The following is a 133,229-nucleotide window of genomic DNA, read 5'->3' as shown; positions in this document are numbered from 1 at the left end:
ATCTTGCTATTGGAGAATACCACTTTTGATGACAGAACTTTGAAAAATATTTTTCATATGACAAATGTTGGTAATAAAGTGATTAGGGTCCCAAGCACTAACTTCTTAATTCATATTCTGAGGAAAATCTATTTCAGATGCTTACATGAGAAATATTCAGTTTTTTAAGTCAATATTTTATGGTGAGGGGGTTAATTTCAAAAGTTTATATAGTCTTAAATGATCTAAAAGTTCCATCATGCCAATAAGAAAAAGAAGAACTCTTGCGTTCCTAGAAGATTTAAAAAAAAGCTCAAGCAATATTTTGTTGTCTTATATAGAGTGGTAGCTTTTGGAGTATCTTGGTTTTCTAACCAAGAATCCATCCATCCATCCATCCATCCATCTGTCCATCCATCTGTTCATCCATCCATCCATCCAACTGTCCATCCATCCATCCATCCATCTGTCCATCCATCCATCCGTCCATCTGTCCATCCACCCATCCCTCCGTCCATCTGTCCATCCACCCATCCATCCGTCTATCTGTCCATCCATCCATCCATCCATCTATCTGTCCATCCACTCATCCATCTGTCCATCCGTCCATCCATCCATCCACCTGTCCATCCATCCATCCATCCATCCACCCATCTGTCCATCCATCCATCCATCCATCCATCTGTTCATCCATCCATCCATCCATCCATCTGTCCATCCACCCATCCATCCATCCATCTGTCCATCCATCCATCCATCCATCCACCTGTCCATCCATCCATCCATCCATCTGTCCATCCATCCATCCGTCCATCTTTCCATCCACCCATCCCTCCGTCCATCTGTCCATCCACCCATCCATCCGTCTATCTGTCCATCCATCCATCCATCTATCTGTCCATCCACCCATCCATCTGTCCATCCATCCATCCATCCATCCACCTGTCCATCCATCCATCCATCCACCCATCTGTCCATCCATCCATCCATCTGTTCATCCATCCATCCATCCATCCATCCAATCCATCCAATCCATCCATCCATCCATCCATCCATCCGTCAATCTATCCATTTAATCTTTCCATCCATCCATTCATCAAATATTATGGAATCTTTACTGTGTTAGACATTGGGGCTAGTCTAGATAAAGGCATAGTGGTATGATAAGGTCTGTGACCTCAAAAATTGTAAAATAATGTACTAGATAAAACATGTATCCAAATATTTGCCCAAAAGATAATATATGTACATAAGGTATATATAAGGATAGGGATTAGATCTGTATTTTATTGTTTAGGGAACAAGAAATGGAAAGAGAAAATTCCCTTTGCCTATGCTGATCAGCACTTTCTGTGCAACTTAGAAGGTAGTCTAGAACACTAAACAGTCAGGTGACTTGTCCAAGTTCACCAGTATATGAATAATGTAACTTCTTGTAGCTAAAAGACATATGTCCACTTTGCTACATTGCCTCTCCACTAATATATGTGTGTATTAACTGAACCGTATATTTAAAACATAACAATTTTTAGGCTCAAAGGATGTTCTAAGCAAAAAGCAGAGAGAGTATCCAGATGAATAAAAGAGATGGCCAGGATTATTGTCAAAGATTCAGAGTTAGAGAAATTTGCCCTTTTTCTTAAAAAACAAACAAACAAAAGACATGCCAGGAAGTCAAAAAATCACAGAAATAGAAAGAACTTCAAAAAATTCAATACAATTTCATACATATGTATGTATATTTCTATATATTTATTTATAATATAATTTATATTTTATATATAATTTAATATATTTAAATATATAATTTATATATAACACAATAAATATATATATAGTACATATATATTTATATACTATATAAAGATGATGCTACCAATCCCAGACAATAGACCTTAAACTATTCTTTCAGATGTGGTCAACATTTTCGATGAGTTCATCTTTCTTCCCTTGAGATCATCACAGTATTGTAAAATTTTATACACCTTTGAAGATGAAACCTAAACTATTATTGAAGAGTAAAATAGATACTTATATAAGTACACCTACAAATTAGGATATGTTTATCATAAGAAATAACTAGAGAAATTCTCAGGAAAAGATTATCTCTTTGCAATGATTTGAATTGTAAATCCTGCCTTGAGAACAAGGGATACAGTATCCCAAAGTGTACTTCCTGAAGGCATTTTCAAAGCAATAGAATATAAAAGGATCTCAAAAAGATTTGTTCAAAGATGTTTTAAAATATAGGTGTTTATATGAGTTAATACTATTAAAACATTCAACAAGTATTTACCACAAGTCTATGTGGGTGCACTGTGCTAGAAAAGATACTAAATTTAGTCCTGTGATTGGTTGGCACCTCCTAGTTCCTCCATTTAAGGAGAGTGCAATCCAGCCATTTCTCCATACTATTGGAGGTCCATTCCCAAGGAGAGGGTCCAGCCCACTCTAGCCTCTTTTTGTTTCTCTCCCTCCCCTCCCGCCATTTTCAACTTCCTTTTAGGTGTTTTTTTTTTTTCCCTATTTGAATGTAAGCTCCTTCAGGGCAACAACTGTCTTCTCTTCCCCCACCCCCCACCTCCCCACCTCCATCCCCCCACCTCTTTGGCTTAATATTTGTATTCTTAGCCCTTACTTTAGTCCTTTGCTTAATGTTGGTTGACTGACTGAGCTAATAAAAGGTTCCTGCCTTTAGGAAGTTTATAATCTTTTAGGACTATTGTTAAATATGCAAATAATAAAACAACATGTAGGCAATTATGATAATCACATGAATTTAAGCAAAATATTATATTAGGAAGAATGAAACAAGACTAAAATCAAAGCATTAGATTGGGTTTGAAATTCATCTTCAACACTTCCTATGTTATCCTATATACAATCATTTAACATCAGTTTCCTCATCTGTAAAAATGGATAACAACTGAAGAGGTCCTACTTTGACAGGGTTGCTTTCAGATTAAATGAAATCATAGAATTAAATCTAGAAATGAACTTGGAGGTCTCCAAATGATACTCTCTTCATTTTACAGATAAGGAAACTGAGGCATAGTGAAGTTGAGTGACTTGCCCAATGTCACATAGCTATTAAATGTCTGAGATAATATTTGAATTTAGGATTTTTGACTTCAAATATAATACCCTAACCACTATGCCTTCTCAGTGCTTCATGAGCTGTTTTGTAAACCCCAATGCATTATTATGCAATTACGTTATTATTATGTAATTATTAGGTCAAAGGTGGGAAAGTTATTACTTTTTGTTTTGTAAACCCCAATGCATTATTATGTAATTATGTTATTATTATGTAATTCTTAGGTCAAAGGTGGGAAAGTTATTACTAATTATGGGGATTAGGGAAGTCTTCATGGAAGAAGTAGTATTCAAGTCAAACTTTAAAGTATGGGTAAAAATTTAATAGCCACACGAACAGAAAAAGGAAAAAAATGGTAAAAGGCATAGTGTGAGCAAAGGAGTAATGGAAAAGAGCTAAAAGTACGCTTAAGGAGATTATTCAAATATAACCAAAACATAAAATTTTTCATTTGTTTTGTAAAAGTATCTGTTGTATCTAAAAATATGATGGAAAAATAAATAATCCAAGGATTATCATCAATTGGGGAAAAATAACTTTGAGAGGACAGTCTTATTTTTGCCTTTGTATATGGTTCATATTAACTTATCTTTGTCTCTCACACAAATGCAAAACAGAATGTAAGCTCCTTAAAGACAGGGACTTTCCCTTTTTTGTTTTGAATATTTCATGACAATATAATTAGTTCATTTTAAACATAGGAACAATGTAATGGTCCCTAATTTCCATATTGTTCGCTTCCCTGCACTTTAATGAATTTATTTTAGATGAAAACTTGTGAATTCAGTTATGAATTGCTCTGAGTCCCCAATTAGGAAAATTCCTAATATTTAGGGAGAGATTTATTTCTCTGCCAAAATTCCTATGCCTGTATTTACATTACCTCTTTCTAAGCCTCTTTGTGCTTGAGGAAAAATTAAATTTCCTGGAGACTTTTGGATAACAGGGTATTATGTATGATGTCAAGGAATAGGTAGGCACAGAAGAAGTTAAGGAAAGAGTAGAATTTATCTCAGGATTTCCAGTAAGGGAGTACATACATATCTCTTGGGCTCTAAGAAGCTTGAGCTAAAGGCAGACTTCTTTTTTTTGTCACTATTCAATCCTCCTTATCTGTGCTTTCACTGGTTGCCTTGGGGCTACTAGGATTGCCTCAGCTCTATAAGACCCTGCTTCCAGACACTCTCAACCCCTATCTGGTTCTGAAGTAATTCTATCCTTTTATATAAAATTCCTTAAGGTTTAACTTTGTCTTCTGATTAGATTAGATTCTGATCAGAAATGGCTTCTGAATAATTCAAAAGATATACAGGTCCAGTTCAAAATTAGTTCTGATGGGTAGACTTATTCAGTCTAGAAGTGTTCTTAACTAATAAAGGTAATTATTTTAAGTAAATAAGATAATAAAATCTCACTTTTATATTTTATATTTTGCATTATATTCTTAGTATAGTATAAATAACCCAATCATGAAAATAAGCTTTCTCCAAAAAATATATGTACTGAATGATGAAGTGGTGTATATATGTTTGACATATCAAAACATTCTGTCCAGTCTTCTTTTTAAATCTTTTTTAAATCTTTGCTCATCTTTCCTGTCTGCTTTTCTTTAACTTCCAGTGATAGAATTGTAGCCTATTCTTCATTATCCAGTTTATGAATTATCCTAGTCTTTTACTTCTCTTTAAAAATTTTGATACCTGCCTTTCACTTATTTTAATACTTGATAGCACTTTCAATGAAACAGAAAAAAGGAAGAATTATTTTAAATAATTTTAGGAAGTTGGAAATATTGACTTAAATGAGGCTTTGAGATTTCTTTGTCACCCCTAAGCCTGTACTAAATTGAAAAATGAAGAGTGGTCATGATTGTTAGCTAAGAGGCAAGTGAATGTCAATTATTATTTTCTAATTAATAGATAAATTATGACATCTGAGAAAGAAAGCATTTATTAATTCCCTAATGAAGCAAGAATAATGTCCTACCTCCTTCACTCATGAAAGTAAGGCTAATTTTTTTCTTTAAAAGTATTGAGATAATCCCTGAGGCTTTAGCTCGGAGGACTAAAGGTACATCTGACATCACTGCTAAATCATCTAATTGCAAAACAGCCATTAAGAAGAGCTTCCTCTGATATTTACAATTTCTCTGATGGGAAATGATGGGCAACTTAGACAAAAAAGCTTTCACCAGCCAAATCAACTTGGGAATTTCTAATTTAGTTTTAATTGGGAAGGTGGGAGGGGAGGAAATAGTTAAATTTGTTCTTTTTCTAGCTTTTTAAGTTGCATTCCCAATTCATTGGAATGCTCTTTCTTTATTTTGTTGACTTAGAGATATAAATTTTCTTCTAATCATTACTTTTGCTGTATCCCATAAGTTTTGAAATATTGTCTCAAAATTGTCATTCTCTATAATGAAATTGTTTCTTTGAGTTGTTCTTTAACCCATGTTCTTTAATATTAGGTTATTTAATCTCCAACTAGTTTTTAATATGTTTCCTTCATTCCTTATCAAACATAGTTTTTAATGCATTATGATCTATAAAATAATACTTTTAATATTCCTGTTTTTCTGATTTTAAGTATAAAATTTTTTTGTACTTATAATATAGTTAATCCAACCTCCCCATAGTCAATCTTTGTAAAATTACCATAAACTACTGAGAAAAAGGTATATTCCTTTCTATTTCCATTCAATATGATCCAAAATATAAAGAGAAATTTTATAAGATTAGAAAAACATGGGACATATTATCTATCAAACTGATGAATAGGTGGACAATTTATGAATAAATAAGAAATAGCAAAATTAGGGGTAAAATAGAAACTTTTGATTACATTAAATTAAAAGGCTTTTGTAAAAATAAAACAAATATAGCCAATGTTAGAAAAAAAAAGCAGAAAACTGTGGGGAAATTTTCTAATAATTTAACAAATAAAAGTTTTATATCTTAAATGTGTAAAGAAATTTGCCAAATCTCTAAGACTACAATTCATTCCCCAATTGATAAATGATCAAAAGACAGAAATGGGCAATTTTCCAATGAAGAAATCAAACAAATTTATAATCATACTTAAAAAAATTTGTAGGAGCAGCTAGGTAGCACAGTAGATAGAGCACCAGCCTTGAAGTCAGAAGGATTTGAGTTCAAATCTGGTCTCAGACACTTAACACTTCCTAGCCATGTGACCCTGGATAAGTCACTTAACCCCAATTGCCTCAGGGGAAAAAATTCTAAATTATTGATTAGAAAAATGCAAATTAAAACAACTGTGAGATATATTGAGATAACTACCAGATTGGCTAAAATGATAGAAGAGGAAAGTGAAATGTTGGAGAAAATGTGGAAAAATTGGGACACTAATTCATTGTTGGTGAAATTGTATGATGATCCAACCATTTTGGAGAACAACCTGGAATTATGCCTAAAGAGTTATTAAACTATCCATACCCTTTGATCCAGCAATACCATTATATGGTCTATTTCCAAAGATGATTGTTGTCATTATTTAACCTTTGTTCTCAAAGAGTAACATGACATCAGGGTGGTGATATCATGACAAGCAAGTGAATTAGATTTAAATGAGGGTAGGCTGTGCAAAGTCCAAGTCTCACTTTCTCTTTCATGATCCAGGGGCAAGATATAGATTAGGGTAGCCAGAGATGGCCAATCACTCCAATCAATTAACATTAAGGAAAAAGGGGAAAAAACCTATAGTTTCTAAAATGTTTATAGCAACTTCTTTTGTGGTGGCAAAGAACTAGAAACTGTAGAAATACCTATCAATTAAGAATGGGCTAAACAAGTTGTGATATATTGTGATGGAATACTACTCTGCTCTAAGAAATGATAAGCTCTATGATTTTAGAAAATGATGGAAAAACTCTCATGAAATAAGAAAGAGCAAAATAAGCAGAACAAGAGAATTTTGCATATAGCAACAATAATAATGTTTTAAGAAAGACTTTGAGTGAATAAGTTATTTTGTCTATTAGAAATACCCAAATTATCTGTAAAGACCATATGAAGAAAGACACTATCTGCATCCAGAGAAAGAAGTGATAAATAGAAGAATTTTATTTATATATACTTATTTATGGCTAATGGTAGTAGAGGGGAGAGGAGGCAAAGAGAAGGAAGGGAAGGAAAAATAAATAAATTTACATGATAATTTTGTGATAGAATTAAAAGGAATAGCAAGTTGTGCATAGTAGAAATGCAGTTTTATATACAATCATCTTTGTTTTTTTAATTGTCCTATGTTATGGGGATGTTTGTTTTATTCCATAAATTAAAAATAAAATTTTAAAAAATTTTAAAAATTAATAAACAAAGTATTTTATCTATTGGATGTACATCTATCTTGAATAGCCTTTCTACAAAACTTAATGAGTTTTCTTTAATTAGCTTTGCAATAACCTTCATTAAACTTTGTATAATCATATTTTGTTCTAATATTAAATCTAAAATACCATAAACTTGTTAGAAGCATGCCCAACCCAGAATGCCCATTATGTGCTATTCAATGCTCTCATCAGTAAGGTATAAAAAAACCAAAATAAAATAGATTCTGCTTTTAAAGAGCTTATGTTGAATCAGAGGAAAAAACATATATACATATGAAGGCATATAAAATAACTATTAAGGTAATTTCAAGCAAGAAACAGTAATAGCTGTGGGATCAGGAGATCCCTTATATGGTAATAAATATTTGAATTGAGTTTTGAAGAAAACTAGGAATTCTAAGGAAAGAAAGATCTCTCCTAACTTTCTCACTTCTACTAAGCAAACTTCTCACCTTGAAAATGTCCCTGCTTAAAATGTCTGTAGCAGCCCTTTATGTAGTAGTGAGGAACTGGAAACTAAGTGGATGTCCATCAGTTGGAAAATGGCTAAATTAGTTATGACAGATGAATGTTATGGAATATTATTATTCTATAAGAAAGATCAGCAGGATGATTTCAGAAAGACTTGGAGAGACTTACATGAACTGATGCAAAGTGAAGCAAGTAAAACCAAGAGAATATTGTACACAGCAACAAGAAGATAATGTGATGACTAAGTCTGATGGACATGACTCTTTTCAATAAGGAGGTTATTTAAGCCAATTCCAATAGAGTTGTGATAGAGAGAGCCATCTGCATTCAGAGAGTACTATGAGAACTGAGTGTGGATCACAACATAGTATTTTCACTTTTTTTTTTTGTTATTGTTTACTTGCTTTTTCTTTCTTTGTAATTTTTTCCTTTTTGATCTGATTTTTCTTGTACACCATAATAAATGTGGAAATATATATAGAAGAACTGCACATGCTTAACATGTATTGGATTATTTGCTGTCTAGTGGAGGGAGTGGGGGAAAGAGAGGGAGAAAAATTTCGAATACAAGATTTTGCAAGGATGAATGTTGAAAACTATCTTTGTATATGTTTTGAAAATAAAAAGCTATTTTTTTTTAAAAAAGAGAATATCCCTGTTCCTATGACCCCATCTTCTATTTGATGAGTTACTGAACTCACATTAAAAACTAGAACTGGGCAAATGGAAGATAATGATTCTATGAGACATCAAGAATCAGTGAAACAAAGTAAAAAGAATGAAAAAATGGAAGAAAATGTAAACTATCTCTTTGGAAAAACAGCTGACCTGGAAAATAGATCCAGGAGAGACAATTTAAAAATTATTGGTCTACCTGAAGGCCACAACCAAAAAGAAAAAAAGCCTGAATAGCATTCTTCAAGTGATCATCAAGAAAAACTACCCTGATATACTAGAAACAGAGGTGGAAATAATCACTGAAAGAATTCATTGATCACCTTCAGAAAGAGATCTCACAAGGAAAACCCGAAGGAACATTGTTGCAAAAGTTCAGAACCATAATCTCAAGAAAAAAATAATGCAAACCACAGATTCCAGACAAAAGCAATTCAAGTATCAAGGAGCAACAGTCAAGTTTACCCAGGATCTGGCAGTATCTATAATAAAGGAACAGAGAACCTGGAATGCCACATTCCAGAAGGCAAAGGACCTGGAATTACAACCAAGAATTAACTACCTAGCAAGACAGAGCATCATCTTTTAGGGGAAGATATGATCTTCAATACAGAGACTGTCAATCATTTCTATTGAAAAAATAAGAACTAAGCAGAATATGTGATCTTCAAACACAGGACTCAAAAGAAACATTGAAAGATAAACAGGGGAAATAGATATTATTTAAAGGTTAAACTTTATATCCCTGGATGGCAAAATGATATTTGTAACACTTGAGAACTATGTTTGTTATTGGGGCAGTTAGAGGGGGTATCACATGAGTGGAGGGTATAGTTGTGAATGGACACTAATATGATATCAAAGATATCAAAATGGAGCAGGTAGGTGGTACAGTCAATAGAGCACCAGCTCTGAAGTCAGGAGGATCTGAGTTCAAATCTGCTCCAAGACATTTAACATTTTCTATCTCTGTGATCCTGGGCAAGTCACTTAACCCCAGTTGCCTCAGAAAAAAAAAGAAAAAGACGTAAAAGGTGGAAAAAGGACGGTACTGGGAGAAAAAAGAAAGGGGTGGTAAACTGGGACAAATTACATCACTTGAAGAGGCACAAAAGATCTATTACAATAGAGGGAAAGAAGGGAAGGAGATGAGCATTGTCTGAAGATTGATCTCATCAGTTTTGGCTCAAGGAGGTAATAACTTAATGATTTAATTAGGTATAGAAATTTATTTTATCCCTTAAAAAAGTAGGAGGAAAAAGGGGAAAGAAAAAAGGAGGAGAGGATAGAAGAGAGGGCAGAAACATTAGGATAAAGGGGTAAGAGAAGGAGAAGGGTGATAGAAGAGCAGGTAGAAGGTGGGGTGAATTAAATACAAAACATTACTAAGGAGGGACAGGATGGAAAGAGAGAATAAAAGTATATACAAGGGAGAAAATAGGATGGAGGGAAATACAAAGCTGGTAATCACAACTGTGAATGTGAATGGGATGAACTCTCCCATAAAACTGAAGCAAATAGCAGAATGGATTAAAAAACAGAATCCTACAATATGTTGTTGACAAGATGAGTTACTGAGCCACCATATAAGGAAGTGCTCAAAACATCCATGTTTACTTATCTTCTGGCTCTGTTCATAATCCTCTAGACTTTTTTAATCTTGCCCCCGCTGAACCCTCCCCTACACCATTTTCCAACTTCCTTTTATATTTTGTCTTCCCCTATTAGAATGTAATTTCCTTGAGGATAGGGACTACCTTTCCCACCTCTTACATTTGAATTCCTAGCATTTAGTATAGTGTCTAACACAAAGTAAATGCTTAATAAAATCTATCATCTATTCATCTATGTTGGACAGTTTATGTAAAGAAGGTGGAATGTGTGTAAAGAAGAGCAAGAAAATCAGTTTGGCTGAAATGTAGAGTATGTGAAGGAGATTAATATGTAACAAAGCTAAGAAGATATGTTGATCCCATTGTTGTGAAAACCATTAACAAAAAACAAAGGAGTTTGCCTTTGATCAAAGTAAAAGGCAATCAAAGGAATTTATTTAGTAGGAACATGAAGTGGCCAGACCTATGCTTTTTTTTTTTTTTTTTTTTTTTTTTTTTTTTTTAATAGCCTTTTATTTACAGGATTTATACATGGGTAACTTTACAGCATTAACAATTGCCAAACCTCTTGTTCCAATTTTTCACCTCTTACCCCCCCCCCACCCCCTCCCCTAGATGGCAGGATGACCAGTAGATGTTAAATATATTAAAATATAACTTAGATACACAATAAGTATACATGACCAAAACATTATTTTGCTGTACAAAAAGAATCAGACTCTGAATTATTGTACAATTAGCTTGTGAAGGAAATCAAAAATGCATGTGTGCATAAATATAGGGATTGGGAATTTAATGTAATGGTTTTTAGTCACAGACCTATGCTTTAAGAAAATCACTATTGCCAACCTGTGGAAAAAGCATTGGAGTGGCGGGGAGGGATGGGGGGGGAAGTGTGTGTGTGTGGGGGAAACACGACTAGAAATAAGAACAAAACAAGAGGTAATTGCAGTAGGGCAGGTGAAAGAGGTGATGAGGAGTGGAATTGAGGCAGTGGCAGAATGAGTGGAAAGAAGGCAAAAGATGGGAAACATGTTAGGTAAAAACAGTAAGACTTTGCAACTGATTAGATATATGGGATGAGAGAAAGTGATGAGCCATGTATAATACAAAAGTTGTAAATTTTCATAATTGGAAGGAACTTTATAACACTAAATGTCCAAGTATGGCCATATTAACTGTATGACCTTGGATAAGCCACTTAATTCTGTTTGTCTCATTTCTTTAACTATAAAACAGAGAAAAAGATGGAAAATCACTCCAGTATCTTTGCCCAGAAAAACTCCAAATGGGGTCATGGAGAGTCGGACACTGAAACAATTGAACAACAGCAAAAGTGTTGAGCATATCAATTTTATTGCAAAGTTCTGTACTTTAAAAAGCTTCTATTTAATGGGGAGATTAAAATATGGACAAAATAACTATAAAACAACATAAGATATATACTACAATAAATACATTAGATTAAAATAAGTGCATGGAATTTTACCTCTATTTACTTCAAATGAAGAAATGTTTACTACAAGAGATAAATAAAATGGGAAAAAGAGATCTAAAATGGAAAATCTCTTGTGGCTAGGTAAATCAAAGAAAGCTTAATGGAGATACTTGCATCAGAACTAGAAAAAAGGGGAGAATTCTAATAGGCAGATAGAGAAGAATCATTGGCATGGGAAATGGTATAGAATAAAAGAATCTAAAGGAGCAAAAAAACCAAGATTAAATTAGGAAAAATAGTTATTTCATATAAATTAATAGTAGATTTAAAGTAGAGTAATGATTGATTGAAGGTATAGGACTTTGAGCAGGAGACTCATGAGTGTATTATATATATATATATATATATATATATATATATATATATATTAGGTATTATGCATAGGATTGGTTGAGTGAAACAAATCAATACTTGACAAAACCATATATCCTGATACCTTTGTAAGGTGAGAATAATTTTATCAATATTATCACTGCATTAATGAGAAGTATATCTTGATATGAAAAAGACCTAAACAAATCTCTATTGCATCAAGTTAAAGGTTTCAGCCTGTGTATGAAAAGTCCATGTGCAACTTAGAAGTCCTTGAAATCTATTGGATAAAATGTGATGATATTTAACAAGAAGCATATTTGTATTGACTGAGGAGATTCAGTCATGCTTCTGTGTTTTTTTGAACAAAATCAGAAGTCAGTTTGGAACTTAGGAAATGAACACCTGAAAGTAGAGAGGAGAGAAAATGACTCTAACCAAATGATTTGCACAGTTTGATTGACCTTTGGACATAGTTCCAAATTATTCTCCCGTTGGATCAGTTCACAATTCTATCAACAGTGTATTAATGTCCCAATTTTCCCACATTCCCTCAATATTTATTACTTTTTCTTTTTGTCATATTGACAATCTGATAGATGTAAGGTAGTATCTCAGAGTTGTTTTAATTTACATTTCTCTAATGAAAAGTGGTTTAGAGCACTTTTTCATATGTCTATAGATAGCTTTGATTTCTTCATCTGAAAATTGCTTGTTCATATCCTTTGACCAGTGGCTTGTATTTTAATAAATTTGACTATATATATATATATATATATATATATATATATTTGAAAAATAAGGTCTTTTTCAGAGATGCTTGCTGTAAATATTATTTCCTAGCTTTCTGGTTTCCTTATCTTCATTATGTTGGTTTTGTTTGTATAAGAACTTTTTAATTTAATATAATCAAAATGATTTATTTTGCATTTCATTGCTCTCTATCTCTTTTCTCCCTTTCCCACAGATCTAATTATTCCTTGCTCTTCTAATTTGCTTATAATGTCACCCTTTATGTCTAAATTATTCATCCATTTTCACCTTATCTTGATATATAGTGTGAAGTGTTGGTCTATAACTAATTTGTGTCTTATTGCTTTCCAATTTTCCCAGAAGTTTTGTCAGATAGTGAATCCTTATCCCAAAAGCTGGGGTCTTTGGGTTTATTAAAGACTGAAATGATTATGGTTATTGATTACTGTGTCTTGTATAGCAAGTCTATTTCATTAATACACAGGTTGTTTTTTTTTTTTTAGCTAGTACCAGATAGTTTTGATTATTGCTCCTTTATAATATAGTTTGAAATTTGGTATTATTAGGCAACCTTTCTTTGTAATTTTTTTCCATTAGTTTCCTTGATATTCTTGACCTGTTGTTATTACAGATGAATTTTATTTTGATTTTTTTCTAAGTCTATAATTTTTTTCCCATAATTTTATTGGTATGGAACTGAATAAATAAATTAGTTTAGTCAGGATTGTGATTTTTATTATATTGGTTTGGCCTATCCATGAGCAACTGATATTTTTACAGTTGTTTAGATTTGACTTTATTTGTGTGGAAAGTGTTTTTTAATTGTGTTTCTATAGTTCCTGGGTTTGTCTTGATAGGTAAACTTCTAAGTCTTTTATATTATATACAATTGTTTTAAATGGAATTTCTCTTTCTATCTCTTGCTGCTGGACTTTGTGGGTCATATAAAGAAATGTTGATGATTTATATTGGTTTATTTTATATGCTGCGTTTATGTTAAAGTTGTTAATTATTTCAAGTAATTTTTTATTTGATTCTCTATGGTTCTTTAGATCCATCATATTATCTGCAAATAGTGATAGTTTTGTTTCTTCATTTCCTATTCTAATCCCTTCAATTTTTTTTCTTTTCTTATTACCAAAGGTAACATTTCTAGTATTATACTGAATAATAATGGCAATAGTTGCATTCCTTTTTTTACCCCTGATCTTATTGGGAAAATTTCTAGCTTATCTCTGTTATATATAATGCTACCTGATGGTTTTTACAATTATTGTTTATCATTTTAAGGATTGCTCTCTTTATTCCTATTTTTTCTAATTATTATTATTATTATTGGCAAGGCAATTGGGGTTAAATGACTTGCCTAGGGTCATACAGCTAGAAAGTTTTAAGTGTCTGAGGCTTAATTTAAACTGAAGTCTTTCTGATCCAGGGCCAGTGTTCTATGCACTGTGTCATCTAGCAGGCTCTTCTTTAGTATTTTTAATAAAGTTGGGTCTTATGCTTTATTGAATGCTTGAGTGTTTTTTTTTAAGCATTTATTGAGATAATTATATGATTTCTGTTAGTTATGTTATTGGTGTGGTCAATTATGTTGGTGGTTTTCCTAATATTGATCCAACTGCTATAAATGTCACTTAATCATAGTGTGTAATCCTTGTGACATATTGGTGTAATAAACTTGCTAGCATTTTGTTTAGATTTTTTTTGCATCAATATTCATTAGGGAAATTGCTATATAATTTTCTTTCTTTGTTTTAGCTCTTCCAGTTTTAGGCATCAGCACCATATTTCTGTCATAAAAGGAGTTTGGCAGCACTCTTTCTTTGCCTATTTTTTCCCCAAATAGTTTATATAGAATTGGAATTAATTGTTCTTTGAATGTTTGGTAGAAATCACTCATGAATCCATCTGATCTTGAGGATTTTTTTCTTAGGGAATTCATTAATGGCTTGTTGAATTTCTTTTTCCAAGATGGGTGTATTTAGGCTTTCTATTTTCTGATCTGTTAGTCTAGATAATTTACATTTTCATAAGTATTCTTCAATTCTGCTCAGATTGTTAGATTTATTGGCATATAATAGGACAAAGTATTTCCTAATGATTGCTTCAATTTCTTCTTTGTTAGTGGTGAAAGCACCACCACCACCATTTCATTTTTAATACTGGATATTTGGTTTACCTCTTTCTTTTTTAAATCAAATTAACCAATGACTTATCTATCTTATTGAGTTTTTCATAAAACAAGCTCCTAGATTCATTTATTAGCTCAATAGTTTGTTTTTTAACTTTCAGTCTTATTAATCTCACTTTTGATTTTCAGAATTTCTAATTTGGTGTTTAATTGAGACTTTTTGATTTTCTCTTTTTGAAGCTTTTAAAAAATTGTATGACCAATGGCTTGTTCCTTTTCCATTTTGTTGAAGTAAAAATTTAGAGAAATAAATTTTTCCCTAAATATTATTTTGCCGCATTTTGTCTTCATCCCATAAATTCTGGTATGTTGTCTTATTACTGTCATTTTGTTTAGTGAAATTATTGATGGTTTCTATGTTTTGTTCTTGGATTTTCCCTTATTCTTTAGGATTAGATTTTTTTAGTTTCCAATTAATTTTTAGTATATCTTTCCACTGACCTTTGTTAAATGTGATTTTTGTTGCACTTATTGCATTATGATTTGAAGAATACATTTAATATTTCTGTCTTTTAACATTTAATTTTGAGGTTTCTATGGCTTATATGATTAATTTTTGTGAAGCTGCCATTTCTGCTGAAAAAAATTTTTCTGTTACCATTCAATTTTCTCCAAAGGTCTATCATATCTAACTTTTCTATTTTTCTATTTACCTCCTTAATTTCTTTTTTGTCTGATATCAGAATTGGTTGCCCCCCCCCTTTTTTTTACTTTAGTTAAAGCATATTAGATTCTGCTTCAACTCCTTACCTTTATTTTGTGTGTCTCTCTCTGTTTCAAGTGTGTTTCTTGTAAACACAATATTGTAAGATTTGTTATCTGCTTCTATTTTATGGGAGAGTTAATTCCATTCACATTCACAGCAATAATTACTATCTGTGTATTTCCCTCCATCCTATTCTTCCTCCTATTTGTTCTCCTTTTGCCCTTTTCCTCCTCACCAGTGTTTTACTACCCTGATCTGCCCTCACTCTTGTCAGTCCCCTTTCAACCCCTTTACTTAATCTCCTCTTCTCCCCTTTCCTTTTTGGGTAAGGGAGAGTTCTATATTTGATTGATTGTGTATATTATTTCCTCTTAAAGCTAATACTGATAAGAGTAAGATTCAAGCAATGCTCATCACACACCCTTTTATTTTCCTCTCCATTGAAATAGGTCTTTCTTTTTCTTGAAATAATTTAAATCATTCTATATCTTTCTTCTTTCTGCACTTAGTATATATATGCCTCTTTCTGATTTTTTATTTATTTATTTTCTTGGTCAAATTCCCCTTCGCATTTTCTGTTTAAGTAAATTCCTTCTAGTTGCACTATTAGTGATATAATTTTTAAGAATTACAAATATCATCTTCCCAAGTACAAATGTAAGTAGTTTAGTTCTATTAAATCTCTTATGCTCTCTTTTCCCTTTTTTACCTGTTTATGTTTCTCTGGGGTTTTGATATTAGAAGTCAAATTTTTGGTTTGCTTCTGGTCTCCTTATGAAAACTTGAAATCCTTCTATTTCACTGAATGACTTATTTTTTTTCAGCCCTTGATATATTATGCTGTATTTTACAGGGTATATGATTCGTGGTCCTGGCTTTTTTGCCTTCTGCAATATCATGTTTCATGATTTCTGATTCTTTAATATTGCAGCTGCCAAATACTGTATAATTTTGATTGTGATTCCCCGATACTTGAATTGCTTCTTTCTGACCAATTATAGTATTTTTTATTTGACCTAGCAACTCTTAAATTTGACTAGAGTTTTTGAAATTTTCACCTGGGGATCTCTTTCCTGAGGAAATTAGTGGGTTCTTTCAAAGCTTATTTTGTACTCTGGTTCCAAGATATCAGGATGGTTTTCCTTGATAATTTCTTGAAAGATTCTGTCTAGCTCCTCCTTTTGATTATGGCTTTTAAGTAGTTCAATGATTCTTATATTGTCTTTCCTGGATCTATTTTTCAGGTCAGTTGTTTTTCCCATGAAGTATTTTATATATTTTTTCATTCTTTTGAATTTATTTGATTGATTTTTGTTGTCTCATAAAGTCATTAGTTTCTACTTGTCCAATTCTAATTTTGAAGGTGTTGTTTTCCTCAATTAGGTTTTGTAATTTCTTTTCCATTTAGCCATTTGTACTCTTTAAGGAATTGTTTTATTTTCTTTATTTATTTATATGTCCTTTTCCATTTGACCAATTCTACTTTTTAAGCAGTTTTCCAAACTGTTGATTCTTTTCCCATTATTCTCTTATATCACTTTCATTTCTTTTCCCAATTTTTCTCCTACCTCAATTATAATTTTAAATTCCTTTTTGAGCTTTTCCATGAGTTCTTTTTGAGCTTGAGACCATTTCCTACTTTAATTTGGAATTTTGGCCATAGGTTTTTTGACATTGTCATGCTCTATGAAGTTTGCCACTTAGTCTTCCCTATCACCATAATAACTTTCTATGGTCAGATTCTTTTTTTGTGGTTTTTTATTAATTTGTTGTTGTCATTGTTTTTCCTTTCTTTTAAATGTGAGCTCTGTTCCAAGAGTAGAAGGTGTAGTTCAGGGGTCCTCAAACTACAGCCCGTGGGCCAGATGTGGCAGCTGAGGACGATTATCCCCCTCACCCAGGGCTATGAAGTTTCTTTATTTAAAGGCCCACAAAACAAAGTTTTTGTTTTTACTATAGTCCAGCCCTCCAACAGTCTGAGGGACAGTGAATTGGCCCCCTATTTAAAAAATTTGAGGACCCCTGGTGTAGTGTCTCAGGCTTCTTGTGCCAATGGCTACAGGCCCTGGCTGCTTACCTGGTATTGCACTGCAAGGCACATCTCCTGTATTGAGGGGAATAGCTGGTGCTGGAACCCACAGGGGTCTGGGAGCTTACCTGGTTCTGAATTGAAGTCTAAGGGGTGGTGACTTTTGTGTGCTGAGGCCCAGTGGGATGTTTCTTCATTTCCCCAGAGCTACACTGAAGCATGTGGAGCTCCTCTGCTGGAGGTGTACTTGCACATCCCAGGCCTATACGTAAGCACATGATGCTTCCTAAAGCTAGAGTCTGCCAGCTTCCCTAGCTATGTCAAGGCATGCTGGGGGGTCCTGATGTAACATTTGCCCTTTCCACTATACTGGAGCTCAGAATCTCCTCCTGGTTTGCTGCTGTGAGGCTTGCTGCTGGTTCTCTGGAAAGTTCCCTATCCTAGACTGCACTAGAGGTACACTACTCCCCAGATCCCAAGTGAGATGGACCCCTCATACTGATCCTCCAAGTTCCTAGACTAACAGATCCTGTCTCCTTATTTGTCCCATGCTCTAGAACCTGTCTTGTGACATTATTTTATGGTTACCCAGAGGCAAACATAAGAGAGTTACAATAATTTACTACTTACTCTGCCATCTTGCTCCTCCATTTGGGGTTTTCTTGGCAAAGATAGTGGAGTAGTTTGCCATTTTCTTCTACAGACCATTTTACAGATGAGAAAACTGAGGGAAACAAATATAAGAGACTTGCTAAGGTCACACAACTACTAAATGTCTGGCTCCAAGGCCACTGCTCTATGCACAGTACCACCTACATTTTTTTTTTTTTTTTTAAGTTTTGTGATCTTGTTTCTTCATCTGTAAACTAGGGATGATAAATGTAATAACTACCTCATATGGCTACTATGACGCTCAAATATAAAATGCCTTACAGATGTTTAAGTACTATATCAAAGTTCACTGTTGCCAGTGGTGAAGAGAAAGATTGGATAAAAATTTGCAGCAGATTCAACAATTTTTTTTTTTAATATAAGAAAACTAAGTGAAAGCAAAAGGGGAAGAATCAGCAGAGATCAGGTTAAGCTTGTATTATATTTGATAGATAAAAGGGAAGTTAAGACAGAAATAGTAGTGAGGAGAAATTGAAGATGAAACAAATAGAATAAGCAGTAGGGTAAGGGCTTCCTGGAAAAAAGAAAAGGGAAGGAAGCCAGGTTATAGAAGAAAGACTGGCAGCAAGATGGCTCAGTGGATAGAGTCTTGGACCTTGATTCAGGAAGACCTGAGATCATCATATCCAGTGTCAAGACACCTACTGACACATACCCAGTCAAGTTACTTAACCTTTGTCTGCCTCAGTTTTCTCAATTATAATATAGAGATAATAGCACCAGTTTCTTAGAGCTGTTCCAAGGATCAAATGAGATAATATTTGTTAAGTGTTCAGTTCAATCCCTGGCACTACTTAATACATACTTATTCCCATTTCTTCCTTTTTTTCCTCTGAGGAAGAATAGGGGAAAAGGAGAAAAGAGAGAAAAAAACAAGGGAGGTATTGATATGTGGAAGAAGAGAGATGAGGGATATCATTACAGATAACATTAAACTTTTAAAAGTAGACAATCATAAAAGAGAGAAGGAAATGGAAATAGATTTGAGTCATGGAAGAGAGAGGAGATGGTTTGTAATAGTAATTGTGAAAAATGTGATCTGGAAATTCTCTAGGTTCTAGGAGACAGAAATTTCTAACATTTTTGCTTTGCTACCATGACAACTCATCTACCCCATCTTCTTTGCTGCCATCTAGTTCTAGCTCCAGCTTTAGCTTCAGTCCTACAAATCACTTGTCATTGGATATTTTTCCTGCTACCCTATGGCCTAAAAATAGCCTGAGCTCAGAATAAAAATCAAGAATGTTTGTACTTCAGCTCTGTCTGGGTAAAGATAATCAGAAGTTACAAGATAATTATTAAAGACATAACTGGGACATTCTCTTCATATAACTAGAAGAATGGAAAGAGTATTCAAAAAGGAAGAAAAGCTGTGAAGACAAAAGTGGGCAGCTATTAAATACATTTTGTAACAGGAACAAAATTTGAATTTCCCATATCTGGGCAATCTGTTCCTCACTGTTTCCATCTTCATCTCCTTCCCTCTCCATATGAATGAATGGTTAGAATATCCTGAAGCTATTCTATTTTTTCTCCTATCTTATTTTATTCCTCTTCCTCTCCCCACTACCCTCTATTTCTCCCACATAATTATAGAACTTTCAGCTAAAATATGAAATCAGATCCAATAATTTTTATTTTACTTTTTATTCCTTATTTTTCTTTATTGATTAGTTCCTTCCTTGCTGCCTAAAGATATAGATCTTCTTGATACTTAAAAAAAAATCTTCACTTGACCTTATCACTTCCTCAAATTATCTCCTTAGAATATTCCTGCATAATTCTTTATTTTCTAGCAAAACTTCTGTTTTCTTCATTTCTTTCTATTTCATTTTTTATTTAACCCTTGTAATCTGGTTCCCAGTTCTACCAGCAAATTAAAATGTCTCTGTATAATGTCACTAATGAGTTTTAGTTGCTCAATGCCAGAAGTGGCTGGTTGTGCAGTGGGTAAACTGTTGGGGCTAGAATCAGAAAGATCTGAATTCAAATCCAATCTCTATTATTCACTAGCTGGGTGACCCTGGGCTGGTCAATTAATCTCTGTCTGACTCAGTTTTCTCATTTGTAAAATGGGGCTAATAACAGCATCTACCTTGCAGATTGCTATGAGCAACAAGTGAAATAATATTTGTACAAACAAACCAAAACAAAACAAGTATCTAGTATATGTTTGTGCTTAATAAATGTTTATTCCATTCTCTTCAATACAATGAGTTTTTCTCAGTCATTATTCTTTTTATCTCCTCTGTAGCTTTATCAGTGGTCGCTGCTGGATACTCTCTCTTCCCTTGACTTAAATTACACTGCACTCGACTGCTTTTTCCTATATGAATGATAATTCCTTTTCAGTTTTCTTTGCTGGATCATCAACCATGTCAAACCTACATATAGGCATGTGCACTACTGCTTTGTCCTGGGTCTTCACATCTTTTTTTCTCTATGTTCTCTCAATTCTCTTATTTGATTTCTCTGTACATAATCCCAGATGTACATATCTTTGCTTCCTGAGTTCCAATCCCATATTACCAATCCCATAGCTACCGTCTGGATATTTCCATCTAGATTTCTTTGATTAATTCAAACAGAATTCATTAACTTTCTCTCCAAATTCAGTCACCTTCTTGACTTCCCTATTTTTGTTAAGTGCAATATTATTCTCTCATTCACCCAGATTAATAACTTCTGAATGATCTTTGCTCACTTTCCCTAACCTGTTTCTCCATACAATTAATTGTCCAGTTATGTCAACTTTACTTCCATGGCATCTCTCATATCCATCTTCTTGCAATCAAAGACTCAACAATATAGTTAGTTCAGGACTTCAACACTTTTGCCTGTACTATTGCAATCACCTACTATTTAATTTTCCTGAACACAATTTCTTTTTCTTTCCAGCCTATAGAGTTGGTAAATTAATATTCTAAAACACAGGATTAAGTTGCTTTCCTGCTCAAGAAGTATAAATGGTTCTCTTTTGCCTCTAGGATCAAATACAAACTCATGTTTGGTATTTAAAGCCTTTCAAAATTAAGGGCTTAACTTTTCCAGGCCTATAATACATTACTCCCTTTCAAACATTCTACACTCAGCCAAACTAGCCTATATATTGTTCCTGGTATACAACACTCTTATCTCCTGCCTCCATGCCTTTGCATAGTCTGAAGCCCATGACTAAAAGGTTCTGCCTCTGACCTCTCTCCGTCTTCCAATTTTAAGCTTCATTCAAGGCTTAGCTCAAGTGCCAACTGGCTAAAAGAAGCTTTTCCTCATTATTCTCTGCTTTTTCCCCCCAACTTGAAGTCACTTTGGATCAATTTGCTATTTACTTATGAACCCATTTTGTTTCCTCCAATAGAATATTATCTGAAATTCATTGAACGTATGATCATTTGCATTTGGTGGAATCAGGGAAGACTTTACAGAAAGGGTTTAATTTGAGCAGTGATATATTAGCAACTCAAAAGACAGAGACAGAAGGATGGCATTTGATACATAGAGAATGGTATTAACAAAAACATGGAGATGAGCATGTGTAGAATACAGATGGGGCAGAAAGTCACTAGTAGTTGAGGACTGGGACACTTTCTGAAGAAGGTGGGATTTGAGTTGATTCTAAGGAAAGGAAAGGAAAGGAAGAAGTAGAGGTGAGGAGGAAGATCAGTCTAAGTATGGCAAACAGCTATTAAAAAGCAGAAGGCTGGTAGATGTGTATGTGTATGGAACAGTGAGAAGGACAATGTTGCAGGACCACAGAATATGTACAAGAGATTATAAGAAACACAAGAAAGTATAAGAAGACTGGAAAGCTAGGAAGACACAAGGTTATGAAGGGCTTTATAAGTCAAAGGATTTTATATTGGATTATGAAGCCAATAGGCAGCCTTTGGTGTTTATTGATAAAGGAGAGAGAGAACATTGTGGAATCTGTACTTTAGGAACATCACTTTGGTGATTGAATGGAGGATGAATTGGAGTAGGGAAAGACTTGAAGCAGAGAGAAGGTTATTGCAAAAGTCCAGATCTGAGATGATGAAAACCTTGTACCTGCAGGGTGGCAATTGTGTAAATGGAGAGAAAGGGATGTAAACTAGGAATATTTTGAAGATTTGGCAATAAATTGGAGGGTGTTGATGGCCCCAATCCTAATAAGGAACTCAGAAGAGGGGAAGATTTTTAGGGAAAGATACAAGTTATATTTTGGACATATTATCTTTCTTTTTTTTTCCTTCTTTTTTAATTGTAACTTTTTATTGACAGAATATATGCCTGGGTAATTTTTTTTTTTTTACAATATTATCCCTTGCACTCACTTCTGTTCCAATTTTTCCCTTCCCTCTCTCCACCCCCTCTCCCAGATGGCAAGCGGTCCTATACATGTTAAATATGTCACAGTATTTCCTAGATACAATATATGTGTGCAGAACCGAACAGTTCTCTTGTTGCACAGGAAGAATTGGATTCAGAAGGTAAAAATAATCTGGGAAGAAAAACAAAAATGCAAACAGTTTACACTCATTTCCCAGTGTTCTTTCTTTGGGCATAGCTGCTTCTGTCCATCATTGATCAACTGAAACTGAATTGGATCTTCTCTTTGTCGAAGAAATCCACTTCCATCAGAATACATCCTCATACAGTATTGTTGTTGAAGTATATAATGATCTCCTGGTTCTGCTCATTTCACTCAGCATCAGTGAATGTAAGTCTCTCCAAGCCTCTCTGTATTCATCCTGCTGGTCATTTCTTACAGAACAATAATATTCCATAACATTCATATACCACAATTTTCCCAACCATTCTCCAATTGATGGGCATCCATTCATTTTCCAGTTTCTGGCCACTACAAACAGGGCTGCCACAAATATTTTGGCACATACAGGTCCCTTTTCCTTCTTTAAGATCTCTTTGGGATATAAGCCCAGTAGTAATACTGCTGGATCAAAGGGTATGCACAGTTTGATAACTTTTTGGGCATAATTCCAGAATGCTCTCCAGAATGGTTGGATTTGTTCACAACTCCACCAACAATGCATCAGTGTCCCAGTTTTCCCCGCATCCCCTCCAACATTCATCATTATCTTTTCCTGTCATCTTAGCCAATCTGAGAGCTGTGTAGTGGTATCTCAGAGTTGTCTTAATTTGCATTTCTCTGATCAATAGTGATTTGGAACACTTTCATATGAGTGGTAATAGTTTCAATTTCATCATCTGAAAATTGTCTGTTCATATCCTTTGACCATTTATCAATTGGAGAATGGTTTGATTTCTTATAAATTAGAGTCAATTCTCTATATATTTTGGAAATGAGGCCTTTATCAGAACCTTTAACTGTAAAAATATTTTTCCAGTTTGTTGCTTCCCTTCTAATTTTGTTTGCATTAGTTTTGTTTGTACAAAGGCTTTTTAATTTGATGTAATCAAAATTTTCTATTTTGTGATCAATGATTGTGATGATCACATATTTTAAAATCAGCCGAAGTCAGGAATTCAGGTTAAGGGAAAATCTTCAATCTTTATTCTCAGTAGAGGTGAAGAAGGATTGGAGGTGAAAGGGGAATCAGAGGTGAAGAAGGGTTCACGATCTTAATGTGTGCAGCTGAGTAAAGAAGCCAGCCAGACCAGAAGCCAGCCAGCCTTCTTTTCCTGCCTCTCTTCCTGCCCCTCTGCCTCCACCCACCAAAATCATCATTTCCTATACAACACATCAGGACTTGCACAAAGAGTGGGCAGGGGCCATTCTTTCTCCAAGCATATATATTAATAGAGTATGGTCCAATTACTCTTTAGCCTCACGTACTTGGGAGCTCAGTGCATCAACTAGAGCTCCAGCCCATTACATCTCCTGCTTTCTTTTGTTTTAGGACACAGGTGGTCATGCCATCCCTGACTCTTCAGGGAGGTCAGAGCCCCCAAGGGAAGGTGATCACATCCTCTCTGACTTCTCAGGAAAGGAGGTGAAAGCACCGAAAAGGAGGTGATCACAGCCTCCCTGACATCTCAGGAAGGGAGATGAAAAGCACCAAAGGGAAATGGGGGTTGCTAGTGGGTTTCTGGGCTGAAGGGTCTTATTATGCACAAACCCATCAGCATGGGAGGTATTACACAAGCACATAGCAATATTGCAGAGCTATTAGGGATGACCCTCCCCTCAGTCAGTGCAGGCTTGATGTAGTGTAACAAATATGAATTGTACATGCAAGTAGCGGAATAGCAAATAATATAAATCAACATGGTGTTGGAAAAGATCATCAGAAGTCCTAGAAGGAGGGTATGTAAACAACAGTCACACATGCACCTTCTTCAGCAGCCAAGAGATAGTCCAAAACCAACCTATTGTCCATTGCTTCACATGTCAGGGAATCCAATGATCCCCCTGAGTTTTTGAAGTCCTGTAAAAGTCTTTTTATGTGTTAGGGAATCCAATGATTCCAGCAGATTTTGAAGTCCTGTAACAACAGTCTTATCATTTCTCAGAGAATCCAATGATTCCTGAGGGTTTTGAAATCCAACAATTTTCCATGTCCATGAGTCAAACGCCATAACTGCCATGCTCTTTCAATGGTGAGCACAATCAGCAACAGAACCACCCAATATTTCTTGGGTCTTCTCTTTCATTTCAAGGGTCTGCTCCATCTCTCTGCGATGGACAAGGTGAATACGACTCGTTGGCACCCATTTGATTCCTTCTCCACCTGTAGAGATACAAGCAAACCCTCTCCCCCAAGCAGTTAGCTTATCTGGTCCCTTCCATTCACAACTTTCTGGGTCTCTCCACATCACCTGGCGATTATCTAAAGATAGTGGAGCCACTCGCACTGGACACTGCCCTTCCAGTGGGTTATAAAACCTGTTTGCAGGAGCGAATGCATCTTTGTCAAAAATCAAGAAGTTAATAGTATAAAGGGCTAGATTTAGAAGTTCTCTAGGGTTACCTGTGGCAGCTTTCCTACAACTCGAGCTTCAGTCCATTACAAATGATGATCTCTAATTCTTCTTTGGTCACAAATTCCTTCCTCCTCCACAAGTCTGAGAGGTAAATTATCCTATGTTCCTCTAATTTATTTATGATCTCGTTCTTTATGCCTAAACGTGGACCCATTTTGATCTTATCTTGGTATATAGTGTTAAGTATCCATGCCTACATATTATATTTCTATTGTTTACAGGAGATTCAATTTGAAAGGCAGTTGGTGTTTAAGATGGGACTCAAGAAAGAGTTTAAGGATATATATATATATATATATATATATATATATATATCATCCACACAGAGATGCTGATGAAATTACGAAGACAGATAGCATAGAGCTGAAATTCTTTTTAATTTTATTATGAGCATCCTTGACATTCTGAAAAGGGCCTGTGAATTCCTTTTTTTGGAATGTTTTTTAAATGTGTAAAGTATATAGAATTGCAAAAGAAACCACTTATATTGAAATATAACTATTAAAATATTTGAAACACAAGTTCATAGACCTCAGATTAAGACTGATATAGAAAAAGAAGAGAAAAGGTTACAGGATAAACTCTTGGAGGATGAAGATCCAGTAAATAGCCCTTAAAAGAAAAGATCAGAAGAAAGAAGAATCTAGAGAGGAGCGACTATCCAGTAGAAGGGGATGATTAACAATGTCAAAGAACTCAGAGAGGTTAAAAAACATAATAACTGAAAAAAGGCTATTAGATATGGCAATTAAGAGATAATTTAAATACATAGAGAAAGAGCATAAGAAAACTGAGAAGCTATATAAATGATAGCTGTTATTATTATTTTATCATTAATAACAAAATACATTTTTAATAAAATAGAACATTAATAATCTTTGAAAGGATAATTTCAGTTGAATGATGAATTTGGAAGCCTAATTGCAGAAGATTTAGAAATGAATAAGAGAAAAGAAAATAGATATACTAATTATAGAAAACTTTCTCAAGGACTTTAGTCATGAAGTAGAGAAGAAAAATAGGATGACATTAGCAGGATTGGTCAAACCAAGTGAAGATGTTTTAGGGATAGAAAAGACATAGAGAGTTTTTGTACCAGTATATAAAGAGAGACTGAATTAGAGAGTAGTGATAAGGGGGAGGGAGGGGAAGAAGACTCAGAATGGAATTGGATCCAATGCCTCTGGAACCTAGAAAAGACCCAGAGGACAACCTTTTCATCTCTGGAATTCCTAGAACAAAATACCCTTACCTAACAATCACTCGTCTATATGTATTATCTTTCTCTGTTAAAATATAAGCTCCTTGAGGGCAGGGATGGTTTTCACTTCTGTATTTGAATCCTCTGGAATAAGCATGGTATTTATTTAAGGATTAATTTCTCTTATTTGGACCTGGCCTTTCTCTGATGGACTTGGCTGTCCTCAGCAATGAGATGAACCAAATCAGTTCCAATGGAGCAGTAATGAACTGAACCAGCTATGCCTAGCGAAAAAACTCTGGGAGATGACTAAGAACCATTACATTGAATTCCCAATCCCTATATTTTTGCCTGTCTGCATTTTGGATTTCCTTCACAGGCTAATTGTATAATATTTCAGAGTCTGATTTTTTTTGTACAGCAAAATAACTGTTTGGTCATGTATACTTATTGTGTATCTAATTTATATTTTAATATAAAAAAAAAGGATAAGCTTTCACCAACTATCCACTACATTTAAAAGTAATTACCTTTATTTGGTAAGAACACTTCTTTAAAGAATCAGTCTATCACAGCTCAGTGTGAATAGGTCTGTATACCTCCTTGGATAAATCAAAGCCATGGTTACCTCCTAAGGAACTGATTATTACTTGGTTCTCCATTTCCCCACGAAGGTGTATAAAAGGAAGGAACTATCTCAGAACCATAGAAGTTGAAGTATTCCTGCTATTCTAGGACAGCTCTGAGGAACAAAGGTAGATATGAGTTGGGCAGAGAGGGAAGAGATTGAGGAGGGTCATCAGCTTAATAGGAATCTTAACCTGGGTTGAGGAAAGACCCCAGAAAAGGTAGCAGCTTCCCTCCAATTTCTCAGTCTTATGCCTCTCTATCCACAGACACTATAATATAATCAGCTACTTCATTACCGATTTCTAGTAGAGTCAATTTTTACCTCAATCACAAAGAAACCAAGACTTACCTAGTAGAGATATTTAAAATTATATATAGAGTTCAACCTTTGGCTCAGAGAAATTGCAACTAGACATAATTATCTAAAATAAACCCCTAAAATTGAAAAAGAAGGAATTGCATGGAACTCAGAGACTATCATATAGCCCCCTTAACCTAAAACAAGCAGATAAAAGCTTTTCATTCATTTATTTTGCTTAACTATTTTTCTTGGGTAGAATGAGAGTTCTAGTGAATGGGAAGGGGAAAATCATTTTGAGAGTATTCCCAAGACTAAATCTGAGCAATTGAGCAAGGTAAAAGAAAGACATTTTTGTTTGAATACATCCATTAATACTAACATAAGGAAAGAATGTTGATCACTTTTCCTTGGTATTAGTTTCTTGGACACAGCACATATTGGTACCTGTTCCCATATCAATAGGATTAAGCTCTGGTTTTTTGGGAGTTGGGGAGGAGGAGAAATCATTTGGATTGAGTTATGACTTTGTAGATTTGAACATCCTTTGGATTAAATCATTAAATAGAAAAAGAACTTAGGAGGGAACTAAGACAGGGAGAGCTGGCCACTAATTGGTTCTTCTAAAAAGTTTAATATTTGCCCAAGAGGTTTTCTGCTATATTGTCCACTTCCACCTCTGATATATACAGGCTATGTAATCCTGGACAAATTACTTAACCTTTCTGGCAAGTCTTTAAGAAGATTAGTAGAAGAGAACCCAGTTTGCACTGATGGAGGGAAAGATTTATGGATCTTGTCCAAATATAAATACACACACACACACACACACACACACACATTTAGTATATATAAAGACCCAAAAGTTTTAGTGCATTTAAAAAACCTGGACCAAGATAGATAAATGTCTCATTTATAAATAATTTGTCTTAGTATATGTTTCCCATATAAGTACGTATTTTATTTAACACATACATACATACATGTCTTATTTAGAAATTACATATATCTTAATATATAAATTTTCTTTATAAGTATAGACACTTCTTTTTGCTCAAGGAAGATATATTTCATTTATCTTAATTAGCACAGTGGCCTGGGAGTCTGGAAGACCTAAATTCAAACCCTGTCACATATACTTACTATATGTGTGACTCTAGGTAAGTCGCGAAACTTTTTAAAGTCTCAGGTTCTTTATCTGTAAAATTTGGATAATGATACCATCTATTTCTCGGAGTTATTGAGGGGAATAACAATAGTTGTTGTTGCTCAGACCTGTTCAACTCTTTGGGATTCTATTTGGGATTTTCTTGGCAAAGACACTAGATAGTTTGCCATTTTCTTCTCTAGCTCATTTTACAGATGAGGAAACTGAGGAATAGGGTTAAGTAACTTGCTCAGAATCATATGACTGGTAAATATCTGACACCAGATTTGAACTCAGGAAGGTGAGTCTTCTCCACTCCATGCCTGGTATTCTATCCATTGTACTACCCAGCTGCCCAAGATAATATGTAGAAATTTCCTTTAAGCCTTAAAGTACTATACTAAGGCTAGCTAGTATTAGTTTCCAGAACCTTCATTAGTGTTTCTGAAATTCAGAATTCGGCTTCTTTTATCATTTTCATTTCCGTTGTTTTATTACTTGTGCATATTGTCCTTTTTGTTCTACTATGGATTGTTATTAATCATTTATTAACATTGTTTGAATATAACTTTAAGTGACTTGAGATTGTTTCAGTCCAAAATGTTGCCCTGACTTTAATAACTGTCCAGGAATGCCAGATATAACTACAAGGAATTTTGGGTTTTCTCAGGTCCTGGATCCATCCAAAGTGTTATTTAAAAAAAAAAAACAAAAAAACTCTTTTGTTATGTTTTAAATTCTGAACTCTTTCCCTCCTTCTCCACCTCTTCATCCTACACTGGAGAAAGCCACCATTTGAACTATATATATATATATATATATATATATATATATATACACATACATATTTTAAATATGGAAATGTATGCTCTGGAAGTGAATAACATTTTTCTTCATAGGTCCTTTATAGTTGATTTCAGTAATTTTAACACTTAGAATAACTTAGTAGTTCAAAGTTTTTCTTTGAACAATATTGCTAATACAAAATACAACATCTTCTTGGTTCTGCTCATTTTACTCCTCATTATTTTATTCAAGTCTTCCTAAGTTTTTCTAAATCAACCAGCATAGTATTATTCCATCACCATCATATACCACAACTTATGTAGCCATTCCCCAATTGATATTCAGTCATTTAATTTCCAATTCTTTGCCACCACAAATATTTTAGAACATATTGGTTCTTTTTTTTCCCCTTCTGATCACTTTGAGAAACAGAAGTAATAATGATATTGCTGGGTCAAAGAGTATATAAAGTTATATAACTTTGGGGCATAATTCCAGATTGTTCTATAAAATGATTAGATCAGTTCATAGCTCTACTAATAGTAACCTAATTTTTCCACATCCTCTCTATTTGTTATTTTCTGTTTCTATAATTTTAGTCAATTTGAAACATGAGATATCTTGTTTTAATTTGCATTTCTCTAATCAGTAGTGATTGAAAACATTTTTCCATTCAATTCATTTGACCATTTATCAATTGGGTAATAATTCATAATCTTATAAATGATTTTGACTTAACAAAACATTGGGCTGACTCTAATACAGTAAAATTCAATAGGAATAAATGTTAATGCTTAAACTTCAAGTTCAAAAATCTCTACTTCACAAGCATAAAATCAGGAAGATATGGTTAAAGAGCAACTGTTTTGAAAACTATTTGGGATTTAGTGGACTACAGCTCAATATGCGTTAGAGTGGAATATGCTATGAAACATACTTTTGATATATTGAGCTTCATTAAAAAGGACATAATTTTTAGGAATAAGTAGTTACAAAATTACAAAGTATAGTGCCAATATTCTCCATCCTTGTCATATGTCTTGGAGTCTGTATCTGTTCTAGGAATCACAATTTGAAAAGAACATTGATAAATTGATAAAGAGCATTCAAAGGAGCCCAACCAGAATAGCAAAAGGCTTAAAGTCCACATATATGAAGACTATTTGAAGGAACTGGTCATATTTAGGCAGCAGAAGGGAAAAAAAAAAACTAAAGAAGGACACTGATGTTTTTGCTTTCAGTATCATCAGTAGAGAAAGAGTAACTGGAAATTAGCTTAGACAACCTGAACAGGTTAAAAGATGAGACACTTGGGACTTAGTTTCTATTTCTCATTTAGAGATAGGTGCGTGTCATGGAGGTTACAGTGCTAAAGCTGAAGTTGGGGGAACTTGAATTCATATGTGGTAACTAGGTCATTCTTGTTCTTGTTGTTGTGTAGATGTAGTTTCAGTGATGTCTGACTCTTCGTGATCCTATTTCAGGTTTTCTCAGCAAAGATATTAGAGTGGTTTGCCATTTCCTTCTCCAACTTATTTACAGATGAAGAAACTAAGGTAAATAGAGTTAAGTAGCTTTGAACCTAGGTCTTCCTGATTTCAGGTCCAGTGCTCTATCAGTAGATAGAGTGCCCCCCAAATGCTGGATGTATATAAGGTGTAATTCCCTATTAGTTATTTTAATGGTCATTTCCAGAATAATGGCCAGTCTCCTTTACTGAGAAAATCTAAACAATACATTAATTTAATAGTATTGCTTTTTCTCCCCTGTCATTGTTATGATGCCATTCACCCCAAGCAATGGTCCTAATCCTTTCATACTTCTTTTTCTCCCCATGTAGCTTTAAGAAAAATTGTTGTTCTTAATTTCCTTTAGCAGTCTCAAGTTATTTTAGTTGAAGCATTTCTGATGCTATTTTTACTTGATCACGCCACTCACCATATCACACTATTGTCCTTTGGCCACATTGATCTCTTTAGACAAATTCCATTTCCACTCCTCTGTGGGATTGTTTCTCTGCAAGGGTGTGGGTGTGTGTGGATGTGTGTGCATACATGAACTTCAGTTATGGTGTTTTGCTCATGTAAGTTATATGCGTGTGAACAAAGATCTGTCTCCTTGGATCATGGAAAGGCAAGAATAGATCTTTAGCATCTTTTCTAATTCATTTCCAAAGGAGATGGAGGGGAAGTGGAAAATTTGGGGCCAGCGACCCACTATTCTGCTCTCTTCAGGAGAGTAGGTATTGGCTATAATTATAGCTATCTGCTTCCTTAAATATTGTTAATCTGGGGAAATACTTTTTAGACTCAAACTTCACTCCTGGTCATTATCTGTTAGTGGGATATAACCTATATTGCTACAAAACCAAGGCTTGATCCCTTCCCACAAGATGCCAATTCTACAATTGAACACACACAAGAAATAGTAAATAAACCTAATTCCAAACCCAAATGAATTCATTTATCTAAACAACTCTATTATTATTATCTACTCCAGGGAGTAGCTGGAGTTTATTGAGTAGAACAGTGATATGCTCTAACCTGTGCTTTAAGAATATCATTTTGGGGGCAGCTAGGTAGTGTAGTGAATGGAGAACCAGCCCTGAAGTCAGAAAGATCTGAATTCAAATTTGGACTCAGACACTTAACACTTCCTAGGCAAGTCACTTAACCCCAATTGCCACAACAACAAACACTTGAAATAGAAAGTTCAATCAGATGGTTATAGTAATAGTGCAGGTGAGAAATGATGGGGGCTTAAACTAATTTAAATAGTGGTCATATGAATGGAGAGAAGAGATAGATGTGATTAGTGTTGGAAAATCAGAATGAACAATACTTGTCATAGATACAGAGGGTAGGATTAAGAGAGATTGAAGCATGAAGGATGACTCCAATATTATTAATCTGAATAATCTGAAAGATGGTATTAAATATGATAGAAATAGGGAAGTTTTGAAGGGGGATAGATTTAGGGGAAGAGGTCATAAAATTATTAACAATTGGTTTAATCTTTCTTTTTACAGATGATGAAAGTGAGGGCTGGAGAGGCTCTGTTTTGGACATAGTGATATTGAGATGCAAAAGTCATACATCCTAAGGCCTCTTAACTTTTTTTCCTTCTTTTAGGGAGAATATTATTTCAATGTATCAAAAAAAATCAGTAATGTTACCAAACTGAGTTTTAGACTGGGCCAAGAATTTTATTCCCGAAATTTAACATTATAATTGAAAGGAGGATAAATGATTTTTAACATTGATTATATAAATTTTCTGTTCTACAAGAGCTAACTTCAGTTTTGACATGACTATCTTTATATAAGGATGTTTTCTAGGAAAGTAGGTCACAGTAGGAAAGCAGATTTAAAGACTGTATAGAAGTTTTTTTTTAAAAGCTTCTCTTATTCACTGTTATTCTTTTCCTCTATTTTTTTTCTTTTCTCTTCAATATTCCTCACTTGCTTCTATTTTATGTCTACTTCTTCTGATCATGGGATCTCATATGAATAACACCAATATTATTAAATTGGTGGCTATTGGTTATATTATAGATTATATTAAATGTCTCTTACCCACAGATGCCATTTCTCCTCACTCCTTTCCCCCTCCTACTTTCATTTATATACACAATTCCATATTGCTTGGATGGATAAAATCCATCACTTCATGACCAATATTATCTTGGTAATTCAATACGATTACAAATAGTGGAGCATCACAATTTCATAGAATCACAAAATCATAGAATTTTAGAGTTGTAAGGTTCCACAGTGGTCATTTAATCCAAATTATAGCCAAAAGAAATATTTCTGCTTGAAAGGAAATCTTTTTGTGTAGATTTCCAATACATTAAAGAAAAAAATGAGAAGACACATTTATTAAATACTATGCTAACTGCTTATAATACAAATAGAAATAAATATAAGACAGTCTCTTAAGGGGTTAACATTCTAATAGGGAAGACAACAATATCTAGGAGATTTTAGCTTCAAGTCAAATGTAAATGTCCAATGGTTTTAAGGGAATACTGGTAAAATATTTGTAAGACATCTTCCTTAATATAATTTCCATTAATAGGAACATATCTATTTCTGAAAAAAGATGTATTCCTTTCTGTTTCCAATCAATTCTCTCCAGATATCTATCATACTTAGGTTATCTAAAATTCTATTCACTTCCTTAACTTCTTTTTTATTTATATTTTGGCTAGATTTATCTAGTTCTGAGGAAAATTAAAGTTTTTCAGTATTATAATACTACTATATATCTTTACTTGTAATTCATTTAACTTTTCTTTTAAAAATTTAGATGCTAAAGTATTTGGTCAACATATGTTCAGTATTGATATTGCTTCATTTTCTATGGTACTTTTTCTCAAAATGTAGTTACTGATTATCTGTTTTAATTAAATCTATTTTAGCCATAACTTTGTCTGAGATAATTGCTACCCTTGTCTTTTCTGCCTCAGCTGAAGTAAAATGGCTTCTATTCTAAACCTCCATTTTAACTCTCATGCTTATTTCTATTTCTTGTAAACAACTTATTGTTGGATTCTAATTTTTAATCTATTCTGCTGTTTCTATTTTATGTATGAGTTTCAATCTCACTATTCCCATTCAAAGTAATAATTACTATTTGTGAATTTCCTTCCATCTTACTTTTACTCACTATTTTCCTTCTCAGCTTCTTTTTTACCCTATCTCCATTACTTTATCTTCTCTCCTTATCATTTTATTCCTTGTTTTATCCGCCCCAGCAAGAGTGCTTCCCTTATCTTATCCTTTCTCTCCTAAATCTTGATCTATAACTTTCTAAAAGTTTCTCCCTCACTCTGTCCCTCAGTTCTCTCACTTCTGAGAGTCTAAATCCAGATTTCTATATCCCTCCAATATTTCTGATTTTGATCCATTTGACAGTGTCAAAAACTGTTACGATAAGAATTTTCATTTCCATAGTTTTCAACAGCCATGATTGATGAGAAGGTAGGAGTTGTAACACCTGCAAAAACATTTGATAGATTGCTTCTTTACAGGGATTATTCCCCTGGATGATGTCTACACAGTCTAGATTGGTAGTCTGGTCTTCCATGGGGATGATGGTCTGGAGGGGGGTGCTGTCAATTCCTGGAATTCTTGTGTTTTCTTGACTATAGCTGGCAGTTGGATGCTGGTATTGGTTCTTATTAATGGAAATACTAGATAGCATTTTTGCAATACTTTGTTTGCAAAGTGTTTTATCTTCTTATTTAATTCACAGAACAACCCTGGAAAATATGTTCTGTTAATTACAGATGAGGAAACTGAGGTGGTAGTGACTTGCTCTGTTATGCCAAAGTTCCCTTTAAATTGGGTGACCAGTTCCTCCAATTGTCCTATTTCGTAATTCTGCCTTAGGTTATAACGGTCCCTTCTTAATGTTTGATATAAAGGTTTTATAGACATTCCTTAATGTTTGACAAGATAAAGGTTTATCCATTTCAGATGTCATTAGAATATCAGTAATGTCATTGTTCTTGTTATTCCATAAAAGACTTGCTGTCCCGATGGGGCTAGACCCTGGGATCAACATGGATGCATTGGTCCCAGTATTTCTCTCCATTTAATAAGTTATTGAATTGGTCTCTAATTTCTGTCTTGCTCAGTTTCTTCGGCATTACATTTGGAGGCCCCCCAGTGAGATAATTAGAATATGAGCAGGATTAGAGATGAGACTTTGGGCGAGCTGGCTGCGAATCTGAATTCTTGGCCTGGAGAGGTTGGGCCCTTCTGGATTTTTTTCCAGAGCCTCTGGGAAAGAGAGCAGTTTCCAGCCACAATACCCTGATGGTAGACAACCCCATTTTGGTCACAGGAGAGTAAGTTTGTCTGGGTACCTTTTGGGGTACCATGTGGTTATGTCTTAAGACTTGTTTTGTTTGTTTGATTTGGATGATTAGTGAATAACCGGACTAACCAGACACGGTTGCACGGTTGTATGGTTGTCACTTTTGGGGTGCCCTTGGGGTACCGGTTGGTTTGGTTGATTAGTGAATAACCAGATGCGGTTGTCACTTGGGGTGCCCTTTTTGGGGGTGCCATTTGCTTAGTTGATGAGTGGCCTACTGGATGCAGGGGTCACTACTGGAGTGTGAAATACGGAATTTTGAACAAGGTAAAAGACTTTTTCTTTCCTTATCTTGTGGTAGACGCTGCAGGCATCAAGACTGCAGTCATTGTTTGGAGCTCTTGGGAGCTCTGGCACAATTCTTTAGGAATTGCTGCGGCTCTATTTCTAAAAAGAGATACAAGGGAGGCTGTTCAAGTCACTTGTGTGTGAACCATATTTGATTTCTTGTCTTCCTGATTTCAGATTGAGCCTGTTCTCTATTTAGCCACCTAGTTGCCTGGTTATGGTGAAGATGTTAAGTCCCTTCTCCACTAAAGTAACTCCTCTTGATGATGGCTGTAAAAACTAGACTGGAAGCAGGTTGATAATCTAGGAGGCATTGTCATTCCCAGGACTCTTGGGTTCTGATTTATAGGATGTCTCCTATGGGATCTGGGGGGAGATGGTGCTGTGTGGGTCAAAAATGGTGAGGGATTACCATTTTAATAAAAAAAAAAAAAAGCTGGAGAGATCTCTAGAAGCAAAGCAAAGTTTATTCCACCCATTAAGCAGACAATGGAAGGGAGGAAGCACCGTAGGGGGCAGGGTCAACACTTTTAATCCCTAACGCAAATACCCCCTCCCACCACTGATCCTCATCCTTATTGGCTGAGGATCTTACATTCTAAACGAGGGAACTACCCAAGAAATTGAACTTGACCAATAAGTACATAATTGCCCATATTTGACCAAAACAGAAAGACACTGATGTCATAGGAGGATAACAAGTAGACTTTAAGTATGCCCTTAGGGGATAGCAGGGAGGGGACTTAGGTATGCCCTTGACTCAATGCTTAAAGTCCTTCAGGCTTACTCAAACTTTGAAATAGATGAAGCCTTACTCGATTTTCACAGCTATCTTGAAAGATCTCTCCTCATCTCTTTCAGTACTAGAGGTGGGGTTTGATCTTCCTATCACATGCCACCTACAATTTCTCCTTCAGGATGCTTTTCTATCAATCAATTAATGAACAAACATTTATTAAGTACCTACTGTGTTCCAGTTACTGGATGCTAAGGATATAATTCTAATTTTTTTCAACTTTAATCATATAGGACAATTTTTCTAACTTTAATATTAAATTCGCCTCTTTAGTACTTCTTTCCTTCCTCTTGATTCTGTCCTCTGAAACAAAAAAACAAAAACAAAAAAACCCAAGTTCAATCCCTCTTAAACAAGACAGCTTTCTGACAATTAAAAGAGCTTCCAGGTAAGCTTCCTGGAGTAGTAGCTATGGACCTTTCAAAGTGTAGCTAAAGAACACTACAATCCAGTCCAGTCAGCTTTCCAGTTAGCAGCAGAATTTTGCTTTCTCCAACCAGCTCTCAGCAATTACTGAGCTCTTTTCCAATGAATTTAATGGCATTTATACAGCCTGTGTGGTTCCAGCTGGCTCTAGGAACAACTTTTGTCTTCAGAATCTCATACAACTTTGTTTCTTTCAAGTAGCAGGTGACAGCCTCTTTTTAAACTTCTTTTTCTATTGTCAGCTTCTCCCAGTAGCTGCTGGATCTTCTCATTCTTCATATCTTTTCTCTAATTTGATTGGGCTTCTAATGCCTCCAAATAAGTCCTCTTTAGGAGTAGTAGCCCATCTCTAACTTAGGTTAAAAAAAAAAAATCGCAAATCCCCATGACTAACAGTTATATCAAAATAGATATTGCATAATATTCTCAAAATAGTTCTTTTTTTAAAAAAATATTTTCTCAGGTATAACTTTCAAATCATTGAAAATGTTCTTACAAAATTGAGTTGGTGAACAACAGTACAGTATAACCTTTCCCACTTTCAGTCAGAGCTTTTGCAATGAAGACTATACTTTCATTTAGGTCTTTTCAAACAATCTGTGTCTTCTTCAAACAGTTTTATCTGAAGTTATAATTTTCCTCAAGCTTCTTTTATCTGTGTTCCTTATACATGTTTCCTTTTATGGCCCCTTTTAATAAATAAATTGTCCACACATGAAAGAATAGTATCTTACATTTATGTATATAGAGAGATCAGAATTTCTGTCCTTGATGGAATAGAGAACAAAAGATAGTGATTTTTTGTTGTTGGAAAGGGGGAAATGGAATAAATTTCCTTTTTCTTTTCTACCTGGCCCATGATTTACATGGAGGATGGTTGAAAGCAAATCCTTCACCACAGTTTCATTCAGCTTCTTTGCAATTTCTTTACATGTAAAATTGAGAATATTTTCCAGTGGTCATGGATAGGATAGCAATTAAACATAACTCAGAGACTGGACTAAGAGATTTTAAAGGAACAGACAACTTGATTCAAAAGATAAATCTAAATATGCCTAATGGCTATGAGGTAAACTGGATTAATATCTTAAAATATCTGAATATTCCCATAGGTAAATCTATAGATTTACCAGACCCTTAAAAAAAAGTTTATTTATTTATTAAAGCTTTTTATTTACAAAACATATGCATGAGTAATTTTTCAACAGTGACCCTTGCAAAACCTTCTGTTCCAAATTTTCCCCTCCTTCCTCCCACCCTCTCCCCTACATGGCAGGTAGTCCAATACATGTTAAATATGTTATAATATATGCCAAATCCAATATGTGTATACATATTTATACAGTTATCTTGCTGCACAAGAAAAATCAGATTAAGAAAGAAGAAAAAAACCTGTGAAAGGAAACAAAATCCAAGCAAACAACAACAGAGAGAGCGAGAATGCTTATGTTGTGATCCACACTCAGTTCCCTGGTCCTCTTTCTGGGTGTAGATACTCTCTTTATCATTGAACAGTGGAACTGGTTTGAATCCTCTCATTGTTGAAGAGAGCCATGTCCATCAGAATTGATCATTGTATAGTCTTGTTGTTGCCGTGTATAATGATCTCCTGGTTCTGCTCATTTCACTTAGCATCAGTTCATGTAATAGACCCCTTTTTTTTTTTTTGATGGGAGAAAAAACTAAATCATAGATGAAGACCATATAAAGTAGAAGAGAACAAAAGCAACAACAAAATCATCAGGAGCCCTAGAGCTACTCAACAGAGAACAACAGCAGTAGAGATGTTCAGAAGAAAGGGCATATATCTAAGAGTATTAAAGTGGCAGAGAAAAGAGGCAAATGAAAACCTTCAAATCAGCGAAGAAAGAAATTAGTCAGTCAATAAACATTTATTAAGTGAATACTGTGTCCTAGCTCTGAGGATACAAGAGGCAAAAGATAATCCCCATCTTTAAGACTCACAGTCTATGGGGGTGACAACAATCAAATATATACAAACAAATTATAGAAAGGGTAAAAAAATAATTGTGAGAGTAGGAACTAGAAATAAGAGGGGCTGGGAAAGGTTTACTGTATAAGAAAGGATTTGAGTTGGAACTTAAAGAAAACCAAGGGGTAGGAGGTAGGGGATAGGGAGGAAGAAAACCAGGAGAAAAGAAGATAAGGAGGGTGAGCATTCCCGGGATGAAGACAAGAAAATGCCTGGAACTGAAATCAGGGTGTCTTGTTTAGGGAACAGTCTGGAAGCCAATGTCACTGTTTTGAAAAGTATACTGACAGAATGGTGATGGTAATAAAACATAAGAAGACTAGAAAGCTGTATGTGCATATATGGGGATAGAGTGGGGGGCTAGGTTATAAAGGTCTTTGAATGTCAAGCAGAAGATTTTGTATTTGATCCTGTAGGTGATAAGGAGCCATTGAAGTTTAGGAATAGGGAGTGTTAGGAATGAGTTTGTATGTGACGTAGTTGAATCTTTGACTTAGGAAAAATAGTCTGGGAGATGAATAGAGGTTACACTAGAGTGGGGAAAGACTTGAGGCAGGTGGTTCTAGTAACAGACTATTTCAATTGTCTATTCAAGAGGTGATAAGGGGCTACATTGGAGAGGTATTAGTATTAGAGGAAAAAAGGGGCAGGGGACGTAGTCAAGAGAGGTTGCAAAAGTGAAATTGCTAGGTCTTGGCAATCAGTTGGCTAGCTTGCTGATGTCAGAGCTGGCTATATGTTTTTTCTGTAGTGGCCACAGTGATGGGAAGAGCCAAAAAGCTGATGTTGGTTTTGCAATCAAAACTCATCTAAAGTCATGCAGTGGATAGAGCACCAGCCCTGAAATCAGGAGTATCTGAATTCAAATCTGACCTCAGAACTTAACAATTTCTAGCTGTGTGACTCTGGGCAAGTCACTTAACCTCAATTACCTCAGCAAAACAAAACAAAACAAAACTAATTTAGTCAATAAGTAATATGCCTGCCAAAAAGAGTGAGTGACAGACTCATGACAATGCAATTGCCACTTATAGGAAAAGGCCACAACACCATCATCATTATCTATGATGATGAATCCTGATGAGGTCAAAGAAACATTTTATGAAGACCTTGAGACTTTTATCATCAATGTTCCAAAAGAGGACAAGCTTATAATTCTGGATGACTTTAATACTAAAGTAGGCTTAGGCTACCAGATTTGGCAGGGAGTCCTTGGAAAGAATGAAGCTGGAAATTGCAACAGCAATAGCCACTTACCACTGAAGATTTGTACATCTTATGACCTTCCTATCACCAATACTGTCTTCCATTTATCTAAATGCAATAAAACTTTATGGATGCACCCTTGCATCAAAGATTGGCATTTAATAGATTATGTCATTGTTAGAAGAAAAGACAGACAGAATGTGAGAGTGAAGAAGTCAATGTGTGGTGCAGAGTGCTGGACTGATCATAGACTTATCTTCTCCAATCTTAATATTTGCATTCAACAAAAGCAGTGACCTCAAGGCAAAATGACTACCAAAAGACTTAATGTCAACAGGTAGGAGGATTTTTCTGAGTAGGAACAGTTTGTTGCTAACTTGGAGTGAAAGTTGAGCCAGTACACAGTTGACAACAGTGGAACAGAAAAAGGCATGAGCTACTTTCAGAGATTCAGTGTACAGAATGTGTTTACTCATTACTCAGATGTGTTTACTCATCAAGATCAGAACACTTGCAAACATAAGAACTAATTTGATGAAAATGATGGGGAATTCAGAAGCTGCTAAGTGAAAAATATGAACTCCACAGGCTTTACCAAAAGGATAGTTTCTCCATCTCTAAGAAGGAAGCGTTTAATTCTATCAAAAGTAAACAAAGTTTAGAAAGATATAGCATTCTTGGCTCAGTAAGAAGGCAGATGGAATTCAATTTTATGTACCAGTAATAATCCAAAGTGATTTTAGATTGCCTTGATAGCTAGTTATGGGCCAAAGGCATATAGTGCATCTCAACTATTCAGTACTGATGAAACCATATTTCATTAGTGATAACATAATCCTGGAGAGATGGGCTGAATACCTCCACAATATTTTCAACAGATCATTATCAATCAATGCTGAAGCCACTGATCATTTACTTCAGTTTGAAGTCAGTCTCTCTCTAGACAAATTTACAACTGAAGAAGAGGTTTTCAATGCCATTAGGCTCCTTTCATGTAACAAAGGATCTGGTGCTAATTTTTATTTCACCTGAGATTTACAAGATAGGAGGTCCATTGCTCATACAAAAGCTAACTGAAATTTTCTAGATTATACTGCAAGAGGAGGTTATTCCCCAGGAGCTGAAGGATGCCTCTATTGTCCATCTCTATGAAATAAAGGAAATAGATTGTCCTATGACAATCACAGAATGGTCTTTCTTTCAGTTATTGCTTGCAAGATTCTTGCCAGAGTCCTTCATAATAGGCTGATCCTTCACTTTGGACATGGTCACCTACCTGAGAGTCAGTGTGGTTTCAGAAAGGAATGAGGAAAGATTATTACGGCATTTGTTGCCTGACAACTCCAGGAGAAATGTCAGAAGCAGAACAGAAGTTTGCAGACAATGTTCATTGATCTGACCAAGGTCCTTGATACTGTCAGTCATGAAGGCTTATGGAAAATTATGTCGAGATTTTGTTGCCAGAAAAGTTCATCAGTATGATAAGTCAATGGCATGCTTGCTTGGGTTTTGAAAAATGAACTATTCTCTATTGCTTTCTCAGTTGTCAATGGAGTGAAACAAAACTGTGTGCTTGCCTCAGTGGTTGTTTTCTAGCATCTTGCTTTCAGTCATGTTGTCAAACATGAAATTGAGCTCAGTTACCACACTGATGGTAAATTATTCGACTTGAAAAGGCTATAAGTCAAGACTAAAGTGGAGGGAGTGTTGGTGCATGAATTTTTTTTAACAGATGATTGTGCATTCAATGCATCCTCCGAAGCAGAGATGCAAAAAAGGATAAGTTGATTCTCTGCTGCTTGTGCTAATTTTGGCCTAACAATTAACACTAAGAAAATGAGGGTACTCTGTCAGCCAGCACCAAACCATCCATATGTGGAACCATTGGTTGCTGAAATGGAGAAGTTTTGATTACTGTGGATAAGTTCACTTACCTTGGCAGTATACTCTCCAGGAATGTCCACACTGATAATAAGGTTGATGCACATATTCCCAGAGCTAGCTCAGTGTTTAGGAGACTCTGAAGGAAAGTGTGGGAGAGGAGAGGTATTACTCTGAAGAACCATTTGTTTACCTCATTGTTGTATGATTGTGAAACCTGGACAGTATGTCAATGCCATGGCAGGAAACTGAATCGCTCCCATTTGAATTATCTTGGGAAGATTCTGAAGATCACCTGGTAGGATACCAGACATTAAGGACCTTTTTTAAACTGAACTGCCAAATGTTTGAATACTGCAGAGAATATAACCCCACTGAGTTGACCATGTTGTTAGAAGGCCAAATATATGCTTGCCAAAAGTACTATTTTATGGAGAACTCACATAGGGTAAGAATTCATGTAGTGGTCAGAAAAAATGATACAAGGACACTCTCAAGAAATTTCCTAAAACCTTTGGAATTGTTTGTAGAACATAGAAGATACTGACACACAACTGCTCAGCATGCAATACCCTCAATAAAGAAGGTGCTGTGCTCTATGAGAAAAGTAGAAGTGAATTAGCAAAGAAGAAATGTGAGATATGAAAATTTAGAGATTCCACCTTAAATATGCACAAAGATTATTTAAATAGTGTCCAACCTGTGATAGAGTATTCTGAACTTGGATTGGTATGGTAAGCCACAGCTGGACACATTATAACTTGATTCTAACATAGTGATGTTATTTTGGTTCTTTTTGAAGATGAAAGACAACAACCAACTAAAGAACACTGTTTCAGAATCCATTAGACCAAAGGGTAAAATGGTATATTTTATGTCACATATCTTCTGTCTTATTTCTGAACATAACAAGTATGTACACCAAAATTAATCAATACTTCTTGAGGTCTACAAGTTATCAACACTTCACCTTCTGTTTCTCCAAGCTCCTTAACAAATTTTCTGAGAACAAACAAAAAGCATCCTTTCTGTTTGACACAAGACCAACACCAAACCGCCAATTTACTCCTATCTTTCCTATTCTCCTCAATTTGAATTAAATATAGAAACTGACTCCTAACTTCACAGTTGGAGAGAATTCTCCAACTATCCTTTTAATACCCCTTCAAGTTTCTCAGAAACTTACTCTAACAAAACAACTTTGTATGGTTTGAAATGAATTGCTGAGTATCAGATGCTTCCATTTATAGAGATATTATTTAGAAGAATGATCCAAAGGTGATTTCCAGGGTAGTGATTTAAATTAAAGCTGAATTCAGTGATCACCATTCTTGTCCATACTTCAACATAGGTGACAACATCACAGGATGGCAGAAAATTTAGAATGATGTTTGAAAGCATGGCATAGATTGCCTTTCAGAAATTTCCATGAAATCTCTATGAGTTTCAGAGAGTAATCTGATGAACTGGAACCTGGACTTCTAAACTAAGTTTTAGTATTCCCACGAAAAGCACGAGTTAACTGTCTCCATCTTGGTCAAGACTGACAAATACTGAGACATCATGATTATTCTACATACACAGAACATTTCCCAGTTACTCCACCTTGCTGAGGACTTACCTCCAGACTATTTTATCAGGAGACATTTACCAGAAAATGTTTAGATAATGCAAATCTGAAGTGAAGTGTAAGATGCTCAATTATCAGTCTTGCAAACTGCTTTATGTCTTTATGAGGTTTGAATATCAGCTTCCCAGAAGATTGTAATAGTAGTTATAAATTAAGTTACTAAATCCTGTTTAAGTTGTTTTGCTAAAATATGCTGGAAGCTTTTTATGTGAAGTATTTCTTTTATGTGTAGGAATGCATTTCCGGGCTTAAAAATGATTCATATTGCATATTGAGTATATTTTTATTCTCCCTTCTTTGGGGAAACCCTAAACATGAGCCATAACCTAAATTATGAGAAAAATCATCTCCAGGAAGCATAAACTCTCTCATCAGAGAAATCTGTCCCAGGACTGAACCTAGTCCAAACTACATCCTAGATATCTAAGAACAGGGAAAAGGTGTTTTGCCCCAAACCCTCTGTACCTAGCAGAAAGCTCTCAAGATTAGATTAGGTTGGTCTTTCCACAGTTTTAAGCCTTGTACTAATACACAATCCTTACTTGTAAACCCAAACCCAGATTATTTATTTTTGTTGCCATAACAAATATAGACCATATTGAATTCTTCAAGATAATCTCTTAAATTAAGCAATCAACATTTATTAAGCACAAAAAAAAAGGTATGTGACAAAAAGTCACTACATCACTGAAATGTGAGGTTTCTTTTTAAACCAAATGGTAGACTGGGAAATCCAAAAGTCTCTTACAACTACTATATATCCTTTACTACCCACAGATATGGTTTTACTAAGTTTCGTCACTAATCTCCCCATTTTTTTTTTTTTTTTTACTGTTTGGATACCCTTTGATCTCACTGTTCTTCAGGAATATCTTCATCTTTACACACATTCATCTCTAATTAAAGTTTCTAGTTGATCACAAACTTCAGTGATGTCTATCAAGTAAAAGTTAATCTCTTTTCAAGCAATTCCTATGTTTATTATTATCTGGTCAATGGACAGATCAAGTGGACAGACTGAATGATAGAGTAATATTTGTGATTACACCTTCTACCAACAGGCAATGTGCCCTCTCTTTCCCCTACTGCAAATTCTCTCACAAAGAAATGATTTATTTTCTACTTAGAATTCCAATTTTAGTTTATTGATTTCTTGCCTCCCACCTCTTATATCTCATTTGCCATTATGGAGAACTATCTGTCATGGAAATGGGTTTAAAGAACAGTCAGTATCCACAAAGATCTTGACAGCCTAAAAAAAAGGAATGAATTTAATAAAAGGAAATGTAATAAGTAAAAAAAGTAAAATTGTACACTTGTGATAAAAATAATCAAATTCACAAGTACAGGATGGGGGAGGAATGGAATGAGAACATTTTTGTGTTAAAAAAAAAAAAGCTGAGACTTTTAATGGCTTGCAAACTTAAAACAAATGTGTCACGCCATCCAAAAAGGCCAATACTTTCTGAAGCATAGTGTCCAAAGTAGGAGAATTACCCTCTTGGTTTACTAATTTGTCTCCATTCCTTACAGTGGTTCAATTCATAACCATCTGAAAGTGATTGTTCTTGGATTTTAAGAGATTTGCAGCATTCTTCTTTCAAAAACTACAGTTTCCAAAGCACTGCCATCGGTATCCTCTGCTCTTCATCATTAAACTTAGACATTCATCACATCAACATTGTCTTGTTATGTGCTTCCAAATTCCTTCAAGCTATCCAAATTCATTGAAACCTTCCACTCTAGATCAGTTCATTATTTTTTATCTTTTTCTCTCCTGCCCCCATGATTTCATTAAAAAGTCTTAAGGAAGGAATTTAGGGCCAAAGAAGAACTAGAGAACATTATGAAATGCAAAATTATTAAAAAGTTTTAAAAATAAAAGAATTTTTTTTTTCTAAAAAGAATAAAATAAAAATGCCACTTCACTCCAAAGTAAAAAAAAAAAAAAAATCTTTTAAAGTCTTTTTCCTCTGCTAGGTCTATGCTCTGGCACCATCAGCTTTCTTGACTCAGTCTGGACATTTCCTCAGTATTACAAATGTTACTGTGTATCTTCCTTGGGAAGTATGGTGCACATTAATGTATTAAAGACAATTACTATCTAAATTTGAGAAACCCTATTATGAAGAAACAATCTAACTTTAAGTAATTTCCTACTTTTGTTGGACTCTGGCTTTTTTCAAAATTGACCCCCTTAGTAATCTAGATGGCAAAATACAGAGATTATACATATAGAAAAAGAATCCCTGGATGAATGAATTTAGGACCGCCATTTGGGCAGATAAAGTTACATAATATGCACCCTCCTCAAAAGGTATTTGAGAATAAGAATGAGAGAGAAGACACAGAAATCTGGAAACTGGAATAAGTAGAAGTTGATAGTCAGTTTAGATATTTTGTGCTGAGAGCAAATAATAGAAAAATGATATCCTCCAACTGCAATATTTTTCAGTTAATGATTATATACTAGACTTACACTATAGGTCAGACAACAGATATTTATTAATGCTGACTATGTATAAGACACTTATTAAGCATTGTATATACAAAGTAGACAAAAAAGTCTCTGTTCTCAAAGAACATTCATTTTAATGGGGGAGATAGCATATAAATAAACTACATATATATACAGGATAATAAGTAGTTAGGTACATAGCTACAACTAGGTATATATAGAATATATAAATACAGGATAGATAAAAGGATATTAGTTGAGAAGATTGAGAAAGGCCTCCTGCAGAAGGTAGGTTTTAATTGAAATCCTTAATAAAACCAGGGAAACTGAAAGGCATGGGTAAGGAGATAGAGTATTCTACACATCAGGAACAGGTAGTGCAAAGGTATGGAGATCATTGATGAAGTATAATGTTCAAGAAACCACCAACAGGTTAGTGTAGCTGAATTTATGAATGAGAAAAGATAGTGCTTCTGTGAGTGTATAGAAAGGGATATATGTAAGAGTTATGAAAATGGTTGTGACAAGATATGGCAAAGGATTAGATGTCTAAGTTAATAAAAAAAAAAAAAACACAAAACAGAAAAAAGAAGTGAACAGTGTTGATTTACATTCAGGCTCCTTAGTTCTTTCTCTAGACGCAGATGATATTTTGTAATGGGCTGAAGCTCAAGTTGATGCATTGAGTTCCCAAGCACGTGAGGCTAAATAGTAATTGGACCATACTCTATTAATATATATTCTTGAAGAAAGAATGGCCCCTGCCCACTCTTTGTGCAAGTCCTGATGTGTTGTATAGGAAATGATGATTTTGGTGGGTGGAGGCAGAGGAGCAGAGAGAGGAGGGAAAGAGATGGCTGGCTGGCTTCTGGTCTGGCTGGCTTCTTGATGCAGCTGCACACATTGCTATCGCGATCCCCCCTTCACCTCCAATCCCCTTTCACCTCCAGTCCTTCTTCCCCTCTACTGAGAATAAAGATTGAAGATTTTCCCTTAACCTGAATTCCTGACTCTGGCTGATTTTAAAATACGCGGTCATCACATATTTTCTGTCGGAAGTCTATTGGGATTGCTTTAGATCAATGAACCACTGAGAAAAACAAAATTTCTAGTTGATCATTGCACATTCTTGCTGTTATTGTGTACAATGTATTCCTGGTTCTGCTTGTTTCACTCAGCATTAGTTTATGTAAATCTTTCCAGGCCTTTAAAATCAACTTGTTCATCATTTTTTATAGAGCAATAATATTCCATTACCTTCATCTACCATGGGGAATTTTATTTTAGCTTTATTTTAGAATCTTGTGTGATCCTATTGTGGTTTCTGTGTATTTGAATTTTCTTGTTATTGTTGTTACATGTAAAATTTTCTCTCTGATATGGGGTTTTCAAAATTTAGGATTGATGTTCCTATAGATTTTGTTGTAGGATCTTTTTCAGGTGGTGATCAATGAATTTTTTCTATTTCTATTTCCTCTTCTTGTTCTAACACTCCAGCACAATTTTCTCTAATTATTTCTTGTATTATTGTATCAAGTCATAACTTTCAGGTAGTTGAATTATTTTAATGTTTTCTCTTCTTGATCTGTTCTTCAGTTCTTATTTTTCTCTCCCAACATGATTCATAAAGCAATGTATGTTAAAATAAATAACATAATGAAAAGATCAGAGGTTTTGGAATATTGTGTATCACAGATTAAAAGACCTAGAGTTAGTAGGGATAGAAAACACGATATATAAATACAATAATAATGATCAGGAGTATAATTTGTTAAGAAAAAAATAAGAGTAGTGATCACTGATCTCAAAGTGAAAAAAAATTTAAAAGCTGATTTTAGGGATTTTTAAAACAATTTTTTTTTATTAAAGCTTTTTATTTTCAAAAAATATGTATGGTTAATTTTTCAACACTGACCCTTGCAAAATGTTGTGCTCCAAATTTCCATCCCCTCCCCTAGACGGCAAGTAATCAATATATGTTAAACACGGTAAAAATATATTTATACACTTAGAAAGTACACAAGAAAAATCATATCAAAAAGGAAACAAAAATGAAAAAGAAAACAAAATGCAAGAACACAACAAAGAGTGAAAATGCTGTGTTGTGATCCACACTCAGTTCCCACAGTCCTCTCTCTAGGTATAGATGACTCTCTTCATCACAAGATCATTGGAACTGGCTTCAATCCTTTCTTTGTTGGAAAGAGCCACATCTATCAGAATTGATCATCATATAATATTGCTGTTGCTGTGTACAATGATCTCCTGGATTTGCTCATTTCACTTAGAATCAGTTCATGTCAGTCTCTCCAGGCCTCTCTGAAATCATCCTGCTGTAGTTTCTATAAAACAATAATATTCCATAACATTCATATACCACAACTTGTTCAGCTATTCTCCAATTGATGGACATTCACTTAGTTTCCAGTTTCTTGCCACTACAGAAAGGCCTGCAACAAATATTTTTGTAGATGTGGGTCCTTTTCCCTCCTTTATAATATCTTTGAGATATAAGCCCAGTAGAGCCACTGCTAGATCAAAGGGTATGCACAGTTTGGATAGCCCTTTGGGCATAGTTGTAAATTGCTCTCCAGAATGGTTGGATCAGTTCACAATTCCACCAACAATGTATTAGTATCCCCATTTTCCCACATCCCCTCCAACATTCATAATTATCTTTTCCTGTCATCTTAGCCAATCTGAGAGGTTTGTAGTGTGGTACCTCAGAGTTGACTTAATTTGCATTTCTCTGATCAGTAATGATTTAGAGCACTTTTTCATATGACTACTAATGGTTTGAATTTCTTCATCTGAAAATTATCTATTTATGTCTTTTGACCATTTATCAATTGAAGAATGGCTTGAATTCTTATAAATTTGAGTTAATTCTCTCTATATTTTAGAAATAAGGCCTTTATCAGAACCCTTGAACATAAAAATATTTTCCCAGTTTATTGCTTCCCTTCTAATTTTGTCTGCATTAATTTTGTTTCTACAAAATGTTTTTAATTTAATATAATTAAAATGACCTAGTTTGTGTTAAATAATGAACCCCAGTTCTTCTTTGACCACAAATTCCTTCCTTCTCCACAGATCTGAGAGGTAAACTATCCTTTGTTCTTCTAATTTGCTTATAATATCACTATTTATGTCTAAATTATGATCCCATTTTGACCTTATCTTGATATATGGTGTTAGGTGTGGGTCAATGCCTAGTTTCTGCCATACTAATTTCCAATTTTCCCAGCAATTCCCAGAACTCAAATAGTATGTTCTTATCCCCAACGCTGGGGTTTTTGGGTTTGTCAAACACCAGATTACTATCGTCATTGACTATTTTGTCCTGTTAATCTAACCTATTCCACTGATTGACTACTCTATTTCTTAGCCAGTACCAAATGGTTTTGATGACTGCTGCTTTATAATACAATTTTAGGTCTGACATACTTAGGCTGCCTTCATTGGCATTTTAAAAATTAATTACCTTGAAATTCTTGACCTTTTGTTTTTCCCAATGAACTTTGTTATTTTTTCTAGATCTATAAAATAATTTCTTGGGAGTTTGACTAGTATGGTACTGAATAAGTAGACTGATTTAGATACTATTGTCATTTTTATTATATCAGCTCAGCCTACCCATGAGCATTTGATATTTTTCCAGTTGATTAGATCTGACTTTATTTGTGTGGAAAGTGTTTTGTAGTTGTGTTCACTTAGTTTCTGACTTTGCCCTGGCAGGTAGACTCTAAAATATTTTATATTATCTACAGTTATTTTAAATGGAATTTCTCTCTGTATCTCTTGTTGCTGGACTTTGTTGGTAATGTATAAAAATGCTAATGATTTATGTGGATTTATTTTGTACCCTGCAACTTTGCTAAAGTTGTGAATTGTTTCTAATAGTTTCTAATAGTTTTTCAGTTGATTCTCTAAGGTTCTCCAAGTATACCATCTCATCATCTGCAAAGAGTGATAATTTGGTTTACTCATTATCTACTGTAATTCCTTTAATCTCTTTTTCTTCTTTTATTGCCAAAGCTAACATTTCTAATACAATACTGAATATCAATGGCAATAGTGGGCAATCTTGTTTCACCCCTATTCTTATTAGAAATGGCTCTAGTTTATCTCCATTACATATGATGCTTGCTGATGGTTTTAAATTCAAGGTGAAAATGAAAAAAGATTCAGCCAAAAGAGAGAAATCTATATTATATATCAGCCATATGAATAGTTTTAGACTTTTCAAAACAGCTGGATAGTATCAGATTAGAATATTGTTGTAGCATAGGAAATGATGAATTAGTGTTTTTCAAAAAATATGGAAAAACTTGGAACTAAGAAGGATATTATGCCTTCAGAGAAACAAAGGACAAATAAATGTAGTACAACCTTAAGTACATGTATATGAAAATAAAGAATCGGTAGCATAGTGCCAACAGGTGAAAGAATCAAGAAAAAGTAGGACTGAACTGTGTCAGAGAAAGGAGAACTGCAAGGGGGATCATTGATCCTATATTATAAAGCCACCACTTGCACCATCCTCCTCAAGGATTGAATAAAATTCCAAAATAAGTTCTGCTCCTTCCCAGACTTTCCTTCCCAGTGCCTGTATATTAAGAGACACTGAAATAAAGTGTTTGTTTCTTAATTCAAATGTGTCTGGCAACCTGAATTTTGCCTGAACCCCACAGAGATCAAGGATAATCTAGAAATAATATACTTAAATTAAGGCAAAAACTAAAACCTCTTCCTAAATATTAGGAATTTTCCTTACTGGGAGCTCTAAATAATTGAATTTACTTCTAACTTTCTATTAATATAACCTCCTAAAGGAGCAGAGGAAAGAACTACCTTGACTTGAAATGCCATTTTGTTTCCTCCATGTTTAAAATAAGCTAATTATGGTAATAAATTGTGACTTATGATATCTCAAGAGACATAGGGGACTATAGAGGAAACATTTGGACACCTGCATCCTCAATAGGAACACATTTACATTCAGTAGTGTCCCATCTGCTTAAATTTCTCATGAATTTCTTAAATATTTAAGACCTAAAATTTATATCCTATCTCTTCCCTTTTACTACTAAACTTCTAGAAAAACTTGTCTACATTTGCTTAAAATTATTTTCCAAAACCACTATTTCTCTATAGCTGCTTTCTCAATGATTCCTGATGAATTTTGATTGTTAAATCTGATAATCTTTCTCAGTTTTAAGCTTCCTTGATTTCTCTCAGCTTTTAGAAATGTTAATCTTCTTCTTGGATACTCTTTCTTTTTCAGGTTTCTATGATACTGCTTCCTATTTTTTCTCTTCTTTGTTTGATCATTTCTTCACTATTTATTCTGATGATTTCTTACAAATTTCCTAAGCACAAGAGTCCTGTCACTAAAAATATTCATTATCATAAGTTCCATGATTACTTTTTATGCAGATGATTCCCATTTCTGTATCTACATTCCATATCTCTTCTGAGGAATATCCTGCTAAGGTCACAAAATCAGCATGCCTGAAAGGGATTTTCACCACCATCTCCTCTTACCTCCTCCAATCTTTTCTAGTTTGATTAAGGATACCATGCTCCTAGTCAATGATCCCAGTTGATATCTTCAAAGTCATCTTTGACTCTCTCTCCATCATATCTATTCACTAATTATTCGTCTCCATTATTCCCATACCCAATCAGTCAATTCTATCTCCACAATAATTTTTATATTTGTTCCCATCTCCATACTCATTGACCACAGCCACAATCAAAATTTCATCATCATTCACTTGCTAAACTTCCTAGTTGGTATTCCTGTTTACTGTATTTCTCCTCTCATATTCATCTTCCATACAGCCATCAAAATTATCTTCCTAAGATACAGGTCAGACCATGTCATTTCTTACTATTTAAATTTATTTAGCCTGTCATTCAAAACCCTCTATAAGCAATCTCATTACCTACTCTTCCACTCTCCTTTCATATAGACAATATTTAGGAAAAACACAACACAACACAACACTAAACTATTCCTATCTTTTCCCCAAACTCAATAATCCTTTCTTTTCTCTGAGAATTAAACACAAATTGTTTCCCATGACTGGAGTGTGTGCTTTATCTCATTTCTGAGATTTTTGTCTGGGTTCTTGTTGCTCATATTCTCTTTTTAAAATTAACTTGTATCAAAATTACATAAGGAATGGATGTTGGTTAAAAAAATCATTCATATCAGCCTATTTCGGTTAAAGTAAGTGATCAGATAGCTTAAGACTTTAGAGAAAAACATTCAATCAATCTTAACTGTAGACTTAAGTTTTAATTAGTCAATCTGTCAAAGGCTTTACGTTAATTGTGGGGGAAAAAAGCCTTTGGAACTGGAGGCCCTTTGACAGGTATAATATTTGGATAGGATGAAAACCCTTCTTTGATGACTAGAGGTCCTTTTTAAAATATCAGGGAAGTTGAAAACTTGGGAGTAACTTCCTATAATTTATGTCTAGGAATTTGCTCAAGCTAGCTCAAACTGGCCCACCAAGAGAAGAACTGATTGTTGATGAATACTACAAATCAAGGCTTTATTTATAGTTTTGTTGCTTATCCAGACTTAAAAAGTGGTAGAGAAAGTTTTAACACTGCAAATTAACCAATTTAAATTTATAAGTGTGTAACATATATATTTTGCTCCCTTGCCCAGAGCTGATTGTTAAACATTTCCAGCATACTATTGCCCATGTAGATGACTGTGTAAAATGTATTCAAAGAAACTACTCCATGCTTCAGGAAATTTCATGAGTACTCCATGTAGGGGACAAAAGGATTTACATAAAGTAGGATCTCTAAGTTACTCCTTTTTTATATGTGCTTTTTAAGCTTGAGACCATTTAAGTTGGACTCTGTATGTACTGGTGGGAGAGTATGTCATAGACTTTTGGAGATAACAGTTGTATACCAACTGTTCTTGTGTACCATCTTGGTAAATATCCTTAGTAAAAATGAACTGGCTGAGTGTGGTTGAATCTATCTAACCAAACACTGAAATGGAGACTTGAGTAGACAATACTAGAAAGATACCCATCAATTTTTTAGGATTATCCCTACAGCTCTCAGGGAAGATGATATCATAATTCTGGGAACCCAACTTATCAGTAAGACTAGGAGTTGGGATAAGCACTTAAGAGAATTTGTTATACTTATTTATGTACATGCAACCTCTCTCCATTAGTGTGTAAGCTACTTAAGGATAGGACCCATTTTATATTTTGACCTAGCATAGAACCATCATGTACCTACTAGAAATGTAATAAACACTTTAAAAACTGAACTGAATATGTCTTGAATGTTTTCCCCTTCTTGAAGAAAAATGTTTGGCAGATAAACAAAAGCAAAACACGCCTCTACCTTTTCTTTTCTTTTCCTTTTTTTAAAAATTTATAATAATAACCTTTTATTGACGGAACCCATGCCAGGGTAATTTTTTTACATCATCCCTTGCACTCACTTCTGTTCCGATTTTTCCCCTCTCTCCCTCTACCCCCTCCCCCAGATGGCAAGCAGTCCTATATATGTTAAATATTTCTCAGTATATACTAGATATAATATATGTGTGCAGAACCAAACAGTTCTCTTGTTGCACAGGAAGAATTGGATTCAGAAAGTAAAAATAACCTGGGAAGAAAAACAAAAATGCAAACAGTTTACATTCATTTCCCAGTGCTCTTTCTTTGGGTGTTGCTGCTTCTGTCCATCCTTGATCAATTGAAACTGAGTTAGATCTCTTTGTTGAAGAAATACACTTCCATCAGAATACATCCTCATATAGTATTGTTGTTGAGGTATACAATGATCTCTTGGTTCTGGTCATTTCATCAGTTCATGTAAGTCTCACCAATCCTCTCTGTATTCATCCTGCTGGTCATTTCTTACAGAACAATAATATTCCATAACATTCATATACCACAATTTACCCAACCATTCTCCAATTGATGGGCATCCATTCATTTTCCAGTTTCTAGCCACTACAAACAGGGCTGCCACAAACATTTTGGCACATACAGGTCTCTTTTCCTTCTTTAGTATCTCTTTGGGGGATAAGCCCAGTAGTAGCACTGCTGGGTCAAAGGGTATGCACAGTTTGATAACTTTTTGACGCTCCTATCTTTTCAAATTATTTTCTGCCTATCAGTTCTTCTAGTCTTCCACATCAGTCATGTTATGGAATTGTGAAGGGTAGATAGAGGGCAAAGAGGCTGCCTGCAGATGCCACTGTTGCCTTATTAAATCTTGTCCATACTTCTCTCCTCTAAGAATATGAGGCCTTTTGTGGAGACAGTCTATTTAATTTATTATATTTCTTGGATATATGAACTCCTGATAGAATAAATGAAACAGGTCTTGCTCTGTGACAAGTATTACTATCTAAATAATATTAAAACTCATCTTACATATATAGATGCATATCTAATTTAAAGCATAGTGTCTAGTGGTAAAGAGACAATTGTACCTCTATATTCTTCTGTGGTCAGAACATATGGTACTGTCTTTAGCTCTAAAAGTCACTAGTAAGTATGCCAATCAGTTGGTGTATGGACTCTGTTTTCTGGACAAAAAATGGTTGATTAGAGTAATGAAAGCTCATACCATCTGAGGATCAGATAACGGAACTAGGATTTTTAATTTAGAAAAGAAAAGACATATCAGGGAGGAGAGAACATGAACATTTCTTCAAGTATTTAAAGGGCTGTCATATATAATCAGGAATAAACATATTTTGCTTGTACCATGTACAAGTTATGGATAAGTTCAATGTCAGGAAAAAACTGCCTAACAATTAGAGGTGTTCAAAAGTTAAATGGGCTGTTTTTGGCAGTTTTCCCTCACTAGAAATTTGCAAGCAAAATCCAGTGATCACTTTTTGGATATAGAGGGTATTTCTTGGATTGGAAGCCTATGAGTTAACTGCTAGTGCTGAGCTTCTGGTGAATAATTTGTCCTTCCAACAATCTAAAAGTTAATATAAATCAAATAGTTCAAAATATCTTTATCCCTATCAATTATATGAAGAAATGTCTGGTAGAAAAGTACTTGCTACTATTAATGAAATATGTGCTATTCTAGTCGCAAAGCCCATTGATATGGGAAATTCTCTTCATTGGTGCAGCTCAATCATGCCTCCACAGTAAGGATCAGGGTAGGGTTAGTAATAAAAGGAAAACTCAAATCTCTTCAGTCTCTTTGAAATTTGTGACTGGTGTTATATATATAATACACTAATTTGATTTGTGCAGAATCATACATCTAGTTTTGTGTCAAAGCCAGATTATAAGAGAATGATGAGTTAATTTGCACATCAAGAGTTCCTGACATAGATGAAAGGACAAGCCTGAATATTAAAAACAAAAACACAAAAACATAACAACAAAAAAAGGCTATCTAAAAATGGAAATCTTGCAAATAGAGGAACTATATAATTATGAATAACATAAATATGATAATAAACATAATTATAAAAACTAGTCAATTTCATTTGAATCCTGCTATTGGGAATTAGAATTTTTTTTTTTTTTAGTTCTTATTTCATAGGAATGGTATTTTACTTTCAATTAATATCAATAATTTTTTCCACTAAGCTACATATATTATTACTAAGACATATTAATGTGCACACAATGCTATACTTGTACAAAGCTACAGTCAATCAATAAGTATTTATTAGATACCTACTATACCAGGATATGTGGTAGATAGTGGGTAAGGATGCAAAAATAGGCTAAAAAAACCCCAAAAAACCAAAATAGCTCCTGCTTTCAAGATGCACACATCTTGAAAATGGAAAAGACAAGATTGAACAATTATATACAAACAAAATCTATGTAGAATAAATTGGAAATAAATCACTTAGAAGAGAAGGCCTTAGAATTTAAAAGATTGGGAAATACTTCCTCTGTCAAAGGGAAAAGTTTTGTCTGATAAATATCAGAGCAATCTCAAAGAGATTAAATTTTTGGTTTTTTGTAATGATTTTATGAAATTCAAAAGTTCATCATGCAAAATTGTTTTTAAGAAAATTTTTTCAAATATTTTGAATAGGTTTATATATAGTTTCTGCACTTTTGTTCAAAAAATATAGTCAAATTTCATGTTTGTTTAACTATTGAACATAAGAGAATAACTTTTGAACCATTGAACATGAGAACAAGTCAACTTTTATAAGTTGACTATACTGTTTTAATAGCACTAAAATACTGAATTTAGATATACAATCCTGTGATTTCATAAGTTCTTTTAGTCTTTTGAGATCCAAAGATATTAAATAATCTGTGTACATTTATAGAATCTGTATCACAAGTCCTGTTATTTCAGATACATAGGGCTATTAAGATCATGTTCTCTTGAGTCTAGACGAGCCTTAGCAGCTCCATGAATTCCAGTGTCTTCATTGTAAAGATGAGTACACTGAGAATTTGCCATAAGGTAATTAATGAAAAGTCAAGAGTCTGTGGAACATTTAGAGCGTGTTCAGATATAGGAGATGCCAAGGTCATCTACTGCATCCTTTGCCATTGTAATCATCCTGACTTTTTGTCTTGCTACTGTACTTGGATGGTTTTGGAAGAGACAATGAGATTAATGACTTTGTGCAACTCTACCTCTCTTAAATCCAATGCATGCAAAAGTCAAGACATTGCCCCAGAATGTCCTTTTCAAAAACAAACAACAACCACATAGCATCAACAAAGGGTCCATACCCTATTATAACCTTGTCTATGCAGTTCTCTGTACTGTGTCACATAAGTTAACTTATAGGTACATTATTTTCTTTGTTAACCAAGAACAAAGTATTTCAGACAAAGAGAGAAAAAAGTCAAAGTTACATAGATATTCATGAATTCCACCTTTTTGCACAGGTAAAATTCTATCTCTCATCTCTATCCCTTTGTACAGAATGGCCATCCTTCTATAATTGTTTTCCTCCTAAAATTCACCTCTTAGATTTCCTAGTTTCTTTTAAAGCTCAGAACAAGAAATCACTGATTCATCTAGGTGTCGCTGGTTCCAGCTCAAATTAATTTATGTTTAATTTATGCCTACTAGTGTTTACATATTGTTTCTTCAAATGGAATGTATGTTTAGGAATTGTTCTGATTTTTTTCCCCTTTATATTCCTACCCCTTAATAAATGCTTGAAGTTTTTTGTTTTGTTTTTTAGCAACAAATTATTTTTAATTAAGCTATATACATTTTTTTAGACAAAATACTATTACATATTTAATATTCTACAGTACAGTTTAAATAATAATATTGCATATTTGATACATGACAGTATAGTATAAATATAGTATAAATGTGAAACAAAAAAAATTCATATGACTTGCTTAATTGTGATATTTAGTTTATTGCAATCTGGAACCAAATCTGCAGTATCTCCAAGATATATCTGAATAAAATTCTAAAGGACAAGGACTGTCTCATTTTTTGTATTTTTTATTTCTAGCAGTTAAAACAGTATTTAGCACATAATAAAAAGGTAATAAATACTTCTCATTTATTTGTGGATTTTTTTCAAATTATTTTATCTTCAGTAAGTCACTTAAGTTTTTTATTTTTCTTCTTTATAAAATGCCTTACTTTCTTTATCTATAAAAGGGGGGAAAGTGCAAATCTTCATAGGGTCGTTGTTAGGCTTAAAGAATAATAATAAATGCTTGTTAATTAGTTGATCTTTTTAAAAAATCAATGTGTTGAATTTGTTATACATTTTTTTTGCTGAATCACTCATTTATTTTTGATATTAATTTACATTTTTTAGTTCTAAATTCTTTCTCCTTCTTGTTCCTACCTTACTCCTAGAGAAAGCAAACAATATGGTACTCATTATACAAGTGAAGCCATGCAAAACATATTTCCATGCTAACCATATTGAAAAAAAAAGGAAGAAAAATAAAATAGTTGATTTAAAAAAATGTTTTTAAGTTGTCAGTGGAAATTTTGAGATGAGATTTTGAACAATTCTTTTATTTTAATTCTACTTTGCTCTAATTTGCTTTAGTGACCAATAACAACTAGCTTGAATGATATGTAAGGTACACTGAAATTAGTTACTATTCTTGTTTTTACTATAAATGAAAAAAAATGCAGTATTTTTGGTTATCCTATTGAAATAGAAAGTAGGCCACTAATAATGTGCTCTTGATTTAGACAAATGATTCACTATCTGAAGAATAAATATATGAAACCTGAAAGTAACACACATTAGTGATGAGATACTAAAAATTCAATGTTTCAATATATCATTGGGAGCAACTAAATAACAGCAAGCCCAGGAGAAAATACTTTTTTCCCTGCCTGACCCATTTTCCTAGAGTTCCTAAGGAAATTTTGATGTGCAAGAATAGTTATGAATGTCTCCAGCCTAGATTATTTCTTTAGATTCCGAACAGATGTTTTGTGTATGAACATGTTTTATTCATAAATATATCTATCCTTTTGCTGTCTATAATATACAACTGCTGTATGAAGACTGTCTTTGCTTAAACAGAATCAAGTGAAGATTCACTTGGCAGCTAGCCAGTTGTCTGGATGAATATAGACAGCTAACCCAAATAATCCAGGCCCAAAATAATACATTTGGGAGGAATCCAACCAAAACTTTGCAGAGCTACTCTAAAATCAAGGTAGAAGTTTAAGAATTCTACATCTTCATTTTGAACCTGAATATAAGGAATACTTAAATTTTCATATGCCAAAAGTCAAGGCTAAAGATTTTAGAAAAAATATTAAATATTAAATATTCTACTTCTCTTCAAATATATACAGATTAAAAGTGGTTTAAAAAAATTACTTTAACAGCATCCCTTAATTTCAGATTCAAATAAATTCTCTGGACCAGCCTAACCTAAATTTTGACCCTAACCAAGTCTTAAATGATATTTCCAGAATTGGGGGTTAGAGGGTGCAATTTGAAGAAACCCCAGGTGGTTAGATTTCCCCAGGAATAAGCCCAGTCTCTACATGAGTCCAGAGCTAGGGAGAGCCTTAATAGAACAGGACAAGCACCTTAATTCCTCTCCTCTAGCAATTCTGGGATAATGCTATTCTTCAGAAGTGAGCTCACTGTCCTAAAAGTTAGGGAAGTCCCCTATTTTGTCCTCCTCCTACAAAATTGTTTAAATAGATAAGATTGTAACTACGCTAGTTAATTACTTTCTATATCTTCTCATTTTTATTTTTCTTTTAACATAGTATTAATTTTTATCTTTGTTCTACTAAGCTAGTCTAAATATGGATAACAGATGTTTACTGTTTGAAAGTATATAGTCTTTCAATTTTTTTTTCAATGTTTTTCAGAGTCACTAGGTCTACTACCTCTCACTTTTCTTTTTGAGGACTGAATTCATGGTATATGGACAAGAGACTTCTATTTAGTTTTTAAGTCTTTAGCATCTTCCATTTCTTGACTTTAAACCATATTATACCACATTTTCTTTTATTCTCACCTTTGCAACTCACCAATATTAAAATATAATTTCTTTTAATTTGGTAGCATGACTTAGGCCTTCATAGAATTTCTCTACCTTCTATTTTGCAACAAATATTGTTATTTTGTGAAGTAATTTCCTTTCTGGTTGTCTTGTTGCAAATGCATATCATAAGTATTAACTAACATGAATTAATTAAATAGCCAATGAAATTATGTTTTTCATTGCCTTTAGACATATGCAAAAACAATACTGCTAGTTACCTCTTTTGTTCTCTGAGGATAAACTATGAGCTATCATTTTATTTAAATGTAGCTTCCTATGTTCTTCTGATGTTATTTATTGCAATAAAGACTTTTTTTTATGACTCATTTCCTCCAGTAATGTGTTGATTTGTAGTTCCATGTACAAATATGTCTCATTTGGAGAACCAACAAATGAATGCTTATGTACTTTGGCTACAATAGTAATTTCATTGATATAAGGAACTTGTAATGAGGGTCTTCCTTTATCAGTTTATAATCTCTGCAATTTATAACTCTAGATAGTGCTTTTAGAGCACTGAGAGTTAAGTAATTTTCTCAGATTCATAGAGCCATGTGTCAGATGTGAGATTTGAATCAGATCTTCTGGCCTTGCGATTGATTTTTTTATCCACTATGGCATACTCCCTCTCATTCTTCTATCAATGTATGCTTTTCTATGATTGGAAAGCTTTATCAAAGTGCACAGGTTAGTGGGGAGTTATTATTATTATTATTATGGTAACTAATGATTTGGGGAGATCCAGCGTCCCCCTTTTTCTAAAATCCTGATCTTAAAAGTTCAGTCTCTTAAGGAAATACCTGTTAAAATGAGATTGGACTGGGACCCACCCTGATGGGGCAGTCATTGGGTTCTTGCTCTGACTTGGGTGGAAAAGATGACCTAAGACTGAGTATGATCTGGGCATAGAGATATTTTCTTTATTCAAGGAAGATTTCACATCCCTCTCATTTTTATATATTTTTCCTTCCATAGTGTTAAGCAATCAGAGTCTATTGCCTCTCTTCTTCCAAAAGAACAGGTAGGCCCTGAGCCTGTTGCCATAATTGTCTTTGGTCTAAGAGAGATGATCAGCCTTTTTATTAATAATATGAGGGATGGGTGCTAGACCCCCTTTACCAAGTTAATTAATCAGAGACAGCTTCAGGTACAAAGAGAAAGCATTTATTTAGTCCCTGCAGGGAGAGACCCAAGCACACCCAGGAGGCATCTCAGCTCCCATCATGTGCTCAACCTGACCATCAGGAAGTAGTAAAAGGGTTAAATAGCAAAAGACCCAAGCCTTTTCCCTGGATAGGCTAAAAGGAAGGAACTATCATTGACCAAAGGTGTCTGCTTTCTGTGGGTCACATCACTTCCCATCACTTCCTATCACTGACCTAGGATCTTTGCCTTTAGAAACCTCTAGGCCTAGAGAGCATGTGACTTCCTGCAACCAGGGGTCCAAGGCCTGATCTTCCTACTCTGCAGACCTCTGGGAACAGGGATCACATGACTTAGGCTTAGTCTCATAGATTTAAGAAAACATCTTGCAGTCAATTTCATTCAACGATGTGTTAATCTTATTAATAAGATGATTAAATTACCTAGAAATTATGTCTCTCAAACCTTTTTAATCACTACATTCGAAATTCACTCTGCTACAAAACCTCAGATGATGCTCTGGGTTCTCAAGGTCTTTCCAAATAAAGCTCAAGTTCTATCAAAGTGGAAAGACTTTGGAAACATTCAGGCAGAAAGCCTTATAGCCTACAGCTATATAGGTCATTAGGGTTATCAGTCTTATTGCAGGAGCGCTCTGGTGAGCAAGATTTTAGCCTCAAAGCCCTTCTTGGCTTCTGTTAAATTTCAGAATTTAAGATCTCTTTTATGGGAAGTTATTCCTCCAGCAATGAAATGGAGGCCTTCTTGGATATAAGGCTTTATTTTATTCAGACTCTATTTACCATCTAAGGTGAAATTTTTATTTCTTACTCATTTTAACTAGGGGCTAAGCCTTTCCAGCAGTAAGATATCTAGAACCTTGCTACATTAATTTCTCTCTTTTCCACCTTTGTATCAAGTTATTTTTTTCAAATAATTCTTTCTGGTTGTTGTTGTGGGGAGGAAGAGGGAGAGAGGGTTGTTTTTTTTTTTTGTTTGTTTTTTTTTGTTTTTTAGTACTGTTCCACATATTCAAATTTCCTGAGGAATTCGAGTTATTTAGATGGTTGAAAATCCTGTCAATATAAGCAAGTGATTCTGGGGATACAATGGTGTTGAGGTATCAGGATGTGTTAAGGTGTTGTTTCTGAAAGATTTTTTTTTCTTTTTCCTATTTTTTTTTTTTTTTTTTTTTTTTTTTTTGGCTGAGGCACACAGCAAAGTGTTTAGTGACTGAGAGCAGATTTGAACTCAGGTCCTCCTAACTTCAAGGCTGGTGCTCTATCCACTGCACCACCTAGTTGCCCCATTTCTGAGATAATTTAGACTAGGCCAAGTGGGTGGGCTAAAATCCCTGCTGGAGGCAGCAGTCCAGCAAAGCAAGACAAGGATTTTTATAGAGTAAATGGTGCTGATTACATCACAAATTTTGTAAATTCTGAGATTACAGGAGGAGTTTGCGAATATGCAAAGGTCCTCAAGCCTTGGTAGAAATGTGAGTGTGGTTATTCAGAATGCATATAGAAAAGTCCCCTTAGGGAAACACTAGTTTATGGAAATGATATTATAACTAGCATAGGTTCACCCAAGAACAGTAAAGAAGGGGAAACTGTATACTCCAGGGGGAGGATTTATTGAGATTTGCAGTCCAATGTCCTGTTCTGCATTCGGTTGGTGCTTTCTTATTGGCTGATTTCTATGTTAGGTTTTGTGATAGCCATCATGTGGTAACTTGATGAGGTGGTGAGAGAATATGCCAGCCTGCTCATGGTTCTAATGAGACCCATGATTAATGATTTTTGTGGGGCTTGAGGCTGGGGGAAAGTTTCGACTGGGAGCAACAATCAGAATCCCATCAGTAGCAAACATGCAATACCACGCTTGTCAGAATCTACATGCAGTGGAATTCAACACACATTTATTAAGCACCTGCTACATTCAAGGAATATTTTGGGAATTAGGGAAATAAAGAACATTTACTAAGCTTCAGCAGTAAACTAGAATGTGTCAGAAAGAAACTGAGTATAGCTCTCAACTAATTTTGACAATTGACATTATGAATTTCAACTAGGGAAGTTGTTTTGAGGCAAGAATTAAGTAACTGAAACTCAGAATTCAATAAGATGTTCAATTCTTTCAATTCCCTTCTCTGGCCGACTTCTCCCTTCTTTAATTAATCATCATTTTTCAGCCTTTCCTAACATATTGACATTGACACATCATTCTGAAACATTCCTTCTTCTTAGCCCATCTCTTTCCACATGCTCTCTTCTTCTTTTTGCCTTTTTTTTTTTTTTGGTTTTGTGCCATCTTCCCAAATTACCCTCTGAGATTAAAATAGCTTTTAACTTCCAGGGCTCTCCATATCTCCTCTCTTTCTCACTGTCTTCTCCTTTCAGAAAGTACTGACTCAGAATAATAGATAAAGAACTTAAAATTTTAGTTAACTTTGTACAAGACTCTTAATCAGTTCAGACTTAACCTAAGTTTTTTTTTCTAAGACCTCTAAGCTGAGAGCTGCTGAAGGAATTTTAGATCACCTGGTTTCATATGAATATATAGTATGTAAACCCTCAAAATTTTTCGATAATTAGAATCTAAAAATAGATTAATTGCACAAAAGAAGCATTTGATTTTGAAAGTGTCCTTAAAATAGTTAGAAAGCAGCTTCCCTAGGAAATATATGTTCATTTAGCATTTCATTAGCTACTTTAAAAAGAGGAATGAAATTGAGAAAATAGACAATGAAAGAATCCACTGTCAAATGAAGATAAATCTGAAATCAAAATAAAGCACTCTCAAATTATTAATGTAAAAATAATGAGAAAAGTAGCACAAGGTAGGGCCACACTGGGAGAAAAATGATGTGGTTTTTATTCATAGATATGCCATTAATTTGCTGTGTGACCTTGGTCAAATAGCTTCTCTCTCTGCAACTTACCTTCCTCATTTGTTAAACATGGCAGCTGGATGAGGAAAGAGCAAAATACCCTTCTATAATTGCATGTTTGGATTTATACAATTTTGAACTATATGCTTTCCAGTAAGAGCAAAGTAAATTATGCTATAATAGCTAATTTTAAAAATGCAAAACCCATTATAAAATTTTAATACCTGTCATGCTTTTATAAAAATTTTCTTTAAAAATTTTAGTGATATCATTTTTACATCATCTACATTTTCTAATATATCTCACACCTGAGAGAATCATCTCTTATAACAAAAATTTTTTTAGAGAGAAGAGATAAACAGTTCAGCAAAACTAATTAACAAGTCAAAAAAGTATAATAAAAATTTTAAATCGGTAGGAAAAAAAAGAATAGTTCAGCAATATTAATGAGCATATTAACTGCTTCTGGCAGTATACAAAATTTATTATCCTCAGTAGTCTTCCACCTATGTAAAGAAAGGAAGAAAGAACATTTACTCAGTTGTTCTCTATAGCTAATTGACAACATTCAGTGTTTTTTGTTTTTTAGTTTTCATTGTTGTAGTCATGGAGTATTTCATTTTCCTGATTATGGTTTTCCTGATTTGCATCAATCAATGTTTTCCCATATTTTTCTGAATACTTATGCATTAGTTTTTTATGCTAGTAATATTCTATTATATTCATTATATTCCATAATTGGTTTAGCCATTCTTCAGTTTTTTTGGCCACTTAATTTGTTTCCAGTTATTATACTACCACAAAAAAGGATTACTATAAATAATTTTATTTATATAGGATCTTTCTTTTAATCACTGATTTCCTTGGGGTCTACCTAGAGGGATCTCTAGGCCAGTCAGGTAGTCAACAAACATTTATTAAGTGCTTACTATGTAATTCAATGGATAGACTATTGGGCTTCTCAAATATATAGGAAAATGATAGACGTTTATAAGAATAAGAGCCATCTCCAAATTGAAAACAATAAAGGGATATAAACAGATTTCATAGAAAGAAATCAAAGTTATAAATAATACCATTAAAAAATTTTCCAAATCATAATAATTAAAGGAATGAAAATGAAAATAACTCTGTGGTACCACTCCACAGCAATCAGATTGACCAAAATGACAGAAAAGAAAAATGACAAATGCTGCATAGAATATGGAAAATAAGGTACAATGGGGCAGTAGGTGATGCAGTGGATAGAGCATCAGTCCTGAAGTCAGGAGGACCTGAGTTCAAATGTGACCTCAGACATTTAAGACCTCCTAGCTGTGTGACCCTAGGCAAGTCACTTAACCCCAATTGCCTCAGCAAAAAAAAAAAAAAAAGAAAGAAAGAAAAGAAAAGAAGAGACAATAATATTGATCAATATATAAATACACTAAGATTGTTGGTGGGACTGTGAACTCTCTGGAGAGTAATTTGGCACTATGCCACCAAAGCTATAAAACTGTACATGCTCTGATCCAGTAATACCCCAATTAGGTCTAGAATCCAAAGAAATCAAAGATAAAAAGGAAAATGAATCATATGTATAAAAATGTTTATGTAATACTTTTGTGATCCAATGAATTGGACATTAAGGGGCTGTCCAGCCATTGGGGAATGGCTGAGGAAGTTATGGCATATGAATATGATCGAATAAGTCATATGAATGTGATGGAATAATACTGTATTGTAAGAGATGATGAAGAAGATGGTTTCAGAAAAACTTAGAAAAATGTATGAACTGATATAAAGTGAAATAAGAAGAACTGAAAAACAATTTACACAGTAAAAACAATACTGTATAGATAATCAACTGTGAAAGATTTGATAACTCTGATGTACAATGATCCACTATCATTCCAAAAATGCATGTTGAAAAATGCTATCTGCTTTCAGACAGAAAACTGGTGGCTTTAGAGTACAGACTGAAGTCTTTTTTTTTTTTTTTTCTGTTTCTGTTTCTTTTCTTTTTTTCTCTCCAAAACATGGCTAATAAAGAAATGTTTTGCATGATTTCATATGTATAAGAGGAAATTCTTACTTTCTTAATGAGTGAGTGAGGGGCAAAGTAAGGGATAAAATTTGTAATTAAAAATAAAATTTAGAAAACTAATTAAAAAAAGAAAAACTGGCAAACAGTGTGGCAGAAATTAGATATATACCAAAACTTCATCCCATATGCCAAGATAAATTCTAAAGGGATATATAATTTAAACTTAAACTTAAGGAAGTTAGAGGAGCAAGGAAAAAAAATATCCTATGTACAAGAAAACAGTTCATGATAGAGATTGTCTCAGAAGATAAAACGGACAATTCTGATCATATACAATTTAAAAGTATATGCACAAACAGAACAAATGTAGTTAAAATTAGAAAGAAAAAATAGTTTACTGGGGAAAATTTCTCTACAGCATATTTCTCTGATAAAGTTCCCATTTCCACAATATATAAGGAACTGACTTAAATTTATAAGAATTGGTCATTCCTCAATAGATTAATGATCAAAGGATATGAACAGACAGTTTTCTAAGGAAGAAATCTTAGCTATCAACAACTATATGAAAAATGGCCAAATCACTAGTAATTAAAGAAATGCAAATTCAAGCAATTCTGAGATTCCATTTAACACCTTCCCAGACTGGCAGATAAAAAAAGAAAAAAATGGCAAATGTTGAAGAGACTGTGCAAAACTATCACTGTGAATTGGGTCCAGCCATTCTGGAACAATTTGGAACCATAACCCTAAAGTCATTACATTATTGCTCATATTCTTTGACCCAGTGATGCCATTCCTGGGCATATGCAGCCTAAGAGGATCACAGGAAGAGGGAAAAAACTTACATGAACAAAATTATCTAAAACAGCTATTATAATAATAAGATCTTGAAAATTAAGGGGGTGCCCATCTATTAGGGAATGGCTAAATATATTATGATATATCAATCAAAAGCAATGTTATTGTGCCATAATAAATGATGATGTTGACAATTTCAGAGGGAACCAGAGGGAAGAAGTCTATGAACTGATGCAGATTAAAGTGAGCAGAAACAGGAGAACAACTTATACAATGATAACATTACAAAGGAAACTAACTGGGAAAGACTAGAACACTTATCAATGAAATGACAAACCATGGTTTCACAGGACCAATCAAAATGCACATTTCATGAGAGAGTGGGGATGAACATAAAATTCAGAATGCTATAAATATTTCTGGACATGGCCAATGGTGTATTCTTTTGGCTGTGCATATTTGTTTTTAAGGTTTTCATTTTTTTGCTATTGTTATTTAATTGGGAAAGGATAGAAAAATGTATGCTCATTAATTTTTTAATCACATTTTAACCACTTCTTTTAAAAATGTTGCTGATTCTATTTGTGTAGCTAAAGCAGTGTTAAGTAGGGTAATGGATCCAAGAGATATGAGTTTTGTTTCTGACTTCAGTTCTATTTAGCCGTAGTCCCCAAATTCATTCAAAGACATCTTGGTGAAGAAAAGCTAATTATTTTTTTTTTCTTTTCACATTTTTTTCCTCTTTTAATTCCTTTTATTCACACATCCACTCTTATTCATTTGCATTCATTCTAAATCTCTTACCCTTTTCCTCTCTCTATCCTGAAACTTGCCTTATTACTACAAGGCATTAATTTATCTGGGCTTGAAACTCTTTTCTGAAGTCTAAAAGGAAGGCTATTGCTTTGCACTCAATTTCATTCTACTCTGTCACCAGACAGCTCTTTCCTCCTTATGTAAAGAAAAGGCTCTAGGATGGTTGACATTTTGGAAATAAGGCTGCAAAATCATATTCAAGGTTACTTTCTCAGTGACCTTTCTCTTTGCAAAAAGAAAGGGGAGAAAATATCAAAATAACAAATAGAATAGATGACAAAGCCAGTGAAGGCTTAAGTGATAAAACCAGGTTAGAAATATAGTTGAGTTAGCTAATATCTAGTTTTAAAGCATGTTTGAAAAGTCTTGGGATTTGTAAGACTGAAATTCATTTTCAAGAACCCTAAACTCAGAAATATTTAAATCAAGGAGGCATAAGTTCACTTAATACCAAATATAAAGATGCAAGATTTGTTGCATAATACATGAAACAAGAAGTGTAATGTTTTACTATTTTTTGAAGGGCTATGATGATATTCCAAAAATATTGTGCTATGTCTAAATCAGTTCTGAAGACAATAAAACACAGATGGTCAGATATACTCAGGATGTGTGAACCATCTTTGGAATACTTTTTAAAAAGGCATATTCTTATAAGTTGTCCTTAAATCCAAGGAGAAATAGACACAAATCCTGCCTCTGACAAATACTGACTGTAACCCTGGGCAAGTCACTTATTCCTTCAGTGTACTAGTCAATTCTATAATTTTTCAATTTGAGAATTGAAAGATTCTAAGTTGGGTTGGTAAAGGGATTTTATTCAGTTGGAAGTTCAGTATACCAATGAAATCACAGTTATAATATCTTTGTAATATTGTCACTATACTAGAATTAGAACTGAAACTTACTTTGCAGTGAATGAATTCAAGTTATAAGTGAAGAGCATAATAAAATTCTACTTGCTGTCTATATCTTTTTTATGAAGATCTAATAGTATACATGAAGGGGTGTCTATGCATTGTATTATATATTGTGTCAACAAGTATTTATTAGGTGCATAGCATGTACTAGGAACTGTGCCAGGCCCTGGAGATAAGTACAATGAGTGATCAATCCTTACTTGCAAGGAGCTTATATTCTAATGAAGGAGATGAGGACATTTATAAGTGTATACAGATCAAAGAGAAGGAAAATAAATAAAAGGTTATTTTCACAAGAGGGCACTAGCGTTGAAGGCACCAAGAAAGATTTCATATGGAAAGTGATACATGAGATTTGATAGTACAAGCTAGAAGCTATATATGTGAAAACATAATTAAAAAAAAATGAAAAATTGGAAATGCATTTCAACTGTTTGAATATGCATTTAAGACTTTTACTATTTCCCTCCAAAGCCACATGAAACCAAGCTGTGAACAGAGTCTAATGGAATGAAACCACTCTCCAGGTCAAGATGGACTGAAAAAACTTCAAGAAAGGTCATTCTCATTGGAGTGAAAATGGTGTTCAGTCCAGCTCAGACAGATTGTGGGAAAGCTGGTGAGAAGGCCTTAATCACAGCAAATCAGCATATAAGACCCTCAATCTTGACTCAGTAGAGAAGCAAATGGGGCAGATTCCATTCCCTGCTCAAGGGGCAAACTCTTGAGAAACCAGACTGTTTTTTTTGAAGAGAGCAGATAAAGTTACTCCCTGAAAACACAAGGGAACCCTATGCTTAAAGCCAGGGTTCAAAACTGCAAAGGAAGCTTTACCTCTGGAGCAGGGCTCCACCTTAAAAGTTAAAAAAAAAAAAAAAGAGGAAATACAAAAGGAAAAGGAAAGAAAATAAGCAAGAAACAGAATAGGACCTTGGCCACAGACATCTCAAAGAGTGGTATAAATTGGTCTCAAGCCCAAAAAAACCTTCTTGGAAATGCTCCTAAAGGAAGAAAAAATGAGACAAGAAATGAGAGGTATGCAGGAGAGAGTCAACAGCTTCAAAAACCAAAGAAAAAAGTTGTCTGAAAAAAACAATTCCCTAAACAGTAGAATTAACCAAATTGGGGGAAAAAAAAAATATATATATATATATATATACACACACATACACACACACACACAAAAGTTAAGTGAAGAAAATAATACATTAAAAACTAGAACAGAGCCCGAGTGGAAGCCAATGATTTTGAGAGACAGCAAGAATCAGTCAAACAAACTAAAAAGAATGAAAAAAAATAGAAGAAAATGTGAAATATCTCATTGAAAAAAAAAAAAAAAACAACCAACCTGGAAAATAGATGCAGAAGAGAGAGTTTAAAAATTATTGGCCTACCTGAAGGCCATGACCCAAAAAGAGCCTGAATAGCTTTCTACAAGAGATCTTTCAATAAAATTGACCCAATATTCTAGAAACAGAGGGGTAAATACTGATGGAAAGAATTCATGGATCATCTTTGGAAAAATGTCCCACAAGGAAAACCCTAAGGAACACTGTTGTGAAGCTCCAAAACTACAACCTCAAGACAAAAACACTGCAAACTGCCAGACAAAAACAATTCAAATGTCAGGGAGCAATAGTCAAGATTACTCTGGATCTGGCAGCTTCTGCAATAAGGGGTCTGAGGGCCTGGAATACCATATTCCAGAAGGCGAAGGACCTAGGATTATAACCAAGAATTCACTACCCAGTGAGATTCAGCATTATCTTTCAGGGTATGTGATGGAGTTTCAATGAAATAAGAGACTTTCAATCATTTCTATTGAAAAAAAAACAAACAAAACTAAACAGAAAATATAATCTACAATGACAGGACTCAAGAGAAGCATAGAAAGATAAACAGGGGGAAATGAATGTAATTTATTTTTTTATTTTTTATTTTTTAATAACTTTTTATTGACAGAACCCATGCCAGGGTAATTTTTTACAACATTATCCCTTGCACTCAGTTCTGTTCCGATTTTTCCCCTTCCTTCTTCCACCCCCTCTCCCAGATGGCAAACAGTCTTATACATGTTAAATAGGTTACAGTACATCCTAGATACAATATATGTGTGCAGAACCGAACAGTTCTCTTGTTGCACAGGAAGAATTGGATTCAGAAGGTATAAATAACCCGAGAAGAAAGACAAAAATGCAAGCGGTTTACATTCATTTCCTAGTGTTCTTTCTTTGGGTGTAGCTGCTTCTGTCCGTCATTGATCAATTGAAACTGAGTTAGATCTTCTCTTTGTCGAAGAAATCCACTTCCTTCAGAATACATCCTCATACAGTATTGTTGTTAAAGTATATAATGATCTCCTGGTTCTGCTCATTTCACTCAGCGTCAGTGAATGTAAGTCTTTCCAAGTCTCTCTGTATTCATCCTGCTGGTCATTTCTTACAGAACAATAATATTCCATAACATTCATATACCACAATTTACTCAGCCATTCGCCAATTGATGGGCATCCATTCATTTTCCAGTTTCTAGCCACTACTAACAGACTGCCACAAATATTTTGGCACATACAGGTCCCTTTCCCTTTTTTAGTATCTCTTTGGAATATAAGCCCAGTAGAAACACTGCTGGATCAAAGGGTATGCACAGTTTGGTAACTTTTTGAGCATAGTTCCAAATTGCTTTCCAGAATGGCTGGATGTATTCACAATTCCACCAACAATGTATTAGTGTCCCTGTTTTCCCACATCCCCTCCAACACTCCGTGAAATGCATATAATTTAAAGGTTAAACTGTTTACATCCTTAGATAGGAAAGCAATATCTGTAAGTCTTGAGAACTGTATGTTACTGGGACAGACAGAGAAGAGCATCACATGGACTGAGGATGTGGTTGTAAGTGGACTCTGATGTGGTAACAACAAAGAAAAAGACATTAAGGGGTAGAAAAAGGTCTGTACTGGAAAAAGAAGAAAAGGGAGGCATAATGGGAAAATTAGTTCACATTAAGAGGTGCAAAAGACCTATTAAAATTGAGGGAAGGGAGGGGGAATGAGTATTTTCTGAAGCTTGATCTCATCAGTTTGAGTTCTAAGTGGGAATAACTTAATCATTCAATTGGATATAGATATTTAGCTTACTCTATAAAAAAAGTAGGAGGACTAAGAGGAAAGAAATGGGAGGAAGGAGCTGGATAAAAGGGAAGGCAGAAATACTAAGGAAAAAGGTAAGAGAAGGGGGGGAAGGAGTGATAAAAGATAAGGTATTGGGTGGAGTGGCTTAAAAAAAACAATACTAAGAGGGGAGGGGTGATAGGAGATAAGATGGTAGGTGGGGTGGGAAAAAACAAACAAACCAACAGACACTTTCACTATGTCCAATATTATAGAAGTGAAATGCTTCATCTTACTTTTTTTGAGTTGAGGAATAACTAAAAGGAAACACATTCACATAAAAATGAACAAAACATGCTATTCTGATAACATAAGTAATTATTATAAGGTTAATATTCTTGTGTCTAATATTAAAAGGAAAAATATTAACTAAGGCATACACACACACGCACACACACACATCTACAAAGCCAAACTTACTCAACATAACTTATTTATAATTTGTCATTACATAGAAGCTCTTAAAAACATTTATTATAAACAATAACCACAAACAGAAAAATCAAATAAATGTATAATGAATAAAATGTTATAAAACTGAAGTAATATGATTTGGGAGTCCCCTGATTTTAGGGGGACTTCTATTCTGGCAATAAATTAGCATTCTAGATTTTCTGGTTTCTGCTTCAGGAAATCCCCACGCCCAAGCTATCTGATTCTGAATAGAACACTCCTGAATTCATTGCTGATTGATAATCTGGTCAGTGATAATCTGATCAATTCCAGAGATCACTCCACTGTCCTACTTATGGGCCAGAGATATATAAATGTGTCTCCTTGCTTCTGTTATTCTGCTGAATTCTTTTAGAATTCAGTCCACTTGCTATTGCATGTAAACTTTGTCCCTTGAATTTGGAATGGGTTTAAGCCTGAAAATTCTTTTAAGACACTTCACAACACCAGTCTATGACCCCAAACTTTTGGGGGGTCACCCCTCAGTAAACCCATCAACCCTTAAAAAGGTAGAACCAAATGAAACAAAAAACCTGAGCAAAAAAAAAGTTTGTTCCATGTCCGCATATTTGCCTAAATTACTATCTCTTGCTTTTCTGCTTCTATATATGTATGTATACATACATATATAGAACTGTGTGTATATATGTATACATACATATATACACACATATACATGTATATCAGTTCTGGTGATGATTTCATACACACATGTATATATACATACACATATCTATATAAATATATTGCATTTCTGCGGATGATTTCATTTGGATTTTATTTTGTATAGGTCTTTCCACATTCTTCATGGGTTGCATATTTATGGTTTCTATGGTTCCATTCTATTCCATTACATTAATATTCTATAATTTATTCAGTCATTTCCCAGTTGTTGAATATATTATTTTAATTTTTGTTGTGCCAAAGTTCCCTTTTAATGTCGTGATCTAGTTTCTCCAATTGTCCTATTTAGTTACTCTGCCTCAGGTTATAACCTTTTCCTCTTAATGTTTGATGAGATAAAGGTCTACCTCAGTTGCTCTGCCCCAAAACCCCAGGCTATAATCATTCCCTCTTAAATGGTTGATGAGATGAAGGTTTTATATCTTTAGGTTATAGACATTCCTTCTTAATGTTTGACAGGTTTATCCATTTTAGATGTCATTAAAATATCAGTAAGCTCCCTCCATTCTGTCATCCTAGGGGCCTCCCTGCTCCATGAGGTTATTCCCATCCAGGTACTTCCCCCATTATGTCATTGTTCTTGTTATCCTATAAAAAGCTTGCCCTCTGATGCTTAATTGCTGGACTCTTTATGAGATGATAGTCTGGTCCAGCCCTGGGACCGAGATCCATTTGGTCCCAATATATCTCTCCATTTAATAAACTATTGAATTGGTCTCTAACCTCTGCCTTGCTCAGTTTCTGTAATGGGCTGAGGTTTGAGTTGATGCACTGAGATCCCAAGTACATGAGGCTAAATAGTAATTGGACTATACTCTATATACATGATTGGATAAAGAATGGCCCCCACCCACTCTCTGTGCAAGTCCTGATGTGTTGTATAGGAAATGACGATTTTGGTGGGTGGAGACAGACAGGAAGGGAAGCTGGGAGAGATTGACCTTGGTTCCTCTCTCCTAGCTGCTGGTTGTCTGGCTCCTGATCCAGCTAGCTTCTTGACTCAGCTACACACATTGCTATCGCCGATTCTCTTCCACCTCCGATCCTTCTTCACTGAGAATGAAGACTGACGATTTTCCCCAACCTGAATTCCTGACTCCTGCTGATTTAAAAATACACGGTCTTCACAAGTTTCTCTGGCATTACATTTTTTTTTGCTATTAGAACTCAAGCATATATGATTTTTTTTTTTTACAAAAGCATATCCTTTGGATATGCTCACTATAAATTCTTAGCTATGTAATTACTGTGTTTAAATGAATCAGCTTTGTAACTTATTGCATATGATAATCTTATTCTCCAAAATGCATACAATATTCTATGGTTCCAACATTAATATAAAATAATTCTTGAGTTCCTAAAGCCTTGCCAATATTGAATTCTGTAATATTCTCTCTAAAATGCAATGTTCTCTGTTGAGGTTTACTTGGGGTCTTTGGGAGCAGCCTTCATTTAAGTTCAGTAATCACCACAAGTGTAGCCAGAGGTTAAAGTCCAAATCCTTTATTGTCTCTTTCAAAGTCTTCTTTCCTTCACTTGGTGCTTGGCTAGTTTTCTGGGGGCCTTCTGGAGTCTTGGTTTCAGTGAAGAAGTGAAGGAGGAGAGCCTGCCATCAAGGTGGTGTGAGATGGGATGGATGAATGAATGTGGCTGTGAGTCCCACTTATGTGCTATACACTGAGTATACACCAATCATTATATCACTAGGAAACCATTATTTGTTATAGGATTAAATCAATGCTAAACTAGATTTAACCATTGTCTCCTCATTTCCCCTTAGTACCTTGTTTCAAGTTCTGGCCCAAAAACATCTCCTTGCAGGATTAAATGAATCATACTGAACCATGCTAAATTAACTAACTATTGTCTCTATCAATTCCACTGACTTAGTACCTTGTAAGAATCCTTTGTTTCTTCAGAGTTCTGACTCCTAACAGAATTCCACTATTAGGGAAATATTTTTACTACTCTAATGGATATCCAGTAATATTCCAATGTTGGACATATATTAGGGAATCTCAATATCTTGAGAGTCAGCATAATAGTAGTTAGGGAGCCAGCCTTGGAATCAGGAAGACCAAATGTCAGATCTAGTTTCTAACCTGTAATAAATATGTGATCTTAGACAAATTATTTAACCTCTTAAACAACAAAGACTTTAAGTTACAGAACCATTGTTGATCTTTGATAATGGGAATTTCATTACCTACAGTTTCCTAAATTAATAAAATTACAGGTCTGGCTCCCAAATCTCTTGTCATGTGATTATTAAGTTTTAATTTCCTTTTTTAAAAACTACCTGATCATCAGAACTTAATACTGTATAATTATGACCAATCTGGGCCTCAGAGATTTGCAAAGGTAATGGACTGTGAATGTGAAATATTGGATATACTGTCTGTTATTGCCAATGTGCAGGTTTGAATGAACTAATTTTTTTCCAATTGCTTTTAAAACTTTCATTGCAAAGGAAGGCTCGCTGAGTAGAGGGGAAGGAAGGGACATATTTGAGAATGAATAAAATGTGAAAAAAAAAGGCATCAGTAAAAAAATATTCATTCATGTTATTTGTTGATCTATTAGAAAAATTCTTTTTTGCTGTGTACAATCCTATCTCTGTGCTGTTAAATCCACAAATTTTATGTCTAATAATTTCTTCTTATTGATAAAAATGCCCTACCTTTTCATAGCTGAGATAACTGTACTATTCAATTTTCTTAATTTTTATGATTAAAAAAATTAAATCTCTGCCACTTCAGACTATAGGAATTTAAAGAGTAGACCCCCATACTCAGATGAATTTTTGGTAAGGATTTTATTGATGATGGATGAACTTATCACTTATAAGTATTCAAATAAGATATGAATCTGGTGTGTTACGTGGGATCTCAAAAAGAAAAAAATTTTTCCTAGTCTTCAAAATTATAAGTGGCACATTTGAGTTCTAGGAAATCAATCAAGTTGGTTGAATCTGAGTTATTTTAAAATTTTAAATATTTTAGTACTTTAAAGTACAAAGAGGTAGTTCATTCTAAGATGCGGATACTAGGTACCTTCACTACGCCAACCATGAATAAGTTAGATGAGAACAACACAATTCTTGCCAAATTATCTTTCTTAGAAAATTATCATGAGGACAAAATGAGATAATTATAGAGCACTTAGCACAGTGCCCAGCACATAATAAGTCCTATATAAATGTTAGCTTTTAATTATTATTATTACAATCATTATATTTATATGCTCCATCTCTTCACTGAAGGAAAAAGAGACTTAGTCTACCCAGACTGCATCAAGATCACTCTTTTTTAAAAAAAAGAGTTCATTGCCAAATGTATTTTGAGGTTTGGTTCCAAACCTATTTTTTTTTTTTTTTTTTTTTTTTGCCATACAATTACTCAATTTTCTCAGCAGTTTTTATTAAATAGTTATACCATTCCTTAATCTCTCTTCAAGCGTGAGCTTAGCAAATATTAACCTTTTATATACATTAGTTTCTATTCCTGGGTTCTCTGTTCTGCTTCAATCAGAACAAGTTTTTATAATTATTGCTTTTTTGAACATTTCATGATCTAATCAATGAATATTCCATCTTCATTAGTTTTTCCCATGTATTTAAAAATATTCTTGCTTAGTTCAACATGGACTTTTAAATTATATGTTGTGTGAAACAACCCATTGGTATTTTGAATGGTATTGCCATAAATTTGTTACCTAATTTGGGTAGTGTTAGCATTTTAACTTTGCTCAACCCAACACTAAGCTCAGAATGCTCCTTTATTTGTTTAGTTTTTCACTGTCTTCTGTCAAAATCAATTTGAAAATTTTCTTTGAGTAGGTCTTCCATATTCCTTGAAAAATCCATTGATGTTTTTATTACTGTAAAGAGGTATTTCTTTTAGTATTAAAAATATACAAAAATGCAGATGATTTTGTGAGTTTATCAGAATGAATTATTTTAATAAACAAATTGTCATTTCCAAGTCTTTGATGCACAAACCTTTATCTTTGTTAGGAATATGTTCAACCCTTTTCTCCTCACCCTAGAAATAGACATTTCTAAGAAATATTAGAGAATACATTCTCCCAAATATTCACATTTTCCCAGTAATTTGTTCAACAAACATTAAGCCCTTATTGTAGTGCACAGTACTGTGCCAAGTGCTAGAAAGGTATAAAGTTTAGATAAGATATGGTCCCTGCTCCTCTGGAGCTTACAAGGTGACAACAGTTACCATGTCAAACTTGCAAATAAACACCCAAGTTATCTTTAACTTCCACTCTTAGAGGTAGAAGGGTAAAGAAGACAGGAAGCCATGTGTACCACTGACATATGGCCTTTTCTTGTTCAATATAATAGCTCATCTCATTGTCTCAATTCCCTTAACTACAAAGGGTTATATCAGCAGATTTCTGAGAGAGGTTTCACTATGATGCAGGTTATCAATTTGCTTAACTTAACACATGCAGATTATGATAATCAAGCAAAAAGAATCAGAGCTTGCTGAAGATTTGGCTAATTCTTATCTAATCTGACAATCAGAAGACAGATATAGAGAACCTATTTCCATTGAATTAGCTCAGAAGACTCTAGCTTGTTAAATTCAGCACACATCAGAAATATGCAGTCAGTTTCATATAGTGCATTCCAGCTTTAAGATTATGATTTTGAATATCTTTATGAGATAAATGTATGATTATCATGATGAGCATAAAGTAGTAAGATTTCTTTTTGCTTACTGCATAAAACACATATTACAATCACAATGCATGAGTGCAAAAAAAATTAGGAATCTCCATAAGCTGATTTGGTATGGTTAAGTCTTGAAACTTCTTTCCATTCACTAGCTAAGTGGCAAGTAAAGAGAAAGAAAGTGGATAATTAGATCTAAATGGATTTGTGCTTATGCAACAGGTTCTGTTTGCTTTAAGACATACCAGAAATGTACTAATTACCAATTAAAGAGTTTAAGGGAAAACCATTGAATATACTTGAGTTAATAGCTTATGATATTCTTCCTTGTCAGAGGGAGTTGGTCCATCTCAAGTGGAAGTAGTTTTCTGTGCTTGGAAAAATTATGTGAATCCTTAAGTCCCACAAGGTCATTTAATAATGGTCAGAGGACTAAGAGACAATCTGTTGAGGAATAGTGAGAGGGCTGTTTGACAGTGTGACATAAAAATAGATTGGTCTGCCATCTTCCTAGGGCATGTAGTTAGGGCATGATGGAAAGTCTCCCAAATCTTGTCAAATATGACAACCCCTAAGGGGAACTTTCTAAAAAGTATCATTCTAGACATACAAGTAACTTACTGATGGACCTTGGGTTTGCTTTTTTTTTTTTTTTTTTTAAGTAACAAGGAAAGATTGGGCAGCTAATTCAAATTCGGTGCAAAAGAATATAAGGAAACAGGCTCCCAATGCCTAAAACAATCTGAAACTGGTCAAGAATATTAAGGGAAATTAAAAGTTTTTAAAGTCATGAGAAGGAAAGTGAGGAGAATAAGCAGGTAATAAGTACCTAACCAGCACTATGCTAAGGCCTTTACAAATATTACTGTATTTGATCCTGACAATAATCCTGTAAAGTAAGTGTTATTATTATCTCTATTTTAGAGTTAAGGAAATTGGGATAAAGATTTAGTGACTTACCCAGAGTCATATAACTTAAGCAGTATCTGAGGCTATAATTTAATTCAGGTCTTTTTGTTCTAGACTCAGCTTTCTATCCATTATATTACCTATTTGCCTAAAATGGGGCTAGAGTGGAGGAGAACACCATTATTTGGGAGAGATGGATGATAATAAGGATAACAGCAAAAAGACTGAATTGCTTAGTTCTTAATTATTTCGCTTCTTCCAGGGAGGATAATCTCTCTGGTCCGAACAGAACATAATATAGGGAACTGAATTCCAAGGTAGGTGGATACTAAGAGTAGACTAGTTACCCTTGATGGCAAGTTCCATCAGCAAATTCCAATCAACACATCCCAGAATGACCTGAAAGAACTGGTAGATTTGATTGGCAAGTCAATTAGATTGGAGAATGAGCAGTGTGATCTAATGGATATTGCAATCAACTTGGAATCTATAAGGTGTGAATTTCAATCCTGCCTCAGACACTGTAATATCTAACATTCCTTCAGAGTTAAAATAGGTGATCCTATGACAAATATCCTGATTTTCAAAAGAAAGAAGAAAGTGAAAGTACTTCATAAGCCAAGGAATTTAACTGATTTCTGTCCAATTTATGGATCATTTTCAGAATATTCAGATGTGAATATTCAGAAAGGGAAGTAGTGATCACTAAGTCAGCATGACTTTATGAAGAAGAAATTGTGTCAAGCTAACTTTTGTTTTGGGAACTAGCAATATAAAAGATATCAAACAATAACAACATAGTTGGGTGAATCTGAAACTTGATGAATGGACTGACATACTCAGAGAATACTCATTAATAACTTAGTGTCAACCAGAGGTAGGTGCATAATAGAGTGCCTCAAGATTTTGCCATTTGCCCAATTCTGCTCAATATTTTCCTCAAGGAATTGCATACAGGTACAGATCTCATGCTTATGAAATTAAAAACAAGAACAAAAACCTTAAATCTATGAAGCAGAGCTGGCATGTTGAATAAGAATAAAGAACCAGAAATATTTCAGTGGGTAAAATGGCAAGGGGTGGAGGAGTGGTGAATGTAATAACATTAAATTGAGTTCAATCTAGTTTTACATGGGTTAAAAAATCAGTTTATAAATATAAGATAGAGGAGATATGGCTAGAAAACAACTCATGTGAAAGAGATGTAGGTGTTTAAGTGGACTGCAAAATCAATTTAAGTCAACAATGTGATATGGCAACCAAAAGATTGAATGCTATCCATCAGATGCTTTGAGAAGAAACACAATATTCAGAAGAAAGGAGATAGCAAGTTCCTAAAATTCTGTCTTAGTTAAATTACATTTGAAGAAACGTCTTATTCTGGACCCTATAGTTTAGATAGATAGACAATATGAACTGCTTCCAGGGAGGTTAAAAGGATTATGAGAAGGAAGAATACAATACTTGTCTTCAAGTATTTGAATGCTCATCACAAATAATAATGATTCAATTTTTGCTGGGCTCTAGAGTTTTGTCTAGAGGACAAAACTAGGAGCAACAGATGGATGTGGCAGAAGGACAGATTTAGATGTGAAATAAGGAAAAACTTCTTCACAATCAGAGAGATTCAACAGTAGAATGAGCATTTGTAATATGTTCTCTCACTAGAATTCTTAAAGTAGTGCCTAGATGGCCATTTGTCTGAAATTTGTGGAGAGGATCCTTCTTCAGGAATAGGTGAAGTTGCAAAGATGCCACAGTCAACTGTGAACAATGAAAGATAGCTGGCAATGGATGGGGATGAAGAGGGTAAGAATGGTAAGATTACAGGCTTGGGAGATGTCTGTGGACATTGTAGTTCTGCCAATAATTAGGAGAGTCACAACTTTTCTAAGTCTGCAATTTATCTATAAAATGAAGGAATTGCATAAGCTAGACTTTAAATTCTCTTCCAGTTTTGACAGTGATATATTATTGATTGGAACCAACATAGGATGTGCTGCTTTATTCCTTTCTCAGTATGAATTAATATCTCCTGTTGATTTTTACATATCAGAATTGATGTGTAGAACTTTCTCTTAAAGTGAGTTAAACATAATAGAAAATTCATAAACCAGAATAAAAAAAGCAAAAGAATCTGGCTCTTCATGCCTTCTGTTGGTGTACAGGAACATGGTGTGCTCATAATTCATTGAATACTTGGCAATTATCCTAACCAATATGACATAACTAAGCTCAGAGAGACTACTGTCCCTCTACAGTTAAAAATAAACCTATGTGAATTGACCATTACTTTTTGACCATTTAGTATAGTAGACTTTAGGTTAAAAAAAATTACTTTTCTCTGTTTTTTTTTAAATTAGTATTTCATCATTCCTAATATCCAGAGTTTTCTGGTTCATTGAAATTATATACTAAATTGGTGACTTCACACATTTACGAACATAAGGATAACAGGATTCAGCTCGATGGAACAGTAACACAAACATTATAAATCTGTGTGAAAAAGCAATTTCCTATATTCTAATATCTGACACGCAAAAGTCTACTTTGTGTCAACCACCATCCCACAGATGTTCTGAGTACAGCTACAAAAATAACTTGCCTAGAATTAACTGCATTGCTAACTAAATTTTGGCTGAACACAAAGCAGGGGCATCAAGGAAGTGAATTGAGTTTTCCAATCCAGAGTTTCCTTAAAATGAGAAGTATCTATCATTATTATTATTAAATCCATGCGGATGAAAGAATTTTTCCTCAGTCCCAAAAAGTAGAATTTTGGTGCCCTAAACAGGGCCCTTTTTCTAAAAGGTAAATTTTGTTTGCATCTGTTCTCCCAAGATAGCACTTTGGTGCTTTTCCTGCTTGAGTCAATTTCCCAGCATCCTGAAATTTTGATGCAGGACTCTCCATCCTTTCCCTGAAATTGCCCTTTGATTATTTTATATAGCCATTCATGTTCTTTTATTTGTCAACACATAGCAGAGCAAAACCAAAAAAAAAAAAAAAAAATCCTATGTTGCCTCTTTATCATAAGTTGAACCAAGCCAAGAACAACAAAGTAGGGAAAGTATGAGAGTAGAAAGAATACAAAATACTCAAGCAAAGTTGTACAAAGCCAATCTAAAAATATCATTAGTGCAAATCCATTTGTCATTCATATTCTTCAGAATAAACAGTTGGTGAAATCCCATAACAGGCTCTTCATCTACCTTTAAAAAAAAAAAAGAGGGGAACAGGAGGAAAGAAGTTATTCTCTAGTATTTTTTTTAATGTTTTTTTTTTTTTTTTACATCACCATCATTTCCCAAGTATCCTATCCCTTCCTTTCATCTGTCCAGAAAATCAACCTATATAATAGGCAATATTATGACAAAAAATAGAAAGATAAAGAAAGGGAAATGAACATAATTGATCAATACATTGAAAAACTCTGAAAATATGTATAGTATAATATGTATAGTATACACTTTTGGACCTTCCAGAGAACCATAAAGCATGGAGTGGAGATATTTTAACATATGTCTTCCTTTGAGTCATATGTGTTTTTTCTAATTTTGAAACATTGACTTTTGATTTCTTTCATGGTTGTCCTATTTACTATATTGTAGCCACTGTATATATTGTTTTCTTGGCTCTGCTTATATAGTGTTTTAAGTGGCATCCAATCACCATCAATAGGATGTAAATGTTCATCATTATTAGTTATAATAATCATTATATTAATATATAATATTATATATATAAAGCAATATATTCCACATATGTCCCTTCTTAATAAATATTTCTTGCTTACCAAAACTGAAGGTTTCTATAAATTTATTGGAAAATTTACAATAGAGAGGACCTATACACCAGAAATGAATCATTGTGATAGTCTCTTTCCACAACTTTTGCAAATATTGGTATGTTTTATACCTTTTACCAATTTTCCAACCCTCTCCTCTCCATTTGCTATTCTGTACATCCCTTAGTTTCATTAGCTTTTCTGAAATATAATAAAGACTGTAATGTTATAGAATACAATGTTTTAGATGGGGATTTATTAAATAAAGGTAAAATCATGTTTTCATGCTTATTTTGATGTCTGTTATTGACAGCATAGTGTGCCATTGTTCTCAGATTTCTGCCCTGAATTATAGACCCTTTCATTTTCACCTACAATTTAGATTATTTACCCATAAATGTATAGGCTCATAACAATGTGGTGCATTTCTCAGGAAGGATGCAGTAATAACTCCAAGGCCATCTGACCTTGGGAGTGATGTAGTTAGAAATGATATATTTCTTCCTTTACGCTATATTGCCCAGTTTACTCTGTATGACCAGGATGTTGAGCCAACAAATATTGCATTCTTTATTTATTGCATTAAGTAGCATTGATTTTTCAAATTCTTACCTTTAACTGACCCACAACCATGCTAAGAATACAGTTATCTGGAGCTGGCTGATGATCTTGAGATGTGATACTGTGCTGGATTTTTTGGAATGGGAGGTTCTGATAAGAAGAGAAGAAACACAGATACAAAATATTTAAATTTCAAATAGGTAAACATTTATTAAATTTTATATAAGAAAAAACAGCAAATGGTACATTTACTTAGGAATTACCTCCATCAAATCCTTGCATAATTTTAGGTGAAAACGAATTATTACATTTTATTTGTTCAAAAGTCTAACATAAACTATTCTATTTCTGCTATTGTTATGGAACTCTGAAAAAAATCTAAATTCACCACTCTATTCTCAAAGCTGGATTACTGCAAAGGCAGAAGAAAGCAGTACTAAGAAACAAGATGAAAATAAATGGAAAGGGATCATTTGATGTTCTAAAATTATATACTCGAAAGTCCTCTCCAGATGACATCATTGTAGTAGGCAGATGATCCTTGTTCTTTTAGATTATGCTGACTGAACTCCATCTCTAGCCAGTCCTTAGGGAAAAGACTTCAAGAACTGGATCAGTTCTTCAATTTTGATTCTAGAAGACCATTTTCCATTAGCAGTTCTGATAAGTTTCAGCATTATGCTTTTTCTAGCTTAAGCAGATCACCTCAAATCTGCTCACCATGCAGACGGAAGATTTTGATTTACAACACCTTCTCGACTCCCAGAGTGCCGAACATGGGGTCAGAAAGACTCATCTTCCTGAATTCACATCTGGCTTCAGACATTTACTATCTGTGTGACCATGGGCAAGTGTCTTAACCCTGTTTGCCTCAGTTTCCTCACCTGTACCATGATCTGGAGACGTAATTGGAAAACCACTTTAGTTTCTCTACCAAGAAAACCCCAAATAGGGTCATAAAGAGTCAGAAATGATTGAAGCAAATGAACAACCTCAAAAAACAACTTTACTCTCTTAGATACTTCTTTCTGGTGGTAGAACTAGAGGGTAGATTAATAAACTCCTCCCAAAGCCTTCCTTTACAGTGGTCTCAGAACTTTCCAGGTAACTTTCCATTTTTCAGCAGCAGCTCTGCTTGGTTTTAGCTCCACAGATCATCATGTTTTCATGTTAGTTTCTACCCTAGTATTCTCCTTTTTCAGTTTCCTTTTATGGGCTTCTTACTCACATTGGATTGTAAGCTCCTTCATAACAGAAACTATCTTTCTCATTATTTATATTGCCAGTGCTTTTCACAGTACCTAACATATAATAGATACTTAATAAATATTTATTGAATTGAGTTGATTACAAATGCAAAAATATAGATATGGATACTGTGTCAATTGATTTTATTTAACTTTTTCAAACTTTTTTTATTTTTTGCAACAGAGGATGAAGAAAATTACTGGGAAGTAGCCATGGCATAAAACAAAAGCATCATGAAATGATGCTAAGTGAAGTGAGTAGAACCCCAAAAACATCATACATAGCAACAAAAAGATTATTTGATAATCAACTGTGATGGACGTGGTTCTTTTCAACAATGAGGTGATTCAGGTCAACTCCAATAGACTTGGATTGGAGAGAGCCGTCTGCATCCAGAAAGAGGACTATGGGAACTGAGTGTGCATCACAATGTAGTATTTTTCACCTTTGTTGTTGTTGTTGTTTGCTTGTTTGTTTGTTTTTTCCTTTCTTTTTTCCCTCTTTCTTGAGCTGATTTTTCTTGTGCAACATGATAAATGTAGAAGTAAGTTTAGAAGAATTGTGCATGTTTAATCTATATTGGATTATTTGCTGCCTAGGGAAGGGGGTTAAAGGGAAGGAAGGGAGAAAATTTGGAACATAAGGTTTTGCAAGGGTGAATGTTGAAAACTATGCTTACATTTTGAAAATAAAAAGTTATAAAAAATTTTTAAATGAAAATACGAAGCTATAATTATAAAAAACACAAAAATCAAAAACATCAATACAATATTGTGATGGGGCTTTGGTACATGCCCAAACAGTCAAGATGGAGGCACCCACAAAGGAGATGCCCCAAGGACCTGTTTCTGAGAAGACCACTCTACTTTGTCCTATCACATAGTTAGGAGCAGCCTTTTTTTATGGGATATATAAAAGAACTGTCTGTATTTTAAAAAAATCTACCTTACTGAGGCAGTCTCTCTTCTTACAGTGGCATCCAACAATAAAGATCTTGTTTGCTCACAGGAAAGGCACCATCAATCAATCAAGAAAGCACCTACTATGTTCCAGGCACTGTGCTAAGTGAAAAAGAGGCTGAAGACAGTCCCTGTCCTCAAGGAGCTTACAATCTAATGGGGGAAAGATCACATGCAAACAAATATATTATAAAACAAGCTATTCATACAGGATAAATAGGAAATAAATACAGAAAGAAGGCACTGGAATTATGGTAATGTTGGTTAGGGAATGAGACACATTTTCCTTTAGCCCTCTGGGCTTAAGAAAAAGGCTTAAGGTTCTTGATTTGTCCTTTTTATTCTAAGGGAGTGGAATGTAGTCTTAGACACAAAAATTCAAGTAAAAGTGAGTCTGGAGCACAGGAATCCAAATTGACATTGCCACCAGCTCAGCAAAGAAGCTCAGACAATACAGGGAGTGATTTGGGATAAAAGGCTAGTGGGGTGATTTGGATTTATAACCTGTTAGGACTAAAGCTATATTAGAACTGAGCTAAATTGTGGACTTAATTATTCCTTTTTCCAAAAAAACAAGGATATCTAGGAAGGATTATGCTCCCTAGGTATTAGTATAAATGTTTATTATAACTTTTAAGTAAATATTTCTTCAAAAAGCTAACCTGATCATTACATGGACCTGAAGTATATGATCCCTAAAATTAATTGAAAACAATAAGTGAAGGCTTGAGCCAAAAGCATAGATGAAGACATTCCCCAATCCTTAAAAGTATATACAGAGAACCTTGGAGGAATTGGTGAAAATATAACAGATCTGGTCTGCAGGCAATGAAGGCCATAGTAATCACTATAACACACTTATAAGAAAAAGACTATTGTCCAAGAAGATAACATGGTACAGTGGAAAGGACATAAAAATTGAGGTCAGAAGACAGTAATTCAAATCCCATCTCTGCCACTTATTAATTGTGTAAATGAACTTTGGGCAAGTTATTCAATCTCTACAGGTTTCAGGTTCATCATAAAAAGAAGACTAGATAGCTTCTAAAGTCACTTTTATCCTTAAACCTATGCTTTGTATGAGGACTTTCCAGGTAAGTTTGGTAAAACTCATCACCAAAAGGTTTGCTTCCAAGGCAAAATTTTTTGACCACAGCAACCTAAGGATTATCTAAAATTAGGCAGTCAGTCAGTCAGGAAACATTTATTAAGCACTGTCAGGCACTATGCTAAGGCTGGGGATACAAGAAAGGCCTATCCTCAAGGATGCACATTCTAATGAACCAGAAATCATGCAAATAACTATGTATATTCAAGATATATTCAGTATAATTGGAAAGCAATCTCAGAAGGAAGACATTAGCAATTAAGGGGACTATAAAAGACCTATATAAAGTAAAATGTGAGCTGAGTCTTGAAGGAAATTAGGAAATCTAGGAGGTTTAGGCATGAGGAACATTCAGTATTAATACATGGAGTTGGGAAAAATTGTGTAATGTGTCAAGAATATCTCTTTGGCCAGTGTAGCTGAATAGACTAGTGCAAAATAATAAATCTGGAAAGGTAGAAAAGAATCAATATAAAAAAGGGTTTCATATATCAGAGGTCTTTATATTGGTCCTGATATTTATACAAAACCACTGGAGTTGAATGAATAGTGAAAGCAAGTGTTAAGGCTCATACTTGGGCTTTAGGAAAATCCCTCTGGCAATTGAATGGTGGGTGGAGAGACTTGAAGCAGGGAGACCAATGAGCAAATGAGAAGTTAAGGATTATAGTGGATTTTGAGTCTGGTGAGGGAAAGATGCTAGTGCTCTTGAGGATAATAGGGAAATTGGGAAGAGGATAGAGTTTTGGAAGAAGGAAAATCTATTGAGCTCTGTTTTAGATATGATGAGTTTCACATGTTTATGAGACATCAAGTTTGAAATATACAAAATGCATCTCAAGATGCAGGACTAGAGCTCAGAAGAGAGACTAAGGCTAAATATATAGATCTGACAATTATCTAAGTAGAGATGACCACTGAAAAAATAGGAGCTGATGAAATCACCAACTGAGGGTATATTAAAAAGGGTTCATGACAGAGCCTTGGGGGGGGGGGACACCTATCCAGTTATCCAGTTATGATCTGGATAAGGAGCTAGTAAAGTAGATTGAGTAGGAATGCTCTGAAAGGTAGTAGGAGAACCAGGAAAGTGCAGTGTCATGAAAACTTAGAGAGGTGAGAGTATCCAGGAGAAGATGATCAACAATGTAAAAAACTACAGAGAAGTCAAGGATAAGGACTGAGAAAGACCACTGGCAATTAAGAAATTGTTTCTGTCCATAAACTGAAAATGACTCATGAAAATATGGTATATAAGGGTAATAGAACACTATCATGGCCTGAGAAATGACAAAAAAGAAATTTGGAAAGATTTGTATGAACTGATACAGAGTGAAATGAACAGAAGCAGGAGAATAATTTGTGGATAATAATAACCTCATAAATAATAACATACGTTAAATAATGTGGAAATAATAACCTCTATAAGTAATATGAAAATGATAACTTCATAAAGACAAACAATTTTAAAAGACTTAAGAATTCTGATTCATGCAATGACCAACCATGATTCCAGAGGATGTATGTCACTGACTTCCTAGAGACTCAAGATAGAAAATGAGATATTTTTGGCCAAAAACAATTTGAGAATTTATTTTGCTTGAAAATGAGTAAGTTAAATATGAGAAAAATTATGCTTTTCTGGGACAAAGAGAAAATAAATGCTTGATATGAGAAAAAAGTAAACTTTTATATAACTATATTTTAAGAGATTATTGGTAACTTTCAAGAAAAATTTCAATTGGATGTTGAGGTTGGAAGCCAGAATGCAAAAAGTTAAGGAATCAAATGAAAGAAAATAGAAGCATCAATTGTTGACTGCTTTTTCATGGCGTTTAGCTGAAAATAGAAAGAGAGATATAGTATGACAAATACTAAGGATGATTTGTTCAAGAGAGAGAATTTTTTTAAAAAGTGGGTGTGACAGAAATATTTTGAGATTTTTTTTTTTTCTTAACAGCAGAGAAGGATCCAAAAAAGACTGAAAATAAGGGGGGGAATAGGGATGACAATAAGGTCAGTTTGACTGCGAAAACATGTGAAAATATGATCAAGCACAAATGTAGAGAGTTTGCTTTGGAAAGGAGAAAAGCTACCTCTTTCCTGGAGACTAAGGATGGCAATCATGGGAGTGATGTGAGATGAAGAGGAAGGAAGATTTCTTGGCAAATGGCCTCCATTTTTTCAGTGAAGCACAAAGTGAGCTCTTCAGCTGAGAGGGGGAGGAATGCCATGGGAGGATTGTAGAAGAATGAATTATTTTAGTCATTGTGGTAAGTAGAAGAGCAAATAAAATAAAGAGATATTTATAATTCTTTTATTCCCCTCCCTTTTTTTTTATTTAAAGACAATTATATAGGAGAAGGGAGAGGGAGAGATTTCAATATCAATGTGGAAGTTATTCCACAATTAGCTACCTCTGAACTAGACCAGCAGCTTGATAGAACAAGCTGGTGGTCTAATTTCAGAGGTAACTAATTGTAGTCTTGATAGAACAAAGACCAAAACTAATACAAAACTAGAAAAAAGTGAAAATATAGCCTCTTTCTTTCTGCCTTGTAATCCCTAATCCTGTTCTTCATATTCACCATGATCTGCAGTCCCTATAGTCTTTGGTTCTTTGCCAGATCATATCCCCTACACTTATTAAAATTTCTCCCTTCCCTTCTTTAACCTTTCAATAAATCATTCCAACTCTATGCTATCATCTACATTTGAATATCTTTCCTCCTTGTTCTATTATTATGTTTTGGATTACTCCCACCATCAATCTACTCTTATGTTTACATACTGCTGAATGGAATTGATAAAAATCATGGAACTATGCTGATTTTGTCCATTCCATTAAGAAACTGTGGCACACAATTTCAACTGTATCTTCAATATACTGAAAAAAAAGAGAAAGGAAGGAAAGAAGAAAGAGTGGGGGAGGGAAGAAGAAAGAGAGAGAGAGAGAAAAAGAGAAAAAAGAGAGGGAAGGAGGGAAGAAGGCAGGGAAGAAAAGAATGAGGACGGGAGGGAGGAAGAAAATGAAGAGGATGACCATCAATGCATTGAAAAAGTCAGAAAGTCTTTGTAATGTTCAACATCAGTAGATCTCCTAACTCCATAAAAGAAAGGGCAGGTTGGATTTGGGGAAGAGGGGGTGGTTTGTTCATATCTCTTCATTTGAGTTATGTTTGATCTTTATGATTTTGTCAATTTACTTTTGACTTTGTCTATGTAATTGTTCTTTTCATTTACGCTGAAGTCCTAGTATAAATATTGTTTTTTTTGCTCTGCTTACTTACACTTTGTTTCAATTCCTACAACTTCTTCAAGATTAACTATTGCCATTCTTAGTTAACTTTGTCAAGTTGCAAGGGGCAAAGTAAAATCTCAGGGTTGTTTTTGATTTTCATCTTTCCTATGATTAGTGATATGTTTTTTTTTTTGGTTTTTGGAGACAATTGGGGTTAAGAGTCTTGCCCACATTGCTAGTAGGTGTCTGATTCTAGATTTGAACTCAGGCCTTCCTGATAGCAAGATTGGTGCTTTAGCCACATGTCACCTAGTAATTTGGAGCATTCTTGGATATTCCTGGTAATATTTTGCAATTCTTTCAAGAACTATTCATATCCTTTGAGTACTTATCTATTGTTGAATATCTATTAAGTAGACAGATGATAGATGGATTTATAAATTATTTGTATATCTTGGATACCAAACTATTATCAAAGAAATTTAATATAAAGATTTTTTCCCATTCAACTACTTCCCTTCTTATATACATAAACTTTAAAGTTTCATGTAATAAAAGTTACCTATTTCATATTTATATATTCATAATTCATAATTATATCCCTTGTTTGGTTATGAATATGTTGTTGACCCCTAGCTATGAGAAGCTTCTTTTGCTTCTCTTCTAATTTTTAAAAATCATATGGTCTCTAATATTAAGGTTACATAACTATTTAGACTGTGTTGTGGAATCTTATGTAAAATATTAGTCTAAGCCCAGTTTCTATCAGACTGCTTTCCAGTTTTCCCAGCAAACTTTTACTTTTGACTTTGTCTATGTAATTGTTCTTTTCATTTACATTGAAGTCCTAGTATAAATATTGTTTTCTTTGCTCTGCTTACTTATACTTTGTTTCAATTCCTACAACTTCTCCAAGATTAACTACTGCCATTCTTAGTTAACTTTGCCAAGTTAAAATGGAGCTTTTTGTTTGCTAGGTAATTTATGTTTTCTATTTTATCAACAATAGGTTGTGTTCCATTGTTTCTGATTCTCCATTCAGTCTGCTCCATTATCTATTTTTAAATTGATAAAGATGGTTTTGAGGACTACTGCTTTATAATATCATTTGATGTCTCTAAATGCCATTCTCTATTTATCTGTATTTCTTTTCACCATTTTACTTGTTCTACCTTAAAGTATCCTTATGGTAGTGATTGGTATAACATGAAACATGTTAAGTTAATGGTAACATTGCCATTTTTATTATTTTGGCATGGTCACAAGCACTGAATATTCCTCCAGTTATTTAAGTTTTTCTTTATTTCTTTAAGGAATACATTGTAATTAAATCTATACAAGTCTTTTTTGTGTTTTAATAGAATAGTATCTAGATACTTTATGCATTTTGAGCGATAGATAAACATATATACATAAGCATACAGACACCCACAGAGAGAGACAGAGACAGAGACAGAGAGGCACACACACACACACACACAGAGAGAGAGAGAGAGAGAGAGAGAGAGAGAGAGAGAGAGAGAGAGCAGCTTCAATCTGTACTCAGAACCCATCAGTTCTCTATATTGAGGTGTATAGTTTGTTTCCTCTTGAGTCTTTTGAAATTGTGGAGAATTGTTTGATAGAGTTACCAAGTCTTTCAGAGTTGGTTATTATTATTATTATTATTTTATAATATTGCTGTTACTATGTAAACCAGCTGGTTCTATCTTTACTTTGCATCACTTCAGTTTTTTGCTGAAACCATTCTCTTCAACATTTCTTAAAGCAACATAATATTTCATCACAATCATAACTTGTTCAACTATTCCCCAATTGATGGGCATTTCCTCAGTAACCAATTCTTTAAAACCACAAAAATAACTGACATTATATATATAGAGAGAGATCCTTTCCCTCTTTCTCTGATCCCTTGGAGATATAGACCTAGGAGTGGTAATGATGTATCAAGGATATGTAGAGTTTAATATTCCTTTGGAATTGCTTTAGAGAATAAACATATTAGTTCACAGCTCCACCAGCAACCAGCAATGTAATATTGGACCTATTTTCCTACATACCCTCCAGTATTTGTCATTTTCCTTTTTTTCTATCTCAGAGTTACTTTAATTTGCATTTCTCTAATTATTGTGATTCAGAATATTTTTTAATATTATTATTAGAAACTTTGATATCTTCCTCTGAAAACTATTTGACCCCTTGACCACCTAAAATTGGAGAATGCCCCTTAAAAATTTGACTCAGGCTCCTGTATATTTTGGAAGTGAGATCTTTTTATCCAAGAAAGAGGTTATAAAGAATTTTTTCGTAATATCCTGTTTTTCTTCTGATTTTAGCAGTATTGGCTTTGTACAAAAATTTTTGTATTTTACTTTAAAATTTTGCATCAATATTCATTAGGAAAATTGTTCTATAATTTTTTTCTCAGTTTTGAATCTTCATAGCTTATATATCTAAATCATATTTATGTAATGAAAGGAAATTGGTGGTATCTTTTTTTTACCTTTTTTTTCCAAACAATTTGTGTAACATTTAAATTAATTGTTCTTTAAGTTTATGGTAGAATTTAGTTATAAATCCATCTGGTCCTTGGGTTTCTTTCCTTCGGGAGTTCATTTATGGTTTGTTCAAATTTTTTTTTCTAACAGGATTAAGTATTTCATTTGGATAATTTATATTTTTGTAAATATTCTTCTATTTCACTTAGATTGTTTTAATGGCATATCAGTGGACAAAACAGTCCCTAATAATTGCTTCTATTTTATCTTCATTGGTTATAAACTCACCTTTTTCATTTTTGATACTGCTATTTTCACTCTAAAAAAATTTAAAGTAGCAAATGTTTAATCTATTTTTGTTTTTTTAAAAACCAATTCCTAGTTGTAGTATTTCATCTATTGTTTTTTTTTTTTTTTTACTTTCAATTGTGTTAAAAATCTTTTTGTAAGGATTTCCATTTTATTTAATTGAGGTTTTTAACTTGTTGCTTTTCTAGGTTTTTGTTGTTTAATGCCTGATTTATTCATGTGCTCTTTCTTTCTTTGACTGATGTAAATTTTTAGAAATATAAAATTTCCCCTAGGTACTGCCTTGCCTGCCTCCCCCCAAGACTTCAGTATATTTTTAATTGTCATTATCTTTAATGAAATTATTGATTGTTTCTATATTTTGTTCATTGACTTCTCTCTCCATTTTTCAGGATTCTGTTATTTATATAATCTATGCTTCACAGGTCCTTCACTGAATATTATTTTTATTTCATTATGGTAAAAAAAATGCATTTAATATTACTGCATGTATGCATTTTTAATGAAATTTTTATGCCCTAAAAAATAACATTATTATGAAGGTGCTATGCAAAGCTGAGCAATAGGTATATTCCCTTCTATTTTCATTCAACATTCTCTAAAAGATTAGAATATCCAAAATACTATCTCTTTAGCTTCTTGACTATTTTATGGTTAGATTGATCTAGGTCTGACAAGGGATAATTGAGGTCCCCTACTATTATAATTTTATTATCTATTTCTTCCTATAACTCATTTAACTTTTCTTTTCTGAAATCTAAATGCTATACCATATATGTAATTGATATTAATTCATCTATGGTACTTCTTAGCAAAATGTAATTTATTTCTTTTTCTTTTTTAAAAATTAGGTCTAGTTTTGTTTTTGCTTTGTATGAAAACATAATTGTCACCCCTGCCTTTTTAAAAAAAAAAAATTAATTGAAGTAAAATAGTTTCTGTACCAACTTATTTTAACTCTGTAAGCCCTTCTCTTTCAAGTATGTTTCTTTTAAACAACATTTAAAAAATGGAATTCTTTATGTATTTACATGTCATCCTTGTTCAGGGGAAATGTTATTCTTCTCTTTGTTCCAATTTCAGTATATATGTTGTCAAAATGAGTACAATGTAGTTGGCTTTTGAGGCTTTATTTTGTAATCTGCAACTTTGCTGAAGTTATTGTCCGAGTTACTATCTTTACTGATTCCCTAAGATTTTCCAAGTGTTTCTTCATTAAATCAGCAAACAAGAATCATTTTATTTCCTTTTTAATGCCTTTTTTTTTTAAAACTATTATTACTTGCATTTCTAGTGCTATATCAAATAAGAGCAGGGAATTTAGGTATCCTTATTTTTACTCCTATATTTATTGGAAAAGATTCTAGGGCCTTCTGTTTGCAAATAAAGTATGCAAAACAAGCAGAATCAGCAATATATTGTACAAAATAACAGTAAGAATGTGCGATGATCAGCTATGGAAGAGTCAGTGGTTTAGTGATCCAAAGCAATCCCAATGGGTTGAAAATGCCTTCTGCATCCAGAAAAAGAACTATGGAAACTGAACGTAAATCAACACATGCTGTGTTCACTTCTTTTTTTTTTTTCCTCTTTTTTTTTCTCTCCCATGGTTTTCCTTGTTTTGCTCTGATTTTTCTCTTTATGTGTATACATAAAGCAATGTGAATTAAAAATAAATAAATTTTAAAAATAACATAGTCCTTCAGTTTTCCTTTTATGTTTTATCCTCTAGTTTTGGTATTAGGATAACATATTTGTCTTATAAAAATGATTTTTGTAGGGTGCTTTTCTTTTCCAATTTTTGAAAATAATGTGTCAAAATATGGATATTAATTGTTCTTTTAGGGTTTGATAAGATTCTCTTTTGAGTCCACCAAGACTAGAAGGTTCTTCCCTTCTCTGATACTTTAAAGCTAGTTCTGGTTCTTTTTCTGAGATTGGATCATTTAAAGTCTTTTTCTGATCTTCTAATAGTTCTAATAGATCTAATAATATTCTTCTAATAATCTTCTATCTTCTAATAATCTAATAGATATTTTTATATTTTTTAAGATAGTCTATTTTTTGTCCTTTTTTATTAGCATATTGTATACAATATATTCTGATTATTCTTTTCATTTCCTCTGGTTTTATGTGATTTCATTTGATCATTTTCCATTTTTGTTTGATTTTCTGTTCTTGTCTTCTAAAATTAGATTAGCTAACAGTTTATATCAATTTTATTAGTCTTTTCAATAACCAATTTTTAGTTTTATTTAACATTTGTATGGAGGTTTTATATTTTCATTTTGTCTACTTCTATGATTTTTATTCTCTCTTTGTTTATTTTAGGTTTTTTACTTGTTAAGTTTTCTAACTTTTAAAAAAGTGCATATTCAGTTTATTAAACTTTTAAACATTTTGTTTAATTTTGTTAATTTTAATTTTGTTTATAGAAATATGATTTCTCTCCTGAGGACTGCTTTATCTGAATCTCAGAAATTTTAGTAAGTTGTTTCACATTATCATTTTCTTTCACATTAATTATTGTTTCTATGATTTGTTTCTTATCTCACTCATTATTTAAGATTCTTATCATTGTCTCTATTTGGGTCTGTGCCTTTTGTGTTCTCTGAATAAATAACTATTTTTAACTATATTATGTTCTAGAAAGAATTTCTTCCTGAAATATTTGTTGTTTTTAATCATTTTCCTCTATTTTCCCCTCTTGCTAACTTTTGGAATCTCCTCTATGGTGATTTTCCCTGAGGAATAGATCTCAAAGCTTCTCAGCCTACTTTTATGCTAAACAATTCCCAGTTCACCAGTTTAGATCTTTTTTCCAAGTAACTTTTGAGGGCTGGTCCCAGATAGATGCTGGGCTTTTTCTATCAGGCTTCTTAGAGGATTATTTAGCCCCACCCAGAACCTCTTTCTTCCTTTTCCTAAAGTATCCTATTTTACTCTGTTGCACAATTCTCCCATCCAGCAATATAGAAGAATACTGTCATGCTGCTATTATTGCAGTTTGTACTAATTTCTGTCACTCAGAGCTTAGATAGCCCAACAGTAGGATAATGGTATCAGGGTATGGGGTTGAGTTCTATTTCAAGCCTAAATGTGTTCTGCCCTCCTTCTCTTTGTTTTTCTGCTCCCCTACAAAAGATCTTTTACAGGACAGAATGCTGCCAAGACTCTGGCTGTTGAAGCCTCAGCAAATTTCTACAATTTGGATTTTGGATTTCCAGAGCACTGGAAAGAAAGAGAAGGGCCAGAGTGTGGGATTGCATTTTGTTGCAAGCCTGTGGGTTGGGTGGATAGCATAACCTTACTGCTAGTAGAGGTATGGAAGAAGTCTGAGTGAAGTAAAATAAGGCATTAGTTCATGGAGTTTTTAACCTTCTTTTGAGCTCCCGGTTTCCTACACCACAGAGATAGTGGAAGCTGCTTTATTTTTGACACAAAATTTTAATCTAGTACTTCATCTTGTTGGTCACATGACCCAATTCTTGTCTTAGAAGAAAAATATTCCTGATATACAGGTGTGAAGTTTCTAAATGTTCTATAAGTCTTTGTCTTTTCTCAGTCCTTACTCCTAAAACTTATTGTCCATTATAAATTCTCACATTCCCACCTTTACACTAGGATCACTGAATATTATAGTAAATGTGGACTTAATTTGGAATTTTTGTAGCATTTTTGCACTTCTTTACCCTGTGCAACAAATGTAAGCATATGAGATATGATTATTTTTGTGTTGGTCACTGAAAATAATGATAATAAGCACTGAAATTAAGGGTGAACAACAGTGACCAAAGAAAAACTGTCTTGTCCTTCCAAGGAGAATTTGTGATCCATCTTTCAATTTAACTACTATTTCCTTCTGCCTTCTGGATTTGTCAAGTTAGGTAGGATAAAATTACTCTCATAGATTAATTTTAATAAAAATTTTAATAAAATGATTCTGATAGGGTGGACAGCATGTCCACTTAGTCACTAGACAAAAATCATCCTTTTAGAGTCTCAACAGTTAAGTTTCTGCTTCTAGTCGTGTGTGTGTGTGTGTGTGTGTGTGTGTGTGTGTGTGTATTAGCATCTTATGGTCCCATCACAGCAGAATTGAAAGAGTGCTTAGGGTCATTTTGTATTTTTCTTCATTTCATGGATCACTGTAACCAAAGAAATCAGAACCCTGTGGCTACTTTCTTGGTGATGGTTCTAGGCTTTTTATCTAAAACAGTTATAATATTGCTAGGACTTTATGTAAAACCCTTGCAGCTAAGTAGAAATAATTAAAGCTTGCACTCCACTTTGTAGCCTTCAAAGATCCAGGATCAGCTCCTTTCATTAACCAAACATCCTTGTGAAGGATAGCAAAGGTATAAAAGGTAAAACAACAATAGAAAATTAAACAAATGAGTGTTACTAACAAGTGGTCTAGGAATTTGGAAAAGGGCAATGTAGGCTGAAAATGACCAGGGAGCCTTTGTAGATTAAAAACTCATATTATATTATTCTGCACATTGGTTGACTTCCTTAGCAATTATTGAACTCGATACTTAACTGAGATAGAAAAAATAGAAAACAAACTTGTAATAACTATATAGGGGAGATATTTTCTGTATACTTAAAATAAATAAACCATAGTTTACCTATTATTTAATGGTAGGTAAGTGTACAATGGATAGAGTTCTGGGTCTGCTAGCAGTGTGACCCTGGGCAAGTGACAGCTAATCCTGTTTGCCTCAGTTTCCTCATCTGTAAAATAAGTTGGAGAAAGAAATAGCAACAGCAGAACAACAATTATCTGTTACCCATAGTACCTGTGGACCCCCCTGTAGTGACTAGTATTTTCCATAGGTATAAACAGTTCCTCTCCTCCATAAAATTACACTCTCATCTCAATCAAATATATTTATAATGTAAATAATATGGGAACTGAGACTACCTAAATATAATATATATGCGCCAGTTCGGGGGGGGGGGGGCATATATTTTGGTTGAACTGGGATTGAACTCAGTCTAAAAATTTTTTTATTCTTCTCAAGAAGATGCTGGTAGTGATAAATCAATCTGTCAAGAATATGTTTTATATTTCATCTAATAATAGTTCTCTTCCAATTATATTCTCTACAAATAAAACTCTAATATAAAATACTTCATTGAATCTTTTTTGATAATTTTTAAAGTATCACTTATTAAATTAATCTACTGTGGCCATGGACAAAATACAGCAATTCACACATTGGAATGCTTTTAAATATACTGGTTCTTTTCTGGTTACATGAAAATTATATCTGCTATCTTTAACTATTTCTTTAACTATTTCTATATCTTTAACAGTTTAACACTTGGAGGGGGGAGGAAGAGGAAGGTTTAATTTATACTGTTCTACTTATACAATCATAGGATTCAGAGCTAGAAGGGAAATTCTCTAATCTAAAACCCAAATTTTACAAATAAGAACAATGAAATCCAGTAAGTACAAGTAACAATGCAGAAGTAGAGTAGGAAGAACTCTGAAGTCATTTAACCATACCTAAATGGGGACAAAACAACATTCCTAACATAATTTGAAGTACTCTACAGAGTACTTCTGGAGATAAGATCATTCTGCTTTGGGATCACTCTAATATAGAGGAAAGGTTTCCCTTACATTCCAGTTTGCATTTCTGTAATTTTCACTCAATTTCTAGCTCTCTTTTCTGGGTCCAATCTTATTAATCTTAAACTTACTTCTATATGATAGCTATCTTTAAATATGGAGTGGCAAATCACTCCAATATCTTTGCTAAGAAAACCCCAAATGGTATCATAAAGAATCAAACACAACTAAAACAACTGAATAATTCTTTAAGTATTTGAAGATCTATCGATTCCTTCCAACCTCAACTCTTTTCTTCTCTAAGCTAAACATTTCCAGTTTCTTCAGCCAATTCTTATAGGATATGGTCTCGGTTTTCATTCTTATGTATATATTCCAGCTGACCAACATTTTTCCAAAAATATGGAACATACAACTGAACAAAATCCTCTAAATATGATCACTTCCATGTCATGGAAACATGTATTTCAATACAGAGTAAGATCATAATAACTTTTTTGGCTCTTATATCACCCTGTTGGATCATATAGAATTTGCAATTCACTTAAAACTCACAAGTCTTTTTCAGGCAATATTGTTTAGCTATGATGTTCTATTTGTGAAGCTGATTTTTTTTTAAATTCAAGTAGGATTTACAAGTGCATCTATCTATATATAAATTCACATTCTTAGAAGCAAACCATCACTTTGGCTTGTGGAGATTTTTTTAAATCTTGATTTTTATCATCTAATGTGCCAACTATTGAGAGAAATGATTATTTCTCTTTTGTATTAATAACTAATTATTGCATTCAGACCAAGATTTTTCCTTTTTTTCTACATTCTCACATAGAAATCAACCAATATGGGAAATCTTGGGCAAAGACTTGCCCAGGTCAAGATCTAATCAGCCAGTAAAAGAAATTCTAAGTTTGGCCTAGTGGGAGGACTCCTGCTCACTGTATTTCTTCAGACAGGTCTGGGGAAATGTGGATTCTCTCCCTTTTGTCAGACAGGTGATGTGGAAATTAATGTCTCATTTGGATGATCCAAGTCATGTATGCCCAAGACCCTCATAATAATAAAGCCTATCTCCCATTATAATATTCATTTTCTCATTTATTGTTGATCAATCAAAATTGATTTCCACCATCAGGAACACCCACCCTTCCAGAAGTATATAAACTGTGAGTCCACCACCATGACAGTCTTTGGCAATTAAGAGTATCATCAACTTCTTTCTATTAATAAACATGCTAGCCTTATTAATGATTAAATTACCCAGAAACTGTCTTTTGAACTATTTAAAAGTCACATAATTCTTTCAGGTTCATGTCATATACAATTTTAATAAGCATTTTCCCAGGTCTTTTTTCATATCAATAAAAATGTTGATAGGATCAAGGACAAATCTTGAAAGGCTACCTCCTTTCAAGCAGATTTTAGTGAACTTATTAATAGATACTCATTGATCCATTCATTCAACCAATTTTAAATCCATATAGTTGCATCAACTAAGCTCATCTGTAAACACTCTCATGTTTTATTAAAATTTGGGTAAACTATTGCTAGAGCATTTCATTGATCTATCACTCTAATAACAATATCAAAAATTGACTACATTGGCCATCTATTCTTGGAACTCTAAGCTGGATTTTAGTGAAGACAATTTCCCTTTTAAATGCTAAGAAACCACTGTTATAGTAACATTTAATATTTCCTCAAAGTCACATGAGTATTATATTAATAGATCCATAATACAAATGTGTTTCCTGACTTGAAGTCCAATGCTCTGTATATTAAAATTGTCTCCCAACTTCCCTTATATTCTGTACACAATGCACATACCAGCATCTTTTCCATGATTGCTGATTTTCCTTGAAATTGTTCTCCTTCCCATGACAAACAAGAAGCTTCTGTCTGAATATGTAGTGCATGTAATAAGAAAAAAAAATGAAAAAAAAATTTAGTTTCTGATATGTTACCACTATCACACTCAAAAATAATGAGCAGAGGGAACAAAAATAAAAATATCAAAGATAAAGAGGAAGTATGTGGGTTTTCATTTTAGCCAGGTTAAAGAAATCCATGATCTAGGATTCAGCAAGATAGACATTAAAAAAAAAAATCCAAAGGTTTTTGTTTTTATCTTTCTTATTGTTTTAAGATAAATTGGGCAAAGACCAAGAATAGAGACTGGCTCTTTCAGGGAAATTAGTGTAATCCTATAGTCCAGCCAGGAGGTCAAGTTAGTGGGTGTATCCATCACTATTCAAGAAAAATGAAGTCTGATAACCAAATGTGGAAAACTGGCAGTCAATACCTTGACGAATATATCCTTTAAGAGCACTCAACTCTTTTTGTTCTGATTTCATATTCACCAAGCAACTTTCTGGAACTAATTCTCTTTCCCAAGTACATTTTGTGCTTACATGGGGATATTTTGGTTCTTCATGGACATGAGTAAATTGGCTGTGAGTCTCTTATGAATTTGATCATTATGAAATCAATTCTTTAGTGACTGATCACATCCTGAGGAAATTGATGACATCAAGTTTCTGAACCTGACAATCTAGAAAAGTATCCTGGAATACAGAAGAAGCAATCAAAAAGACCTTAGATAAATGTCTGACAGTCTTACTATAGCACTCTCCTTCCTTATCATGTGGATATTTCTATATGAGTGGAACAACAAATCAAGCCTTGTTAATACACTAAATTTCAGTGTAAATTTCCTGAGAATGCTTTTGTAAAAATCATTCTCTCTGCCTACCTCAAGACTTGCTTTTTAAAAAAATCAACACAACACAAACCCTTCAAGTTTTCTAGCTGTAAAATGAGACTATCTATTGTGAGGTTAATTGAGGCTACCTACAATGCTAAAAAGCAACATATATATATATATATATTTTTAAGGGAATTTTATTTTATTATTTCCTGTAATAATTAATAATGATTTTTTTAAATGTAAGATTTTGTTTTGTATTAGGGTGAGCAAGAAGGGGTTATTTTGGGGCAATTAGGTGGCACAGTAGGTAGAGCATGAGCCCTAAAGTCAGGAGGATCCGAGTTCAAATCTGATCTCAGATGATTAACACTTCCTAGCTGTGTGACCCTGGGCAAGTCACTCAACCCCAATTGCCTCAGCAAAAAAAAAGAAAAAAAAAGAAGCAGCTATTTGTATTTATTTATGAGACCCATATTTAGATGAAATGAACTGGAAATACAATCAGAGTTCTGAATTTTTGCATTTTCCATGGTAAATAAACACAGTTTGTTTGGCCACAGGAAATACAATGAGAAGGGGTAATTCTTCAGTTATATCAATTGGCAGGATTTTTAGTGTATACTAACTTAACTTATCCTAACAGGACTAATCAAGGTAAAAGAACAATTACTCTTTCAAATAAAAGTACAGAATATTCAAAAGAGAAGAAACAAGTGAATTTCTGAGTAGTTTGATGCTGTATAATCTAACAATTATGTGCATTTTTAAACTGATGCAGTAACAAAATGTTTATAATATAACTACAATGTTATATGTTATGTGACAATGAATATTGAAATTGTGGGTCACTTTTATTTTTTAAATGTGAAAATTTATGTACCTCATGAATAGTTTTTAATTTAAAATGGCAGAAGTAGATTTTTTCCCATCTAGAACCAGTATAGATAGTATGATTCTTGCACTGAATTGTTATTGTACAGTCTATTTAGATCTGTGGGAGGTTGGGGAAGAGAAGCAGGGTTGAAAGAAGGGAAACATTTGGAAGACCCAGATGGTACAAACTTCAAATGCTCATTTGCTTAATGACTTCATCTGTAGGAGGTTTATTAACATACCTGTATGCCAATTTCCCCCCCACCCCAGATGTATTTTAAGGTATAGCCTCAATCTATTCCTCATAGATCCTGTAAAAATAAAACTACAACACTGAAATGCATTAGGAAATATACTCCAAGGACATATTGGGAACAGATGATCACATCAGTATAATTACCATTGTATACTCTAATCAGCAGGTAAACTGGCACATTCTGCACCAAATGCATTCTGTGTTACCTTTGATACTTCCCTTTACCACAGAATGTCATATAGCTGCATAGAACACAAAATGTGGTTTCTTTTCTAAAGAAAAGAGCAATTTTTTTCATTCAATTTAGATGGTAAAGGAGGTAACTCCATTGAAACAGGCTAAAGGAATACAGAAGCAGTGAAAATATGACAATAGCTGCAATCTTTTGATGTCATATACTGACAACTATGAAACTTTATAGATATTTTACCACTTGGCTCTTCCTGCCAACACCATCTTCACTTTTTTTTATCTTTACCCACAGAAGAAACAAGACAAGATGACCTTCAGGCCAACACCCTCACTAGCAACCTGCAGCTCCAAAAGGCTTGCCTTGCCTCTGCCTGGCCACCTTCTGCTCTTCCTTTCTTTCTTCTTTTTTTTCCTCTTCTTTTTTCTTTGCAGCCCTACCTATTTCCTGATTTCCAGCCCATCCAGCTGTCAGTTGTCAGAGACTGAATCCCAGTTAACAATGCCAACTTACTTGAACTTGTTCCTCAATAATTTTTATACTTCTCCTTTGATCTATTCATTCCATACCAGTGATCAAGAATCTGGTTGCTATTGTTCAAACCCTGTTCTCCTACTCACTCCCCCAAAACTATTGCCTATTTTATTCCCTTTGACCTAAATCTCCTAATATTCCACTCCAAAAATACCCATCTGCAATGCAAGTTGCATTCTGGAATGCCTGCTTATGAGTACAACTGGATTTCATCTTAAGTATTTTTTCCTTTCTTACTCCTTCCATCTTATTACTGAGACCTGTCTACCCACTTCTCCCCCTCCCCTTCACCCCTGGACAAAAATTCCCTGGCTTCCTTTTCCATAACTGGTTGTGCTTTCACTGAAACCTCCCAACTGACTTCGATCATGCTGAGAAAGTTATATTATTCTTTCTTCCCTACAACCATTTTTGTGTTTCTCCTCTAGCACCATAACTCAGTAATCTCTGCTTCTATGAGCTTCATTCAATCCATATTTATTATTTAATCAAGATTCTTGAATCTGTCATCTATCTACACACTTCCGGAAATTCTTTTTCCTTCCTTCTTGAGTTTAGTGCCTAGCTCACAGTCTTCTCTTCTCCCCCACTCCTGCCCTCACACTAAGGGATTTCATCATACTTACCAAATATGCTCAAATGCTTTAACTTCTTCAATTCTCATAACTTATTCAAGTTTACCACAGCTTTTTGCCATCACCCCAACTGCTCTTTATCCATCTTCATGAACTCTAAAATTCCTTTATCTGCTCATAATCTATTGTCATTCTACTTCTCATTTTGCCTTGCAAGTCCTAACTGACTTCATCTTTCTCACACCATCTCCAATTTCTATGTACTTCAGTTTTCTCAGCTCTTCACTCTTGCATTGCTTAGTCTCTTCCCTTCCTCAGCTTGACCCTTTGGTAAACCACTTTCCTCTTGAGTCCCTTGTTGCTTTTATTTTTTCAAAGATCTTGCCCTTCCCTGTCTTAGCCTTGAATGGCTCCCACCATCCACTGCTTTGCCCTCACACAAGATTTACTGAATGAAGTTGACTGGATCCACTATGAATTTATGTTATACAATCTCACCTGAGTCCTCACATTGGTGAGGTAAAGCAATCTTTACCAATCTCTCTAAATCAATTCACTATCAAACTCTGCATAGCAGATTGTTCAGATCTGCTGAGTTCAAATCAGGTATCTCCTACTTCCTCAGCAGTGTGATCTTGGTCAAGTCATTTAACTTCTTATCAAGTATATAATCAAGTGTATCATGTGCAAGTGATCTCATTCCATCCCATCTCTGGTATATTGCCTGTTCTACAATCCCTATTCATAAATCTTTTGTCATTCCCTGTTCACTTACTAGTTGCTTCCTTAATGCCTATGAATATGCCTACATTGCCTCTATCCTTAAAAAATTCTTATTTGATCTGTCCATTCCCATTAGCTTTTGTCCTGTACCTCTCCTCCTTTCCTAGTTAACCTCCTTGGAACACTGTATACAAAAGGTGCCTCCACTTCTCTTCCTCTCATTCTCTTCTTTACTCTTTGCAATCTGACCTCTGACTTCATCATTCAACCAAAATTTCTGTCTCCAAATTTACTAATGATCTTATTTTAGCCCAGATACTCATCACTGGATTATTACAATTTAGCTTCTTTTTCTCTCTGTTTCATGAATCTCCCCATTCCATTCAATCAGCTGTTACAATGATCTTCCTAAAAATATAAATTAAAAAATATTGCTTTCTTATGCAATAAACGCCAGTGATTTGCTATTATCTCTAGGATCAAACATAAATTCCTCTGTATAGCTTTTAAAGCTCTTCAGGACCTAGTCTCTTTACAATGCAAGGAAGGATTGCTTTTTATTTTTCTTTATATCCCTAGTATTTAGCACATAGTGTCTAATAAATGTTAGTTGACAATTATTGAAATGAACTCTGGGTTGAGTTAAAAGGACTAAGCATCCTAGTGACTAGCATCACATTCAAGCTCTTCCACTCTCTAGCTATATGAATTTGGACAAATTCACCTTTTTGAGCTTTTGTTTCCCTACTGTGGACTTATGATTAATAACACTTGTCCATTTCACATGCCTTTTATTTTAACTGAGATAATGTATTAAAGTTTTCATAATCTTTAAAAACTACAAGGAAGTTATTACTTAGTCATGGATATATATTTATATATACATAGATATGTATAAGTTAACTATTCAAAATGTTTATGGTAGACTTGAAATCAATTATTAAATAACAGGAAGAGAAGTGACAGGAATAATAGAAAATATAAAAGGCCAAAAAAAGAAACTGGATTTCAAAACCATATTAAGTGTTTTGTTTTATTTAATCATCAAGATAATGGAATGAGGAAAACCAATCTGCCTCTCATTAGCAAGCTATAATTAAACATTAAAAGGAGAAGCTCACTCATTATATTTATAAAGTTGATCAAAATGGAAAATTTGATTGAGCTATGAACATTGCTAGCCATTCTACAAAGTCATTTGGGACTCTGTTCCCCAAACTACTAAATTATATATACCCTTTGACACAGCAATAGCACTTAGAAGTCTATATCCCAAAAAGATAAAAAAGAGAAAGGATCTATGTGTACAAAAATCTTTATAATAGCTCTTTTTTTTTTTTCCATGTGTGTTTGGTGGTAAAGAATTGGACATTGAGGGGCAGCTAGGTGGTGCAGTGGATAGACCACCAGCCCTGAAGTCAGGAGGACCTGAGTTCAAATCTGGCCTCAGACACTTAATACTTCCTAGCTATGTGACCTTAGTTAAATCACTTAATACCCATTGCCTCAGGGGGAAAAAAAGGATTGGACATTGAGGGATCTCTCTTTAACAAGTTATAATAGATGTATAGTATTTTGCTACAAGAAATAATGGAAGGGATAGTTTAAAAAAATTTTTTTTAGATGAAATCAGAGAAAACTTGTATGAACTGATGCAGAGTAAAGTAAACAAAGCTGGCAGAACAATGAATACTTTAGTAGTAATACTGTAAGTAATGTTGTAATACAACAATTTTGTCTTTACAAAGTTATGTTTTCTTATAAACTCCAATCAACACAATTATCAACTATAATTCTAGAGTACTCAAGATGAATGAAATATGTCACCCACCTTTTGAGAGAAATGATGAATTCAGAGATTAAGATATAATCTGTACCTATTTTATTTGAAAATATATATGTATGAATATAAAATTTAATTTAAATGGGAAAAAAGGAAGAAATAGGCTTAAGAAGATATTAAGTTTTAAGGACTTTATTTCCCTTCTTAGCTTTTCATTTAGCTAGGGGATAACTCCCTCAATACCAGTATTTGGCTGTAGGGAATAAATGTGGGGAGAGGGGCTACTTGGCAGGTCTCTATTAAATATTTCCTTAAGAAAATGGCTGTTAATCATCCATAAGTATATAAGTATAAGAACCCTATGAGTGCTGAGGGTGGGAGAACATAAACCCCATATATTTCCTATTTACATTTCCCTCAATACCTGTGTACAGATATTTGCCAGAAATAGACAGCTTCCAACAAGCTAAAAACTTGAAAAATAAAAATCAATTAATCCCTTACTGTACTCACAAAATAATTATCATATTTTTGCATTCCAATTACCCAGAACAAATACTTAATATCAGACTTTATTATTCATTTGCTGAGAACATCTAAAATAATGAATTCCCTTCTTCTCATTTTCTATAAGTGTCCCCTACTCCATTCATCCCACTCTCAATTAGAAAGTGGAAAAAGTGAAACACATGTAAATAATTTTGCTGTAGAATAGCAAATGTAAGCATTGGACCCAAAAATTAAGGGTCATATAATTTAGGAGGAAAAGTTCTCTGTTCATATATACATTTATCTTTAAATTGTTACTTTCCAAAAAGAATTTTCTCTCGGTTTTTAAAGTACACCAAGCCCATTATTCTCAAAATAAATTTTGTCACTCAAGGAGATCAACAATGAAGAAGGAAAAAAAAGAGTTTAATCACATTCAAATTGATACCTACATATAGAGCACTTAGTTGTACCCTGTCAGCATCAAAGTGGCGATAATAGAGATGCACAAAACTTGCTCCAACTTGCTCCCACATAGGACTTTCAGCCATTTTTCATTCAATATCTGTCAAAGAAGCAAAGACTGCTTTAAAGACCTTGTGCCAACAACACAAAGTGCTACCATATTGGTAAAATTGCTGGAAAATGCAGACAAATTTTTAAAACAAAAGGAGAGGGGAAATGTTCTTTCTTTAACAGTACACAGTCGGGGCACTACATGCTGAGTAAATGATTTCCCATGAAAACAGTTATATATCAATTCATTTCCTACTTACCATGCTATTCAGGACTCACCACAGGAATTCATTAAAAATAAAGTGACAGGCCACATGCAGAGCCTATATATAAACTCACAAAAGAGCTTTTAAAAAAGGTAGAGGAGAAAAGGGAAAGAGCAGAGCGCAGAAATTTCAATGAAATTTTTCCACCATCAAACTTATAGCAGATACCAAGTTGAACACGAGAATAAAAATAAAAGTTCTGAAACACAGCTGACATCCACAATCTTTTAGAGGTAATCACAGGATATAAACTAGTCTTCAGGGACTACCTTTTAAAAAAAGGAAATCTAAAAATCAGAAAATTAAGGTGTAACTAGAATACCTACCAATTTTAGCCTGTTAGGTATAATCAAAATATTAGGTTCAGATTGAAAAGTATATTGGACTAGGAATGGGAAGACCTGAGTTTAAATACTAACTTCTATTTACTAATTATAGCATATGTAGTTATATGTTATATATCTACTGTAGATATATGTTAGATATCTAGTTATATCATATATACTAGTTATAATCATATATAATTACATACTAGTTATACATATATAAAAGTGACTTGAAAAAAAATCACTTTTAAGCTCTCTGACTCTTTTTCTTCACCTGTAAAATGATTCTGCACAGTATCAGAGCTACCTCCCTCCTGGGATTGTGGTAGGGCTCAAATGATATAAAGTGATTGCATTTTTCTCAACATTTATTAAGCACCTATTTAATCTTATTAATATTGATAGTAATATTAATAATATCATTTATTAAGCCAGACACTGAGAAATCCAAGTTCAAAGAATGAAACAATCTCTACTCTCAAGTTAATATTCTAATAGGGTTCACCAACAGCACACAAAACACACACACACACACACACACACACACACACACAGTTATTTGTCCATTCTAGAAGAGGACCATGACATCAGGAAGATGATGCCATGACATGCAAGTGAATTGGATTTAAGTGAGGGAAGGCTGTGTAAGATCATCTGTCTCACTTTCCCCTCCAGAGCCATCTGGGTCCAGGAGCAAGATATATAGCAGGATAGCTGGGGATGGCCCTGGATGCAGTCAGAGACTTTGGCCCTTTTAAGCTAAGGTCTTTACCAGGTCTTGGTCTGACTAAAAGAAACTCCGATCTCTTAAGACTATCATCTCTTCCTCCCTTTCTAATGTGAGTAAGCCATTCCTGTGAGACATCCAAAAGATTCTATGTCTAGCCATTCACCCTATAACAGCACCTTCTTACCTTCATGTAGTGTCTTCCCAAATACACTATAAGCTCCCACAGTACAATCCTCACATCTCAAAGATTGCTACTTTTTCTATGTATATCCTCAGTACATAGCACAGTGCATGACATATAGTAACTGTATACTTAAAAAAAAGGCTTTTAATCCATTCAAAGCCAATTACATAGCTTAAAAAACAGAAACCCCAAGAAAGTTTCAAGCTAGAAATGTAGTGATTGAAGCCAACACCAAATAATTATTGAACACGTTACTAAATATTCCTCACCCTAAGTCCTACTCTGATGATTTATAAGATGAATGTATTCCAGGCCTCTATCCTAGGTCTTTTTTTTTTTTATTTGACAATAGTATGAAGAGTAGATTGGAGATAGGAGTCAGAGCAAAAGATGCTATTGCAATGGTAATGATTAAGTGGCAGGAAGAGGAAAAAAGAGACAGGTGTGAGACAAATTGTGTTATTCCAGAAAACTGGAAAAGTTTTCCATAAATGTCCACTGATAATTATGTTAAATTTAGTAAACAAGAATGTAACAAAAGATCCTTTTGATCTTTTTCTTAAAAAGCTCCCCAGACCCTCTTCCACCTTGCAATATAGAGATTCCTTGGCTGTATTTGGCTATAGAGAGAAAGAAAGGGAAGTACCTTGTAGAGACATTGTTCAATGGCCTGACTCTAGCTTCTTCCCATTATCCCCTCCCATTGACTTTAGAACATTTTCCATTTAAACTAGAATCACATGATTAAGGTTGCACTGTTGAGGGGAAAAACCTTAAACTCAGAAGACCTTAATTTTTATTTTAGTTAGCCTGGGTTTTTTTTTTTGTTTTTTTTTTATCTTTAAAATGGGGATAATACCATTTGTACTAACTACCTCACAAGTTGTGAAAAAATACTTTATATCTTGATGCAATATACACATATGAATTATTATCGACAACTTATCAGATGAGAAGTAACTGGTTTTCAATAACAAAGTTAATCCTTGAAGTTTGCAGATTTCAATTATAATTGTTATGATGTTAAATCAGTCATCTTTTAATTTTTCATAAATTAGTATAATTATCAGAAATGGAAGCAAATATGGTTTCTTTTAATTGTTTTTTTCCTGGCCTCTTCTATGAAGTCCTATTTAAAGATGTCTGAATACATGAGCTCCTTTACTGAAGTCATATTATGAGGCTTTATCAGAGCTGGTATTTGATTCTAGGAATAGAAAGAACAACTTAATCAACAATCATTTACTAAATGGTTATCAAGGGTTAGGCACCATGTTAAAAAAAACTGGGCTAAAAAGAACAGTAAAAATACCAAAAATAAGCACTGCTCAAGAATATACATAGTAATCAATGAGGGAAGCTGCTGATCTACATTAGGGGAAGTAGTTTCTACATTAAGAATTTGCTATATGTGTGAAATCACAAGTCCAGACCAAATTACAAATTAAAATAATTTATTATTTTTATTATTATTTTCAAAGGCTATATCTGCAAAGCACAATTTCTAGCAGGTTTTATCAAAGTAGTATGACTCTGAGCAAAGTTCTTATGATGACTTGTAAATCTACTGGTTAAAGACCATCAGAATTATTTAGGGGGCCTCATCATCAAGTTGGTAGTTGGAGGATAGAAATGAGTTGTAGATGTCTATGATTTTCAATGGTGGAAGTAACCACTCTGACCCATTGATCACTTAAATGAAAATATATAGAAGATAGTAAACTTCTGTAGGCATCACAAACAAGAGTATGACAATATATATATATATATATATATTTTTTTTTTTTAATTTCCATGGCTCTAAAAGACCATTCTTCTCATTTTGCATCACTGAGCATCAATACAGAGACTCTAAATTACAAACTAGAATTCTTGAAGTGGAGTTCTTAAACAATCTCTCATGATGAACACTCCTCTACAAAGGTAGGAAAAGGGTAGATCATCTACTCTGGAAGGAAACACCAAAGCCAAAACAACTGCAAGCTTTGCAAACTGTTTCCTTGATAAAATCCAGAAGTAAGAAATGATAAAATGACAATTTCAACGTCCTATGAAAACACACACATGCAAAATGGGCTAACAAAACTTTTACGTCTTTCTAGCAAAGAACTAGTTTAGTTTCATTGAATTTTGGTTTAGACTACAAATTCTTTTTGGGGGTTTCCTGTTGATCTCAACAAAATAATAAAAACTTATTTTAGAAGGAAGAAACTCGGGCTACATGATGCTGCCTCACTATTTAAGTAATTCTAACCCCATTCTTGAGGTCTTTTAAACCCCAGAAAAAGAAAGAGTTCTAAAATTGGAAATGCCCATTAGATGAGGACAAGGAACTCTTCCACTCCAAATGTTTTTTGCTTCCTCCGTAGCCTACAAATTGCAGCTTCGAAAGCTGCCTTCAGTCTCGAGACAACGTTGCCCGTACCAAAACAAGGTCTACTGTAGTATTATAAGCTTACCCTATTACCAGTAACCCAACTTGGAGGGCCGAATCTTTTCTCTCACAGGTTATGTCCAGAGCCCCTCCAAGAAGCCAAAAAGGGTTCATTCACCTTGGGAGAACTAGGGCAAGGCCTGCTTAACCTCCAGCTCTTCAGGCCATCTCCCTTCCCAAAAAGAAAAATCAAACTGCTTCTCTCCCCCCAACCAAGCAACTGTAGCAGATACAGTCCCGAATAGCGGAATTAAAAAAAAAAAAAAGCGGAGAGTACCTGTATCTCGCTTTCAGCGGCAATAAGAGATGCAGATTAGAGGCCGATCTCGGTTTCCAACTTAAAACTTTTAACTGCACCGATTCTGAGCGGGTTTTCCCCCTCCCTAGTACCCACCCCCCGCACCCGCCCCCACGCCCCAGTCAGAAATAGCCGCAGGAAAAGCTTGCAAAACCGCCCCCGCAGCCTTCACTTCGGGGCATTTAAAAAAGATTCGGTCCTTCTTCTGTGTCTCCTCAACTCTTCCTTCTCCCCCAAAGTACCTTAAATTACGAGGTGTTTTTTTTTTCTTTTTTCTTATCCCTTGCTCCAAAAGGCATTCTAATTCAGCACCCGCGCGCTTGCCTCCGAAAACCCCGCGCCCTCCAGATCGGATCACACTTTCCAGTTCCCAGAATTGGGATACACTCAGAAGCTGTGTTCGGGAACAAGCCCAGCTCTGGCCGCGCGCACACGTGCATGTCACCTACAGTAGCTGTAGCAGTGCCACCCACAGCCCCCTCACCGCCTCCGCCTCCTACCCTCTCTTCCAGCTCCTCCCTCCAGAAGCTAGGGAGATCTAGGCAGTGGCTCTCCTGGGTACAAGTCGCCTTCCTATCAAGGGAGGCACACACATACTAAGCATTTTTCGGGTCCCCACGGTCCCACTCCCAGATCGTAACACGCTGGGGCACCCGGCAGGAGATGAACAGTTCTGTTCCGACCTCCCCCTACCCCCAGGGGCTTATGTGCAATACTTCCAGAACTGCTAGGTGCAAGGAGAGCTTCAGCCGCGCTCCGTTTCTCCCAGTTTTAGTGACAAGCCCCCACCCCCAAATCCTAATTATCCGTACACACAACACACACCCAAACACACCCACTATGACGCGCGTCCGCGCGCGCGCGCACACACACACACACACACACACACACACACACACACTTCCCCATTTCTGGCATCTGTAAATGGCCCCCTCCCCAGATGCTCATACTTACTCAAGTGCCTCATTCTTCTCTTCTCGTTTATCCCTCAGTTGCAGGGCCCCAATAGTGGCGCTCCATCCCTTTCCTTTGCACCTCGGCTACTCCCGACCCCTTCTTCTAGCCCCTTTCCCCAAAGCACACAGGCGTTGTGGGGCTGCAGAGCCCTCGAACCACGCCCTCCGCACCCCGCTCTCTGCACCACGCGGTGCAACTCCTCTCCAGCCGCTGCAGAGATACGGCTCCACGGCCGCTGTCACCTCCTCTCGAAGGAAAATGAGTGCCTCGAGTCTGGCAGCTAACTCCAGATGCAAAAGGCTTCACTTTCCCGCGACCAAAGAGGCTAACCGCCGCCGGGAGCTGACTCTGTAGAGTCCAGGTCGTTGGCTGACCATCATCCCCAAGCCCTTAGCATCCCATTGCTTTATGAGGGATAAAGAAATGTACACCCTCCTCGTGCAATGATCTATTCGGCTCCCAAAGCAAAGTTGATTCTTTTTTAGCTTCTCGTCCAACTTTGGGACTACTGGAATGGAAAAACAAAACAAAACCCAAACCCACACCCTTGCATGGCCGAGATCGTCGTGACTGCTGTATCCTGTGCCGTTCAGGTGTAAACTTCCATACCCACATTCTCTCCCATAGCCCCCACCCCAAGATGCTTCCCCCAGCACCCCATCTTCTTACCTGCGGCACTGGGGCGGAGGAGCCCGGGAAGCTAAAAAAGAAAATCGTGCAGGAGTACCGGCAAGACCTTATTGGGTAGTATGCCGCTTCCCAGGCGCCGGCTGGGCGGTAGGTGGCGCTGCCCTGGTGGTCTTAGGACTCGGACGAGGAGCTGAAGCAGAGAAAGCAGCCTTGACTGTTGCAGTCGGAACCCAGTGCCTCGTCTCTGGACGGGGGCGCGAAAAATCTCCAGAGCGCAGTGAGGTGTAAAAGCCTGGGGAGGGGGTGGCAATTCCCTGCGCTTTCTCCCTGCCCCCGTAGGAATCCTCATAAAAACTCCTTCGCTAGGCCGTGCTCCCCCACGCGTGAACTGGAGGTTAAGGAGCATGATTAATGGGATCGGAGCAGCGTTTGAAGTAGATTTGCTGGGGCGTGCGGAGGAGAGAGATGGGAGGGGGCGGCGGAGAGCTGGAGGTGTCCGCTTAGGAGAGGGAGGGGGCGGCGGAGGATGGGCGTCCGCGATTAATTTGTTTGCCAATATCTGCCGGTTACTTTGATCTGATGGGAAAAGTGTTTCTTCTTAGGCATAGAAGGGTGCCTAAAGAAACAAAAATCACCCGGAGGAGGGAGGGTGGGCGCGAGGGGGAAAGAGAGAGACAGAGACAGAGAGACAGAGACACACACAGAGAGACAGACACAGAGACACAGAGAAAGAATAAGCACGAATAAGCAACTGTGAGCAAGTCTTGCTAAAACAAGTGGGAAGACCCGCATTTAGGCTTCAAGCGTCTGGTTTCGAATCTGAATTCTGTCACCTGCTAACTGTGTGACCTTGGGGGAGAAACTCATTTCACCAAGTAAGTTTCAGTTTCACTGTGAGTAAACTGTGGTCTCATCTCACTCTAAAAATCCTTTGATGTTAAGCGGTGCATATTCATCCCTGGGAAATATGCAGACGGGATATCAGTGCAACAAAGCCTGCTGGAAACCCCAAGATTACCTAAGAGATTTTTAAATGGGGTTATGGTTTTTTCAGGCTTCTCAACTTTAAAAAAGTTCCCTGAGACCTATAATTTAACCCATAAACATTCTGATTATCAAGTTATGCTGAAAAAGTAAAGGCTCTGGAATGAGAAGTGTAGGTCCAAATCCTTCCTCTGATAGTTACTACCTGTGTGATCTTGAGCAAATCATTTATTCCCTCAGTGCCTCAGTTTCCTCATCTGCTAAATGAAAGAGTAGGACGAGCTTTCTCCAGTGATCCCAACTAAAAGTGCTTTAACAACTCAGAAAGATCTAAACATGTAGGAGAATATGGGAGCCCCCAGTTGCATATCCTCATCTCTAAAATAAATAATCATAATGCCTACCTCCCTGGTCATTTGTAAGAATAAGCTGAGATAATATTTGTAAAGTACTTTGAAAACCTTAAGGGACTAAGTAAATGCTGACTAATTCTCTTTCTTTAGGTAAACCCTAGTTAAGGTTGAGCCTAGATTCCTCAAAACTGACATGCCATCTCTTCTTGTCCATATGTTACTGGTCTCCCTCTTTATTTCTTTTTTTCATGATTCTCCAAGATCCAGCTTAGATGTACTTTAGCCAAAAATATCCTTTCTCAAATATTTCCAGAATATGTTTAATATCCCCTTTATTTCATGATTCTCCAACTCTTACATTTCTCATAGAATGTAAACTCCTTGAGGGCAGGTACTATTTTATTTTTCCTTGAATTCCAAGTAGCATTCCTTACATTTAGTAAGTGCTTAATAGATATTTGTTGAATCCAAGTGTAACTTATCTCCTATCTAAGACAAATAAATTGTTCTTTATTGTTTAATATGTTTCTATTACAGTTGTAATGTAAAGAAGGTTACTTATTTACTTAAGTAAATGTAAATAAGGTTAAATATGTGGTATATAGTCATATAATTTAGAGCTGAAAGTGACTTTAGAGATTATCTGGTACAATGCTTTCATTTTACTAATGAAGAAACTAAAGGACAGAGAGCTTGTAGGTGATTTGTTCAAGGTAATTTAGTTCATTTATAGTATTATTTGTTATATTAATTTCTGTATTAATATATTATTTAATAATTAGTTGCAGTAGCATGCAAACTTAATTTCTGAGAGAGACAAATTAAGTCCCCTTCCCACCACACCAAGTTCCTTATTGCATATGTTTGAGGAATCTGGATGTCTATATTTGCAAAATCTGTGATATAGTTCCATTTCAAGGCAAGCAGACATGAGTGACTCCATTTCTTATGGCTAAATCCCACAGATATCTGTTGGGAAACAGATTTGACTTGCTTCCAACTTTTGAAGCTATTGTGCAGAATAACTAAGTGTGGCAATTCATATATTTAGCCTTTTCTCTTACTCCCCTATCCCAACTTTATCTCATTATTTAAGAAAACTTTTCTAGTATGTTTTGCCCAAGCAAGAATCTTTTGATTCTAGTACTTCTTTTCATACCAGTACCTTTCTTGTTGATCATGCTGCTTTTTCACTGAATATTTATTATGATTCCTAGATACCACTAGTCATGTCATCTAATTGTCGAGATAATGGCACTTCCATATCCTGCAACTCATAGCAGTCTGAATGAATGAATGAATCATATCATAAGTGCTTACTATGAGTAAAACATTGTGTTAAGTGCTGAGGATATAAGTACAGTTATCATTTCCACATCATAATGTTCTCCATTGTGATTTTGATATATCTCAGGTTAGTATAAGAAATTAAATGGGAATTTGGGGGGAGTTTCGAGGAAGATGCAAACAAGTTGAGAAGGCCAGCAGATGACACAGTAAAAATTTGAAAACTCAGAAATACATAAAATATGCATAGTATGTAAAATATCAACAAATTTTATCTTTTAATACTGTAAACACATTATAAAGGAAAAAGAAAAAAATATTCAGACTTCTCTGGTACAAAGAGAGGGGCCAAAAAATGTTACTTGGATTTTCCAGGTCACATAGGTACCACATCTCTAACTCTCAAGGGTGTGGAAGGGATAATTGTAGAAGAGTAAGACAGTCCCTACTCTCTAAGAGCTCACATTCTAATGGAATAGACATTGTATGTGCAAGATTTCATTGGCAAGACTGATGTAAAGGACCCTAAGGACTTTGAGATCTTTATATCAATCTAGTAATTATTTCTGCAAGTGGTATAGCCACAGTTACTGAAGATACAAAAGAGAAAATTCTTCCCATCAAAGTCCTTGGTATCATCAAATGGTTCAACATCAGAAACTGATAGGATTCTGTCAGTGGAAATGACAGTACAGAAGAGGCCACAATTACCAGACTGCATCTCCACAGAGGATGCTTCATAGAATGATAGGTACATGGGGATGTAAGTACTGTTGTCCCAAAGACTCACTTAGATTGTCTTCATCAGGATCTATGGGGAAAATGGTGGTCAAGGAAATAGTGATAGTTTGATCTAAAACATGCTCCCTTCTATCTCTCCCTCAGGTTGTTCTACTGCTTCAACCTAGATTGCCTTAACAATGAATGTCAATTGGTTGAAAATTGGGGGTGGATGGTTCCATCTCCATAAAATTAGTCTCTTGGGATGATGGCTCTAAAGTCTGGGCTGGAAGCAGGACAGAAATGCTCAGAGATGCTGCTATACTAAGAACTCTTGTGCTCATTTGCATATTGGTGATTGTTAGACTCTATATACATATAAGTAAACATACACATATACATGTATATATGTATATATAAGTACATATATGTATCTATACCCACAAGATTCTTTCCAGACCTACCGTCCTGACCTATTCTCTTATCCAACACCAAACTCTTTGTTATGTTAAGAATTGTTGGGTTTTTTTTTTAAATTTTTACATGTCACAGTCCCTTCTGAATATATTTGCCTTTCCTAAAATTAAGCTCTCTCTTATAGCAAAGAAAAATGGCAAAGCAAAAACTATCATTATAGTGACCATTTTACTTCCCTTACAGTCATCTTCTAGCTTGTGGAGGGAAGGAAAGTATATTTCACTGTAAGTTTTCTGGGACTAGTAATCATTTTTCAATTGCTCAGGTCCTGGTTCCCTTTTAATGTTGTTAATTTTTTATTTATGTTTTAGTAGTGATATTGGAGGAGTCTTGAGATTTTGATTAATTTATTTCATAACAAAATTAGTTTGTGTTATATGGAATGGCTCTCTGGGAGGAAGAAGAGAAAGGATACTATAAAATGATGATATTAAAAAAAACAAAAGACAGCAATCAAAACTTATTTAAAAAAAAAAACTACTTTGGAAGCTACTCTAGTGAAAGCCTATGGATGGGGGAATGACCTCAGATTTATTTTCTCCTCCCTCTGATCCCATATTCCTTCAGAATTTCAACTATTGCCTTCTTGTATACAGTTCCAAGTAAAAATAACTCACATATATTCAGTTGTAAACTATAGGTACCAAAAAAGACTTTCAACACCCTTTTCTCACAACATCTCTGTGAGGCAGGGCCTAGATACTATATCTTCTCAGGTCTTTAGAATTAACTTTGAGGAGTTGGTATTGGTTTTTATAGCCCTATTGCTCATAGGTTCCCACTGTCATGTTTCTTACCTCTTGTATCCAACTGGTCATTAGATCCTGTCAATTTTTCAAAAATACTTCTCAATTCCATATTTTCCTTTCTTTTATCATTGTCATCATTTTTGTTTAAACCCTTATCTCATGCCTAGTCTATTTTGTTATTAAGTCCAAGAAGTTATTTAAGATGCTGTTTGTTTGTTCTTTGTTCTTGAAGAGGACCATGACATCAGGGAGGTGATGCCATGACATGCAAGTGAATTGGATTTAAACAAGGGAGGGCTGTGCAAAGTCACCAGCCTCATTTTCTTCTCTAGAGCTATCTGGATCCTGTGACCAGATATAGACCAGGATGACTGGATTTGGCCTGAAGTTGGTCTTTAGGATATAGAATTGTAATAGAAGAAAGAGTCAGTATGTCAAAGTAAAAGTATCATTTTTCCAAATTCTCCCAACATCCTCCACCCACCTGTTCCCACAGAAAATAACTTTAAAATGAGTCAAATGGAATTGTGGGCAGGGATGTCAATTAAAAGTTAAAGTTATTTTTTTCCAGCTTAGGGTAGTTTACAAAGTAAAAAAGAGGGGTCTAAGGACACTACTGAGGTAGGGATTGGTCAGAAGGACAGAATTGGAGTGGGGGCTGATCAAGAGCATGGCACAGCAGAGGCAGCATCAGGGGTGGTAGTAACAACTTGCTATGACAATAGTAGCAGTAGTAGGGAGCAAACCAACACCCAAGGATGGAAAGGAGACCGAACACCTATTTTAAAAGAAATCCCAGTGAGCCTCTGTCCTAGCACTGAGCACAAGACTGGTAGCCATCTGGCAGCTCTGTCATCCATTATCAGTTTGAGGAAAAAGAGAGGAGTGATCCTAAGAGAACAAAGACCCTACCTGGATAAGGACCAAAGTGCAAATCAGATGGGCAGTGAAGAGAACTCTTCCCAGATCACACCATAGTAGAAGTCCTGAAAACTTAAAGCCCTTCTCTGAACTGTGAAAGCAGCAAAGACAAGCTCAGATCAGATATCCTTCATATTCCAAAGGTGAACATAATCAATTCTAATATCAAGTTCAATGTAAAGAAATAAGCTAGAAAAATGATCTAACAACAACAACAATGAAAAAAACCTAACCATAAAAAACTTTTATGATGACAGGGAAGCTCAAGATACAAATCCAGAAGAAGACAATGACTTAAAAATAACTACAAACAAACCCTCAAAGTAAAATGAAGAATGGACACAAGCCCAAGAAGAATTCCTAGAAAAAGCTAAAGATTTGCTTTTTAAGAGCAAAACTAATTCTAAAAATCAAATAAAAGTAGAAGAAAAATTATGAAAAGAAATGAGAGCTATGCCAGAAAGCTATGAGAAGAGAATTAATAGCTTGTCAAAAGAGGCATAAAATATACTGAAGAAAAGAACTCCTTAAAAATCAGAATTGGCCAAATGGTAAAACAATATAAAACCTCAATGAAGAAGATAATTCCTTAAAAATTATAACTGGACTAGTAGAAACCAATGACTCTAAAAGACATCAAGAGATAATAAAACAAAGTTGAAAGACAGACAGAAAGACAGAAGGAAGGAAGAAAGAAAGAAAAAAAAGAAAGAAAGGAAGGGAGGGAGGAAGGAAGGATGGAAGGAAGGAAGAAAAGAAAGAAAAGGAAGGAGAGAGGGAGGGAGGGAGGGAAGGAGGGAAGAAAAGAAGGGAGGAAGGAAAGAAGGGTGGGAGGGAGGAAGAAACAAAGAAACAAAGACTAGAGGGAGGAAGAAAGGGAGGGAGGGAAAAAAAGGAAGGAAGGAAGAAGAGAGAAGAGAGAAAGGAAGAAGGAAGAGGAGAAAAAGAAGAAAAAATGAAATATTTTGTAGGAAAAACAACTGACTTGGCTAAGAGATTGAAGAGATATAATTTAAAAATTTTTGAACTACCTGAAAGTCATGATTAAAAAAAGAGTTTAGATGTCATATTTTAAGAAATTATCAAGGAAAAGTCTGCAGATATCTTGGAATGAGAAAGTGAAGTAGAAATTGAAAGAATCCACCAGTCACATCCCAAAAGAAATTCCCACATGAAAATTCCTAACACTACTATAGCCCAAATTCAGAGTACCAGGTCAAAGAAAAAATACCAAAAGCAGCCAGATAGAAATAATTGAAATATGTGGAGTCGTGTTCACCTTAGACTTGGCATTTCCCACTATCAAAGAGAAGAGAGCTTAGATTATGACATTTCAGAAAGTGAAGGAGCTATGGTTATAACCAAGAAAATCTATCCAGAAAAACTGAGGATAATCCTATAGGAAGAAAAAAAGGATATTTAATGAAATAGAGAATTTTCAAACATGCTTGATGAAAAGATCAGAGATAAATAGAAAATTTGACTTTTAAACTTGACTCAAAAAAGTATAAATAGATAAATATGAGTGAGAAATAATAAGGGATTTAACAAGATAAACTAGATTCTTATATCAAAAGATGATATATGTAATCCCTAAGAACTTTATCATCTTTAGGGTAGTTAGAAGGAGTCTATGTATGAATATGAGTAGAATTCTATTATGTTGGGAGAATCTCAAAAGAAGAATGCAAAAATGAAAGAAGCAGCATGTAGAAAGAAGAAGCATGTACTCAGAGAAGAAGAAAGGAAGTGGAAAAATAGGAAAACTATTAAAAGTGGTGTATAAGGAAGAGTTTCTATAATAGAAGGGAGTAAGCAATACTTGATTCTTATTCTCATCTGAACTGGTTTAAGGGGAGAAGAATACACACTCTCTTCCTCCCACCTCTCGTTCTCTCTCTCTCTCTCTCTCTCTCTCTCTCTCTCTCTCTTTCTCTCTTTATATCTCTCTCCCTCTTTATCTCTCTCTTTGTATATATATGTGTGTATGTCTGTATATATATATATATATATAATACACATATAAACATATTATATATGTATTTGCATATGTATATAAGTACACAGTTGAATATAGACATTTATCTTACCTAACAGGGAAATGGGAGGAGAAGAGGATTTTTTTTTTAAAGGAGGGAGTGTTAAGAGGGTGAGTAGGGAGACAGTTATCAAAAGGTGCCAAAATGTGTGGGCCTCTTACTTGGCTTAAAAAAAAAAGGTTCAGAAATGTCACAGTCCTGTAAGTTGAAAATTTGAATCAAGATGAGCTTGATAATTCTGGTTTAATTTCTTATTCCATCACAGTGTTTTGTTTTGTTTTTCTTTGATTCTTAGTCATTGTTCCCACCCAACCTTGTTTTCTCCAATTATCAAGGTCCCTCAGTAAAGACTAATTCAAGGTAATTTTAGATCTTTTTTTTTTTTTTTTTAAATGCTTACAGAGATGTCCAGATCTCTCACATCCTTACACAGCTTTAAGAAACTATTGCTGAATCACCACAGGGACTAGTATTGCTCTTTTCATTCTCGATTGTATACATTTATACTAAGCATACAGTTTAGACAGGGTTCAGTTCTGGGAAATCTGGATTCTAATAAGAAGGGGCACTCTTTTCCATAGTCTTTGGATAATTAAGTATCTTATTCCTGTCACTCCCAGGAAACATTTATTTATGACTCATGTGTAGTGCCTCTCCCAAAAGAGGGGAGTTTAAACACTATTCAATGTACAACAGGAATCAGGTATGGGAAAAATTCATTCAAAAAAACTATAAAACAAGATTCAGTTATTTAAGGTATAACTACTGTTAGAAATCTTCTGGAAGGCTGAAACTAAAATTAATTAAAGCAATGCATAGGATTGTTGGTTAAGTGTTTCATATTTAATGTTATCTTTCCACCATCATTCCACTCCAAACCCAAACTTTCTCTAAAGTTTGCTCAGCCCTTTCTGCAATCACCTACTCTTGCATTTGCCAAAATTAATCAGTTCAGCTGGTTGCCTCCAGACTTCTTGTACTTAAATGGTGTTTTCCAAGTCTGGACATATCCATCTTGAAGCTGAAGTTTTATCACCCACACAGGAAAGAACACATAAATCAGAAAAAACAACTAAAGGTCCACACATAAGTTCTCTTAGTTGAGTCCACATTTCACATGGGAGAGATGTGAGAGTGGCCAAATGGTCTCCCTTCATCCTCCTCCAGGAGATTTGATTCAGGAATCAAAGCTACTTACAATCCAAGAGAGTTGGACTCAAGAGGGTTAACCTAAAAACTATCTTTTTTATTTTTTTAACTCAGCCTCTAGAACTGTTATACTGTGGGGATCATTAAAGATTTACCAATTCATACCAAATCACAAAGTCTTTTCAGAAAGGTTACCACATGATTAAAAACAATCCCCAGAGCATCCATGTCATCACTGGACCTAGGAATGGCCATTCTGAGTATCTCCATGGATTCGGGATGTAAACAATTTCTCCCTTTACAATTAAAAAACTTTTAATTGATTCCACCATCCCCTTAAGCCATAATTTTATATATTTCTCCTTCACTCATAACCAAACTCTTAGAAAAATCAATTTTATTTCCTCTACTGCCTCTTTTTCTCAGTCCCTTTTGCAATCTGACTTCTGACCTGATTACTCAATCAAAATTCCTCTCTTTCAAGTTACTAGTGATCTCTTAATTGACAAATCCAATGATCTTTTCTTAGTTTTTACATTTCTTGAAAATGTTCAACACCTTCTCTTCTTAGATTCTTCCCCCCGTTGGAATCTTTTACAAAAGTGTTAAGACATTTCTTTACAAAATGTGAAGACATTGGAGTTGATTTGATCTGATTTTGGGCCAGAACTTGAAACAAGGTATTAGGTGGAACTGATTGAACAATGCTTGTGTTCACACCTTTAGAGAGCTCAAGTATCTAAGTACTCAATGGAGTTCACACTAGAGTTCCGGGCTAGTATGAGAGCTGAATTCACACCTCCCTTAGGACCAGAGAGCACTCTTGGAGATAACCCAGAATCCCTCTCCAAAATGCAACAGAGGCTTCCATTGGGCCTCAGAATGTAGACAGGTTCAGAGAAACAGGATGAGGGGCCCAGCCCCAGGGCCCCAGGCAAAAAACACTTGGGGCATGATGGCAGCCAATGGTGCACCCAGAGAGTGCCTAGATGTCCAATACCCAGACATGACCAATCGGCCAGGAAGCCATATGATGGGAGAAAGGGATTACACAATCAATCAGCCAGGAAGCAACCTGATGGGAGAAAGGGATTACAATTAGGGAAAATAGAGTTGTATGCAGCTGAGACAACTGAGATACCCCTGGAGAGGTGAAATTGTTCCTCTCAGCCTATGGATCCCTTTGCCTCAGGAACAGTAGGCTTGACCATTTCACCCCTGAGAGTACATACAAAACAGTGTCCATCCACATACTAATGTGGAAACGGGAATGTGTAATCCCAGTCACCAATAAGGCAGACAATGTGTACTTATCACCCAGGAGAAATAGTAGCATCAGGTTTACCAACAGAATCCTAATAAGCAGCTTGGTGATAGTCACCCAGATTCCGATTTCAGATCACAAAATTCAGCAATATATTGGACAGCAGCTGTAAAACTGGACCACTATGCTCACTATCTATATAAATGGCCTTCCATTGGAAGGAATGGTAGACACTGGTCAGACTGATGGTCATTAGAGGTGCCAATTGCCCAGTACTGGCCAAAGATTAAAGCAGACACCTACATGTCTGGTGTAGGAGATCAATATAGCTGAAGAGGCTGCCTATAAGATGGACTTTTGAAGGCAAACAGGAGTTTTATCTTTTATAGTTGAAAAATTCCCATCAATCTGTGGGGAAGAGACGTTTTACAGCAATTAGGGTTAAAATGAGTATTCGGTTTTTAAGGTGCTGTTGAAGGCCTGCCAACACTTTCACCTGTTCCTATCCAATGGAAAACTGATACCCAGTGTGGATAGAACAATGGCCCTTAAGTAACGATAAATTCAGGCCTTATTAGATATAGTACAGGAGCAGCTTTGACCAAGGACACTTAAAACCTTCTAAGTCCTTGAATTTCAGTGTTTTATGAAAAGAAATCTGGAAATGGAGGATGTTAAAGATTTAAGAAAAGTGAACCAACAGATGGAAACTATGGGAACTTCTTCAGCCTGACTTCCATCTTCTACCAGTTGCCAGAGAATGGCCTCCTTGGGTCATAGATATTAAGGATTGTTTCTATTCCCTATCCCTCTGATAAAAGGATATGAAAAGATTTGCTTTTTCAGTGCCCAGTGTTAACTTAGCTGAGCCTTATAAAAGATATGAATGAAGCCACAGGAATGAAAACAGCCCTACTATGTGTCAAATGTATGTTGTTGTTGCTCTTGCTCCAGTAAGAAAAGCATTCCTAAAAGTTATGCTATTACATTACATGGATGAATATTGGGATGTGCAATTGAGGAACAAATGTTAGAAGCATGTCTACAAAAGACCATAGAAACACTAAAGAATTACAAATTATACATAGCACCAGAAAAATTCAAAGACATGCTCCTTTCAATATTTAGGATATGAAGTATACTCTAAGGGTGCTTATAATTCAAAACTGTCCTTAAGAACAGAAAAGTTAAACACATTGAATGATTTTCAGAAATTGATAGGAGATATCCAATGGATGCACCAGTGTTAGGTTTGACTTACCTATCAGTTACAAACGTTATATGACATTTTAAGGGGAGAAGTGCTTAAATTCACCACGCCAGCTTACAAAAGAAGCTCAAGAGGCTTTGAGAGAGTTGAACTGGCTTTTATTCAATGGTTGAAAGAGTACCAAAACCTTGAGATATTGTTTTTACACAAGAGGCACCTACAGCAGTCCTTCATCAAGGAGACAGTGTGATAGAGGGTGAACCTCCCAGCACAACTAGAAAAAGCCTTAATTCCTACCCGGTGCTTGTGGCTAGAATTTTATTAAAGACCACTAAGCGAGCAGTACAATTATCTGGGACAAGACCTAACAAGATATACACCTTTTATACCAATATGCAAATTAATGTGTGTTGTGAGACCATCCCAGAGTGGCAAATTTTATTAGCCATGGCTCCAAATTTTTTACATGGGTCTCCATTAAAGATAACTAGACTATTACATAATTGGCAATGGATTCTTGAAGAAAAGTTTCAAGTTCCTTAAAGGACCAACTATCTTTCACGGATGCATCCAAACATAATATTTGTGCTGTGTACTCCATGATCTAACTATAAAGAGAGTAGTCAACTCCTTTTCAGTCCACTCAGCAGAATGAATTAATGCATCATTCTAGCTCTTACTTATTATCCAGGAGACATAAATATAATATCTGATTCGGCCTATTCAGTAGGGTGTGGTACAAAGAATTGCCAGCCCAAATAAAATTTGCAGCCTCTATTATATATCAGCTCTTTAAGAAACTTCAAGAGCAAGTGAGAAAGCATCCAGGTAAGATTTATATTTTGCATGTCTTCTCTCATAGTGGACTTCCAGGTCCCATTTCTGATGGTAATTCAAAGGCACATAGCCTTCTAACTATGTTGGTCAATACCCCTTTATTCCAAGAAGCCCAGGCATCTCATTCTAAATATCATCAGGTGCTGAGCATGTTTAAAGGAATAATAAAGAGGAAGCTAGGAGCATAGTAAAAGCCTGTACAGCTTCTTTTCCTTTCCACCTCCTACACTGCCTCCAGGAAGAACCCTCGTGGTTTGAGACCCAATGAAATTGCAAATGGATGTACCCATTATAAATCTTTTGGTCGCTGTCTTTCATCCACTTGTAGTAGAATTTTGGATTCACTTTTGCAGTAGTAAAAGAGAAGCCCGAGTGGTACTAATTCCTCATACAAGCATTTGCTAATGGAAAGGTGCTAAATAAAATAGACAATGGTCCTGCTTTATACTTAAAACATTTTACACTTTGACAGTATAAGATTTTACACACCACTGGATACCTTTTTAATCCTCAAGGACAGGCAAAGTGAGAGGAGAAAAGATATTAAGACGCCCTCCAAAACAAAAGAAAGGGGGAGCACAGGTAACCCTTAGAGAACTTCTAAATCTAGCCTTTATACTATTGTTCTTTGATTTTGACAAAGACACGGCCCAGCAAGACAAGTTTAAACCACTGGAAGGGGTGTCCAGTAGAGCTCCACTATCTTTTAATGCCAGGTGATGTGGAGACCAGAAAGTGGTGAATGAATGGACCAGATAGGCTAATGCTCTGGGGAGAGTTGCTTGATCTTCTACATGGAGAAGGAATCAGTGGTGCCAACGACATATTCGCTTGTCCATCTTCAGAAGACGGAGCAGACCCTAAACAAAGGAGATGACCCAAGAAATATCGGTGGTTCTGTTGCCGATTGTGTCACCATGAAAGAGCGGGCAAAGTTAGTGTTTGACCATGGACATCAAAGATTGTGATTTGAAAATTCTCAGGAATCATTGATTCTCTGAGAATAGGATTTGAAACCCTCAGGAATCATTGGATTCTTGAATAGATCTTAAACCTCAGGAATCATTGATTCTCTGAGAAATGATAAGACTATTAAGACTTCAAATCTGCTGGAATTTGGATTCCCTAACACATAAAAGACATTCGCAGGACTTCAAACCAGGGGATCATTGATTCCTGAATGTGAAACAATGGACAATAGATTGGTTTTGACCATCTCTTCTGTGAAGAAGGTGTATGTGTGACTGTTGTTTATATTCCTTCTAGGACTTCTGGGATCTTTTCCAACACCATGTTGATTTATATTGTTTGCTATTCCGCTACTATGCGGTGTACTTCATGTTTGTTACACTACACAAGCCTGGACTGACTGTGGGGAGAGTCATCCCACATAGCTCTGCGTTATTGTATGTGCTTGTGTAATACTCCCATGCTGATGGGTTTGCATAAAGACCTTCAGCCCAGAAACCTGCTAGCAACCCCCACTTCCCTTTGTGTTTTCATCTCCTTCCTGAGATGTCAGGAGGGTGTGACATCTTTTAGTACTTTCACCCCTTTCTGAGAAGTCAGGAGGCTGGATCATCTCCTCGGTGCTTACCTCCTTCCCTGGAGTTAGAGGCTGTGATCACCTCCCTTTGGGGCTCTGACCATCCTGAGGAGTGGGATGGCATGACCACCTGTGAAAATAAAAGAAAGGGAGATGTAATGGGCTGAAGTTTGAGTTGATGCACTGAGGTCCAAGCTGAGGCTAAAAGTAATTGGGCTATACTCTATTAAATACATGATTGGAAGAAATCCTGCCCATTTGTGCAAGTACTGATGTGTTGTACAGGAAATGACGATTTTTGGGTGGAGGAGAGAGGAACAGGAAGAGAAGCTGGGAGATTGGGCCTGGGTCCATTATCCTGGCTGCTGTGGTGTGGCTGGTGATCTAGCTAGGTTCTTGACTCAGCTGCACACATTGCTTATCGCTGATTTCTTCCGCCTTCGATCCTTCTTCACTGAGAATAAAGACTGACGATTTTCCCCTAACCTGAACTCCTGACTCCTGCTGATTTTAAAAATACACGGTCTTCACATCCCCTTCTCCCTCCCCTCCCCGCCCCTTCCCAATTCTTTGGCATACTGATCCATTATTATTCTCCTCTTATCTGTCTAATCTCTCCTTTTGAAGATCCTTTGCTAGATCCTTATCTGTATCCTATGTACTAACTGTGGGTATCTCAAGGCATTTTCCTGGGTTCTCTACTCTTTTCTTACTATACAGTCTCTCTGGAATCTCATTAGCTCTCCCACATTCAATTTTTCTATTTAGATTATTACTGAATCTACATCTAGTTCCCATCTTTATCCTGATCTCCTCTCTCACATTCCTAACTAACCCATTAAACATATCTGTCTGGATATTTTAGGCATCTCAAGCTCAGTATAGTCAAAACTCACCAAATCTTGTACTAAACCCACTTGATCCACTTAACTTTTTTTATTTCTGTCAAGGGCACCTATATCCTTCTAGTCAGACAGATTTATCACCTTTCTATTTTCCTTCATTCTTAATATCCCATCAGTTACCAAGTTTGCTCATTCTATGTCCATAACATTCTAACATTTGTCTCTTTATTAAGATCAAATCTCATTAGCCCAAGTGCAGTCCTTATCACCTATTGACTGAACTATTGCAATAGCTTCCTAACTGATACCCTGTATCTACTCTCTCTCTTCTTTAATCAATCCTTCATAGAGCTACCAAAATATTTTAAACAGATCTCACTACATCATTCCTTTCCTCACAAAGTGCCAGTGGCTCATTTTTTTCTTCAGATAAAATAAAAATGTTCCTTCTCTGTTTGACATTTAAAGCCCTTTACAATTGGACTCTAGTTTAATCCTTCACACACTATAAATAAAAGCCAAATGGACTTAATTTCTATATTTTGTACTTGAAATTCTATTTCCTATTTTAGTATCTTTGAACAGCTACAGGTTACCCCCTCTATCTAGAAAATAATATTCTGGAATCAGGAAGACCTGAATTCAAATCAAATCTAAGATCCTTATTAACTATATAACTCTGAGTAAGTCACCTAACCCTTTTTGCTTCAGTTTCCTCATCTGTAAAATGAGTTGCAGAAGAAAATAGCAATCCACTCCAGCTTCTTTGCCAAGAAAATCCCAAAGTATCACAAAGATTCAGGCATAAATGAAAGAATTGAAGAATAACTCATCTCTGCTTCTTAAAATCCCTGTATCCATTCAAAGCTCAGCTCAAGCCTTTTTTCCTAAGACTTTTCCTATTCCCCTACAGCTACTAGTACTCCTTCTCCTTTACCACCAAATTACCTTGAATTCACTTTCTATATATTTTTTACTCACATGTATATGCCTTGTTTCCCCAGTTGAATACAAACTCCTTGAGGGCAAGGATTGTCTAGTTTGTTGTTATCCTACTTCTTTAGCATAGGGCTGAATGAAATTGAAATATCAGCTTCTGCTTTGGCAATCTATTGCATTTATAATGCACTTATTGCGTTTTATTCCCTTACTGAGCTTCTTGAGAGCCAAGATTTCTCACCTCTAGAATGGTGTTCTGCAAACAGAAGATGATTAATAAATGTTTTTCAAATGAAGAGATGATGGATTCAAGACCAAGAATAAGACATACTTTTTTGATGTCTAGTGTGAGAATTTGTTTTGCTTCATTTTTCATATTTATTATCAGGATTTTTCCTTTTTTCCCAATAGGAGAGAAATAAAAGGGGTAGGGATATGATGCAAGTAGAAAGAAAAAAAGGAGAGAGGAAGGTCATTGAAACACTTTTCTAAAAGTACACAAAAGAGAACAAAAGGAAGGCCAAAAGGAATCACAGATAAGCAATATATCTTTGAAAGTTATAAATAAATTCATTATGTAAATAAAAAGGAAAGCACATTGCACACGTATTGTTTGCATATTTTTTATTTCACATAGAAAAAATAACTGATCAACTATAAGTTATTTAGCTCTTCTCAGTAATACAATGATCCAAGATAATTACAAAGGGCTCTTGATGGAAAATGCTCTCCACGTCCAGAGAAACAACTGATGGATTCTGAATGCATATAGAAGTATACTATTTTCTATACTATTTTCACCTTTTCTTTTTTTTTTTTGGTAATTTTTTTTCTTTTGTCTGTTTCTTCTTTCACAACCTAATATGGAAATATATTTTACATGATTGTACGTATATAATCTATATTAAATTGCTTACTATTTTAAAAAGAGGGGAGGGAAGAAAGGGAAGAAAAAAATTTGGAACTCAAAACTATGTAAGAATGAATGTTAAAATTTATCTTTACAAGATATGATCTCTGCCCAAAGGGCTATATATTTATGCATATCCTTTGATCTACCACTACCACTACTAGGCATCGATACCAAAAAAGATTTGGAAAAAAAAAAAAAGGAAAATGACTTATATGTACAAAAAAATAGTCATAGCAGCTGTCTTCTAAGAGCAAAAAATATGGAAATTGAGGGGATGTTCATCAACTGGAGAATGGCTCAATAAACTGTGGTGTGTGTTTGGGATGGAATGTTGTCATTCTCTGGGAAATGATGAGCAGGATGATCTCAGAAAAAAAAATCCTGGGAAGTCCTCCATGAACAAAGTGAAATGTACTATATACAAAGTAATAGCAATTTTCTGGGATGACCAGCTGTAAATGACTTTGCTATTCTCAGGAGTGCAATCATCCACGATTACTCTGAAGGACTAATGATGAAAAAGCCTGTCCAGACCCAAAGAAAGAACTGATTGTGTCTGAATACAGATTAAAGCATTCTCTCTTTCTCTCTCTGTCTCTCCCTTTCTAACTTAATTTTTTCTTGAAAATTTTTATTTTCATTACAGTATGAGACCTGTTTTCTTTCACAACTTGACTTTTATGGAAATGTTTTGCAAAACTACACAAGTGGTTTCTTAATTGTTGGTGGGAATAAAGGAGAGAATCTAGAAAGTCCTCAAAACATGTCAAAAATTGTTTTGAATGTAACAGGGAAATATTAAATAAATAAAATAAAATAAGGAAAAATTATCTTTACATAAAATTGGAAAAATAAAATGCTATTTAAAAAAAGAAAATAAATAACAACAATAACAATAAAAAAAATCTTTCTTCTCCCTAGAAAGGCAGGGAATTACTGGGGCAAACTATTAATATATATTATTAGAGACAGTTACAGCATCTGATATTTTTGCTTAACTTGTTTTCTTTGTTACAGAGTTGGGTTTGATTATAAGGTAAGCAAAAGAGGTGTTGTGATAGGGGAGGGAAGGGGGAAAGTAGGAAGGAATGAGGGTAGGGAGAGGCTTTCAGAGGGGGAAGGATATATCCAGGAAAGCTTATAATACAAAAATCAATAACACTTTAAATTTTATTTATTTTATTTTTAATTTATTGAATAAAATAAGCATTGCCACAATATAGTGTAATTTTAAAAAAGATGATTGCCCATCAAATTCTATTATGTACAACTTGCTATTCCTTTTAAATATATAATTATCATGCAAATTTCTTTATTTCTTTTTTTTTTCTTCCCTCCCTCCACCCCACCCTAGAAATGGCTACCATTTAGCAAAATTGTTTGTGTGTGTGTGTATGTATAAAATTATCCTGCACATATTTGTATTTATCATTTTTTTTTCTGGATACAGACAGTATCTTCCTTAATTTGGGAATTTATAATACTTTTAAGAGTATGGTCCAAAAATTTTAATAAATGAATCTTTTGTGAATATAAATATGTCTTGTATGTCCTAAATACCATGTTCAGTGCTCAGGATGTGATTACAACAGCTATGCTAGTGGTATTGTTTTATTAAATCAAAGTTTTGTCACCCTAAAGAGAGATCTAAACTACAAAGTATACTACTCAGGAGCTTTCTTTGTCCGCTGTGTTCCTCTTACTGGGGCCAGCAGTTCTGCTATGGCACTCAGGGAGATCTTGTGATTTTACTCTAATGCAGCTGAAAAACTTAGAGAATAGGTGATTGCTAGGGGTGTCTCACTCTTGATATATATAATTTTTTACTTTTATTATACTAATACTAATCAATCAAAGAGTATTTATAAAGAAAGTTTTCTTTCTCCAGTGACAGTTACTTCAACTTCCATGAACCTGTGAGCTCACTGATGTAGGTACTTCTTCCAAAGATGAACCTCACAACTTGGCCTTCTCATCTTATTTCATAGGATCTGATGATTTAAAGCTGGAAGGAGTGATTTACTATGAACCATTCATTTTAGAGATGAGGAAACTGAAGCTTGGAGAAGTTTGGTTATTTTCTGAAGGTCACAGAATACTAGGAGAGCTGGGATTTAAACTTCCATCTCTTTACTACAAAGCCTCCTTTGGCATGGTATTTGTTCTTGTTCATGTCTTCCTGATAATATTTCTTGGGGAATTCCTCTTGACCATTTGATTTTACATGACTGGCAAAGAAACATGGAACTGTCCTTATTCTTTACTCTTGATTTATGACTGACCCACATCTGTTTATATCATCGTCTATACTGCTTTTCATTCCTAATTATTGATATGCATCCACTGATTTATATGTAACATGAATGTCTCCATTGCTTTGAGGTGCCCTATAATTTTGAAATCTTGGACATTATGGCATTTCATGATTTACAATCCTATAATCCCACAAGAATAGTATTGGAAAATGTGTGGGTTTGTTTTTTTGTTTTTTCTTTTCAAGGAAAAGTTTAGATTGCCCATAATATTAAAAATTAATTAAGAGAAGCCAGAGAGAAGAGAAGCTCTCAGAAATTTGACTTCTGATTTTTAGCAGAATTATATGAGCAAATGATCAAGCTCTGTCTTCCACTAGAACACTTTTAACAATAACAAAGATACAAATAGTAATTGAGTAAACTGATTAGGTTTAGCATTTTGAATCACTGGCAGTTTTTTTTTAAAGTCTCTAAGAAACTTTCTCTAGAGAACATCAAAATTTGTAGATAACTGGAAAGTATATATGAGCATTGTAGATAGCTTTTTTTCAAACTATAATATAAACTACTAGCAGCTATGACTGATAGATAGTTGGCAAAGGTTTCCAAAAACTCTCAATTTCCTCTGTCACTAATCTTCCTTTTTCCACTTTCCTTTGTGTCTCTCCATTTCCTTCTGTATATCTCTTTTTCTATATGTCATTGGGTGAATGAGAAGAATCAAAGATGAAAAAAAATTCCTAGAAACTTTTCTTTTAAATAGAAAAGAAGACAGTATCTAAATAAGGCACATGCAATTTATTTCTTATGTATGTCCAAATCACCTACAAAAAATAACTATTGATCACATAATATCCAATACCTAAATGTGGTACAGGAAAAAATCATGAGAACCCCTGGTTTTGCATCTAGTTATTGTTATTTTATTGTTGTTGCTAGTTCATGCTAAATGGCACAGCATCACAAAATGAAAAGGATATAGGAAATAAAAACAACTACTCTGAAATATATTAGTTTTAAGTAGAATATGATTAACTTTAAAAATGTATTAAGTCTAATTATGTTAGCAGAATTACTCCAGAATACCAAAAATCACTGTCCCTGTATATTCATTTATAGTAAGATGATAGAGACTAACTGTTGTATATTCTGAATGGTTTGTCATTATATATTCCCACTTTGCATATTGCCAGCAGTGATAAATTAAATGCATAACAAAATTATGATAGTAATAGTTTGGGATTATAGCAAAATTTCATCAATGTGGACTTAATCACTGATAACACATCTTTGTTTCTTCTATTTTCTTTATTCTGGGGTAAACAAAAATATGGGTAAGATCATCATTATATTTTCTTTGTCTTCCCAACATTCTTCTGCTTTTGTTTATCTTGAGACCACCCTTTGCCTTATTGAACAATGAATGCCTTCATTTCAACCAGTATTTTGTTGTTAAGTATCTGCCGTTTTCTTAGCCCAGTCTCAAAAGAGCATCCCTGTGATTTGGTCAGTCCTATTAGAGCTCCCTGGGGCTAGAAAGTCTATAAACTCATTATAAATCATTAAAGCAAGACTTATACCACACAATAATTTCTAGTTTATTGAGAATGATTATACAGGATGTACTCGAAAGTATGAAAAATTGCATCTCTTTAAGTAAATTCTAAAGTTCAGGTTGGGTTTCTTTTTCATTAATTGGAATTAATTAGGTTTTATAGTGGGACAATTCTCTGATTTAAATTGGACCTCCTTCTATCCTTGTCCTGTCACTAAAGCTGCCATTATCCCTTGGCCTTTGAGTAAATATTGGCTCATTGCCTAGAACACTCATATGAAACTTCAGTGACAGTGCCTTGGAAGGACAGTGAAATGAATTTTAAAGGCAATTGTTGAAACAAATTGCCAAATGATTATGTGTACTTTTTTTCCACTGGTCTTCTACAGTTATTTAGTCAGAGTTCATCTTAAGCAAAATTGTGAAGCAGGTGAAATGCCTTTCTACCTGTCTCATTCTCTTTCCTTTTTCCATGTACTCTCTCTAATCTATTCTCCACACAACTGTGGGGCAAGTGGGGAACAGAACAAGTGTTTATTAAGCATCTATATTATGTGCCAACTACTATGCTAAACATAGTGTACCTATTATTTTATTGTATCCTTACAAAAGCCTTGGGAAGAAGGTATTTTTATCTCTATTTTATAGTTGAGGAAACTGAGGCAGTCAGAGGACAAGTGTCCGACTCAGGATCACAGAGCTAGTAAGTATCTGAGGCCACATTTGAACTCAGGCCTTTCTGACTCCTGGCCCAGAATTCTATCTACTGTGCCATCTAGCTGCCTAAAGCACAGGAGTATGAGCACATCATACTCCTATTCAAGTATCTCAGTGGTTTCCTATTGCATTTAGGCTGAGATACAAATCCCTAAACTTTGCATTTAATAATAGCAAGCATTTATATATTATTTGATGCTATTAAACTGAGCCTAAAAGAGACTGACCCAGACTCAAATATCTGAGGTAAGAATTGAAATCAGAACTTTCTAATTCTAAGTCCCATAAATTATCATCCTTACCAATTAGCAATTTGATCCTAATCTCCCTTTCTAGACTTTTTTCAATTACTTCTCTATATATTCTATGTTTTAATAGGACTAGCCTTCTTGAACTTCCCCAGACTCAACATGCTATTTCTTGTTTCTCTTTTCAGAGATTATCCTTCAGGCCTACAATAAACTCTCTTTTTACCTCTGTTCCTTGGAATTCTTTTGTTTGTTTGGTTAGTTCATGTGTTAATTTTTATGGAAATCTTTTCCAGATTTACCTAGTTGCTGGATACTCCACACCTTCCCACTTCCTTCAGCCTCCTCTCCTTTCAGATGGAAGGCTGAAGAGTGGAACACAAACTCTTCTCTAAATTTTCCTTTTTTGGGAGCTGGACTTGGACTCTCCAGCTGCTCTGTTTGGTTTGATTTCCAACTAACATAATGCTCCTCTCAGGATAAGTTGATCACCTAAAATCTTACTGTCCTGTTC

At 34.6% G+C, this 133,229-nt stretch overlaps 1 protein-coding gene and 1 non-coding gene across 5 annotated transcripts; both read right to left on the bottom strand.

The window, feature by feature from the left end:
* Positions 1-76,274: 76,274 nt before the first annotated feature.
* Positions 76,275-111,830, bottom strand: LOC100928175 (nuclear transport factor 2-like). 4 transcript variants are annotated; one of them, XM_031946761.1, is made up of 5 exons: positions 111,747-111,830; positions 105,819-105,931; positions 99,064-99,135; positions 82,341-82,439; positions 76,275-81,153 (listed from the first exon to the last, which is right to left on the bottom strand). In XM_031946761.1, the coding sequence occupies exons 2-5, from the start codon at positions 105,915-105,917 to the stop codon at positions 81,040-81,042; spliced, it is 384 nt and encodes a 127-aa protein (XP_031802621.1). In that variant the 5' UTR covers positions 105,918-105,931; positions 111,747-111,830; the 3' UTR covers positions 76,275-81,039. The 4 variants fall into 4 exon arrangements, with proteins under 4 accessions (XP_031802621.1, XP_003760168.1, XP_031802623.1 ...); XM_003760120.2 differs by lacking the exon at positions 111,747-111,830 and adding an exon at positions 111,075-111,691; XM_031946763.1 differs by lacking the exon at positions 111,747-111,830 and adding an exon at positions 110,363-110,534.
* Positions 92,656-92,761, bottom strand: LOC111719093. Its single transcript, XR_002769382.1, has one exon. It is a non-coding gene; the product is annotated as a U6 spliceosomal RNA (small nuclear RNA).
* Positions 111,831-133,229: the final 21,399 nt, after the last annotated feature.

Source organism: Sarcophilus harrisii, chromosome 1 (genome assembly GCF_902635505.1).
Source record: "Sarcophilus harrisii chromosome 1, mSarHar1.11, whole genome shotgun sequence".
NCBI lineage: Eukaryota > Metazoa > Chordata > Mammalia > Dasyuromorphia > Dasyuridae > Sarcophilus > Sarcophilus harrisii.
Note: the sequence above shows the minus strand (reverse complement) of the source record. Positions and strands in the feature narration are given on the sequence as shown.

Coding starts and splice junctions, on each gene's coding strand:
- LOC100928175 (XM_031946761.1), bottom strand. CDS start 105,917: ATGGCTGAAAGTCCTATGTGGGAGCAAGTTGGAGCAAGTTTTGTGCAT. Junction 99,136..105,818: donor TACAACTAAGTGCTCTATAT/GTAGGTATCAAT, acceptor CTACATATTCAG/ACAGAAGCTTCTTGTTTGTC. Junction 82,440..99,063: donor CAATCATGGAAAAGATGCTG/GTATGTGCATTG, acceptor TCTTCTTATCAG/AACCTCCCATTCCAAAAAAT.